Below are 105,798 nucleotides of genomic sequence, written 5' to 3'. Positions count from 1 at the left end.
AGCATCTTCCTTACAGATTTGCTGTGAAAATACTCAGGAGTGATGTACCTAAAATGCTTATCAGGTACATTGGAAAGTAATGCTCTCTTCATTTTTCCACAAGGATGATTATAGCTTTTTTTTAATGCTTGAAGATTGAAGTTTTCTTTTTTTTTTAGTTTTTTTTAACGTTTATTTATTTTTGAGACAGGGAGAGACAGCATGAATGGGGGAGGGTCAGATAGAGAGGGAGACACAGACACTGAAACAGGCTCCAGGCTCTGAGCTGTCAGCACAGAGCCTGATGCGGGGCTTGAACTCACGGACCGTGAGATCATGACCTGAGCCGAAGTCGGATGCTTAACCGACTGAGCCTCCCAGGCACCCTGAAGATTGAAGTTTTCAAAATACATTCTATTGTTGCAAAGTGAATCATTTTTATAAATTCTTCTTACAGTTTGATGACCACTTTGAAATACAAATTTAGGCTTCTGGCCTTGTGTGCATGTGTGTGTGTCTGGCTATACGCCTATATCTTAAATAATACTTAAAGCCTTGTAATGAAAAGCTACCCTCCTCATTCTTTTCTGACTCCCAGAAACAACTTCTTTAGTTTTCTGGTTGTACCTCTGTATTTCTAAATGAGCTCCTTATACAGTGGTTTCATTTTTCAGCTTTTGACTTTTTCTAATTACTTATCTGAAAAAAATAGCATGTAGTTCTCTTACATATCTTAGGACACAATTCCCCTTGTCCGATACAATTATTTAATGAATTAATACAAACCAAAATTCAATGTCTGTTGTTTTATCACATAAATGTTTAGCACTTTATGACATGTGAATCCTATCCATTGATACGCCATGTAGGATAATATGAAGACATTTCTTGTTTTTTCTTTTGACCTTAAATTTTTTTTAAGTTCATTCATTTTTGACAGAGTGCAAGCGGGGAAGGGGCAGAGAGAGAGGGAGACACAGAATCTGAAGCAGGCTCCAGGCTCTACGCTGTCAGCACAGAGCCCAACGCAGGACTCTAGAACCCACCATCCGTGAGATTGTGAGATCATGACCTGAGCTGAAGACAGACCCTTAACCGCCTGAGCCACCAAAACATCCCAATCTTTTGACGTTTTAAATGGTAAAATTTTCATTTCCTCTTCTTTTTTTCCTATCAATTCATCACTGGTTTATCCCTCTCCACCAGAAATTTAAGTCTCTTTTCAGTAGATCCAGATGCATGAGACGGTTTATCCATTTCTGTTGTTGCTTGGGGACATCCCTATTAGGCTTGAGCATATTACCTACGTGTTGGGGTTATTACTGAGGATGACCATTATACACAATGCTTGCTAGCTAAAATGTAACACGGGGATTTCTGGTCTACTGCAGGTAGGCTTGGGAGGGGCGTGGGTCTCTTGGAATGTCCCGGGCCTGCGTAACCCGCCAGGGCCAGCCTTCCCAGGTGTTTTTGCAGTCCTTGCAGAATTCCGGAATTCCGTTATCTATACATTGTATACAAAGTTTAACAAAACAGTAGGACACATAACCCTTGCTGCTTATCTCTGATTTGATTTGTCTCTTGGGATTGTTCACCTTCAAGTCGTGCATCTTTTTAGCATGCCTGAAATGTTACACGCCCTCTGTACACAACAAGCCAGCCGAGATTTGTGATTGGCCTGACTCTGCAATAAATGAGAATACAAGTGAGGCGAACAGGATCTTGGTCTTCGTCTGCGAACGTTGACCTCCATGCCTTCTCCTCTTTCTTAGCAAACTGTGGAGTAATCTTGCATCCATCGGCGCAGGGTTTGCTGGCCATTCCCAGCATATATGCATATACACACTATATCTATAAAAATGGAAGAGAAGAGGACGTCTATCTCTGGGCAAAGGACTGAGAGACCGTGCTGGGAGTGAGGGTATTTTACTGCCTTGTGAATGTATGACCTAGTACCCTCCCTGTCCCCTCAAAATTCTTAAAATGGCGCTAAGGCAAGTTGTAGAGAAACGAATATACGTATGGTCTCATTTTTAAATAAAGACAGCAAACATGTACAAAAAATTAAAAGCCCTAAATATGGGCACGTCGTTCTACAGCGTTATGTGAGGCTGTGTGAACCTGCAGAAAGGACTGCAGAAAAGTTGTTTCTTGGGCAGCCTGCTGCTAGTACGGTCTAGGGACCCACGGGAAGCCCCGCCTCCAGCCCCGCCCCTGGAACTGATTTCCTCCCACTGTCCCGCCCACCCGCCGAGCCTATTCCAGCCACACCCCTGACCCGGGAATTGGTTTCCCTCGGCTACAACCCCGCCCACAGCCACGCCCCGGAACCAGTCTCCGCCCACCTCCCCGCCCGCCGACACCCCGTTCCCGCCCACAGCCCCACCCACGGACCTGAACGTGGCCCGTCTGCCTGGCGCCGCCCACAGCCCGCCCCTAGGACTGGTCTCCGTCCCTGGTGCTGACGCAGCCCAGGGCCGTGGGCCCTCCCTCAGAGAGCTAGAAACCCTCGCCCCAGGCTGGGGTGCGCGGCGGTGACCCCCGCCCGCCCCAACCCGGAGCCCCTAAACGCCCCTCTCCGCCGCGGCTCGACAGAGACCGGAACTGGGGCGAGAGGCGGCCAGCCCGAGACCGGAAGCGGAAGCGTGGGGCGCTGCCGTGGAAGGAGCCTGCGGGGCTGGCTGCGTGGGGTGTCCTGTCTTCTTCGCGCGGGACCGGCTTCACGTGGTATGTTTGGCCTCAGCGCAACGGGCCGGACTCGGTGCGCGGCGGGCAGTCCGGGGGGTCCGGTAGGCGCCCAGGGAGGGGCGAAGGCCGCGGGCATTCCCGGTCACGGGCTCTGGCGTCCTCGCGTCCCCCCCGTCTGTAACCGGAGCCCCGTTTCCTCCCTGGGCTGTTGCCTCCGGTCAGTCCCAGGCTGCGGTTCCTCCCGACTCCGGGCGCCGCTGCCTCCTCCTTTGAGGGGTGATTTCCACCTCCCCCCTCTCCCCGAGAGGACTTTCAGCAATGTCTGGAGGCATTGTTTGGGTTGTACAAATGGGGGTGTGGGGAGGCCAGGGATGCTGCTGAGCATCCCACAGTGCACGGAACAGCCCCCCACAACGAAGCGTTATCAATAGTGCCGGGGTCGGGAGATCTGCTCTAGGGCCTTAAAAGCTCTGAAGTCCTGATCAAAGTCAGCTGAGTCGCTTATCAGCGCCCTTAAGTAACAAGCCCGTGTTTAAAGTGTCTGGAGTCACCGTAAAATCTTGATCCAGCCAGATGAGTTGAGCAAGTCACATGCACACCCAGCATGACACTGCTTTCTCCCACTTGGGGTGCAGATGGCTACGTGGAAATCAGGTAAATCCAGTCACGGCCAACGTTGACACTTTAAGTAAATGAAAACGAAACAAAGATGAATGGGTGGTCTTTCTATCCAAGAACGATTACTTCCTATCAAAAGGCCTCAAAAGCGGTCTTCGTGCCTCCCCGCCCCCCCCCCAAGTCTGTGTTAAAAGCAGCTTCGAGATCCCACCAGCCTTGAAGTGTGCCATCCTCCCTGATCCGTGGGTTTCTGTGTGACCAGGTGAGCACCGCAAGGACCTTGTCACAACAGGTGCCAGCAACCTCCGCTATGCAGAGGAGAGCTCTTAGTGGGTTTTCATGCTGCTCAGGTTGTAAACGCAAAGAGCCACTAAGAGGGAGGGTATCCTAAGAAAAATTATTTGTCTGTTTGATAGATTACGTTCAAAGGAAGGATACTGAGGCGTGGGTGGAAATAAGGCAGTAAATGCACTTGTATGCAAATAAGTACACATTAAACAAATATGTAAATGAGTGTAACCGTAGAGAAATGCAGACTTTCTTGCATTCCATAATACTAGAAATGTCAGGATTTTATATAGAAAAATATATACATTTTTTACATGTACATGTAAGATTACAAGACATCCCACTGAAGATAAGCAAGACTACTCAGCCACAGTCCTTAGACCCATTCGGTTTGGCGTCTAAAGCCCTACAGATCCTCCACAGAGGTTGAAATTACAGGCACATGGTGGGGGGGAGTGCTTAGGACTTCTTTCTGTTAGTAATTAATTTAAAACTGAATTGACCAGTAACAAGATGTATTTTGAAGAAGTGATTTTCATTTCTTCATTTACTTAATGAGATTTACAATTATTTGGGGGAATATACAGCAACTTGTAGGTCGCAGGTTAGGGCACTAGTTTCCACAAAGATTGCCCTCTCTACCTTGCCTTTTGGTGGACAAGGAATTAACTTTATTTCTTCAAACTTCTCTGAAATAACAGTCTGGCGATTCACATCGCAGAGGATTCTGTTCAGTAATCTATTTAATTGTTAGGTTTTACTAATTACGTGTATGTGTGTGTGTCCCTTTTTTGTTCTCGCTTTCCTGTAATGTTCTGGAGGGGGGATGTTTATTTGTCACGCAGTAGGTATCCTTTGAGTGCACAGTTTATGGCGACCAACCATCCTTGTGTATTTGAGAGTAAGAGGATTGCCAGGACATAGGACGTTTAGTGTTCAAACCGGGACAGTTCTGGGCAAACCAGGATGGCTCAGCATCCCCGGGAGCCAGGGCCTGGGCCAGATGCATAGAGACCTGGGAGAACCAAGAAGACCTTTTTCCATGTCCATGGAACTTACATTCTAATAGGGAATCGTGATTTTAAATAATTAATGACCGGAGTGATGTGGGAGCTTGGCCCAGAGGGCTCAGTGGCGGAAACAGGGAAGCCTTCTGGAGAAGGACGATTTACCTGGAGAGCTGAGGTTGGGGTCAGGTTGAACTAGCTGTAGGGTTAGCTGGAGCGAGCCTGTGGGAGTGATTTCAAGAGAGCGTTTCAGGCCAAGGGAACCGCATGAAGATAACCCCTGAGGCAGGAGAGAGCCTTCTGTGCTCCACAAGCTGGGAGGACAGAAATGGCTGGGCCGAGACAACGAAGTTGGGGGGCAGGGGGTAAGCCAGCCCAGAGCAGGGTAGGCTGGACCAGATCAGGTATTAGATTAGACTCTGTTCTAGGACCAGTGGAGAGACACTAGAGATGTGAGCACTGGGAGGATGTGAGTCACAGCTGGTCTGTGCATGTGGGTTAAAATGGACTTCCGGATTAAGAAGGAAGACTTGATGGGGCACCTGGGTGGCTCAGTCTTCAGGTTAAGCATTTGACTTTGGCTCAGGTCATGATCTTGCGGTTTGTGGGTTCGAGCCCTGCATCAGGCTCTGTGCTGACAGCTCAGAGCCCGGAGCCTGCTTCAGATTCTGTGTCTCCCTCTCCTCTCTCTCTCTCTGTGCCTCCCCTGCTAGTACTCTCTCTCTCAAAAATAAATAAACATTAAAAAAAATTTTTTTTCAAAGAAGGAAGACTTAAGAGGCAAGACAGGGAGTGGTAAGAAGAAGTTTAGGTGGGGCGCCTGGGTGGCACAGTCGGTTAAGCGTCCGACTTCAGCCAGGTCACGATCTCGCGGTCCGTGAGTTCGAGCCCCGCGTCGGGCTCTGGGCTGATGGCTCAGAGCCTGGAGCCTGTTTCCGATTCTGTGTCTCCCTCTCTCTCTGCCCCTCCCCTGTTCACGCTCTGTCTCTCTCTGTCCCAAAAATAAATAAATGTTGAAAAAAAAAATTAAAAAAAAAAAAGAAGTTTAGGGATAAGATGATTGTTCCCCAGGCCTGGATGATGGTTGTGGAGAAAGAAAGAAATGGGAAGAAGAGACCCAGGAGCGTAGAACTGAGAAAACGTACGATGCTTTCATTCATGCTTGTATTTTGTGTGATGGGACAGGGCACGTACTATGCCCCTCGTTCCTGTCCATGCAAACCTGCAGGCATCCCCTCACCGGAGTCCATGCTTTCCCCCCACTTTGCCACCCACAGGCCCCCTCCTGCACATCCTGAAAGCAGTCGGGCCTGAGTGTGTCCACAGCTGCCCTGTCCATGGCGGTAGCCACGAGTCACCTGGAGCTATTTTAATTAAAACAACGGGAAGAGTTCCTTTTCTCGGTCCTACTGGCCACGTTTCAAGTGCCCAGTAGCCACATGTGGCTTGTGGCTGCCAACTGGACGGAGCAGAATTAGAGGACATTTATGTCATCACTGAAAGTCCCGTTGGGCAGCACTGATAAGTGACCCATCATCCAGCACTGACATACATCCAGGAGCAGGAGTCACTGAATCTGTAAACTGAGCAGAGACCCCCTCCTGCCTTCTTGTGAGGTTTCACCTGCCAGGAGACCTTGATGGGGGGACTCGGAGCCTAAAAGTGCCCCAGGCGCCTTCTCAGTCTGCTTTTCCGCTTGGGGCTCTGGGGGTGGCTGGATCCCAGCCCTCTGACTCCTCAGCTCAGTGACTGGAACTCATCCTAACTGCAGATTGGGTCTCCGGTGGGGAGAAAGGAGACGTCCTCCACCTGCAGAAGGTAAGGAGGGTCCACGGCAGTTGTCCGGGTCTGTTGGACTCACACCAAGCCTTAGGGAAGGTTTGGTGTGAGAGGCTGTATTCGTTTACTGTGGCTGCTGTCACCACTTACCGGTACTTAGTGGCTTAAAGCAGCACAGATTTCACCTGCCATTCTGGAAGTCAGAAGTCCGAAGTGGATCAGCAGGGCTGCATTCCTTCTGGAGGTTCTAGGGGAGAATCGGTGTCCATGTGTTTTCCATCTTGTAGAGGCCTCCTGCGTTCGTGGCTTGTGGCTCCTTCCTTCACTTAAAGCCAGTGGGTAGCATCCTCAGATCTCTCTCTCTCTCTCTCTCTCTCTCTCTCTCTCTCTGACTCCTGCTTGCATCACCAACACCTTCTTCTCTGACCTGACCTTCTTACCTCCCTCTGGTAAGGACTCTTGTGATGACATTGGGCTCACCTGGATAATCTCCCCATCGCAGGATCCTTACCTTAATCACATCTGCACAATCCCTTTTGCTATGGAAACTCACATATTCACAGATTCTGAGGGGTAGAACATGGACACCTTTGGGGCACGGGCATTAATCTGTCTGCACACAGGCCTGGGAGGCAAAAATGCCCCGCAGCACTTTCTTTCCACCTGGCCCAACCAGACTCTTAGTGGCCAAGGTTCCCCTCCCTGCTCATACAGACCCTTTATCGCTTGTATCTTTTGGGTACAGCGAAGGCACACAGAGAGACCTCAGGAAGCTGGTTTTATGGAGTGACATTTGATTCCCTAACTCCAGAGAAAAGAGGTATTCATTCCCTTTTTATAAAAAGGAAACATTCCATATATACTGCTGTGAACATTGATTTTTTTTTCCACTTACATTTATTGGAGGGGCACCTGGGTAACACAGTCAGTTGAGTGCCGACTCTTGATTTTGGCTCAGGTATTATGTCACGGTTCATGGGATCGAGCCCCGAGCTCCGTGTTGTCAGCACAGAGCCTGCTTGGGGTTCTCTATCTCCCTCTCTCCTCACCACTCCCTGCCGCCCCCCCCCACCAATAAATAAATAAATTTAAAAATTTTGTTTTAAATATTGGAGATAAGAATCTCTATCAATACCTAGAGATCATCTCTTTCTTTTTTGGCTGCATGTTTCTTCATTCTGTGGATATTCCGTAGTTTATTGCACTAATTCCCTATTGATGCTCAGTTGTATTGTTTCCAGTCCTTGGATATTACACGTAAGGCCATTGTGAATAATCACAGCCTGCCTTTTAGTATTTGTGTATCCTTGAGATCGGTTCCTAGGAGTGTGATTGGCAGGGAAAGGGTAAATGATTTTGCATTTTGCATCAAATTGACAATTTTCCTTCCGTAGGAATTGTGCCCCAGTCGCGTATGAAAGTGCCTTTCCAGACATCCTTGCCAATAAAAGATGTGCTCCACCAGGTCTTTGTCGATCTGACAGATTAAAAATGGTGTCATCGTAGCTACAGTCTCCCATCTCTGTGGTTATGAAGAAGATCAATGGTGATTCTATCAAGGGTGGCGTCCTTGAAATGGTCGTGGTGGAAGCCAGAGTGTCCTAGGTTGAGGAGCCAGTGGGACGTGAGAAATGAGACAGAGTGAAACACTTTCCCTGGGCTCAGGGAGAGAGACTGGTACCAGAATGAAGACTGCCCTTACGATAGATTTATTTCACTACTAAAAACACTGCATGGGGTTTGAATGGTGTGGGAGGGGGTCCGGTGGAGGGGGAGAGCGGGAGGGGAGGGCAGACAAGAGACTGCCCACAGTGTGCAGCCCCTAAGAAGGCAGGTGGAGGAGCACAGATCTGAGCTGCAGAGCCCGGCCTCACCCAGGAGGGAAGACAGCTCCCGGCTTGTAACAGGAGGGAGGGCGGAGGCCGGGGTCACGTGGCCATTCTGGTGGCTTCCGAGGAAGGGAGATTCCTTCTCACAGGGGTTACTGTGAGAAGTAGGAGGCAGGGCCATCTGCGCAAAGTGAGGGTGTGTGTATCTGTTGCCACCTAACAGGTTGTCCCAAACCTCAGTGACTTAAAACGATGATGATCATGTATCAGATCTCATGGTCTTTGTGGTTCAGGAGTTCAGGACCGCTTCACTAGAAGGTTCTGGCTCAGAGACTTTCCTGAGTTCCTAGCGGGCTCTCAGCTGGGCTGCAGCCATCTGGAGCCTGGACTGGTGCCGAGGGTTCAAGGCCAAGGCGGTTTGCTCCCAGGCAGGCACGTCAGTGGTGCTGCTGGAAGGAGGCCTCGGTTCCTCTCCAAGTCGGTCCCTCCGTGGGGCCACCCGAGTTCCTTGTAACAGGGCTTCCTCCGGAGCAAGCGGGGCGAGAGACCAAGCAACGCTGCAATGCCTTGGAGCACCCAGCCTGGGAAGTCACCCCCAAGGCGCTCTTGTGACCCGGGTCAGCCCGACGCAGGCGGGTGTGGACACCAGGAGGCTTGGGTCATGGGGGCCATTCAGGAAGCTGGTTGCCGCGGAGGGCGGAGAGGAGGGTGTGCGAGGGGTAAAGAGATTAGAGGCCTGATGGTGGGGAGCCGCACGGACTTACAGGATGTCCTGCAGGGTCAAGGCTGTTTGCATGTTGGTGACCGTGCTTCCCCAGAGGTGGCTGCATGACAGCCCCACCGCGGGTAGGTCCCCTGGACGCTGCCATGGAGCCGGCAGGTCACTGGAACCGGGCCAGGTGCAGCTCTGCTGGGCAGGGGCGCGGGCAGGGTGTGTGGATGAGGAATGTGTGAGTGAGGGGTGATGAAATCGAGGGGGGAAGCGTGAGATGAGAACAGGACGTGCCTGATGAAGTAGCGGGGGCGGGGGAGAGTCCTCCGTGTGGTGAAAGAACACGTGTAAGGGGCGCCGGGGTGGCTCAGTCAGTTGAGCGTCTAACTCCATTTCGGCTCAGGTCACAATCTCACAGTTCACGGGATCGAGCCCCGCATTGGGCTCTGCGCTGGGTGTGGATCCTGCTTGAGATTCTCTGTCTCCCTCTGCACCCCCGCCCCCAACTCACACTTGCCCTCTTTCTCTCTCTCTAAAAAAAAAACAAACAAAACACATGTAGGGAAAGAAAACATGAACAAGGACAACGTTTGGGAGGCTGGATTCAGAGAGACCTTTCTCAGCTATTGTTTTAGGTGGCAGAATAGTGTCAGGTGATGACAGGGTCTAGGGTGGCGCCCCAGGTGGAAGGGGACAAACTCGTAACACCGAGGGTCGTCCTCACGCACTCTGACGTCACCCGTCATCTGAGGGCGGTGGGGCTGGGGGAGGCAAAGACTAGTATCAGCCGTCGTCATCTCCAGTAACCAAAGGGTCGGACCTGGGAATGTGTTTGTGACAGCCACCTGCATGAGAAGAATGTGCCCTGAGACTCAGGGAAGCTGGGGATTTAGGTGGGGCAGCGGAGGCGTGTCCCGGTCAAACCGTTAGGACCCAAGAGGACGAGCTCTGGCTTCGCCAGGCCTGGTTCATCACCTGCTAAGTAAAGACCCAATACTGGGGACCCCACCTGCATGTTGAAGGAGGACACAACGGGCAGGCTAAGATGGGTTGGTCCCCAGAAGCCCACGGTGGGAGAGAGGCTGTGAAGGCTTCCTGTTGTCCCGTTTCCACCAGGGCCCGGCCTGAGCGCGCTGTGCCGACCAGAGGAGGAGCGTCCGGGTTCTTCCGCTGCCCATTGTCTGGGGAAATTCCTGTCTGAGTCACAGGATGGCGGCCGTGGTTCTGCCCCCCACTTGTGGTAAGTCGGGGGGCCCTCAGAGTCCAGGCGGTAAAGGCCCCTGCACCACGGAGCGGGAAAGGAGGGGCCGAGCAGTGAGGCTGGAGTGGAGCCAGATGCCCGGGGGTCACCGGTCCCCGATGTGGTTCTTGGGATTTGGGATTTTGGTGGTTTGAGTGTCTGTGGAGATGTCACCTGTGTGGTGAGTATGGGAGAGCCTCTGAACCGTATCTCTGATTCTTTCTATAAACTTGGAAAAATAACAGTGGTGTCCCTTGAACTTCAGTTTCTTCATCTGTGAAATGGGACTAATAATCTCTTCCTCCAGGTCAGTAAGACCCTTGGCCCTATTTCCTGGCCCTGGGTCCTGGGTGAGACCGGGCCACTCTGACACATGTCCTGTGAAAGCTGTGTGTGTGTGTGTGTATGTGTGTGTCCACCCACACTGTGTGGGGTGGTCATGGGTGTGGCCGTGCGTGTGCGTCTCGGGGTGTGGTCATGTGCAGGTAGGTGGGGAAGCCCCCAGACTGGTGAGTGCTGGCATACAGAGCCGTCCTGGGCTCTCCTGACTCATTTCTTCTTCTCCAGCTCAGCCTTCCCTGTACTCAGCCTCTCCTCGGAGCGGACGCACGGAGGAGGAAGGGTTGGCTAAGGGCTTCCTGACTGGCTGGTTACCGGTGAGTCACTACTCTTTTTTCCAAGTCATTATTCCTTTGACCAGAAGCTGAATTTGTTCTCCTCCAGTGACCCGGAGCCTCATGGCCAAACCAGGTGTTCAGAGGGCCCCGGGTCTCCGGGCATCTGATGGAGGGTCAGGGGCCCCCCAGGCAATGTCGAGTTTGTCAACGTTTTCTACGTTGCCAAGGTTCCTCCAGGGTCACCGTCTCCATCACGTTCTGCAGAGAGGTTTTTAGGGGAAACTAAGGAAGACCTGACTGTGTCCTAAACTCAAGTACTTGGTGACAGCTGTGGGGGAATCGCTCATTCATTTACCAGGTGTTTCTCTGATCTCTGCCATGTCCCTGGCCTCTACTCAGCCCTGCAGATGGAGGGAGATCAGCTTGCAGGATTTCACAGTCTCACTGGAGTAAGAGAATCACCTCTGTGTTAGGGGCACATTCACCATGGGAGCGGGCATAAGTAGACAGGGAGGAGCACCGCAGGCTGAGCCCAGAAGCGGTTGAGAGCAGAGCTCAGAACCCTGCCCGCACATCCTGCGCTTTGGGTTCCCGGCCCCTCGTCCCATCGTCCTCTGCCCTTTTCCTGCCCACTTGGCGGGGATGGTCCTTGCCTAAGCCGTGATGTTTGTGACGGTTCAGCACTCGGTGACCTTCGAGGATGTGGCCGTGGAGTTCACCCAGGAGGAGTGGGCCCTGCTGGACCCTTCTCAGAGAACACTGTACAGAGACGTGATGCAGGAGAACTGCAGGAACCTGGCCTCGCTCGGTAAGCCTGACCTCATCCCCGCGTTTACTTAGTCCTGTAACGAGACTTTGTTTGTCGTAGACTCTGGGTCTAGAGTTCTTTCTCGCCCAGCAAGAGAGCGGGACACAGGATTAAAAAATGCGAGAGAGATGGCTCATGTCCAGGAGAAGCCAAGAGCCCCGATTAAGGGTCCTTGCTCCATTTTTATTAGGATCAGAAGGCTTACAAACGTGGCAATGGACGTGCACAAGGAGACCATGAATCTGTGAACATTAACTCATGGGCGTGAGGGAAACGGGGTCTTGAAGATATGCGGGGTTAGGGGTTTGGGTTGATACAAAACAAAGTCCTGGCACCTGGCGGAAGGTTGTTTACAGTAGATGTGAGGCCCCACCTCTGTTTACCTAAACTTGCCGAGGGGGACCAGAAAGACAGAGCATGCTACCTCAGGGTCACCAAGGCACCTTTCTTCTGCTAATTATCTCGGCTCTGGGCCACTTGGCCCAGCACTGGTCTAAAGTCCTGTTTTCCTGTTTTTACTCTTCCTTCCAGTGAAAGCAGCTTTCTGCTACAGTTCTAACTTGGGGGGCGCTTCCGCCCTGAACATATAATCTCGTTTACCTCATACTCCTTTGGTCTGTCCTGGAGCCTTTGCCCCGCCCTCTCTATACCTATTTACCTAATCTTGTTTACCCAAACTTGGGTGTGAACATCCTATGGCTTTCTAATTCTTTCTGCCTTGTTAACCCATCGGTGCAAGCCCAGGGAATTCCTAAGCTTATTCCCCACAATATTCCCCACGTTATTGTCCTTTTTTTTTTTAATTGAGGTGACATTCACATAACATAAAAGTCACTGTTTTAATTATTAAAAATTTCCTTTAATGTTTGTTTATTTTTGAGAGAGAGAGGGAGAGACAGAGTGTGAGTGGGGGAGGGGCAGAGAGACACACACACAGAATCAGGCTCTGTGTCAGGCCCCAGGTTCTGAGCTGTCAGCACAGAGCCCAACGCGGGGCTGGAACTCACAGAACTGTGAGATCGTGACTTGAGCCAAGGACACGCAACCTTCTGAGCTACCCAGGTGCCCCTGTTTTAGCTATTTTTTTAAGTGTTTATTTTACAGAGATTGAGAGACAGAACACAAGCAGGGGAGGGGCAGAGAGAAAGGGAGACACAGAATCCGAAGCAGGCTCCAGGCTCCGAGCTGTTCAGCACAGAGCCCGACGTGGGGCTCGAACTCACAAACCGTGAGATCATGACCTGAGCCGAAGTCAGATGCTTAACCGACTGAGCAACCCAGGAGCCCCTGTTTTAGCTGTTTTTAAGTGCACAATTCAGTAACTTTTGACATAGTAGTATTGTTGTGCAACCATCAACGCCATCTAATGTCAGAACATTGTCATCACCCCTCACCCCCTCCCCGGGAAGTGGCCAGGACCCGTTACCTTCCCCACAGCCCCCTGCTGCCAACCACCCATTTGCCTTCCATTTCTCTGGGTTTGCCTGCTCAGAACATTTCCTGCCACCGGCATTGTGATCTCTTTGGTCTGGCTCCTTTCAGGCAGCGTAATTAATGTTCGAAGGTCTAGCAGTGTTGCACCATTTTGTGGATTGGCCACGTCTTTAAAATTCACTCATGGGTTGATACACATTTGGGTGGTTTCCATTTACTGGTTGTTACAAACCTTGCTGCTGAGAATATTGGTGCACGGTTTGTGCAAACAGGCGCTTTCGGCTTTCTTGGGTATGTGTCGGAGCGGAATGCTGGGTCATATATCAGTAGGTTTAGCTTTTTGAGGAACTGCTGAACTGTCTTCCCCAGGAGCTGCGCCAAGGTGGGAGGGTTCCAATTTCCCATCTGCCCCAACGTTTGTGTCTCTGATGGTAGCCGTCTTCACGGTTATGAGGCAGTATTTCTTTTCATTGTCGCCCTGATTTGTGTTTCCCTCATGACTGATGACATTGAGCACTTTTTCATGTGTCGGCTGTTCTGGATCTTCTGTGGAGAACGTCTGTTCAAGTCCTTGGCCCGGTTTGGAATTCGGTTGCTTGTCTTTGTTCTTGGATTATACACATTCATTATATGTCGTGAATACTGGTCCCTTGTCCAGAATATGATTCGGAAATAATTTCTCCCAGTTGGTGGTGTATTTTCATTTTCTTGATAGTGTCCTTTGACACACAACAGTTTTAATTTTTTTTAAGTTTGTGTTTGAGTTCCAGTTAGTTAACATACAGTGTAATATTAGTTTCAGGTGTACAATGTATTGATTCAACACTTCCATACCACACCCGGTACTCATCACGACAAGTGTGCCTCTTAATCGCCATCCAAACCGCCCTCCCCCCCACAACACACGCGCTCACCTCCCTTCTGGTAACCATGAGTTTGTTCTCTGTGGTTAAGAGTCTGTTTCTTGGTTTTCCCCTCTTTCTCTCCTTCTCTCTTTTTTCCCTTTTGCTCATTTGTTTTGTTTCTTAAATTCCACGTGTGAGTAAAATCATGTTTTTCCAAAGAAGACATCCAGATGGCCAACAGACCCACGAAAAGATGCTCAACGTCACTCACCATCAGGGAAATACAAGTCAGAACCATGATGAAACACCACCTCACACCTGTCAGAATGGCTGAAACCAACGACACAAGAAACGACAGGTGTTGGGGAGGATGTGGAGAAAGGGGACCCTCGTGCACTGATGGTGGGAAGGCAAAGTGGCACAGCCCCCCTGGAAAACAGTTCGGAGGTTCCTTAAAAATAGAACTACCCCATAATCCAGCAATTGCTCTACTAAGCATTTACCCAGAGGATACAAAAATACTGATTTCGAAGGAGCACACACACCCCAACGTTTATAGCAGCACTATCTACAATTCCGACTTATGGAAACAGCCCAAATGTCCATGGACAGATGAATGGATGAAAAAGACGTGGTGTGTGTGTGTGTGTGTATGTAGACACACACACAATGGAATATTACTCAGCCATAAAGAATGAAATCTTGCCACTTGTAACGAAGTGGATGGAGCTAGAGAGTATTATGCTAGGTGAAGTAAGTCAGAGAGAGTTTTAATTTTTATGAAGTCCAATTTATCTCTCCTTTTTTTTTTTCTTTTTTTGCTTGTCCTTTGTGATCATACCTCAAAAATTCTTGCCAAATCCACCAAGGCCATGAACATTTACCCCTGTGTTTTCTTCCAGGAATTTTCTAGTCCTCTTCAATTAGGTCTTTGGTCCTTTTGGAGATAATTTTTTATGTGGTTTCGTTCTTTTGTCTCTCTTTATTACCTAGTTGCCCATCATTGCTGTAGAAGACTGTTCTTTCCCCCAGTGAGTTGTTTTGCTGCCTTGTCCAAAGTTGTGTGACCACACACTTTACGAGTTTACACTCACTCAGTTCTCATCCATTGATCTCTGCATCTCTCCTTGTGCAAGTACTGTAGCGCGTTCTTTACTATTGCTTTGAAGTAAGCTTTGATGTCAGGAGGTGTGAGAATTCCTAATTCGTTCTTTCTCAAGACTGTTTTGTCTGTTCAGCATCCCTTGCAAATCCATGTGAGTTTAAGGATCAGTTTGTCCATTTCTGCAAATAAAAGCTGTTGGAATTTTGGTAACAATTGCACTGAATCTGTCTACCGCTTTGGTTGTATGGAAGCGATGAACCACGGGAATCTACCCCCAAAACCAAGAGCACACCTTACATACTGTATGTTAGCCAACTTGACAATAAATTATATTTAAAAAAATTTATAATTCTGTTGTAATTGATCTGTAATTGTTACATCTTCTAGATAATTTGACCTTTTAATCACTACATAAGATCATTCTTTGTGTCTTGTAGCAGTTTTTGTCTTAAAGTCTATTTTGCCTGAAATTAACATAGCTACACTCTCTTTTGGCGGCTGTTTGCATGGAATCTATTTTTCCATCTATTGACTTTCAACCCCTTAGTGTGTTTTTTTGTTTGTTTTTGCTTACCTCTTTTTTTTTTGTATATTAAGTATAATTTATTGTCAAATTGGTTTCCATACAACACCCAGTGCTCATGCCAACAGGTGCCCTCCTCAATGCCCATCACCCACTTTCCCCTCTCCCCCACCCCCCCCACCCACCAACCCTCAGTTTGTTCTCAGTATTTAAGAGTCTCTTATGGTTTTCCTCCCTCCCTCTCTTTTTTCCCCTTCCCCTCCCCCATGGTTTTCTGTTAACTTTCTGAGGATCCACATGAGTGAAAACATACGGTATCTGTCTTTATCTGCCTGACTTATTTCACTTAGCATTAATACCCTCCAGTTACATCCATGTTGCTGCAAATGGCCAGATTTCATTCTTTCTCGTTGCCAAGTAGTATTCCATTTATGTATAAACCACATCTTCTTTATCCATTCGTCAGTTGATGGACATTCAGGCTCTTTCCATAATTTGGCTGTTGTTGAAAGTGCTGCTATAAACATGTGGTACATGTGTCCCTATGCATCAGCACTCCTGTGCCCCTTGGGTCAACTCCTAGCAGTGCTATTGCTGGGTCATAGGGTAGTTCTATTTTTAATTTTTTGAGGAACCTTCACACTGTTTTCTAGAGCGGCTGCACCAGTTTGCATTCCCACCAGCAGTGCAAGAGGGTTCCCGTTTCTCCACATCCTGTCTAGCATCTATAGTCTCCTGGTTTATTCATTTTGGCCACTCTGACTGGCATGAGGTGATATCTGAGTATGGTTTTGATTTGTATTTCCCTGATGAGGAGTGACGTTGAGCATTTTTTCATGTGCCTATTGGCTATCTGGATAGTCTTCTTTAGAAATGTCTATTCATGTCTTCTGCCCATTTCTTCACTGGATTATTTGTTTTTTGGGTGTGGAGTTTGGTGAGTTCTTTATAGATTTTGGTTACTAGCCCTTTGTCCGATATGTCATTTGCAAATATCTCTTCCCATCCCGTTGGTTGCCTTTTAGTTTTGTTGGTTGTTTCTTTTGCAGTGCAGAAGCTTTTCATCTTCATGAGGTCCCAATAGTTAATGTTTGCTTTTAATTCCCTTGCCTTTGGACATGCGTCAAGTAAGAAATTGCTACGGCTGAGGTCAACGAGGTTTTTTCCTGCTTTCTCCTCTAGGGTTTTGATGGTTTCCTGTCTCACATTCAGGTCCTGCATCCATTTTGCATTTATTTTTATGAATGGTGTGAGAAAGTGGTCTAGTTTCATTCTTCTGCATATTGCTGTCCAGTTCTCCCAGCACCATTTGATAAAGAGACTGTCTTTTTTCCATTGGGTATTCTTTCCTGCTTTGTCAAAGATTAGTTGGCCATACTTTTGTGGGCCCAGTTCTGGGGTCTCTATTCTATTCCATTAGTCTATGTGTCTGTTTTTGTGCCAATACCATGCTGTCTTGATGATTACAGCTTTGTAGTAGAGGCTTAAGTCTGAGATTGTGATGCCTCCTGCTTTGGTTTTCTTCTTCAATATTACTTTGGCTACTCAGGGGCTTTTGTAGTTCCATACAGGTTTTAGGATTGCTTGTTCTAGCTTTGAGAAGAATGCTGGTGCAATTTTGATTGGGATTGCATTGAATGTGTAGATTGCTTTGGGTAGTATTGACATTTTAACAATACTTATTCTTCCAATCAATGAGCAGGGAGTGTTTTTCCATTTCTTGGTATCATCTTCAATTTTCTTCATAAGCTTTCTATAGTTTTCAGCATACAGATCTTTTACATCTTTGGTTAGGTTTATTCCTAGGTATTTTATGGTCCTTGGTACAATTGTGAATGGGATCAGTTTCTTTATTTGTCTTTCTGTTGTTTCATCATTGCTGTATAAAAATGCAACCGGGGGCGCCTGGGTGGCGCAGTCGGTTAAGCGTCCGACTTCAGCCAGGTCACGATCTCGCGGTCCGGGAGTTCGAGCCCCGCGTCGGGCTCTGGGCTGATGGCTCAGAGCCTGGAGCCTGTTTCTGATTCTGTGTCTCCCTCTCTCTCTGCCCCTCCCCCGTTCATGCTGTCTCTCTCTGTCCCAAAAATAAATAAACGTTGAAAAAAAAATTTTAAAAAAAATGGCAACCGATTTCTGTACACTAATTTTGTACCATGCGACTTTGCTGAATTCATGTATCAGTTCTAACAGACTTTTGGTGGAGTCTGTCAGGTTTTCCATGTATAATATGTCACCTGCAAAAAGTGAAAGCTTGACTTCATCTTTGCCAGTTTTGATGCCTTTGATTTCCATTTGTTGTCTGATTGCTGATGCTAGAACTTCCAACACTATGTTTAAACAACAGTGGTGAGAGTGGACATCCCTGTCGTGTTCCTGATCTCAGGAGGAAATCTCTGAGTTTTTCCCCATTGAGGATGATACTAGCTGTGGGCTTTTCATAAGTGGCTTTTATGATATTTAAGTATGTTCCTTCTATCCCGACTTTCTCGAGGGTTTTTATTAAGAAAGGATGCTTTTTCTGCATCGATTGAGAGGATCACATGGTTCTTTTCTTTTATTAATGTGATGTATCACATTGATTGATTTGCTAATCTTGAACCAGCCCTGCAGCCCAGGAATGAATCCCACTTGATTGTGGTGAATAATTATTTTTATATGCTGTTGAATTTGATTTGCTAGTATCTTGTTGAGAAGTTTTGCATCCATATTCATCAGGGATATTGGCCTCTAGTTCTTTTTTTTTTTTTTTTTTTGCTGGGTTTCTGGTTTGAAATCAAAGTAATGCTGGCTTCATAGAATGAGTCTGGAAGTTTTTCTTTCCTTTCTATTTTTTGGAACAGCTTGAGAAGGATAGGTATTATCTCTGCTTTAAATATCTGGTAGAATTCCCCAGGGAAGCCATCTGGCCCTGGACTCTCATTTGGTGGGAGATTTTTGATAACTGATTCAATTTCTTCACTGGGTATGGGTCTATTCAAGTTTTCTATTTCTTCCTGTTTGAGTTTTGGGAGTGTGTGGGTGCTTAGGAATTTGTCCATTTCTTCCAGGTTGTCCAGTTTGTTGGCATATAATTTTTCATAGTATTCCCTGATAATTGCTTGTATTTCTGAGGGATTGGTTGTAATCATTACATTTTCATTTGTGATTTTATCTATTTGAGTCCACTGTCTTTTCTTTTTGAGAAGCCTGGCTTGAGGTTTATCAATTTTGTTTATTTTTTTAAAAAACCAACTCTTGGTTTCATTGATCTGCTCTACTGCTTTTTTGGATTCTATATTGTTTATTTCTGCTCTGCTCTTTATTATTTCTCTTCTTCTGCTGGGTTTGGGGTGTCTTTGCTGGTCTGCTTCTGGTTCCTTTAGGTGTGCTGTTAGATTTTGTATTTGGGATTTTTCTTGTTTCTTGAGATAGGCCTGGATTGCAATGTATTTTCCTCTCAGGACTGCCTTTGCTGCATCCCAAAGCATTTGGATTGTTGTATTTTCATTTTCATTTGTTTCCATATATTTTTGAATTTCTTCTCTAATTGCCTGGTTGACCCATTCATTATTTAGTAGGATGTTCTTTAACCTCTATGCCTTTGGAGGTTTTTCAGACTTTTTCCTGTGGTTGATTTCAAGTTTCATAGCATTGTGATCTGCAAGTGTGCATGGTATGATCTCAATTTTATATACTTATTAAGGACTGTTCTGTGACCTAAGTATGTGATCTGTCTTGGAGAATGTTCCATGTGCACTCAAGAGGAGAGTGTATTCTGTTGCTTTGGGATGCAGAGTTCTAAATATATCTGTCAAGTCCATCTGATCCAATGTTTCATTCAGGGCTCTTGTTTCTTTATTGATCCTGTGTCTAGCTGATCTATCCATTGTTGTAAGTGGAGTATTAAAGTCCCCTGCAATTACCACATTCTTATCAATAAGGTTCCTTATGTTTGTGATTGTTTTATATATTTGGGGGCTCCCGTATTTGGCGTATAAACACATGTAATTGTTAGCTCTTTCTGATGGATAGACCCTGTAATTATTATATAATGCCCTTCTTCATCTCTTATTACCGCCTTTAATTTAAAGTCTAGTTTGTCTAAGTATGGCTACTCCAGCTTTCTTTTGACTTCCAGTAGCATGATAGATAGTTCTCCATCCCCTCACTCTCAATCTGAAGGTGTCCTCAGGTCTAAAATGAGTCTCTTGTAGACCGCAAATTGATGGGTCTTGTTTTTTATCCATTGTGATACCCTATGACTTTTGGTTGGAGCATTTAGTCCATTTACATTCAGTGTTATTATAGAAAGATTTGGGTTTAGAGTCATTGTGATGTCTGTAGGTTTCATGCTTGTAGTGGTGTCTCTGGTACTTTGTGGTCCTTGCAACATTTCACTCACAGAGTCCCCGTGAGGATCTCTTGTAGGGCTGGTTTAGTGGTGATGAGGTCTTTCAGTTTTTGCTTGTTTCGGAAAACCTGTATCTCTCCTATTCTGAATGACAGGCTTGCTGGGTAAAGGATTCTTGGCTGCTTATTTTTTCTGTTCATCACATTGAAGATGTCCTGCCATTCCTTTCTGGCCTGCCAAGTTTCAGTAGAGAGGTCTGCCACTACCCTTATGTGTCTGTCTACCTTTGTATGTTAGGACCCGTTTATCCCTAGCTGCTTTCAGAATTCTCTCTTTATCCTTGTATTTTGCCAGTCTCACTATGGTATGTCGTGCAGATGATCGATTCAAGTTACGTCTGAAGGGAGTTCCTTGTGTCTCTTGGATTTTAATGCCTTTTTCCTTCCGCAGGTCAGGGAAGTTCTCAGCTATGATTTGTTCAAGTACTCCTTCAGCCCCTTTCTCTCTCTTCTTCTTCTGGAATTCCTATGATACGGATATTGTTCCGTTTTATTGCATCACTTAATTCCCTAATTCTCCCCTCATACTCATGGATTTTTTTTATCTCTCTTTTTCTCAACTTCCTCTTTTTCCATAATTTTATCTTCTAATTCACCTGTTCTCCCCTCTGCCTCTTGAATCTGTGCTTTGGCTGCCTTCATATTATTTTGCACCTCACAACATTTTTTGTTCCTCATGACTATTTCTTTGTCCCTTGATCTCTCTAGCAATAGATTCTCTGCTGTCCTCTATGCTTTTTTCAAGCCTAGCAATTAGTTTTATGACTATTCTCAACTCTTGCTCAGTTATATTGGTTAAGTTGGTTTTGATAAATTTGTTAGCTCTCATTCCTTCCTGGAATTTCTTTTGTGGAGAATTCTTCCGTTTCATCATTTTGGCTAGTTTTCTGTCCCTTATGAGTTTTAAAAGCTTGCTGTGTGCTCTGTACCTGTGAGCACCGCTATATTAAAGGGAGGATGGTGGGGGTCATACACTGTCCAGGCCTGGCCCTTCAGGAGGTGTTTTTTGGAGAGTGTTGCTCTCTGTTGTGACTTTGGTTATTTTATTTCCCTACCCGTAGTGATGTTTTGGACCCTCCACCAGGTGTGCTTTGATTTGTTCCTTGGAGTAGCCCTGGAAAGGAAAACAGGAGACAAAAACATGCAAACACACAAATAAAACAAACCAAAAGAAAAAACCCAAAACACCGACTACAAGTAAAGAACAGGTTGGAGGCGGTGCTGACGGAAGAGCAGATACGAAGAGAAATGACAGGAGTGGAGGAGAAAGAAAAAATAAACATTGACCAGGCAGAGAGACTAAAAGGCTTAATCCATAGAGAAAGGAAAATAAAGAAGGAGGTGGGGAAAATGAAAAGAAGATAAAGTTACCCAGAGAAACTATACTGCTCGATTATTCCAGAGAGAAAGGAGTGTAAAGAAGGAGAAGAAGGAGGTGTAGAACATGTATCAAGACAATGGATTAAATATGTCTGTTTAGACAGACCAATAACCAGAGTAACCAGCCTAGGGGAGGAAAGAGATAAGGAGCAGAAATGGGAGGGAGAATATATCTCTCTCCAGAATTGACCTAGAGTTAATCCAGGCAATGCTGCATCGCTTGTGGGGAGTTGCTGTCCACAGGGTCTGTGCCCCTCGGTGGATAGCAGTTACCCAGTGCAAAGGGGCGTGGCTTGGCATAATCTGGACCCACCTCCACTGTGGGCCCGGGGAGTGATCCCTGAGGCCCGCCTTGGTGCTGGGGGGCGGCAATGGTGATCCCCCAGTCTCTTCTCCACAGACCCTGACCGGTGGACTCAGTTTGAGTCTTCCTCACTGTGTCATGGGTGCAGACTGGGTGGTCCTTCTCGCTCCACCAACTCCCCTGACCCTGCGCTTGGCTAAGATTCACAGTCCCGTTCCCATGCGCTCTGGCATTGGGGAAGTGCCTCTCAGTGCAGCCCAATAGGTGGTCCCGGCTGGCTTTGTCTGTGCCACCGCACTTCAAGGAGGACCTCCGTCTCTTACTGCAGACTGCGTCGCTGACCTTGCCACTGAGCCCCAGGGGTGGCGGACACAGGCAGGCTTTGTTCTGTCCCACCGCACTCTGGGGAAGTGGCCGCTTTCTCCCACTGCAGACTGCGCCCCTGACCTACCACCGAACCCAGGGCTGGCTCCCCTCCTCCCCAGGTGCGTGAACAGGGAGCCGGCCCGAGTCCGAAGAAAGTCCTGCCGTTAGAGATGGGATCCCTCTGAGTCCCAGTACGAGGTCATTTTCCTGTGCAGATACAGTCCTACACTTCCCTAGACGTTCTCTTCCCTTTGTCTCTCCGCAGAAGGGGATCCCTCCCCTCTGTGCCTACCCACCCTGTTCTATCTCCCCCAGTTCACAATCACCCACCTATCCTTTCTCAAGTTGTCTCATTTTCTTCCTGGTAGGTTCAGTCTCTTTTCCTCCCAGACTCTTGGGGTTCAGAGTCCTTTGGCTCCAGCACTTCTTTGAGGGAGGCGGGAAGTAAGGATCCCCCTACTTCTCTGCCATGTTGACCCCTCCCTACCTCCCTCTTAGTGTGTTTAGATGTAAGTTGAGTCTCTTAGGGAGAGCATATAATTGGATATTCTTTATCTGTTCTGCCCAAATCTGCCTTTTAGTTGGACAGATTAATCCATTAACATTTAAGGTTATTATTGATAAAGAAAGACCTACTTATGCCATTTTGTTATTTTCTACATGTTTTCTATCATTTTTGTTCCTCAATTCTTTCAGTGTGTGTGTGTGTGTGTGTGTGTGTGTGTGTGTGTGTGTTAAATGTTTCCTCATGGACCATTTTGATTCCCTGTCATTTCTTTTTATTTATTTGTTTTAATGATTGTCCTGGGGATTACAGTTAACATTTTATTTTTTTTAATTTTCATTTAATTTAATTTTTTAACTTAGACCCAAGTTAGCATATAGTGCAACAATGATTTCAGGAATAGATTCCTTAATGCCCCTTACCCATTTAGCCCATTCCCCTCCCACAACCCCTCCAGTAACCCTCAGTTTGTTCTCGATATCTAAGAGTCTCTTATGGTTTGTCCCTCTTCCTGTTTTTATATTATTTTTGCTTCCCTTCCCTTATGTTCATCTGTTCTGTCTTAAAGTCCTCATATGTGTGAAGTCATATGATATTTGTCTTTCTCTAATTTTGCTTAGCATACTACCCTCTAATTCCATCCACATAGTTTCAAATGGCAAGATTTCATTCTTTTTGATTGCCGAGTAATACTCCATTGTGTGTGTGTGTGTGTGTGTGTGTGTGTGTGTGTGTGTGGTATATATATAATGTGATATATACATATACACTACATCTTTATCCATTTGGGCTCTTTCCATGCTTTGGCTATTGTTGATAGTGCTGCTATAAACATGGGGGTGCATGTGTCCCTTCGAAATAGCACACCTGTATCCCTTGGATAGATACCTAGTAGTGCAATTGCTGGGTCATAGGGTAGTTCTGTTTTTAATTTTGGGGGGAACCTCCAGACTGTTTTCCAGAGTGGCTGCACCAATTTGCATTCCCACCAGCAGTGCAGAAGAGATCCTCTTTCTCCACATCCTTGCCAACATCTATTGTTGCCTGAGTTGTTAATGTTAGCCATTCTGACAGGTGTGAGTTGGTATCTCATTGTGGTTTTGATTTGTATTTCCCTGATGATGAGTGATGTAGAGCATTTTTTCATGTGTCAGCCATCTGGATGTCTTCTTTGGAGAAGTGTCTATTCATGTCTTTTGCCCATTTCTTCACTGGATTATTTGTGTTTTGGGTGTTGAGTTTGATAAGTTCTTTATAGATTTTGGATACTAAACCTTTATCCGATATGTCATTTGCAAATATCTTCTCCCATTCTGTCGGTTGCCTTTTAGTTTTGCTGATTGTTTCCTTCACTGTGCAGAAGCTTTTTATTTTGATGAGGTCCCAGTAGTTCATTCTTGCTTTTGTTTCCCTTGCCTCTGGAGACGTGTTGAGTAAGAAGTTGCTGTGGCCAAGATCAAAGAGGTTTTTGCCTGCTTTCTCCTCAGATTTTGATGCCTTCCTGTCTTCCATTTAGGTCTTTCATCCATTTTGAGTTTATTTTTGTGTATGGTGTAAGAAAGTGGTCCAGTTTCATTTTTCTGCCTGTCGCTGTCTAGTTTTCCCAGCACCACTTGCTGAAGAGACTGTCTTTATTCCATTGGATATTCTTTCCTGCTTTGTCAAGGATTAGTTGGCCATACGTTTGTGGGTCCATTTCTGGGTTCTCTATTCTGTTCCATTGATCTGAGTGTTCTTATGCCAGTGCCATACTTTCTTGATGATGACAGCTTGTAATACAGCTTAAAGTCCGGCAATTAACATTTTAATTCATAGCAGCCTATTTTGATTTAATACCAACTTTGTTTTGCTAGTATATAAAATTTTTGCTCTTATGTACCTGCGCGCGCACACACACCTGCTTTCTTTTCTTTTGCCACAAATTACATCTTTATACCTTGTGTGCCCATTAACATAGATTTACAATTACTGGTGTAGGCATTTATCTTTTAAATCATATAAGAGAAAGAGTTTCAAACCAAAAAGATAAGCATTATAAACCAAAAATAGCCAATTACTATTGGCCTGTGTATTTTCAATTATCAGGTTATTTCTTTATGTGGATTTGCATTAATATCCATTATCCTTTCATTTCAGCCTGAAAGTCTCCCATTAGCATTTCTTGTAGGGCAGATGTGCTCGTGATCTCTGTCCCTCTCAGTGTAACCTTATACTTGGGGTTTCTTAAGCTTCTTGGCTGTGTACATTTGTGTCTTTGTCAAATTTTGGGAAATTTTTGCCCTTATTTCTTCAAATATTCTTTCTACCTCATTCTCTTCTCCACTTAATGAATTCCCATGATGTGTACATTGGTATGTTTGATGGGATCCCACAGGTCTCTTGGGCTCTGTTCTTATTTTTTTTTTCCTTCTTTTTTCTTTCTGTTCTTCCAGGGAGGTAATGTAAATCATCCTGTCTTCATGGTTATTGATTCTTTTCTTCTGCCTGCTCACACCTGCTGTTGAACTCTTCTTGTGAACTTTTCATTTCAGTTGTACTTTTCAACTCCAAAATTTCTGTGTAGTTTCTCTTTGTAATTTCTGTCTCTTTAACATGGGTTCTAGTTCATCAGAATTGCCACGGTTTTCTTTAGGTCTTTGAGCATACTTAAAAGAGTTGACTTAAATCCTTTGAGGGGTGCTTGGGTGGCCCAGTTGGTTGAGCGTCTGACTTCAGTTCAGGTCATGATCTCTTGGTTCGTGAGTTTGAGCCCCACATTGGGCTCATTGTAGTCAGCCTGTCAGTGCAGAGCCCAGTTCGGATCTTTCTGCTTACACTCTCGCTCTCAAAAACTAAATAAAAAAACATTTAAATTCTTTGACTAGTGAGTCTGATGTTTGGGCTTCCTTTGGAGCAGTTTCTACTCATTTTTTTTTCTCCTGAAATGGGCCATACATTTGTTTCTTTGCCTGCCTCATACTTTTAGTGTTAAAACTGTACATTTGGAACATTATTACACAGCAATTCTGGAATCCGATTTCTCTCCACCACCAGAATTTGTTATTGTTGCTGTTGAATGTATGTTTAGTGATACCTCTATACTAATTTTGTAATCTGTATTTGTCACGTGTGGTCCCTGAAGACTGTTATGTTAGTTTCATGGTTAGCTAGTGGTTGGTCAGAGATTTTCTTGGGGGCCTGGAACAAAAAGTAAAACACCTGTAGTCTCTGCAGATGTGTTCTGTGTGGGTGTCCAGGGCCTACATTCAAAATCAGCAGGCAATTGGCAACTCTCCATAATCTTTACTTTCTGCTTGTGCAGAACCTGAAGGTCAGCCAGAATTGAGGACTTAATGCAATTTCAGGTCTTTTCTGACCATGTGCCTGACCCTGGCTTTCTAGATTCAAAGAAATATGAGGGAAATTTTTTAAAAATTCCCCCAAACATCTTATTCCATAGTTTTCCTCCCAGGCTTCTTGGTTAGTTTTTTGTTTTCCTCTACTATTTCACTTGCCTCTGGTGGTGATGGCTGAGATATTTGCCTTTAAATGTGTTCAGCACATGCCTGAGGGTAGACAGCTCAGCCCTTGGAGAGTGGGATTAGATAAATAAAGGCAATATGGAAACCAATTTGACAATAAATCTCATATATTGAAAAAAAAAGTGTAAGAAAAAGTTTATAAAGTAAAAAAAAAAAATTAAAAATTAAAAAAAAGATAAAGGCAAGCCAGAAAAGTCAAATCAGACAACCACGGATCTTTGACAATAAATAGGTCCCCCCTGCTCCCTGCAGTACTAGGAATGTGGGCTGTCATCTGCAAGGTCACAGCCAAAGCAGTGAATAGATTAGACAGGGGTCAGTTAAAATGTCAGCTGGTTGTTGTCCTTGATTAAACATTTTCCAGTTGCTGTAAACTTTTGATAAGTTTCCAAAGTTCTGATAAAGTTGGTTCTGATGGTGTTCCCCAGTTTAGTCACTGTTTTTGTGGAGTTAAGGGCTGTTAAACCAAAAGTCCATAATTTTCACTGTTGTCACTTCTCACAAGTCTTTCTGAGGCACTTCGATGTTCCTGGGTCTGTGCTGGGTTTAGGAATGTAGTGATGAATGAGACAGACGTGGTCCCCACCCTCCTGGAGCTTTCTGTCTGATGCCTTCCCTGTGAACTGACTAGCTGTTCCTTACCCTGACTTTATATTCTCTGTGGTTAAAAGCTTTAGAGCTTTTGAAGTATGTTATGTAAACTTGGGCATGGACTTTGGGACTGTTTATATCCTGTCACCTGGACATTGAGGATGCTTGAATTTTTGTTTCTGGAGAGTTACTATACCCATTAGAATTTATGCATGGTTACTCCACTGTTGCAGAAGTCATACTGGCTCATCTTCAGAATTGTTGGCTCCAGTTTCATGGAGTTGCTTGTCACCTGCACAGTCCCCCTACATCATGTGTCTTTTCTCCACAAATAGGGTGTCATGTTGATAAACCCAGTCTGACCTCCCAGCTGGAGCAAGAAGACAAAGTGATGACACAGGAGCGAGGAATTCTTCCAGGCACCTGTCCAGGTGAGCACCAGGTGGACAGGCGGATAGGAGTCTTCTTGAGGAATAGGTCTGGCCAGTGATTTGGGGCATGGGAATAGTACATTCAGGAAATGTCAATCAGGAAAGTTTGTAACATGTCCTTTTTTCTGGCAGAGATGGTCAAGAACATTTGGTATGAGCTTCTTCGTGTATGTTCCTTCTTTTTACCTTTCTGTTCAACATCTCATGTGTTACCTTGAACTCAGGGGGGAAAAAAGACGTATCTCTTTTCCTTTGAAGTGTACTTAACATATAGTGTTACATCAGTTTCAGGTGCACAACGTAGTGATTTGATAAGTTTATAAGTTATACTGTGCTCACCACAAGTGTAGCTGCTGTCTGTCATCGGACAATGCTAATACATTTAAGTTTAAATCTCATAGGAGCACTTTATCCAATTCCTTCCTACTTTGCATTCCTGATAATCCCTTCTTTTGTAAATCTCTGATCAGTCTTAATCCTTCTAGAATCCTTTAATACCTATAGTTTTCATACTCACATCCCTTTCATGGCAAACTTCCTCAAAACCTTGATCCCTCAGAGTCTGCCTTTACTCATGTATGTACTTTACTATTCCTTTCCTCCATCAACTTAAATTTGTTTTCAATTTGTTTCAGGTTTGGAGACTGTACTTAAAGCCAAATGGTTAACTCCTAAGAAGCACGTTTTTAGAAAAGAACATTCCAATGGTATTAAAGCGGTAAGACCAACCTGGCTGATGTCTGTTTTTTTACAGTAGGAAAGTAAGTTAGAAAAGTCACAAAGTAAACAGTCATAGTATCATTTACACATGAGGAAATTTTGTCTCTGGAGAGAGACTGTGAAAAGTTGTGAATTTGGAGAAAACCGTAAGTTAGCTCCAAACTTGTTTCTTCACTGGGAGTTTCCACTTGTAAATATTTCCTTAAATGTGACTACGATATTGATCATTGAAATATAAAGTGGTCTTAAGTTTATCAGAAGATGCTCTGTGAATATGATAAGGATTTGTGGCAAAGCATCCTTCTTTTTTAACTTCTAACAGCTCAAACTTGGCAGAAGCCACATACAAGCACTGAAAATAGCCAAAATGTCAATTGTAATAATGTAACAGAATTCCTGAAAAAGAGAATTCCTATGACATAAAATTCATTAAATATTAAAAATACTATAAATGATAGTTATCATTCATCTCTTAACAGGAAAGAAATCATCTCGGAGTGAAAGTCAATGAATGTAATCAGTGCTTTAAAGTCTTCAGCACAAAATCTAACCTCACTCAGCACAAGAGAATTCATACTGGAGAAAAACCCTATGACTGTAATCAATGTGGCAAGTCCTTCAGCAGTAGATCCTACCTGACCATTCACAAGAGGATACACAATGGGGAGAAGCCCTATGAATGCACAGACTGTGGCAAAGCCTTCAATGATCCCTCATCCCTTAGGCTGCACGTGAGAATTCACACTGGAGAAAAACCCTATGAATGTAATCAGTGTTTCCACGTCTTCCGCACCAGTTGTAACCTCAAAAGCCACAAGAGAATTCATACGAGAGAGAATCACCATGAATGTAATCAATGTGGCAAGGCCTTCAGCACGAGGTCCTCCCTCACCGGGCATAATAGTATTCATACGGGGGAGAAACCTTATGAGTGCCACGACTGTGGGAAAGCCTTTAGGAAGAGCTCCTATCTGACCCAGCACATGAGAACTCATACTGGAGAAAAACCCTATGAGTGTGATCAGTGTGGAAAATCCTTCAGCAGTAGCTTTTCTCTTACTGTGCACAAGAGAATTCACACTGGGGAGAAACCCTATGAATGCAGTAACTGTGGGAAAGCATTCAATAATCTCTCTGCTGTTAAGAAACACGTGAGGACTCACACTGGAGAGAAACCCTACGAATGTAATCATTGTGGAAAATCTTTCACCACTAACTCTTACCTTTCTGTGCACAAGAGAATTCATAATAGGTGGATATGAGTACAGTAATTAGGAAAGCGTTCATTGATCTCTTAACCCTCAGACAACTGATGGTAACTCACTAGATGGGTGAGTTATCTGCTGCTGCCTAACAAATTTCCCTCCAAAACATAGTGGCTTCAAACCTCATACATTTATTATAATTTCTGTAGGTCGGGAATCTGGAAGCAACTTAGCTGTGTAGTCCTGGCGCAGAATCTGTCATGAGGTGAAATCAAGATGTCTGCTGGAGCCACAATCATCGGAGTCTTTACTGATACAGAATCTGCTTCCAGAATGGCTCACTCACATGTCTAGCAAGTTAATGCCAGTTGTTGGCAGAGAATCTTCATTACTTCACTCTCCAGAGGGCCAAGTATCTTCATGATGTAGCATCAGGTTCCTCCCAAAGCATTTGATCTACAGGAGAGCTAATGCAGAAGCCACATTGTCTTTTTTGACCCATCCTCAGGAGGACATACTATCATTTCTTCCGTACTGTATTGCTTACAGAGTGGAAAGAAACAACACAGGGTGTGTGTGTGTGTATACATATATATACACACACACACACAGATCATAAGGAACATAAGGAGACAGATCATAAGGAACCATCTGAGGAGTTTCCATGAAATCAGTGAAGAAAAGCTTTTAGCAGACTCTCATTCTGTCACTCTATTGTATATGAAGTAGCCCTCGGTAACTTAAGTCAATTCCCTCTGGAGAGAAACCTCATGAGTGCAATCTTTGTGGTAAGCTTTCAGCTCAAACTCACCCTAATGTGCACAAAAGATCATGTGTGGAGAGAAACCTGAGGAGCGCAGTAGCTATAGGAAAGCCTTCAGTGATATCTCTAGGGAGTCACATAACAGTTCACACTAAGGGAAAAATCTTAAGACTATCCTCAGAATGCAAAAGCCTTCAGCGACACTCATCCCATAGAGCACATGTGAGAAATCACTACAGAGGAATCCTAAAAGGAATGTGGGAAACCCTTCAGCACAAGCGTTTGCATTACTGAGCGAAAGATGGGGAGAGATTCCGAATACAATTACTGTGGGAAAGCCTCGAATGTTCTCTCAGTTTTTAAGAGACACGAGGGTTTATTCTGGAGAGAAATTCCCTTCGAATGTCATCAGTACTGGAAAGTCATTTTTCCACATTCCTTAGGAAACAGAATTCACTGCAAAGACACTTGTGAATATAAAGACTGAGGGAATGCCTTTGATGATACCTCTTACATTAGGAAAAATAGGAAGTTTTCTTTGGAGGCAAAAGTTGTATCAATTTGGAAAAAATCTTTCAGTGATTCTTTGTTGGTTTGTGAGAACTCACATTGTAGGGAAACCCTAGAAAAGTGATGCCTCAGCTCTTTACTGAGGGGCCACAAAATAAGTTAAACTGGGAATGGAAATTATCGATTTTGAGTGTGGGTTTACCTTTATCTCATCCTAAGATCGGGCCACTAGTTCATTAATTTTCAGTCTTTTTGTTTTAGTATAAACACGTCTATAGCCATACCTAAAATAAACCTTAAATTATGTTCCATAGTTTTGTATGTAACATGTTAACTCTAATTTACTCTTTAAAAACATCAGTACATAGCATATCCAAAAAGACATTTCTGAATATCTCCTGAGTGAATTAGTTTATCATTAGTGGAAATTAGACCGTATTTACTATATACTTTTTCTAGTTTAATGGCATTTTTGTCAGGTAAGCGGACTTTACGATGCTAATTGTTTTTTATCTTTCTCCTCTAGTATGGCATTTTGTTTAGCTTCTTTCCCAATGCCCATCGTCCCCCACTCATTTACGTAAAAAATGTTTTTGTTGTCATTCAAGTTGTCAATGAGCAGGATTAAAAATGCGCAACTTATAAGGCTTCTCTGAGGCCCAGAGAGGTATTGCCTGGCTCTGCTGACCATGAGGAGTAGGTAGAAGTCACTGGGAAGAACACCATCTGGCTCGTTCCCCACCTGTATCCTGTTCGTCTTACCCGTGCTTTCTCTTGAAAGTCGACTCAAGGCCAAGAGTCGGAAGCACTCTATTTTGATCGTGATGCCAGACACCATAGTGCAGCATAAAATGACAGTGACATGGGCTCCCCCCGGACCTCTGATTGGCGGTCTCAGCTCTGGACTGCTTATGCCCAAACTACTCCTTACATGATTAAAAGTAACCTCTAACTGGTTGAAGCCAAAGTCTTTTTCTCGGGGGGTTTGTTTTTGAGGTAGTGTTCTGTTCATGTCCAGCCGAATGCAATATCTAACTAGGAAACCTATTAGTTGATCCCATTTGATAAGTGTTCCATGTTTCTTTGAAAATAATGTATATTCTCTAAGTTTTCGATGTAGACTATGTGCCCATTAACTCAAGTTAATTGTGTTTTCAGATATAGTATGTACATTCAGGTTTTTGTCCTCAAACTTATTTAGTGGTAGATGTCTATTAAAGTCTTCTTCTAAGGATATGGATTAACGGGGTTTTGTTTTGTTTTTGTTTTTGTTTTTTGTCATTTCTGTCATTTTTTTCTTTATATATTTGGATGTATAACTAAATACACTCAGGATTAGTTTTTTTTCCTTGTGAATTGTTCCTTTTTATATAGGGGTCATTTTTTTATAATGAAGTATTTCAGTACGTTAATAAATGACTAAACATTTATGTAGCCCTTCCTATAGCTGAGGCACTTTTCTGAATGCCTTATGAAAATACGAACTTATTGAGTACTCAGTATAAGCTTAAGAAGTATGTACTATTATTATTCCCATTTTACAGATGAGAAAACTAACATGATATACTGGTAACTTGCCTGAACTCACTGGCTAGTAAATAGTAGAGCCCAGGTTTGAACCCCATCTGTGCTCTTAACCACTAGTCTATCTACTGAGTATATTCTATATGCCAGGCACTGTTTGCGACACTGGTGTTTATAGCAATGCATGAAATGTACGTTTTGCTATTGAAGCACTTACATTCTAATGGGGGAAGACAGATTATAGAAAAAGCAATAAGACTTGCTGTTTTAAGTGTTGATCAGAAAAGCAAAGCATGATAAAATAGTTAAGGGGGGATTGGGATCTTACCGTTGTATATAAAATAGGAAGGGAAGGCCTCTTAGCCAAGGGACACTTGAGCAGAGACCTTAACGAGTTGGCACAGTGAGTCAATGTGTGTGGCAAGAGCAGGCTTGGCATGCAAAGTCCCGCCGCAGAGCAGCCAACGAGATGAGCGTAGAACGAGCTGGGGGTGTAGTGAGGGTGTGATGGAGGATGATGTGGTCAGAGACGTGGTGGATCTTGATCTTGTTGGATTTTATTGTCCCATTAGGACTTTTTCTTATACTTTGAATGAGCTGGCATGCCAGTCAGAGTCCCAGCAGGAAGCAACTGACACAGACTAGGACACTTCAAGTAGAGTTTTCATAAAGAGGCTACTCACAGAGTTGTGGACAGGATGGAGGAAAACCACAAGAAGTCGTTGGTACCCAGTAGCGGGTAAGGCCAGGGCTCTATTAACATCCCTACCCCTGAAAGGATAAGAGAAGGGAACAATTACTGAAATCCACAGACAAGAGAGGAAAGAACTGCATTCCAGGAGCTGGGGGGAGGGGGTCGGGGGTAGCATCCAGCTCCACGTTCTGCAAGAAATAGCCAGAGCTAGACGTCCCCTTCTTTCATCCTTCTGATTTCATGCCTAGGGTCCCCATTGACCAAACCCAACCAAAGGCCACAAGGCAAGGAATCCCACTGATGTAGTTCATATTGATTAATGTTACTAGACTCAAAGGTAGAGAAAGTGGGTCCACTGGGGCAAATGGAAGCTATTCAGAACTTTTCACCCCGTTTGCTTCTCAGAATCTACTTTTGTCAGTCACCTGCGTAGAAAGTTCACATACCTGAATTGTAGCAGCCGCTGTGCCATCTGGGTATCGTCAAAGCACTGATGCTCCCACCCGTAGTCTAGAACAGTTGCCTTCACACGTGTTCTTCATATAAGGTAGGTCAGGGGACTCTTGGGAGGAAATCACAAAAATAACCTAAAAGCCCGAGTTACCAGAGGGCTTTTTACCAGCAAAGTAAGGGTCCCATGGAGCTTTATGATTGCATAGGTAACCCTATGCCAGCTGATGTGGGGCTTCTGTTACACAGTAAGGGCAGAGGACATTTGGCACTCAGGCAATCCTTTGGCATGTCTCTTACCCCAGGTTTTTGTTTGTTTTTGATAAATAAACGTAGCAGCTATATCCTGAGAAGGGCCTATTGGCCAGATGTTCAGACTCCTCAGGGGTGAGGATCCAGACCAGACCTCACCCTCGTAGTTATGGGTGAAGGGAATCGAGGATGGGATGGTAGAAGTGTGGCGGCTAAGTATCAGTCGCAGCACCGCGAAAAGCTGCTGTCGAGAGCGATCTGTAATTTGTTCACCGATCTTCCTCTTGTAAGTTTCTCCAAGCAAGAGGACTAACCAGAATCTCGTGTGCGTTCACTTCCAAGAAGCAAGTGCATCTGAGTGGCCTAAGTGTTGCGCCATAATGGAGACGGTGGTACATTTCTCAGATCCTTCTTTCAGGACTCTTTAAGGCACTCATGCCCCCGCTGCTGGAAGGGTTCTAATGGCTTGTGCCGCCATGCTGTCAGGAATTCTCTTAGGCCAAAGGGAAGTACCACACCTAAGGCTAAGTCCGCCCCCACCCCGGGGTAGCCCACTTCCAATGACTGGTTCCTACGGGGAGTGCAAATGCCCAGATTCCTTTGCCTCGATTTGTGATACCCTGAAAGGCCACCTCAGCCCTGGACCTCCCCGTGAGAGCAACTGGCATCTCCGTTTTGACCTTATCAGAGTTCAGTCTCTTGTTCTGCCCAATCTTGGTTCTCTCCTTTAGAGATGGTTACCTCAAGCAAGTGACAAACTTCTTGTCCCAAAGTTTCATTTCTTCATCTGTCAAATAGAAATGATAGAAGGCCTACTTTGTAGACTTGTATTAAGTATTCAATTAGTTAACATATGTAAAGCATTTATGGGGCTTCTGGTATATATATATATAGGAAACATTATTTTATCTTTTATTATAACCTAATTGAAACATCATAGGAATGTGCTGAGCAAAATAAGCCACACACAAAAAAAAGAGTAAATATTATATGAGACTCTAAATTCCAAGAATAGCAAAAAAAAAAAAAAAAATCTGTGATAGGAAAAAAAAATCAAAATGGTGGTTGTATCTAAACACACTGAGATGTGACGGGAAGGAACTTCATGGAGTGAGGAGAATGTTCTATATCTCAATGGGAGTGTAGGTTACATAAGTATATGCAATTGTCAAAATGTATTGAATGATACACTCAAGATACATACATTGAACTGTATGCAACTCCTGCCTCAACTTGATTTATTTTGCTAAGTGAAAGAAGCCAGACATGAAAAGCCATTTCTTGTATGATTACATTGTATGACATTTAGTAAAAGGCAAAACTGTAGGGAAGGACAACAAATCAGTGGTTTTCAGGGACAAGGAGTAAGAGAGAGGGGGGAATGACTACAAAGGGGCAACTGAAAGGAATTTGGGAGGGATGGAATTGTTCTCTCGTGGCTGTGTTGATGGACACAACTCTAGACGCTTGCCAAAACCCATAGAACTAGACAGCATAAAGACTATTACTGTCGGTTAAAAAAATCCACCAGGTAGCAGAGGGAATGCAAAATAGAATAAACTATAATACAGGAGCCTAACTATACAAATGAATAACATAATCGCAAGGAAGAAATCCAAATTTACTCTGGAAAACTGTATATTTTGACAAGAGATGTAAGGCTGACTATGAAAAGAATTGTCTGGAAACCCTCTGGTTGAAAATGGGTTTCTTACAATGGTGTGGATTAGCGATTGTGAAACTAGATTGTGTGTACTAGAGTTGAACAAGTAAATATGTGGTAGATTATGAAAGCCAGTTTCTTACTCTCAAAGAGATAAGTTGCAAACAAGGAAAGAGAGAAGGCTAGAATAAACACTGTGGCGTTGGAGTGGATTGGAATTGGAGGTATCTGTATGAATCCATGCTTTTTGATAGGTGGATGGATAGATGTTTGTGTGCACACACACGCATGTGCATAGGATAGTACACTATCAGCTCAGGAGGCCTAGTAGCAATGAGAATATCTATCACCCACTGAGATCTTGGTTTCTAAGGTAATATTCTTTTTTTTAAAAACAAAAACAAAAAACAAAAACAGCACTCTTTGGAGAAATAGAGGGCTGTCACAGGGAATATAGAACCTGCTCCTAAAATGTCTGAATTTCTTTTCATGTAACATAAAGGTTGACAAAGAAGAAGCCCCAAAAATCTGCCTAAAAATTCCCCTCAGGTCCTTAAATAACACCTAAGCTGTGCATGTACAGAGAAAGACTACAGGAGGCTTAGAAGAGAGTAGCTAGAGAAAGCTGAAGATTGTGCAGAAAATTCAGAGATCATACATGCCAGTAGTTGGAGGTTGGTTTTTGGACCCATCTGGAGTGGAATGATGAGAGAAGAAAAGAGAGAAAGAGACGGGAGAAGGAAAGGAAGATGAGGGGAGAGGAAGGGAAGGAAAAGGAAAATAAAAAAGAGAAAAGAGGGAGGAAGAAAGGAAAAGAAATGGAGGGAGGGAAGGAAAGAAAAAAGAGAAAGAAAAAGAGGGAAAAAAAGAAAGGTTTTTAATTATGCCCCTACAAATGTCACCCCCTGACAGTAAGTACCATGCACTACAAGTAAGGACTGCATCTTAGAAGTCAGTGCAAAACTGAAATAGATCTGTGCTTTTAGAGGCTAAAATCTAGACTTCAGAGGCTCAAGGTGGCCCATTAGTACTATAACTCCTGCCATAACGAAACCTAATCTTTAGAGGAAGGTACCATAATTAAGAACATCTACCAAGTATATTGTTCACAAGATCCAGCAAACAAGAGCAATAGACACGCAAAGTCTGCAGGAAGATATTGTCAATTAAGAATATAGAAATCTAGGGGCACCTGGGTGGCTCAGTCGGTTAAACGTCTGCCTTCAGCTCAGGTCATGATCTCACAGTTTGTGAGTTTGAGCCCCGCATCGGGCTCTGTGCTGACAGCTCTGAGCCTGGACTCTGTGTCTCCCTCTCTCTTTCTGCCCCTCCCCCACTCTCGCTCTGTCTCTGTCTCTCTCAAAAATAAACATTAAAAAAAGAAGAAGAATATAGAAATCCATAGGAGCAGGCCCAGAGACCAGATATTGGAGTTAGCAGACAAGGACTTCAAAACAACTATGAATAATATGTTTTTTTAAAAACGGAGAAAACGTGGGAAAATTGTAGAAAAAGAAAGACAAGCTGCAAATCCTCAAACCAACTGAAGAAAGGACATGTTGCCTTCAAAGGAGCAACAGTAAGACTGAAGATTTTTCAAAAGAAACTATGGAAGCAAAAAAATAGCATCCAACACCCAAAGGGTTGAGTGGGGGGGGGGGGGGTAGGGTATTAACCACGAATGTAAAACTCAATGACCTAAGAGAAATATTCTTTGAAAATGCAGAAAATGGAAGACGTGTTCCAACGGGGGGGGGGGGGGGGGGGGTAAAAAAGCAAAAGCTGAAATAACGGCAGAACTGCACCTCAAGAAAAACTAAAGAGAGTTTTCAGGTGAAGGGAAGTCAGTTCATGTGAAGACAAATAGCTCCAAGAATCAAGATCAGCAGGAGACAAAATGTAAGTAAATATAAATGTATGTTGACTGTGTAAAACAACCCTGTATAGTTTCACAACTTTTATGTAAGCCTAAACTTTTTCAAAATAAAATACCTTTAAAACACATTGAACTGATTGCCCAAAGCTAGAGATGATGTAAGCCGCTGCAAGAGAGCTCCCAGTCCGCCCCCACAAGACCAGACATTACGGGAACCCCAGCAAGTGCTGCTCACGGTCGACATCCCAGGTAAGACGACAGACGCCCTAGCCGAGGACCACCAGTTCCATCCCAGGACTAGAGACAACGGGACCTCAGATATCAACTGTCATTACCCAAACACAAATGACGGGGTCTGAGCAAGCAACCCCCCCAGTCCCCCCAAAAGTAGGAACGAGAGGAACTCCAAGTACCCCCTTCAGTAGCTTTAATTCTAGAAGCGATGGCAGCCCCAGCAGTGACTCCTTCAGCTGCTCAACACTAGGCAGTGGGGAGTCTTAGTCCACTGACCACCCCCCAGTCTCTACCAACAGTACAAGCAAGGGGAGACCCAGAAAGTGACTCTTCTTGTTCTACCCCCAAACTGGATAAGAGTGACCTATATAAAAAGACTCCCCTAGTCCCCATCACTAGAGATACATGGAAACCCATGCAAATATCCCCTTGATCCTCTCCTCACATTAGAGACCATGGAACCTCTTCATGGCCCCTTCCTGTCGCACCAACACTTGAAAAATGGGATCCCCAGGCAGGCAGTGACCTCACAGTCCCCTGGCACCAGAGACAACAGGAGCCCCAGCCGCATACTTCCCAGTTACCTCCAGCATCATGAGGGTTTCATCTGATGATACAAGTCTCAACAAGTGATTCCCCCATATCCCTCCAAGATTCGTGATGATGGAAATCCCAAAAAGCAACTTGTAATCCCCACACACTAAAGGAGACAGAAGCCCCAGCAAATGCCCCACCATTCTCACTCAGCACGAGTCACAGCTTGCCTCCCTTGACTCCCCCAGACCAGGTAGACGAATATCCCCAGTAAAGAGCAACCCGTCTCCCCCAAGGGAAGCAATACCAGTTTCAACAGGCAAGACTCCAGGTTCTCCAACATAGGTGTCAAGCAGTCCCAGAAAACTGCATCTATTCCCATGGTCACAAAATAAAGTTGATGGAAGGGTCAGCAAGCAGCACCCTCAACCGAATGAGGAGGGAAGCCCACAATGTAAATCCCTCAAGTCCTCCCAACATGAGATGACTGCCCCTGTAGGGACCCTCCTTTATCCCAAGCACAGAATCATCTGAGCCCCAGAAGGTAACTTCTCAGCCTCTTCGTGCAATACAGAGATCTCTGTCCCCAAGTTATAGTGGATAGGTAGAGCCCCATCAAACCAAATGTCCCTCGTCTTAGGGAATGTTGAGGACCCGTCTCAGGACAAAAAAGACAATCAGGGCACCTGGGTGGCTCAGTTGGTTAAGTGTCCGACTCTTGATTTCAGCTCAGGTCATGACATCACAGTCATGCGATTGAACCCTGCATAAAGCTTCACACTCAGTGTGGAGCCTGCTAGGATATTCATTCATATTCATTCTCTCTCTCTCTCTCTCTCTCTCTCTCTCTCTCTCTCTCCCTCCCTCCCTCCCTCCCTCCTCCCCATCCCCTCCTTTCTCTCTCTCCCTCCCTCCTCCTTTCCCTCCCTCTCCCTCTGCCCCTCTCCCCTTCTTTCTCCCTCCCTCTTTCCCTCCCACTCCCTCTCTACCCTTCTCTCTCTCTCTCTCTCTCTCTCTCTCTCTCTCTCTCTCTCATAATCAATAAACATTAAAAAGAAGAAGAAGGAAGGCAATCATAGTCCTGATAAGCCAGCAGAGACCCCAAGCTCTCATTATCCAAGAGACAGGAGCTCAGGAAGCAAAACTTCCTCCAACATTTCCTGCCCTAGCAGACCCATTCCCAGCTGACCCTCAGATCATCTCCGCAAAGAGGCACTAGTGAATGAGAAAGGCTGGAGCTGGGGTCAAGGCTGAGAGGGATAGAGAGGGGAGAGGAGTAAAAGAAATAAAGGAAGAAAGGAGACCTTCTAAGTTGTTCCAATGCCACGTATGAATTCATGAGGCTCCAAACAGCTACAATGACCAGAAACCAGGCTCTCAGGAGAAAAATGAGCAGAACAAAGAAATTCTGGGCTGATGAAGAGAAGTGGCCTAGAGGAGAGGTGGGTGCATCTGCTAGCCTCCAAGATGGCCACCAAGGGTCCTTGCACTTGGTACCCATGCCCTGTGCGGTCTCCTCCCACACTGAATCAGACATGACCCAAGTGAGCAACACAACGTTGCAGAAGTGACAGTATGTCATATCTGGGGCTATGTCCTAAAACACAGTGGAGCTCCCTTCTTAGTCTCCTAGGTTGCTTCCTCTATGGGGGAAGCCATCAGCCATCCCATGAAGGTACCCAAGCAACCCCAGGGAGATGTCCACGTGAGAAGAACCAACTCAGTGGCAAAGAGCTAGCCATTCACCAAGCTGCATCAAAAGATCTCCCAGCCCTGATTTTTTAACTCTGTGTGCTAAAATGTTTGGGGATGAAGTCTACTGCTGTCTGCAACCTACTTCAACATGTTTTTTTTTTTTAATTTTTGTTAATGTTTATTCATTTTTGAGAGAGAGAGAGAGACAGAGTGTGATCTGGGGAGGGGCAGAGAGAGAAGGAGACACAGAATCCAAAGCAGGCTCCAGGCTCCGAGCTGTCAGCACACAGCCCGACGTGGGGCTCGAACCCACGAACCGTGAGATCATGACCCGAGCCGAAGTCGGACGTTTAACCGACTGAGCCACCCAGGCGCCCACCCCTGCCTTTTTTTTTTTTTAATGGTGGATTGATGGATGATAGAGGAATGAAAGTAGCAAAGCAAGTATAGAAAAATGCTGTAGAGGGGCGCCTGGGTGGCGCAGTCGGTTAAGGGTCCGACTTCAGCTCAGGTCACAATCTCGCGGTCCGTGAGTTCGAGCCCCGCGTCAGGCTCTGGACTGATGGCTCAGAGCCTGGAGCCTGTTTCCGATTCTGTGTCTCCCTCTCTCTCTCTGCCCCTCCCCCGTTCATGCTCTGTCTCTCTCTGTCCCAAAAATAAATAAATGTTGAAAAAAAAATTTTTTTAAAGAAAAATGCTGTAGAATCTAGGGGTGGATATGAGTTCATTAGGACCGCCTAAACAAAACACCACGGACTGGGGGACTTAAGCAACAGAAATTTACTTTCCCACAGTTCTGGAAGTCCAAGCTCAAGATGCCAGCAAAGTTGGCTTCTTCTGAGGCTTCTCTCCTTGGCTTGCAGATGACCACCCTCTTGCTGCCTCTCTGTGTGGTGGTCATCCCTCTGAGTATGTGTGCTCCCACCATCTCTTGGTCCATATGTTTTCATTTCCTCTCCTCATAAGGACACCCTAATGGCCTCATTTAACCTTAATTCTTGAAAGGCTCAACCTCGGAATATTGTCATGTGAGGAGGTGCCAGTGATTTGGGCTTCAACATGTGAACGTGAGGGGACAGAATTCGGCCCACAACACGAGTGTTCACTGTAAAACTCTTTCAAATTATCCCCATACTTGAAATTTTTTCATAATAAATTGGGCGCAGGTGATGTGCTAAGTCACTAAAGGAAAAATGGATTGTTCTAAAAAATCATGTCAGGGGGACCTGGGGAAGATGGCGGCATAGGAGGACGCTGGGCTCACCACGTCCTGCTGATCACTTAGATTCCACCTACACCTGCCTAAATAACCCAGAAAACCGCCAGAAGACTAGCAGAACAGAGTCTCTGGAGCCAAGTGCAGACCAGAGGCCCACGGAAGAGGGGCCCCTACCGAAGCAGATCACCAAAGGAGAAGCGAGCTGAGCCTGCCCCTCCCGCCCCCGTGCACCTTGCCAATCCACCCCAGCTAATACACCAGATCCCCAGCACCACAAGCCTGGCAGCGTGCAAGTAGCCCAGACGGGCCACACCACCCCACAGTGAATCCCGCCCCTAGGGGAGGGGAAGAGAAGGTACACACCAGTCTGACTGTGGCCCCAGTGGTGGGCTGGGGGCAGACATCAGGCCTGACTGCGGCCCCGCCCACCAACACGAGTTATTCAAGACAGCACAGGGGAAGTGCCCTGCAGTTCCGCACCACTCCAGGGACTATCCAAAATGACCAAACAGAAGAATTCCCCTCAAAAGAATCTCCAGGAAATAACAACAGCTAACAAACTGATCAAAAAGGATTTAAACAATATAACAGAAAGTGAATTTAGAATAATAGTCATAAAATTAATCACTGGGCTTGAAAACAGTATAGAGGACAGCAGAGAATCTATTGCTACAGAGATCAAGGGACTAAGGAATAGTCAGGAGGAGCTTAAAAATGCTATAAATGAGCTGCAAAATAAAATGGAAACGACCACGGCTCGGATTGAAGAGGCAGAGGAAAGAATAGGTGAACGAGAAGATAAAATTATGGAAAAAGAGGAAGCTGAGAAAAAGAGATAAAAAAAATCCAGGAGTATGAGGGGAAAATTAGAGAACTAAGTGATGCACTAAAGAGAAATAATCTATGCATAATTGGTATTCCAGAAGAGGAAGAGAGAGGGAAAGGTGCTGAAGGTGTACTTGAAGAAATAATACCTGAGAACTTCCCTGATCTGGGGAAGGAAAACGGGATTGAAATACAAGAGGCACAGAGAACTCCCTTCAGACATAACTTGAATCGATCTTCTGCATGACATATCATAGTGAAACTAGCAAAATACAAGGATAAAGAGAAATTTCTGAAAGCAGCGAGGGATAAACATGCTCTAACATATAAAGAGAGACCTATAAGATTCATGACCGATCTCTCTTCTGAAACTTGGCAGGCCAGAAAGGAATGGCAGGAGATCTTCAATGTGATGAACAGAAAAAATATGCAGCCGAGAATCCTTTATCCAGCAAGTCTGTCATTTAGAATACAAGGAGAGATAAAGGTCTTCCCAAACAAAAACTGAAGGAATTCGTAACCACTAAACCAGCCCTACAAGAGATCCTAAGGGGCATCCTGTGAGACAAAGTACCAGAGACATCGCTACAAACATAAAACATACAGACATCACAATGACTCTAAACCCATATCTTTCTATAATAACACTGAATGTAAATGGACTAAATGCACCAACCAAAGAAATAGGGTATCAAAATGGATAACAAAACAAGACCCATCTATTTGCTGTCTACAAGAGACTCATTTTAGACCTGAGAACACCTTCAGATTGAGAGTGAGGGGATGGAGAACTATTTATCATGCTACTGGAAGTCAAAACAAAGCTGGAGTAGCCATACTTATATCAGACAAACTAGACTTTAAATTAAAGGCTGTAACAAGAGATGAAGAAGGGCATTATATAATAATTACAGGGTCTATCCATCAGGAAGAGCTAACAATTATAAATGTCTATGCGCCGAATACCGGAGCCCCCAAATATATAAAACAATTACTCACAAACATAAGCAACCTTATTGATAAGAATGTGGTAATTGCAGGGGACTTTAACACTCCACTTACAGAAATGGATAGATCATCTAGGCATACAGTCAATAAAGAAACAAGGGCCCTGAATGATACATTGGATCAGATGGACTTGACAGATATATTTAGAACTCTTAACACTCCACTTACAGAAATGGATAGATCATCTAGGCATACAGTCAATAAAGAAACAAGGGCCCTGAATGATACATTGGATCAGATGGACTTGACAGATATATTTAGAACTCTGCATCCCAAAGCAACACAATATACTTTCTTCTCAAGTGCACATGGAACATTCTCCAAGACAGATCACATACTGGGTCACAAAACAGCTCTTCATAAGTATACAAGAATTGAAATCATACCATGCATACTTTCAGACCACAATGCTATGAAACTTGAAATCAACCACAGGAAAAAGTCTGGAAACCCTCCAAAAGCATGGGGGTTAAAGAACACCCTACTAAAGAATGAGTGGGTCAACCAGGTAATTAGAGAAGAAATTTAAAAATATATGGAAACAAATGAAAATGAAAATACAACAATCCAAACGCTTTGGGATGCAGCAAAGGCAGTCCTGAGAGGAAAATACATTGCAATCCAGGCCTATCTCAAGAAACAAGAAAAATTCCAAATACAAAATCTAACAGCACACCTAAAGGAAATAGAAGCAGAACAGCAAAGACAGCCTAAACCCAGCAGAATAAGAGAAATAATAAAGATCAGAGCAGAAATAAACAATATAGAATCTAAAAAAACTGTAGAGCAGATCAACGAAACCAAGAGTTGGTTTTTCGAAAAAATAAACAAAATTGACAAACCTCTAGCCAGGCTTCTCAAAAAGAAAAGAGAGAGGACCCAAACAGATAAAATCATGAATGAAAATGTAATGATTACAACCAATCCCTCAGAGATACAAGCAATTACCAGGGAATACTATGAAAAACTATATGCCAACAAACTGGACATCCTGGAAGAAATGGACAAATTCCTAAACACCCACACACTTCCAAAACTCAATCAGGAGGAAATAGAAAGCTTGAACAGACCCATAACCAGCGAAAAAATTGAATCAGTTATCAAAAATATCCCAACAAATGAGAGTCCAGGACCAGATGGCTTCCCAGGGGAGTGCTACCAGACGTTTAAAGCAGAAATAATACCTATCCTTCTCAAGCTGCTCCAAAAAATAGAAAGGGAAGAAAAACTTCCAGACTCATTCTATGAAGCCAGCATTACTTTGATTCCCAAACCAGACAGAGACCCAGCAAAAAAAGAGAACTACAGGCCAATATCCCTGATGAATATGGATGCAAAACTTCTCAACAAGATACTAGCAGATCGAATTCAACAGCATATAAAAAGAATTATTCACCACGATTAAGTGGGATTCATTCCTGGGCTGCAGGGCTGGTTCAACATTAGCAAATCAATGTGATACATCACATTAATAAAAGAAAAGATAAGAACCATGTGATCCTGTCAATTGATGCAGAAAAGGCGTTTGACAAAATTCAGCAACATTTCTTAATAAAAACCCTTTAGAAAGTTGGGATAGAAGGAACATACTTAAAGATCATAAAAGCCATTTATGAAAAGCCCACAGCTAATATCATCCTCAATGGGGAAAAACTGAGAGCTTTTTCCCTGAGATCAGGAACACAACAGGGATGTCCACTTTCACCGTTGTTGTTTAACATAGTGTTGGAAGTTCTAGCATCAGCAATCAGACAACAAAAGGAAATCAAAGGCATCAAAATTGGCAAAGATGAAGTCAAGCTTTCACGTTTTAAAGATGACATGATATTATACATGGAAAATCCGATAGACTCCACCATAAGTCTGCTAGAACTGATACATGAATTCAGCAAAGTCGCATGGTACAAAATTAATGTACAGAAATCAGTTGCTTTTTTATACAGCAATGATGAAGCGACAGAAAGACAAATAAAGAAACTGATCCCATTCACAATTGCACCAAGAAGCATAAAATACCTAGGAATAAATCTAACCAAAGATGTGAAAGATCTGTATGCTGAAAACTATAGAAAGCTTATGAAGGGAACTGAAGAAGATATAAAGAAATGGAAAAATATCCCGTGCTCATGGATTGGAAGAATAAATATTGTCAAAATGTCAATACTATCCAAAGCAATCTACACATTCAATGCAATCCCAATCAAAATTGCACCAGCATTCTTCTCAAAACTAGAACAAGCAATCCTAAAATTCATATGGAACCACAAAAGGCCCCGAATAGCCAAAGTAATTTTGAAGAAGACCAAAGCAGGAGGCATCACAATCTCAGACTTTAGCCTCTACTACAAAGCTGTAATCATCAAGACAGCATGGTATTGGCACAAAAACACATAGACCAATGGAATAGAATAGAAACCCCAGAACTAGACCCACAAACGTATGGCCAACTAATCTTTGACAAAGCAGGAAAGAACATCCAATGGAAGAAAGACAGCCTCTTTAACAAATGTTGCTGGGAGAACTGGACAGCAACATGCAGAAGATTGAAACTAGACCACTTTCTTACACCATTCACAAAAATAAATGCAAAATGTATGCAGGACCTGAATGTGAGGCAGGAAACCATCAAAACCCTAGAGGGGAAAGCAGGAAAAGACCTCTCTGACCCCAGCCGTAGCAATTTCTTACTTGACACATCCCCAAAGGCAAGGGAATTAAAGGGAAAAATGAACTACTGGGACCTTATGAAGATAAAAAGCTTCTGCACAGCAAAGGAAACAACCAACAAAACTAAAAGGCAACCAACGGAATGGGAAACGATATGTGCAAATGACATATCAGACAAAGGGCTAGTATCCAAAATCTATAAAGAGCTCACCAAACTCCACACCCAAAAAACAAATAACCCAGTGAAGAAATGGGCAGAAAATATGAATAGACACTTCTCTAAAGAAGACATCCGGATGGCCAACAGGCACATGAAAAGATGCTCAACGTCGCTCCTCATCAGGGAAATACAAATCAAAACCACACTCAGATATCACCTCACGCCAGTCAGAGTGGCCAAAATGAACAAATCAGGAGACTATAGATGCTGGAGAGGATGTGGAGAAACGGGAACCCTCTTGCACTGTTGGTGGGAATGCAAACTGGTGCAGCCACTCTGCAAAACAGTGTGGAGGTTCCTCAAAAAATTAAAAATAGACCTACCCTATGACCCAGCAACAGCACTGCTAGGAATCTACCCAAGGGATACAGGAGTACTGATGCATAGGGGCACTTGTACCCCAATGTGTATAGCAGCACTCTTAACAATAGCCAAATTATGGAAAGAGCCTAAATGTCCATCAACTGATGAAAGGATAAAGAAATTGTGGCTTATATACACAATGGAGTACTACGTGGCAATGAGAAAGAATGAAATATGGTCATTTGTAGCAATGTGGATGGAACTGGAGAGTGTGATGCTAAGTGAAATAAGCCATACAGAGAAAGACAGATACCATATGGTTTCACTCTTAGGTGGATCCTGAGAAACTTAACAGAAACCCATGGGGGAGGGGAAGGAAAAAAAAAAAAAAAAGAGGTTAGAGTGGGAGAGAGCCAAAGCATAAGAGACTCTTAAAAACTGAGAACAAACTGAGGGTTGATGGGGGGTGGGAGGGAGGGGAGGGTGGGTGATGGGTATTGAGGAGGGCACCTTTTGGGATGAGCACTGGGTGTTGTATGGAAACCAATTTGACAATAAATTTCATATATTGAAAAAATAAATAAAAAATCATGTCAGAACCACTAGTTGGTCTGTGAAATGAGCATTTTATTTGATTTGATGTGAAAATGGGAAGCGATTAAAGTCCTAGAAGAAACCAAGGCATATTTTATATATAATCTCAAAGGAGAGATGGTCTTTTTAAACTATACATAAAAGAAGAAGAAACAAAAATTAATACATTTGATTTCATTTTTAAAAATCTGCATGGCAACAACTTGAGGCCAAAAAAAAAAAAAAAAAAAAAGGAAAATGTTGGCAACTCATCACCAAGAGCTAATTTATTAATATTAGAGATCTTACCAAACCAAAGAAAAAGACCAAGAATCCATTGGAGAAATAGGTAAATGCTGGAACAGAGCTCACAGAAAACACAGAACAGTCTCAACAGACGAGATGATTCCCAACAACCCTTCAAAAGAAAACTACGAAGTAAAATACAGAGATTCCTCTTTTCATTTTTCAAGTTCGTTATGTTACTAGCCAGGATGTGGGAAGTGGCGCTCCCACACCTCTATGACTGGGCCTTGAATCTGAACAACGTCTGCCTACAGACACAAGAACCCGACCCGACAGTGACAGTCCGCCAGAGCCCAGGGTGGCAGGGAGAGGCGGAAAGAGCCGAACCGTGGCCACGAAACCGGAATGCAGAGGCGAGGCGGGGAGAGCCCGACGGAAGGAGCGGAACGGAGGAGCGGGAGAGGCGGCGAGGCGGCGTTATACGAAAGGAGTCGAAGGCGGGCGGAAGGAGCCGAGGTCCGGCGAAGGGGGAGGCGGGTACCCGGCAGAGCAGAAGTGGCGGAGGGGGCCGAGCCGGGAAGAACAGACAGGTCGCGGGGGGCAGAAAGGGGAGAGGCTGGCGGCACAGGAGCGCGAGGCCGAGGCGAGGGTGGCGGAGAACGGGGCGGCTGTGCCGGGCGGGAGGAGCCCTGGAGGCCGGTCCCCGGGCCTTCCTGGGGCACCGCGCGCAGGGGTCCCGGATGCCGTCCTCCCGCTGCCCTTCTCTCTGCTGCTGCCCTTCGATCCGAGGCCGCAGCGTGTTCTCCGCCCGCGACGAGGATGCGCGGACCCCGCCCGGCCTGACCCCTCCGGACTCGATCACCCCGTGGGGTCTGACGCTGATGTCCGTCGACAACGGAGACTGTCGCCCTGGGGTGCAGCGTCTGGCCCGCGCTGCGCCCGCGACCCGGCCCCTGGGAAAAGCCGGCCGGGGTACCAGGGGCCCCACGCCAGCCGGCCGGGGGGTCTGGGAGGAGACCCCCGGGTCCGAGACAGATTGTGGTCCCACTCCTGACCGTCTGTCCACTTCTAACACCAACGCCGTCTTCGGCGAGGTGGCCGTTACCTGTCCCAGCTTCTGTCTCTTAGGGCCCTTGCTGCGGGCTTCGTCAGCGTTTGCATTGAGCAGAGCTGGTGTTTTAACCCTTGGCCTTGGCTTGGTATTCTCAGTCCCGGCACTACGGACATTTGGGGCTGGGTGACTGCTTTGTAGGATGTTTGAGAATACTGGCCTCCACCGGCTAGAGGCCAGGACCAATCCTCTTACGCCTAACTTGGAGACAAAGACAAATTGGGCCCTCTTCCTTCAACTCTTTGACAAGGACAAATGTCTTCGGTCATTGACAAATGTCCACTGGGGTACAAATTTGTTCTCTCGTGGCCACCAATGACCTAGACTAGCTATTTTCTGAGCTATATACCAAGGTTTGACGCTTAGAATAGTTTTGTTCTTTAACATTTATTTATTTTTGAGAGAGCACGAGCAGGTGAGGGACAGAGAGAGAGGGAGAGACAGAATCTTAAAGCAGGCTCCAGATTCTGAGCTGTCAGCACAGAGCCCAAGGTGGGGCTCAAACCTACAAACTCTGAGATCATGACCTGAGCCAAAGTTCAAGGCCATCCAGGTGCCCCTGCTTAGAATCATTTTAAAGTCCTATCTTGAGGGGCTCCTGGGTGGCTCAGTCGCTCAGTCGGTTGGGCGGCAGACCTGCTCAGGTCATGGTCTCACAGCTCCTGAGTTCGAGCCCCACATCAGGCTCTGTGCTGACAGCTCAGAGCCAGGAGCCTACTTCGGATTCTGTATCTGCCCCTTCCCTGTTCATGCTCACTCGCTCTCTCAAATAAACTTTTTTTTTTTTTTTTTTTTTTTAATAAAGTCCCATCTTGGGCAACTGCAGTCCTTCATTGCTCACCCCTCTCTCTTCTAGCACAGCTCTTGCTCCTGGATCTTGGCCCAGTGGTGCCCCCATGTGCACACCCTCATCAGATGCCACAGCTTTGCCCTGGGAGATGGGAGTTAAGTAGAGATCCAGGCCTTATCCTCTTTTCAAATTTCAAGAGACAACACTTTCATCAACTGCTGTTTTTCACAACAGCCTCCACCAAAGTCCACAGCTAGAGGCAAGAATTTAATTTCCCCGGAAAGCGCGCAGTGGGCGAGGGGAGAGTAGGTGGGTCCCTAAACAGCTTCCTTTCTGCTTCCTCAGCCATGATTCCAGCTCCGGCCCACTAGCAGGCTGCAGCGAATTCCCGCCTCACAAAAACTATCTCCGTAGCCTGTCATCCTGCAGCCGGTGCTCTGGTCTTTTTCATTACTTCTCACGATAATTTCCTTCTACAGGCATTCCTGGCTTTATCTTTGGAGAGGCATCCAGATGCCGGTTAATTTTGCCACTTGTGGCTCCGAATTGTAGGCAACTCCCTATCCTACCTGCTTTTTAAAAAATACGTTCAAACAGTTGAAATGTTAACTCAAATTTATGCTAAAATTTATGTCTCTACTATGGAAGGTTGAAGGCATAAAGAACAGTATAAGAGCTCCGTGTAATAAATGACAGGATAGGGGCGCCTGGGTGGCGCAGTCGGTTAAGCGTCCGACTTCAGCCAGGTCACGATCTCGCGGTCCGTGAGTTCGAGCCCCGCGTCAGGCTCTGGGCTGATGGCTCAGAGCCTGGAGCCTGTTTCCGATTCTGTGTCTCCCTCTCTCTCTGCCCCTCCCCCGTTCATGCTCTGTCTCTCTCTGTCCCCCAAAAAATAAATAAACGTTGAAAAAAAATTTTTAAAAAATAAATGACAGGATAATATAACTTGAATATCACTATTTGCAACTACTAATGATACTGGATCCATGGAAGATAAGAGTGCTTGTTAACTTCAAAAATAGATTCTTCCAAGATAACAGTTGCCTGCTGATGGATGCTCACAAAACCACCTTAGAATGCATCTTTCTGTAAAACAGAACATGAACCTGATCAAGACTTCATTTCCAACTATTATTCCCCTTGGAACAACAGATGCCAGACTGAAATGTTAAGTGAAACCGTGGAATTGCAATAAACAAAATGCAAACTGTATAAAACTCTGCAAGACATACAATCCCATTCCTTCTAGAAATAATTAACATACCCATCATCATCATCATCATCATCATCATCATCATCACCATCATCCCTCTCCACCCAGTGTTAGGAAACCAATTCCTAGCAGTGCTATTGCTGGGTCATAGGGTAGGTCTATTTTTAATTTTTTGAGGAACCTCCACACTGTTTTCCAGAGTGGCTGCACCAATTTGCATTCCCACCAGCAGTGCAAGAGGGTTCCCGTTTCTCCACATCCTCTCCAGCATCTATAGTCTCCTGATTTGTTCATTTTGGCCACTCTGACTGGCGTGGGGTGATATCTGAATGTGGTTTTGATTTGTATTTCCCTGATGAGGAGCGACGTTGAGCATCTTTTCATGTGCCTGTTGGCCATCCGGATGTCTTCTTTAGAGAAGTGTCTATTCATGTTTTCTGCCCATTTCTTCACTGGGTTATTTGTTTTTCGGGTGTGGAGTTTGGTGTGCTCTTTATAGATTTTGGATACTAGCCCTTTGTCTGATATGTCATTTGCAAATATCTTTTCCCATTCCGTTGGTTGCCTTTTAGTTTTGTTGGTTGTTTCCTTTGCTGAAACCACATCTTCTTTATCCATTCATCAGTTGATGGACATTTAGGCTCTTTCCATAATTTGACTATTGTTGAAAGTGCCGCTATAAACATGTGGTACATGTGTCCCTATGCATCAGCACTCCTGTATCCCTTGGGTAAATTCCTAGCAGTGCTATTGCTGGGTCATAGGGTAGTTCTATTTTTAATTTTTTGAGGAACTTTCACACTGTTTTGCAGAGTGGCTGCACCAGTTTGCATTCCCACCAACAGTGCAAGAGGGTTCCCGTTTCTCCACATCCTCTCCAGCATCCATAGTCTCCTGATTTATTCATTTTAGCCACTCTGACCAGCATGAGATGATATCTCAGTGTGGTTTTGATTTGTATTTCCCTGATGAGGAGTGACGTTGAGCATCTTTTCATGTGCCTGTTGGCCATCTGGATCTCTTCTTTAGGAAAGTGCCTATTCATGTCTTCTGCCCATTTCTTCACTGGATTATTTGGGGTTTTTTTTGGGGGGGGGGTGGAGTTTGGTGAGTTCTTTATAGATTTTGGTTACTAGCCCTTGTCTGATATGTCTGTCATTTGCAAATATCTTTTCCCATTCCATCGATTGCCTTTTAGTTTTGTTGATTGTTTCCTTTGCTGTGCAGAAGCTTTTCACCTTCATGAGGTCCCAATAGTTCATGTTTGCTTTTAATTCCCTTGCCTTTGGAGATGTGTCAAGTAATAAATTGCTGCAGCTGAGGTCAGAGTGGTTTTTCCTGCTTTCCCTTCTAGGGTTTTGATGGTTTCCTGTCTCACATTCAGGTCCTGCATCCATTTTGCATTTATTTTTGTGAATGGTGTAAGAAAGTGGTCTAGTTTCATTCTGCTGCATGTTGCTGTCTAGTTCTCCCAGGACCATTTGACAAACAGACTGTCTTTTTTCCATTGGGTATTCTTTCCTGCTTTGTCAAAGATTAGTTGGCCATACAATTGTGGGTCCAGTTCTGGAGTCTCTATTCTATTCCATTGGTCTATGTGTCTGTTTTTGTGCCAATACCATGCTGTCTTGATGATTACAGTTTTGTAGTAGGAACTAAAGTCTGGGATTGTGATGCCTCCCGCTTTGGTTTCTTCTTCAATATTACTTTGGCTATTTGGGGTCTTTTGTGGTTCTATACAAATTTTAGGATTGCTTGTACTAGCTTCAAGAAGAATGCTGGTGCAATTTTGATTGGAACTGCATTGAATGTGTAGATTGCTTTGGATAGTATTGACATTTTAACAATATTCTTCCAATCCATGAGCACGGAATGTTTTTCCATTTCTTTGTATCTTCTTCAATTTTCCTCATAAGCTTTCTATAATTTTCTGCATACAGATCTTTTACATCTTTGGTTAGGTTTATTCCTAGGTATTTTATGGTCCTTGGTGCAATTGTGAATGGGATCAGTTTCTTTATTTGTCTTGCTGTTGCTTCATTATTAGTATATAAGAATGCAACTGATTTCTGTACATTAATTTCCTATCTTGTGACTTTGCTGAATTCATGTATCAGTTCTAGCAGACTTATGGTGGAGTCTATCGGGTTTTCCATGTATAATATCATGTCACCTGCAAAAAGTGAAAACTTGACTTCATCATTGCCAATTTTGATGCCTTTGATTTCATTTTTTTGTCTGATTGCTGATGCTAGAACTTCCAACAGTATGTTGGTGAGAGTGGACATCCCTGTCATGTTCCTGATCTCAGGGAAAAAGCTCTCAGTTTTTCCCCATTGAGGATGATATTAGCTGTGGGCTTTTCATAAATGGCTTTTATGAAATTTAAGTATGTTCCTTCTATCCCAACTTTCTCGAGGGTTTTTATTAAGAAATGATGCTGAATTTTGTCAAATGCTTTTTCTGCATCGATTGACAGGATCACATGGTTCTTATCTTTTCTTTTATTAATGTGATGTATCACATTGATTGATTTGCTAATCTTGAACCAGCCCTGCAGCCCAGGAATGAATCCCACTTGATTGTGGTGAATAATTCTTTTTATATGCTGTTGAATTCGATTTGCTAGTGTCATGTTGAGAAGTTTTGCATCCATATTCATCAGGGATATTGGCCTGTAGTTTTCTTTTTTTGCTGGGTCTCTGTCTGGTTTGGGAATCAAAGTAATGCTGGCTTCATAGAATGAGTCTGAAAGTTTTCCTTCCCTTTCGATTTTTTGGAACAGCTTGAGAAGGATAGGTATTATCTCTGCTTTAAATGTTTGGTAGCACTCCCCTGGGAAGCCATCTGGTCCTGGACTCTCATTTGTTGGGATATTGTTGATAACTGATTCAATTTCTTCGCTGGTTATGGGTCTATTCAAGTTTTCTATTTCTTCCTGTTTGAGTTTTGGGAGTGTGTGGGTGCTTAGGAATTTGTCCATTTCTTCCAGGTTGTCCAGTTTGTTGGCATATAATTTTTCATAGTATTCCCTGATAATTGCTTGTATTTCTGAGGGATTGGTTGTAATCATTCCATTTTCATTTGTGATTTTATCTATTTGAGTCCTCTCTCTTTTCTTTTTGAGAAGCCTGGATTGAGGTTTATCAATTTTGTTTAAATTTTTTTTTTAAAAGACCAACTCTTGGTTTCATTGATCTGCTCTACTGCTTTTTTTGGATTCCATATTGTTTATTTCTGCTCTGCTCTTTATTATTTCTCTTCCTCTGCTGGGTTTGGGGTGTCTTTGCTGGTCTGCTTCTGGTTCCTTTAGGTGTGCTGTTAGATTTTGTATTTGGGATTTTTCTTGTTTCTTGAGATAGGCCTGGATTGCAATGTATTTCCCTCTCAGGACTGCCTTTGCTGCATCCCAAAGCATTTGGATTGTTGTATTTTCATTTTCATTTGTTTCCATATATTTTTAAATTTCTTCTCTAATTGCCTGGTTAACCCACTCATTCTTTAGTAGGATGTTCTTTAACCTCCATGCTTTTGGAGGGTTTCCAGACTTTTTCCTGTGGTTGATTTCAAGTTTCATAGCATTGTGATCTGCAAGTGTGCATGGTATGATCTCAATTCTTTTATACTTATGAAGGGCTGTTTTGTGACCCAGTGTGTGATCTTTCTTGGAGAATGTTCCATGCACACTTGAGAAGAAAGTATATTCTGTTGCTTTGGGATACAGAGTTCTAAATATATCTGTCAAGTCCATCTGATCCAATGTATCATTCAGGGCCCTTGTTTCTTTATTGATCCTGTGTCTGGCTGATCTATCCATTGTTGTAAGTGGGGTATTAAAGTCCCCTGCAATTACCACATTCTTATCAATAAGATTCCTTATGTTTGTGATTGTTTTATGTATTTGGGGGCTCCCGTATTTGGCATGTAGACATGTATAATTGTTAGCTCTTCCTGATGGATAGACCCTGTAATTATTATATAATGCCCTTCTTCATCTCTTGTTACCGCCTTTAATTTAAAGTCTTGTTTGTCTAAGTATGGCTACTCCAGCTTTCTTTTGACTTCCAGTAGCATGATAGATAGTTCTGCATCCCCTCACTTTCAAATGAAGGTGTGCTCAGGTCTAAAATGAGTCTCTTGTAGACAGCCAATAGACGGGTCTTGTTTTTTATCCATTCTGATACCCTATGTCTTTTGGTTGGAGCATTTAGTCCATTTACATTATGTTGTTATTGAAAGATACGGGTTTAGAGTCATTGTGATGTCTGTAGGTTTCATGCTTGTAATGGTGTCTCTGGTACTTTGTGGTCCTTGCAACATTTCACTCACGGAGTCCCCATGAGGATCTCTTGTAGGGCTGGTTTAGTGGTGATGAAGTCTTTCAGTTTTTGTTTGTTTGGGAAAACCTGTATCTCTCCTATTCTGAATGACAGGCTTGCTGGGTAAAGGATTCTTGGCTGCTTATTTTTTCTGTTCATCACATTGAAGATGTCCTGCCATTCCTTTCTGGCCTGCCAAGTTTCAGTAGATAGGTCTGCTACTACCTTTACATGTCTGTCTACCTTTGTATGTTAGGGCCCGTTTATCCCTAGCTGCTTTCAGAATTCTCTCTTTATCCTTGTGTTTTTCCAGTTTCACTATGATATGTCATGCAGAAGACCAATTCAAGTTATGTCTGAAGGGAGTTCTCTGTGCCTCTTGGATTTCAATGCCTGTTTCCTTCCCCAGATCAGGGAAGTTCTCGGCTATGATTTGTTCAAGTACACCTTCAGCCGCTTTCTCTCTCTCTTCTTCTTCTGGAATTCCTATGATATGGATCCGTTTGATTGCATCACTTAGTTCTCTAATTCTCCCCTCATACTCCTGGATTTTTTTTTATCTTCTTCTCAGTTTCCTCTTTTTCCATAATTTTATCATCTAATTCACCTATTTGCTCCTCTGCCTCTTCAATCCGTGCTATGGCCACCTCCATTTTATTTTGCCCCTCATTTATAGCATTTTTTAGTTCCTCATGACTATTTCTTAGTCCCTTGATCTCTGTAGCAATAGATTCTCTGCTGTCCTGTATGCTTTTTTCAAGTGCAGCGATTAATTTTATGACTATTATTCTAAATTCTTGTTCCATTATATTGCTTAAATCATTTTTGATCAATTCATTAGCTGTCACTACTTCCTGGAGTTTCTTTTGAGAATTCTTCTGTTTCATCATTTTGGGTAGTCCCTGCAGTGGCTCCAAACTGCAGGGCACTTCCCCTGTGCTGTCCGGAGTAACATATGTTGGTGGGCGGGGCCACAGTCAGACCCGATGTCTGCCCCCGGCCCACCACTGGGGCCACAGTCAAACTGGTGTGTACCTTATCTTCCCCTCTCCCAGGGGCAGGACTCACTGTGGAGTGGTCTGGCCCCTGTCTGGGCTACTTGCACACTGCCAGGCTTGTGGTGCTGCTTCAGTGGGATCTGGTATATTAGCTGGGGTGGATCTGCAAGGTGCACAGGGGTGGGAGGGGCAGGCTTAGCTCACTTTGCTGTCGGTGGTCCCCTGCCAGAGGGGCCCTGCAGCACCAGGAGGGAGGCAGACCCGTCGGAGGGATGGATCCACAGAAGCACAGCTTTGGGCATTTGTGAAGTGTAAGTAAGTTTGGTGATGGGAACTGGTTCCCTTTGGAATTTTGGCTGGGGGATGGGAGAGGGAGATGGCACTGGCCAGTGACTTTGTTCCTCACCGAGCTGAGCTCTGTCGAGCTGGGCTCAGCAACTCTCCCTCCCAGTGTACTCTCACCCTCCCTGCTCTCTGAGAGCAGAGCTGTTGACTTTTAACATTCCAGATGTTAAGTCCTGCTGGCTGTCATAACTCATGCAGTCTGGCCCCTCCACTTTTGCAAGCCAGACTCAGGGGCTCTGCCTTGCCCAGCGGGCTGCCCCTCCATGGCCCCGGCTCCCTCCCACCAGTCCGTGTAGCGCGCACTGCCTCTCCGCCCTTCCTACCCTCTTTCCATGGGCCTCTTGTCTATGTTTGGCTCTGAAGAGTCCGTTCTGCTAGTCTTCTGGAGGTTTTCTGGGTTATTTAGGCAGATGTGGGTGGAATCTAAGTGATCAGCAGGACGAGGTGAGCCCAGAGTCCTCCTACACGGCCATCTTCCTCCATATAAATTTTAACATTATTTGTTCTAGTTCAGTGGAAAGTGCTATTGGTATTTTGATAGGGATTATGTTATCTTTGTAGATGGCTTTGGGTAGTAGGGACATCTTAACAATATTAATTCTTTGAAACTATGAGCAAAATTTACCTTTCCATTTGTGTCATTTTTAGTTTCTTTCATCAGTATCTTATAGTTTTCATAATATATGTCTTTCAACTCCTTGGTTAAACTACTCCTAGATGTTATTCCTTTTGGTGCAATTATAAATGCGATGGTTTTCTTAATTTCCTTTTCCAATACTTTGTTGTTAGTGTATACAATATAAAAGATTTCTGTATAACAATTTTGTATTCTGCAACTTTCCTGAATTCATTTATCAGTTCTAATTCTGGTAGAAACATTAGGGTTTTCTATATATAGTATCATGTCATCTCAATACTGACAGTTTTCTTCATTGCCAATTTCGATGTCTTTTATTTTTCTTATCCGCTTCAGCTAGGATTTTCAATACTGTGTTGAATAAAAATGGTGAGAGTGAACTTTTCTTGTCTTGTTCCTGTTCTTAGGGGAAAAGATTTCAGTTTTTCACCATTGAGTATGATTTTAGCTGTGGGTTTTTCATATGTGGCTTTTACTATGTTATGGTATATTCTTTCTAAACCCTCTTTGTTGAGAGCTTCTATCAGGAATGGATATTGTATTTTCTGAAATGCTTTTTCTGCATCTATAGTTTTTACATCATACAGTTTTTATCTTTTCTCTTGTTAATGTGATGTATCGCATTGATTTGTGAATATTGAACCACACTTGCATCTCTGAAATAGATCCCACTTGATTGTAGTGAATGATTTTTTTAATGTGTTGTTGAGTTTGGTTTGCTAATGCTTTGTTGAGGATTTTTACATCTATTTTCATCAGAGATCCTGGCCTGCAGTTTTCCCTTTTTGTAGTGTCTTCATCTGGTTTTAGTATCAGGGTATTGCTGATCACATAGAATGGGTTGGAAATTTTTCTTCCTCTTCTATTTTTGGAATAGTTTGAGAAGAATAGGTATCGACGCCTTTAAATGTTTGGTAGAATTCACCTGTGAAGCCGTCTGACCCTGGACTTTTGTTTGTTGGAAGTTTTTTTTTATTACAAATTCAATTTTATTACTCTTAATGTTTCAAATTTTCTATTTATTCCTGATTTAACTTTGGAAGATTGAATGTTTCTAGGAATTTATCTATTTCTAGGTTGTCCAATTGTTAACATACAAATTTTTATAGTATTTTCTTATACTCCTTACTTATGTGATGATTGTTATTTCTCTTCCTTCATTTCTGATTGAGTCCTCTTTTTTCTCATTTAATTTGGCTAGAGGTTTTGTTTATCTTTTCAAAGAACCAGCTCTTGGTTTCATTGATCTTTTCGACTAAGTCGCTATTTCATTTATTTCTGCTGTTATTACTTCCTTCCTTTTACTAGTTTTGTTCTTAGTTCTTTTTCAGCTCCTTTAGGCATCAGGTTAGGTTGAGATTTTTACTTCTTGAGGCAGATTGGTGTCATTGTAAACTTCCCTCTTAGAACTGCTTTTGCTATGCCCCCAAAATTTTGGATCACTGCTTTTTCCTTTGTCTCCAGATACTTTAAAATTTTCCTCCTTGGTATCTTTGAACCATTCATTCGTTGTTCACTATCATGTTGGTTAGCCTCATGTGTTTGTGTTCTTCCCGGATTTTTTCTTATAATTGATTTCTAGTTTTATACCATTGTGGTTGGAAAATATGCATGATATGATTTCAGTATTCCTAAATTTATTCAGACTTGTTTTGTGGCTTAACATGTGATCTATACCAGAGAATGTTCCATGTGCACTTGGACAGGTATTACTGTCCATTTCTTTTTTAAATGTTTGTTAATAGTTGCATAACATACTTAAGTGCTTTCATATTGGGTGCATAAATATTTACAATTGCTTTATCCTCGTGTTAGATGGTTGCCTTTATCATTATGTAGTGCCTCTTGCTAGAGTCTTTCTTTTAAAGTCTATTTCGTCCAATAGGAGTATTACTTCCCCATCTTTCTTTTCACTCCCATTTGCATGGTTTATATTTTTTTCCATTCCCATAACTTTCAATTTGCATGTATCCATCTCTTGTAGGTAGCATATAGATGGGTCTTGCTTTTATATTCATTGAGTTACCCTATGTCTTGATTGGAGCATTTAGTGCACTTACATTCAAAGTAGTTATTGGTAGGTATGTACTTATTGTCATTTTGTTATTTGTTTTATAGATTATGTAGTTCTTCTCTATTCTTTCTTTGCTCTCTTCCCTTGTGGTTTGATGGCTTTCTTTAGTGTTATGCTTGGATTACTTTCTCTTTATTTTTGTGTATTTATTGTGGGTTTTTTTTTCTTTCAAAAAAAAATTTTTTTTAACATTTTTATTTATTTTTGAGACAGAGAGAGACAGAGCATGAACGGGGAGGGGCAGAGAGAGGGGGAGACACAGAATCAGAAGCAGGCTCTAAGCTCTGAGCTGTCAGCACAGAGCCCGACGCGGGGCTCGAACTCACGGACCATGAGATCATGACCTGAGCTGAAGTCGGACGCTCAACTGACTGAGCCACCCAGGTGCCCCTATTGTGGTTTTTTTTAATTATAGGTTCTGATTTACGGTTACCCTTAGGTTTGTATGCAACATCTTATGCATGTAACAGTCTGTGTTGAGTTGATGGTTAAGTCTGAACCCTTTCTAAAAGCACTTAATTTTTTACTCAGCCTCTGTTTATATATATGGTGTCATATTTTGCATCCTTTTGTGTGGGGGATAAGTTTAGGAATCCCCCAGGTTTACACCAATGGGTTAACAAGGCATAAAGAAATACAAAGTCACAAAATGCTCACACCCGAGTTTGGGTAAATCAGATTGGCACCCTAAGAATAGGGGGGTGCAAAGGGACCCTGAGAATAGGGAGGTGCAAAGTTACCATAATGGGGAGGTGAAAGGTACCCTAGAATAGAGAGGGGGTGAAGAGCCCCCAGAATAGAGAGGGAGGGGCAAAGGCCTAAAATAGGAATGAATGCAAAGGTGCCCAATATATAGGAATATGAGATGAACAAGATTAGATATTCAGGGTGGAAGCACCCCCACTTCAGTACTATAGCAGAAAGCTGCTTTCACAGGAAGAAAGGACCAAGTTAGGTAAGCAGGTAAGTTGGTCTATAGACCCGCTGTGCTGCAGGTGAAGCAGCCCAGAGCAGAGATGGTTAACAAAAGAAAAGGTTCCTTGTCAACCCTGAGGTTACTCACCCTACCTGTCTCATCCCCTAGGCTAGCTAAGGTAAACATAGGTGCTGCCTCATGTCCGCTGTAAACAACCTTCCTCCTGACTGCCAGGCACCCAGATTTTGTTTTGTGTTAACCCAAACCCCTAACCCCAAATTCCTCAAGACCCCCTTTCCCTCACATTAATGTTCACGGTTAATGTTCACAGATTCATCATCTCTTCGTGCATGTCCATTGCCATGTTTGTAAGCCTTCTGATCCTAATAAAAATGGGGCAAGGACCCTTATTCGGGGCTCTTGTCTTTTCCCGGACATTCGCCATCTCTCCCCGGTCATCCTGCATCCTCTTCTCTTGCTAGACAAGAGAGAACTTTAGACCCAGAGTCTATGACAGATGGTGACCCCGACATGACAGAGGAGAAGGGGACTACAGGCCAACGTGGACCAAGAGCCGACGTGGCCAGGCGGTGTGACACAAGGACTGCATGATGCCACGGAATGATCAAGGAGCGCCAAGAAAAAAAAATGCACTGTGTACAGTCTCTACCTGACGAGGTAAGCGATAAAGCAAAACTGTGTTAGTATCCACTGCCATGGAACTTTTTTGAGAGATCTATCATGGGAAACTCTCTAGCCCCAGAACAAAAGCACTATATTCGAATTCGTCAGTCCCCAGGAGAGACAGCAGGGATGACTCTAAATTATAAGGTTCTCCTTAGATTATTGCTGGCTGTCCAACAAAATTGCCCTTAGTTCCCAGAACAAGGAACTTACGGTCTTGACATGTGGGAACGAGTAGGGAAAACATTGAAGGCCAGGCATTCTGAAGGGGCTAGTGTCCCCCCTCAGGTAATCCTCACCTGGTCCATCCACACTGCCCTTCTCCCCTGGAGCTTGGTGCATGTGAAGACATAGGAGTTATCTAAAAAGGAGGAGAAACCTCGGTCTCCCTATAATCTGGCTGTGTCTCTAGCACCTTTACAGCCAAAAGATACTCCCCCTCCCCCAAGAGGATGGGACAACATGGAGCCTCAAAAAACCTCATCAACCAGCTCTGATAAGGTCCTTACCCCAATGCAAAAATGCCTTAAAGAAGCCCATAAGGCCGGTGAGCTCCAGCTGTTTCCCATTGTCAGGCAAAATGGACATTATGTCCATGAAAGCCTGGCCTTCCAAATAGTAAAGGAATTGCAGAAAGCAGTTCGGCCATACAGCCTCCACAGCCCTTTTACGATCAGTATCTTGGAAACCATTTGCGGCACTTATTCCATGTGTGCCTGGGACTGGGGCTCTCGCATGAAAATCACCGCGACCCCGGACCAATATGCTGTCTTTGCTCGGGAATTTCATGATGTTTGCATCACTCATGCTGTGCAGAACATGACGCTGCTATTCCAGTGACTTCTGAACAGTTATCTAGCCCAGGACAATATGTCCAACCAAGGCAGTAAACTCCACTCCCGATCATTGTCAGCGAGCAACGCACTGATATCGTGTGACGTGGTTTTCATAAAATCTCCATTTCAGGAAAATCATCAGGGTCCTTTACTAATATCCGACAAGGGGCCCGCTGAAAACTATAAGGATTTTATCAATCGCCTCCAACAGGCTATTCAAAGACAGCTTGATAATATGGAAGCAACCGAAACAATACTTCTCTCCCTGGCTGTTGAGAATGCTAGTGACGATTGCAAAAGAGCTCTTAAGTTCAACCCAAAGCAGCCCCACAGCCACTATCAGTGAATATGTGAAAGCCTGTCAAAACGTGAGAACTGAATCCCACAAACAAAGCTACTTGCCCTGGCTCTTAGACAATCTGATCCTACCTGTTTTGGGCTTGGAAAAGTGGGACACTTCAAAAAGGACTGTCCCTTTGTAAAAGCTCCCCAAGCCTCCCGCTTGCTGAGATTGTGCCCTCGATGCAAAAAAGGAAATCAATGGGCAATGCCTGTAGATCCGAATTTGATAAAGACGGCTGTCCCCTCAGTTCAGGAAACTCCCAACTGGGTGCCCCCCTCCACACCCAGGACAACAAAGAGAGGGGATGGCTCCTTTCTGCTCACAAGAAAAGTCACCCTCCCCCACCAAGGCATGGGCTACCCAGGATCCGTGGGACCCCTACCTGCCACCACCAGAGGAAGCACAGGGTTCGATTTAGAATCCCAGGGGACCATCAGGCTTAATCAGCTTGAGCATGTATACCTCATCCCTACTGGCATATTTGGCCCACTTCCTAAAGGCTACGTTGGTGTCCTTCTTGGAGGATATAGCACTAGTAAAGCCAGACTCCTAGTTCTTCCGGGGGTGATTGATAGCGGCTTTAACGGGGAAATTAAAATTATGGCACAGGCCTCTAGGTTAATCACCATTAACAAAGGGTAGCAACTGGCTCAGCTTCTTATCCTTCTCGGGTCCCCAGAACGGTGGACAAACCTCAAAAAGAAGGCAGGTTTGGGAGTACCAACTCACCTTTAGAGCAATACAACCTCACCAACATTTCTCAAGACAAACCTCTCTTGCAAATAAAAGTCAGAGATAAACTTGTCTCAGGGTCGATTGACACAGGGGCTGATGTAACCGTTATATCCTCCTCCCAATGACCTTCTCACTGGGCCACCGCCCCTACAGCCACCCTGGTAGGAGGTGGGGGCACCCAGCCTTCCCAACAAAGCCTCAGCTTATGCAGATGTTTAGGGCCTGATGACCAAATAGCCTACATACAGCCCTACATGACGAATATCCCTATCAATTTGTGGGGAAGAGACTTACTGAGTCAATGGAATATTCAGCTTAAAACAAGTTTTTCCTAGCCACTGCTCAAACTGAGCCCCTCCCATTGAAATGGAAAACTAACAAACCTGTATGGGTTGAGCAGTGGCCAATTAAAGGGGACCGATTGGTTCATCTCCAACAATTAGTGGATGAACAATTAAAAAGCGGGCATACTTGGAATACTCCTTGGTGCCCTTGGAATACTATGTTTTGTGTTCCTAAAAAAAAAAAAAAAAAAAAAAAAACCCAAAAAACAATAAATGCAAAAACAAAAACAAAAAAAACTGGCAAGTGGCGATTTCTTCATAATCTCAGAGCTATTAATGCAGTATTTGAGCCTTTTGGCCCCTTGCAGCCAGGAACTCCCTCTCCCTCAATGTTGCCTCAAAATTGGCCGATTCTTATCATTGATTTGAAAGATTGCTTTTTCACAATCCCCTTAGCTGAACAAGATAGAGAAAAATTTGCCTTTACTGTTCCTGTTCTCAATCACTGCGGGCCAACACCCTGTTACCATTGGAAGGTCCTCCCCCAAGGGAGGCTTAATAGCCCAACTATGTGCCAATTTTATGTTAATGAAGCATTAGAGCCAATTAGGGCGCAGTTTCCTGCTTTGTTTATCACTGTATGGATGATATCCTTTTTTGTGCCCAGCATCAGCGACCTCTAGATGAACTCTTTGTCATCCACCCCCCCCCCCCACCTACTAAACCAACAGGTTTATTTTTTTTTAATTTTTTTTTCAACATTTATTTATTTTTGGGACAGAGAGAGACAGAGCATGAACGGGGGAGGGGCAGAGAGAGAGGGAGACACAGAATCGGAGACAGGCTCCAGGCTCTGAGCCATCAGCCCAGAGCCCGACGCGGGGCTCGAACTCACGGACCGCGAGATCGTGACCTGGCTGAAGTCGGACGCTTAACCGACTGCGCCACCCAGGCGCCCCTAAACCAACAGGTTTAAAAATAGCCCCCCCCAAAAATACAAAGGTCGACCCCTTTTTCTTACCTGGGGCTACAAATGTTTAATACTCAAATCCCCCCTCCCCCCATCCTTTAGACCATTCCTAATAATGTTCATACTCTTAAGGATGTACAAAAACTGTTGGGCACCATTAACTGGGTTCTTCCTCTCCTAGGCATTACTAATGCCCACCTAACCAACCTCCTAGCGCTGCTTTTTGGTGATCTTGTTAATTTAACATCACCATGCCAGCTCACCCCGGCAGCAAAGAAGGAGCTGGACGATATTCAGTCCACTCTCACCTCTCGTAGCTACGATAGGCAAGATCCCAACCTTCCACTGCAGCTACGTATTCTTAACACTAAGGATTTTTCTACCACATTAATTGGACAAGCCACTGCTAAAAAAAAGTTTTAAAAATAGAATGGTTCTTTATCCTCATTAGTCTTAAACACACTCTCACCCCCTTCATATTCAACATAGCACAATTAATCCCAAAGGGATGTCTAAGATGCTGGGAATTGTTAGGTCAGGATCCTGCAAACATCCACTTGCCAACTGGCAGCACTTTCTTCGACAAGGCCATCTCTCATTCGCTAGAGCTGCAGCTGGCTCTCGCAGACTACATGGGCAATACTATTTATGGGTTCCCCTCTCACTCTTGGTTTAAGACTCACCAGGAGATTCACATCATTCCTGAGGGAATCATGCTAAAACTGTTAGGGAACCAGGCTGGAACGCTGGCAGAAAAACCAAGCAGCACTCGGAGATCTTGATGGATTGGAGATTTATTTTATACCGGCGGGCTCAGAGGAGACTGTTTCTCCAAAGGTCCTGAGCCTGGAATGCCAGTGGGGAGGGTGATTTATAACCGACAGCCTCCATATCTGTGGGGGTTTTCGGGCGCACAGCAAACAAAAGAAGAAGAAACCAGAGGAAGGGTCTCTAAGCTAGAGACCAGAGTTGGTTTTAGTCCAATCAGCCATCTTTGGTGTACTTTATCCACTTCTCCAACAAAACAACCTATTAAGAATGCCCTCACGGTTTTACAGATGCCTCCGGAAAAACTCACAAGGCTTCTTGCCTTTGGAGAGTTGAGGAAAACTGGGAACATATTTCTTATACCAGAAATATGGCTCCATCCAGCATGTAGAATTACAAGCCATATTATTAGCGGTAGAAACTTTCCCCTACCCTTTAAACATTGCTTCTGATTCTCAATATGCAGTGCGTTTAATGGAAAATTTCCCTTTTCATATTCTTTGCCTCCCTCCAGACCCTGCCTTTGCTATACTTCTCCAAAGTATTCAGTTAGCTCTAATCTGTCGCACCTCCCTCTCTTTTTCATTCACATTGGCTCCCATAGTCCCTTCCTGGGCCCATTGTTGAAGGTAATGCCTTAGTTGACAACATTGTTTCCCAAGAATGTTATCCCCTCTTTGAAGCCAGAGCCTCCCATAATCTTTATCATCAAAACTGGCTCTAAGCAAACAATTTAACCTTACTGTAAATGAGGCCAAACAAATCATTCACTCCTGATCAGACTGTCAATTACTATCCACTGTTTCCTTCTCAGCTGGAAGGAACCCCAGGGCCTCAAGCCTAATGAGATTTGGCAAACTGATGTTACAGTTTACCCTACATTTGGTAAACATAAATATATCCATGCGTCTATAGATACTTACTCAAGTGTTATATTTGCCTCAGCTCATACAAAAGAAAACACCAAAGTGGTATTCAACATCTACGTGCTATTGCAGCCTGGGGTTTCCCCCACACAATTAAGATGAATAATGGCCCAGCCTAGGTCTCCTCTTCATTTCGTGACTTCTGTGCCTTATGGAATATCCAACATATTACAGGTATTCCTTACAACCCACAAGGCCAAGCTATTATAGAACGGGCCCTTAGGACATTAAAAAACATGTTAAAAACAAAAACAAAAAAGGGGGGGGGAACATAACCATGGCTGTCTACATTACAACCTCAACTTCTCCTCGACCATACTATGATTACTCTTAATTTCTTAAATCTTGACTCTCAAGGACTGACTGCAGCTGAATGGAATTCTTCAAAACCAGATAAGCCCTCTCACCCTCTGGTGCTGTACAAAACCCCCAAAGGGGGGCCCACATGGTGTGGGCCCACTAGACTTCTCACCTGGGGTAGAGGATATACTTGTGTTCTTTCAGATTCCGGACCTCTGTGGATCCCCTCTCGGTTGGTGAAGCCGTACCAGAGCATGGTGGAGGCCCCCAAGACATCTTCCAATGAACCAAGACTTCCAGAGAATGACTCTGAGTGAGCAGCCATGCCCCTCTTCTTCAAGATGGAAGAAGCCTCTTCGTGGACTCCCCACCCTGAAGCCACTCTACAAACGCAAGTCCTTCCTCCTGATATAACATGGGGAAGCCTTAAGCACCTGTCTAACCAGGCTGGCACCCTCTTACAGCACAGTGGTATTGCATACACCCCTGACTCGCACCTGATGGCCATGATCTCCATCACTAACAGAAATTTGATGCGGGTAACCCTGGTTATATTCCTTGCCCTCATTTGTCCAGGTAAAGCTGAATATTCATATTGGGCTCATCTCCTTAACCCACCTATATTTGACAGCCTAACACTCCTGGACCGGGATATTCCTATTAGCAATAATGACACTGAGTTCATGGGAGGAGCCAATCTTAACCCGCCCTTCCAAATGGAACAAAACCATTGGCTTTCTATGCCAAGGCCTCAATGGTGGCTTCCTCCAGCACCTCCTATGTGTTACTAAACTCAACAACTTACCTGCTTGCCTGAAACTAAAACTCAACTGGCTTTTCCATGTACAGCCCAAAACCTCTACAACAGCAGACAACCTTACCTTTTTCAAAGCTGCAAGCTTTGATATACCTCAAAAACCAAACATATCTCACACTTCTAACGTTGTGGCTTGCTCTAATCTCAAATATTCAGACCATCCCTGGAACATTACCCCTGGACAACCTGTTATGGAGAAACTGAGCATAACCTTCACTGGGAGCAATTGGACTATTATTGACAGGGGTCCTAGAGGACATCTTGAAACAAAATATTCTAATAAGACCATACCCTTTGGCCAGGCTAGTAGGGAGGATATTCTTTGGGAAAATGGAGGCTTGTCTGGTCCTATAATTTCTGCACATAAAGGGAAATTAAAAGAACCTTGGCTTGCTAATCTTTGGAAGCTAGGTCTTCCCTTCTTCACTCCTACTATTGGCCACAATGAGATTTATGTAAAACAACGTGCTAACCTAACTTGGACTTCCCTGTACAATGACCAGTTCACATGGACCACTATTTGCGTTCCTTCTCCCTATGTTCTCTTTGCTACCTCCACCTCACAGATCCGACAACTAGGAAATAATTGTAATGTCTCTACCTCCCAAGGTTGGTTTATGTCCTGTGTAAGTAATGATAACATCACCCAATTAAACATCTCCTCCTTATTAGTACTTAGCACATCTCAGCCTGGTTCCTGTTAATAGCTCTGAACCCTATATGCATCTGTCAGGACTAGGCACGCTTTCCAAGCTTATTCGACACTGGCACTCTGCTGCAAGGCAGAAAAGATTTGTTGGCCTGTTAATCATGGGCATCCTAGAAGGAGCAGGCATTATCACCTCTGCCATTGTAGCTGGAATCAGCCTGCATCATATTATCCAGAGAGCCCATGTCCTTAATAAATTTATGGTGAACACCACCAAAGAACTCATGAGCCAGACTTCCACTGATAAACAAGTCTTGTCCTGCCTCAAAGCTCTTGATGCTGCAGTAGAATTTATTGGAAAGAGAGAGGAGGCCTTGTTCCTCCACTCTAAACTGCTCTGTGACCCTAACTACCAGCATATCTGCATGACTGGCATTCCTTATAATCACTCCCAAGCTTGGGATGCTGTCCAGACACACCTTTGCACTGTCTTTTCTTCCAACCTGACAACATAAAAAATTTAGATATGACATTGCACCAACAGCTACAGTATGCAGAGGATCGGCTTAAAAAAGAATGGGCTGATTCCTGGGAAATGTGGCACAACCTAAATCCTTTCTCACTTATGGCTAGCACCCATCTCAAATTCTGGATAACTCTGGGGAGCAGAATCTTTCTACTATGTCTCCTTTTATGTCTTTGCAGAATCACTCTTCAGGCCACCCAAAAGCAAAAGAAGGACCAGGAGCTCATCATGATGGTCCTCAAACACAAGACTAAAAGAACCAAGAAAAACAAAAAGGGGGAACTGTGGTGGATAAGCTTAGGAATCCCCCGTGCTTACACCAATGGGTTAACAAGGCATAAAGAAATGCCAATTCATAAAATACTCACACCCGAGTTTGGGTAAACCAGATTGGTACCCTAAGAATAGGGGGTGCAAAGGCACCCCGAGAATAGGGAGGCACAAAGGTGCCAGGAATAGGGAGGTGCAAAGGCACCCCAAAATAGAGAGGGGGTGAAGAGCCCCCAGAATAGAGAGGGAGGGGCAAAGGCCTAAAATAGGAGCCAATGCAAAGGTGCCCAATACATAGGTATATGAAATGAACAAGATTAGATATTCAGGGTGGAAGCACCCCCAATTTAGTACTATAGCAGAAAGCTGCTTTCACAGGAAGGACCAAGTTAGGTAAACAGGTAAATTGGCCTATAGACCTGCTGCGCTGCAGGTGAAGCAGCCCAGAGCAGAGATGGTTAACAAAAGAAAAGGTGCCTTGTCAACCCTGAGGTCATTTCCCCTGTCTCATCCCCTAGGTAGCTAAGGTAAACAGAGGGGCTGCCTCGTGTCCGCTGTAAACAACCTTCCTCCTGACTGCCAGGCACCCGGATTTTGTTTTGTATTAACCCAAGCCCCTAACCATAAATATCCTCAAGACCCCCTTTCCCTCACATCCACAAGTTAACATTCATAGATTCATCGTCTGTGCACTTCCATTGCCATGTTCCTAAGCCTTCTGATCCTAATAAAAACGGGGCAAGGACCCTTATTCGGGGCTCTTGTCTTTTCCCGGACATTTGCCATCTCTCATCTGTCATCCTGCATCCCGCTGTCTTGCTAGACAAGAGAGAACTTTAGACCCAGAGTCAACGACACTTTTGTGAATTATTTGACTGATATTTATAGATATAATTGAATTTACTGTTTTTGTACTTAAACCTCTGTACTGCTTTTATAATTGATTAATCTACTACTTTTATTATGTTTGCATTTAGCAGTGATTTTTTTTTCCTTTCCTAATTTTCTAACTCCTGATTGTGGCCTGTCTTTCCAAAGAATTCCCTTTATAATTTCTTTTTTTTCTTAAGCTTATTTATTTATATATTTGAGGGAGAGAGAGAAAGAGAGCATGCACATGTGTGCAGGGGAGGGGCGGAGAGAGAGAATCCCAAGAAGCTCCATGCTGTCAGCATGGGCCCTAGCATGGGGCTTGATCTCATGAACCATGAGATCATGACCTGAGCCAAAATCAAGAGTCAGACATTTAACCAACTAAGCCACCCAGGTACCCCTCCTTTAACATTTCTTGTAAGGCTGCTTTAGTGGTCATGAACTCCTTTACCTTTTGTTTGTCTAGGAAATTCTTTATCTCTCCTTCTATTCTGAAAGATAACCTTGCTCGGTATTCTTTGTTTTATTTTCCTTCTAGCACTTTGAATATATCATGCCACTCCCTTCTAACCTGCAAAGTTTCTGCTGAAAAATCAGCTGATAGCCTTATGGGCTTTTCCTTTGTATGTAACTGTTTCTTTTCTCTTGATGCTTTTAAAATTCTCTTTTTATTCTTTTTGCCACTTTAGTTACTATGTGTCTTGGTGTGGACCTCCTTGGGTTGACTTTGTTGGGTGCTCTCTGTGCCTCCTTGGATGTGGATGTCCGATTCCTTCCCCAGATTAGGGAAGTTTTCCACTATTATTACTTCAAATGCATTTTCTGCCCATTTTCTCTCTCCTCTCCTTCTAGGATCCTATAATGTGAATGCTGTTACATCTGGTGATGTTGCTGAGTTTCCTTCACCTATTCTCATTTTTTATTATTCATTTTTATTTTTGCTGTTCAGCTTGGTTACTTCCCATTACACTGATCCAGGTCACTGATCCATTTTTCTGTCTCCTCTAATCTACTATTAATTCCTTCCAATTATTGAACTCTTAATCTGTGGCTGCTTCCTTTTTTCTGTCTCCTCTAATCTACTATTAATTCCTTCCAATTATTGAACTCTTAATCTGTGGCTGCTTCCTTTTTTCTTTTTTATTTCTTTTTGAAGACTTCACTGAGATCCTCCACTCTTTTCTCAAGTCCGGGAAGTACCTTTATGACCATTATTCTGAATTCTTATCAGGCATATTGCTTATCTCTGTTTTATTTAGTTCTTTTGTGCTTTTTCTTTCATTTGAGACATATTCCTCTGTCTCATTTTGTCTATCTCTTTATGTTTATTTCTATGCATTAGATAAGTCAGCTATGTATCCTGATCATGAGAGTAGTGGCCTTTTGAAGAAGAGATCCTGGGGTCACCATATCCAGGGGTCACCCTCCTGGGGAGGGTATGGGCAAAATTAAAGGAATACACAAAACACAAGGATGTGGCCCCAGTGGCACGGCCTGATGCCAGATTCCCTGCAGAGTAGTGCCAAACTGGGTTCTCTCGTTCACACCACCCAAGATCTGCTTGTATTTACCTTTGAAGACAAAGTTGAGAGCCTGGGTGGGGAAGTATCTAATGACATTGGCCAGAAGGACAGGGATCCCTGCTCGTTGGAGATATGAACCATGCAGTTTGGCGGTTTATAATGCCCTTGTATTGCTTATCTGAGGATTTGCTTGCCGGCATGCTGCACCTGCAGGGGCAGCCTGACCTGCTCAGTAGGCACCGCCACAGTCTTGGAGATGGCCTCAGCCACTCAACCTGCCAGGAAGTTGTTGGCAAAGGACACAGAGACATCTGTCATGTTGAAAGGAAAGAGGACGTGGGTGACTGCAGGAGTGCAGTAGGAATCAGCTGGGACTCTAGGCTCATTCTTTTTATGGCTGAGTCATATTCTGGTGTGTGTGTGTGTGTTTGTGTGTGTGTGTGTGTGTAATATATATACAATGGAATTTTCCATTCTTCTTTATCCATTCATTTACTGATGGACACTTGGATTCCCTCCCTAATTTGGCTATTATAAATAGGGGTGCATATATCTTTTCAAATTAGTGTCTTTGTATTCTTTGGGCAAATACCCAGTAGTGAAATTATTGGGTCATATGGAAATTCTATTTTTACGTATTTTATTTTTTAATGGGGGTTTTCCCCAGTTTTGTTGAGAAATAATTGATATACATCACTGTAGAAGTTTAAAGTATACAGTGTGAAAGTTTGATTTACATATATTGTGAAATGATTATCACATTCAGTTCAGCTAACATCCATCATATCATATAGATACAATAAATTTTTTTCCTTGTGAATAGAACTCTTAGGATTTACTCTCTTAACAAATATCTTGGGGCGCCTGGATGGCTCAGTCAGTTAAGCGTCTGTCTGACTTCGGCTCAGATCATGATCTCATGATCTTTTGTGAGTTCAAGCCCCATGTCGGGCTCTGTGCTGACAGCTCAGAGCCTGGAGCCTGCTTAGGATTCTGTGTTTCCCTCTCTCTGCCCTTCCCCCATTTGTGCTCTGTCTCTCTCTTTCAAAAATAAACATCATGGGGCGCCTGGGTGGCGCGGTCGGTTAAGCGTCCGACTTCAGCCAGGTCACGATCTCGCGGTCCGGGAGTTCGAGCCCCGTGTCGGGCTCTGGGCTGATGGCTCAGAGCCTGGAACCTGCTTCCGATTCTGTGTCTCCCTCTCTCTCTGCCCCTCCCCCGTTAGTGCTCTGCCTCTCTCTGTCCCAAAAATAAATAAACGTTGAAAAGAAATTTAAAAAATAAAAAAAAATAAAAAAAAATAAATAAACATCATGAGGCACCTGGGTGGCTCGGTTGGTTAAGCGTCCAACTTTGGCTCAGGTCATGATCTCACAGTGAGTTCAAGCCCTGTGTCAGGCTCTGTGCGGACAGCTTGGAGCCTGCTTCAGATTCTGTGTCTCCCTCTCTCCCTGCCCCTCTTATGGTTCATACTCGGTCTCTATCAAAAGTAAGCATTAAATTTTTTTTTAAATAAACATCTTTAAAAAATTTTTTTAAAAACCAAATATATATAATATAGTAGTGTAAGCTAGAATCCTTGTGTTGTACTTTGCACCTCTAGTACTGACTTATAACTGGAAGTTTGTACCTTCTGACTCCCTTCCTCCAATTCTCCCTCCCTGCACATCCTCTGGCAACCACATGTCTGATTTCTTTTTCTGTGAGTTGTTTTGTTTCTTTTAAAGATTCCACATGTGAGATTATACAGGATTCTTTTTTAAATTTTTTAAATTTTTTTATCATGACACGTGCACTCTCTAATCCCCATCACCTATTTTCCCCACCCACCCCCCCACATCCTCTTTTTGGTAACTATCAGTTTGTTATCTATACTTAGGAATCTGTTTCTTGGTTTGTCTTTTTTTCTTTTGCTCATTTGTTTTGTGTCTTAAATTACACATATAAGTGAGATCATATGGCATTTGTCTTTCTCTTAGTTCACTTAGCATTATGCATTCTAGCTCTATCCGTGGTGTTGCAAATGGAAATACTGCATTCTTTCTTATGGCTGAATAATATTCCACTGTAAATATATACCACATTTTAATCCATTTATCTATCGAACACTTGGGCTGCTTCCATAGTTTGGCTATTGTAAATAATGCTGCAATAAATGAAGGGTACACATATCCCTTTAAATTAGTGCTTTTGTATGTTTGGGTAAATATCCAGCAGTGTGATTACTAGATAATAGGGTAGCTCTATTTTTAAGTTTTTGAAGAACTTCCATACTGTTTTCCACAGTGGCTGCACCAGTCTGCATTCCTATCAACAATGCACAAAGTTTCCTTTTTCTCCACATCCTCACCAATACTTGTTTTTTTTTAAGCTTATTTATTTATTTATTTTGAGAGAGCATGAGCAGGGGAGTGGGGCAGAGACAGAGGGAGAGAGAGAATCCCAAGCAGGCTCCACACTGTCAACATGGAGCCCAACGCAGCGCTCGAGCTCACAAACCATGAGATAATGACATGAGCCGAAATCAAGAGTTGGATGCTCAACCAACGAGCTACCCAGGTCTTCCTCTTTTGTTTTTATTTTAGTCCTTTCCATCTGGTGTGAGGTGATGTGTCATTGTGGTTTTGATTTGTAGTTCTCTGATGAGTGATGTTGAGCATCTTTTTGTGTGTCTGTTGGACAGCTGTTTGTCTTCTGCCCATTTTTTATTGAATTATCTGGTTTTGGGGTATTGAGTTGTGTTCGTAATATATTTTGGATACTAACCCTTTATCGGATATGTCATTTGCAAATATCTCCTCCCATTCAGTAGTGCCTTTTAGTTTTGTTGATTGTTTCCTTTGCTGTGCAGAAAAGTTTTATTTTGATGTAGTCCCAGTAGTTTATTTTTATTTCCCTTGACTCAGGGGAGACCTATCTAAAAAAAAAAAAAAATATATATATATATATATATATCACTATGGCTGATGTCAAAGAAATTATTGCCTGTGCATTCTTCAAGGATTTTTATAGTTCCAGGTTTCACATTTAGGTCTTTAATCCATTTTGAGTTTATTTTTGTGTATGGTGAAAGTGGTCCAGTTTCATTCTTTTGCATGTAGGTGTCCAGTTTTCCCAACACCATCTGCTGAAGAGACTCTTTCTCATTTTATATTCATTCCTCCTTTGTCAAATATTAATTGATGATATAATAATGAGTTTATTTCTGGGTTTTCTATTGTATTCCATTAATCCAGTATCTTACTGCTTTGATTACTACTGCTTTGTACTATAACTTGAAATCTGGAATTGTGAATTAGTGATGAATCACTAAAGTCTATTCCTGAAATCATTATTACATTATATGTTCACTAACTTAGATTTAAATTAGAAAAAAGAACCCACTTCTGTTTCCACCAAAAGTATTTCACAGAGGGCTTGGGCCATGGCATACATGGCATCATAGATAAAATAACTGGAGTCAGACATGGTAATTATGTCAATATCTGGCATAAGCTCTAACAAAGAATTTGGTGGGCAGTCTCCAACTTTTCCACATAGTGATCTAGCAAGTGAACAGTAAAAAATTTCAAGCGAGAGGCACCTTGCTGGCTCAGTTGGTTAAGCATCTGATTCTTGATTTTGGCTCAGGTCACAATCCCAGGGTTGTGGTATCAAGCCCCGTGTCCATGCTGAGCATGGAGCCTGCTTAAGATCCTCCCTCCCTCTCCCCCGCTCATGCTCTCTCTCTTAAATTTTTTTTTCAAGTCAAAATTTACTGAAGTAAAAGTCTTCTAAGTACTGGGAAGGATTAAATGTCTTGAGAAAGTACGTAAAAGGAGGGATGTCCCTCTTCTGGTGTGAAATGTGAGAGTTCCACGGAAAGAATATAATATGTGTCTCACACAAGACATATCCCACTCTGCTACCATCACCCACACCTTCTCCAAGGTTAAATAGGATTCTGCCATCATGCCAAGTGTCATGGAGCTTGCTACATTGCCATAAATTACATTCATCTCTACTTTATGAGATCATTTGCATAAAATACCCCATTTCATATAGTGGTTAAAGATAGAGGGGAAAAAAGTGAGAAGGAAACATGAAATGAGATAGCTAGAAGGGAGGTCCTCACACAAATGAGAGAAAGTAAGATTGAAATTCTAACCCCAAAGATCAGCATCCTGGCTGTCCCTTCCCTCCAGTGCAAGGGCATCTACTGAAATGACAAGTGTGAAGTAATCTCTCCCCAAAACTATTATGGATAGAGGTACCCCATCGTGAAGAGAAAAGAGACAGATAGGAGCTGTGCACCTCATCGAAAAGCTCTGGGGAAACTCTTGGCCTGAGGCTGTGCACCTGACTCCCTCCATCCAGGTGAAAAACAATTAGGAAAAACACGTTGTTCCTCACACCTCTATGATATAATCATGTTATGTGACCAGTATAACTTCCAAGGTGGTGGTGGGAGACAAATCCATCCTGAGACAGAGAGCTCCATAATCCTGTGCCCATAATTCCTATGCCTAAAAGGAGTTCAGGGTAGTTGTCAGACTACTGCTCTGAAGGATTTGGTAAAGTTTGAACAAGCTTGTGTCTGAATCAACAAAGAACCTTGCAGCATCATTTCATCTGATGCTTTAGCAACAAGATAAAAGATAAGCAACACTCACTGATAACGACCTGTACCACCCACAGAGGGCACTTTATTTCAAACAAATATTCAGTAACTCAATTTTATTTATCTCTTGTCAACAACCTGAATTTACATCCTAAAAATTTGGGAAAAGAAAGGCAAACTAAATCCAAAGCTATCATATGGAAGGAAATAATGTAGATTAGAATGAAGATAAATAAAATAGTCAAGAGAAAGCAAAACAGAAAGTCAACAAAAGTTGATTCTTGGAAAAATCAACCAAATTGACAAGATGTTAGTTATTCTAAGAAAAAAAAGGATTGAAGACTCAAATTACTAAAATAAAAAATGAATGTGGGGATGTTACCACTGATTTTGCAGAAGCAAAAAAAAAAAAAAAGTATGAGTAATATAAGCAATTGTATGCCCAGATTGTCCATTTCGTCTAGGTCGTCCAAACTCCTAGACACACAGCCTACCAAAACTGAATCACAATGAACCAGAAAAATCCAGATAGACCTTTAACTAGCAAGAGGATTGAATTGGTAATCAAAAACTTTTCAACAAAAGAAAACCTTGGACCACACGACTTCACTGTTGAATTCTCCCAACCATTTACAGAAATGGTTAATATCAACCCTTGTCAAATGCCTCCAAAAAATTAAAGAGGAGGGAACACTTTCTTCCTCATTCTTCGAAGGCCAGTACCACCCTGATCACAGAGTCAAACAAAGACAATACAAGAAAAGAAAGCTGCAGACCAATATCTCTCATGAATATTAGTGTAAATATCCTCAACAAAACACTAGCAAACCAAATTCAGCAGCATATTAAAAAGATCACACACCACAGCCAAGGGGGATTTATTGCTGGAATCCAAGGATGACCCAATTTATGAAAATCAATCGATGTAATATACAACATTGACAAAATGATGGGGAAAAAACCCACAGGATCATTTCTATTGATACAGAAAGTACATTTTTAAAAAACTCAAAACTCAACAGCCTTTCATGATAAAAACACTCAACATAATAAAGGCCATATATGAAAAGCCCAAGGCTATCATCAGACTCAATGGTAAAAGTCTGAAAGTGTTTTCCTTAACATCAGGAACAAGACAAGGATACCTGCTTTTTGCCACTTCTAGTTAACATGATATTGTAAATCCTAACCAAGCAATTATGTGGCAAGAAAAAGAAATACAAAAGCATATAAACTGTAAAGGAAGAAGTAAAATTATTCCTGTTCACAAATGACATGATCCCACATGTAGAAACCCCTGAAGATCACACACACACACACACACACACACACACACACACTGTGCACTAGTAAATTAATTCAGCAAAGTTGCAAGATACAAAAATTATTTGCAACGTACAAAAATTATTTGTTTCTATGCACACAATAAATTTTTTTTTAATTTTAAAAATTCTATCCACAGTAGCATCAAAAAGAATAAAGTTCTTAGGAATAAACTTAGCCAAAGAAGCAAGAGTCTTGAACACTGAAAGCTATAAAACATTGCTGGAAAAAAAAAAAAAATGAAGTAGACATAAATAAATGGGAAAACGTTCCATGTCATGGACTGGAAGACTCTGTATTGTTAAAACCACCCTAGTACCCAAAGTGATCTACGAATTCAATGCAATCCGTATCAAAACTCCAATGGTGTTTTTTACAGAAACAGAAAAATCCATCCTAAAATTCGTATCAAATCTCAAGGGATTCTGCATAGCCACAGCAATCTTGAAAAAGAAGACCGAGGGGCGCCTGGGTGGCGCAGTCGGTTAAGCGTCCGACTTCAGCCAGGTCACGATCTCGCGGTCCGGGAGTTCGAGCCCCGCGTCGGGCTCTGGGCTGATGGCTCGGAGCCTGGAGCCTGTTTCCGATTCTGTGTCTCCCTCTCTCTGCCCCTCCCCCGTTCATGCTCTGTCTCTCTCTGTCCCAAAAATAAATAAAAAACGTTGAAAAAAAAAATTTTTAAAAAAAAAGAAAGAAAAAGAAGACCAAAACTGGAGACATCACACTTCCTAATCTCAAAACTTACAACAAAGCTACAGTTATTAAAACAGTGGGGTCCTGGCACATAGATAGACCAGTGGAATCGAATCTAGGGCCCAGAAATAAACCCTGAAATACATGGTCAAGTAATTTCCAACAAGGGTACCAAGACCATTCAATGAGGAAAAGGACAGTTTTCCAACAAATTATACTGGGGAGAGTGGCAAACAGGAGGGGAGGTGAAGTGGGAGTGTTTCCCTGCATTGAGAGGCCGAAGCGGAGTCCGTGAGAAGGCGCCACTCCCTGGGTCCCTGGGGTGAACGGCCCACGTTAAGGCTGCCTGTGAATTTACAGGCAAAGAAAGAATTTTTCTTCAGTACTGGCTGAGGTGACTGATCCTGATTCCCAAAGGGAAAATGGTTTGCTGCTCTGCAGTGCAGATAAGGAAGCCTAAGTCTAAAGGAAATTTCTTAAGGCTTTCTTAGTAGCACCATGCCCTGTGATTTAAGTCTCTGGAAAACTACAAGAAACCAGTCCGGGTGGGACTAATGGCCCAGACCCTTCAGGAATGAGGACTAGGCTCCCTCATCAGGCAGCAAACCACAACCAGCTGAGAACAAAGCAAATATAAAATAGGTAACAAAAGAAGGCATCAATCCCACCAAGGTAATCAGTTGCTAAAATGTGCATTTGTTATATTTCTCCCTTATCCTGGTATGAATAAGTTTGAGTGTGTATTGTGTACATGTATTTAATTTACATGAATGTACGATACAGATAATACCCCCTCCCTGCAACCATGGGTCTCTTTCGGGTGCCGGCCAGTGCACTATTAGCCAATGGATTTCCAAGGGTGCAACAGACTGTCCCTCCCAGCCATATGGTAGACACAAGACTTATAAACTATTCTTACATGCTGGGTGTGCTCTCAGAAGCCTCACGGTCCTGGAGGAAAAACCCTTCTGACACCTGTGCCCTCCTCCCAGCCCTAGATTAGCCCTGGGACCTGGCCCTTCTCTTTCTCTTTGGAGGGAAAATACAGACTTACCAACTGTCCTTAAGCAAATCACTTTCCTGGATGGCTGTGCCGTGTCAGGAAGGGTCCAGGATGCCAGGAGCCCGGGTTCATCTTTCCTGCTGGCTGTACCCAAAGGCCTCCTGGCAGAGTCCAGCTTGCTGTGTCTCTGGGTAAAGCTTGCAGCCATCACAGAAGCGGCAGATAACCCAGTGGTCTGTCAATTCATCTGGGCCTTGCTCTTGCGGGGTGTTTCCAAGTGGTGATATTTAAATTGCCAGGTGGTAACCCTTTAGCTCCTGGTTATGGGCTCAGGTGAGGCTGGGCACAGAGCAGTATAGTTTCCAGCCCAGATTGGAAGCATCTCAGGATTCTAATTGGTAAGGCTGTGTCCACACTTGTCCACAGATCATCGGTTTGGTGACATTCCCCTGCTGGGCCCCCACCCTACCCCCTCACGTCTCACCTTTCAAAGCTCCCAACAGGAAGGCTTCACCCGCCCATGCCATAACCATAGCACAAGCCCATGGAAGGCAACACAGCCATCCCAGAGGCTACACGCTACAGAGGCTGGGGCCCAGCTGCCCCTTTAGGACAAATTGGTAACAACACGACTGAGTGTATAAACTGGGGACACCTGGGTGGCTCAGTCGGTTAAGCGGCAGACTTTGGCTCAGGGGATGATCTCGCGGTTCATGGGTTCGAGCTCTCTCTCTACTGTCCGAGCAGAGCCCACTTCAGATCCTCTGTCTCCCCCTCTCTCTGCTCCTCCCCTGCTCACTTCTTCTTTCTCTCTCCCTCTCAAAATAAATAAATAAATTTAAAATAAATAAACTGTGATTGCTGAAACCGGTGACCTCAGAACCACACGGGGCCAGAAGTCACCCTTGGCAGCAAAGGGGAGTATGGGGGTCATTCACTGACAAGGATTAGGATACCCTTATCCTTGCAAACTGGAGTTCACCCATGATCCATCAGGCCCCAGCCAGAGAGGCGGGACCATGATGTACCTGACAGGTAGGGCCTTCTAGGGAATTTCTGCCCTAAAAGGAATTAAGAAAGTGTAGGAATGCCAGCAGCCCTAATTCACAGGGGGCCATGATGTTTAAGGACCGAGGCCCAGCTTTGGCCTTAAAAGCTGCATCACAAATCATTCCCTCTGGTAGGAAACAAACGGGAAAAGGAATTCAGAGGTCATGGACAGGGATCCCAGGAGACTCAAATCTAGGTAAAGGGTCAACCAAGAAGCCCCTTGAGGGGGCCCAAGGCTGGAAAGTCCTGAGGGCCCTTGGCTCATTTGCAAATGATCTTCCTCTGGCCGCATCCTTTCCACCAGCACATTCCGACTTTTCTATATCGTTTCCCCCACTGATTGCTGATGTGCTTCTAGAGGCTGAACTAGAAAAGTAGACGTTCCTGACGTCTGGTCAAAAGCAACGTCAACAAGAGAAGCAGAAAAAGTTCCTCTGCCTCCAGAGCTATTGCAAGGCAGTCCCTGTCCTGGTGCAGGGCATGGCCCTGGCAAGTGCTACTTTTGAAAACAACCGCGTTTCAGGGCGCCTGGGCGGTCGGGTCAGTTAAGCGTCAGACTTCGGCTCGGGTCATGACCTCTGGGTTCATGAGTTCGAGCCCCGGGGCCCCACTTTGGGCTCCCGGCTGTCAGCACAGAGCCTGCTTCGGATCTTCTGTTCCCCCTCTCTGTCCCTCCCCCACTCGCTCATGCTCACTCACACTCTCTCTCTCTCTCTCAAAAATAAACAAACATTTTTTTAAAAAAGACACCCCCGTCTCAGTGGTCGCTGCTCTCCCCGCGGAATTGCCTCCGACCTCGAAATCCTGGGAGTTCTGAGGGGCTGTCTCTGCTCCTGAACCAGGTGAAGGGCACTGAAAGGAACCTGCCCCCTGGCTCCCGCTCGGCCTCCCCTCTCATCCTCGCTAAGGGGCTCCAGGGCCTGGAACCAGGCCCCCAATCGCTTCTCAGGCCCCCAGGCGGTAGTGATTTGCAGTCTCCCGGAACAGCTGGGCCTCCCCAACTATTCCAGGGACAGAGGTCAGGATGCAGACCCAAGGTAGGGGGCCAGAGAGGACCCTTCCCAGGAGGGTCTCTGCTTTCCCCCCGCCACCGTCCCTGCAGTGAGGCCACAGCTGCTGACCTCACTCCTCTCCTCTGAACGCAGCAGCCAAATCCCACCGGAAACAGAACCCGGGCGCGTCACTCCCCCGCATCCCCACCGCCTCTCCTGTTGCGCTACCGCCAGGGCCCACCAGGGGGCAGGCACGCGCAGAGACAGGCCGGGCTCCAGAGAAGCGGAGCAAGACAGGGGCGGGGACATTGCAGCCCAGCCCTCTCCGCCGGGGAGACCGAGGCCTCAGGCTGGAAGGCATCGCTCCCCAGGGGTGTGCTTCCCGACTCGGAGGGGCCTGGCTCCACTCCCCCTGCGGCAGGGCCTGAGGGAGAGGCTGTCTGGCCCAGCCACGGCATCCTGCAGCTCCGAGTCCGGCAGCCCTGAGCCCCGGCTTCCCGGCTTCCGTGCACTCTCCCCTTACCCCCAACATGGGCAGGATGCCCCAACTCCCAGGACGGGCCATGAGGAGTTGTGCCAGCCCTCAGAACTCAGGAGGGGATGACACCCTGTGCCATCGCGGGGGAGGGGGGGTGACGAGCCCTGTTCTCAGGTGCCCCCCCCCCCCGTGGGCCCTTTCCCGAAACCCTCAGCCACCTTCCCCGCCCCCCCCCCCCAGGCTCCCAGTGGAGAAGCTAGGAGTCTTAGCAGCCTCCCCGCAAAGCCCCTCCCCTGCCCTCCAGGAACACTTCTCCCTCCAGGCGGCTTTTGGCCAATCCCAGGGTACACGGGTCCTGGCCCTCCCCACCCCAATTCCATCCTGCACCCAGCTCTCCAGGCCCTCCCCCCACCCCCACCCCGCCCCGGTCACTCCCAGTGCAGGCATTCTAGGCTCTTCGCTCCAGGAGAGGCTGAAGAAGGAAGGCCCCTGGACTGGTGGAGGCCTCCAGCTGGGAGCGACGACCCCCCCACCCCCACCCCGCCCCAGACCGGGCCCATCCCCGCAGACACTCTCGCCTCCTGCTGCTCTTCCCCTGGGCTCCCTAGGGTCTGGGGTGGCCAACAGGAGGTCACCTGCAGGTTGGAGGATGGGACCAGTCAGTCCAGTCTCCCCCCAACATGTCTCCCCCCAGAACCCAGACTGGGGGCTCCGGACATTTGCCGGGAGTGGAGCAGCAGAGGTACCAGGTTAACTCTAGCAGGCTGATTCTGGAACTCTCCCAGCTCCAGCACTCACTAGTGTGTGAGCTTGCACCCGTGGCCTGGCCTCCCTGAGACTCTCCTCATCTGGAAAGTGTAACGAACCCCTGCCTCGCTGGGTCTCCCGAGGATTCAGTGTCATCTGACTGTCATCGCTGCTCCCACACATTCCTTACCACCCCTGAACTTCATCACCCCCTGTGAGGCCTGCCCCACGGAATCATCTCACTTTGTGGCCCCCATGAGGAGGTAGACATCCAAAGGGGCAGTTAGGTGCTGAGGGGCCCCAGAGGAGAGGTCACCCCCTCTCACAGCTACAGGCCCTGTCCCGTTGCCTTCGCCTACCCCCGTCCCCACCACTGACGAGGGTTCCCATCCTCTGGTCTCTTGGTGGGTGTTCAGGCCCCCAGCCTGGCCTAGCCATGGAGGGAGAGGGACTAGGTGTCGACTACTTGGTTGAGTGACTCCTGCTTGCCCCAGCACCCCCACGGGTCTCTAACCCCAGCCAAGGCCCAGGGTCATGCCAAAGGCCTCCCCGCCCTAGGATCTCCTCAGCACATTCCCCTACACAGAACCTTCCTTCATCTATGCAGGAACGGGACCCCCCAGGCACTGACACAGACTGACAGAGTAGGGGGTGTCCAGAGCAGGGTGGTGACCCTTCACTTCCTCTATTACGTGGCAAGTTCTGACTTCCCATCAGGAAGGGCCCGTTAAGAATCCATCTGTTCCACAGATACTTCTCGTGTGCATTTGGGGCAATATATCTTGGTGGGGCGGGGGGCACGATTCAGCCTATAACAAGAGCTTTACCCCAAGTCAAAAGAGTGTTTGAGTGTTGGAAGCTGAGGTGGGATAGGGGGCAGGGAGGTAGAGCGTACTGGTTGGTGGGCAGCACTCTCTCACGAAGCCTCCAGCCCTGGAAAGGGAGAACTAAGAGGAAAAAAAAAAGAAACAGAAAACAGAAAACTCTCTTACCTCCTTTGAAGGAAACAAGGTCAGCGGGAAGAGAGGAAATATGGACGGTCTGGGATGTGGGGGTGCAGGGGGAAGGACAGGAAGGTGATGTGTAGAGCCTCGGTCCATCCATCTTCAAACCACCTAGGTACCTTCCATCATAATAATCAAGCAGAAAATAAATAAAAGGCACTTACTGCTGGAAATGACATCCTTGCTAGGCCCATTGTTCCCACTATATGGGAGAAATGTGTAAAGGGGAGAAAAACCCACCAAAGGCCACAGCTCCATCCTTGTATCCACTGGCTACCATCCTCAAAACGCAGCTGGGATCAGCCAAACTGCACGCAAAGAGAGGAAACTGCAGGAGTAAGAAAATGAAAATCAAAGGGGGCATCTCAGAAGCGGCTGCAAAGCCCTGTCTCATGAGGTGTGGGCCAGGCGGAGAGGTGCGTGTATGATCCGTAACATTAGATGTATGAAAACAGGGGCACCTGGGTGGCTCAGTCAGTTAAGTCTCCGATTCTTGGTTCCAGCTCGGGTCACAATCTCGCATTTTGGGAGTTCAAGCCCGGCACCCGGCTCTGCGTTGACAGTGTGGATCCTGCTTGGGGTTCTCTCTCTCTCTCTCTCTCTCTCTCTCTCTCTCTCTCTCTCTCTCTCCTTTCTCTCTGCCTTTCGCCTGCTCAAGTGCTCTCGCTGTCTCTCTCTCTCTCAAAATAAATAAACTTAAAAAATATGCAAGCCAAATATATATTAATGGAAATACATTACATAAATTAAATACACAGAATACTAGGACCCAAACTGAACACAGTGATTGGAGAAATGGCAAGCTGGAAAATAGTAAGACATGTACCATGAACACAGAAGAGTGAAGAAAGAGAAGAAAATAAGATACGGAGTGGTTGGCACCACTCAAGGAAGTTCCAGAAGGAAACAAGAGAATGAGTGAAAGAATATCCAAATTCAAAAAAAAAAAAAAAAAAATTACAGGAGTGACATTTCCAAAACTGGAGCCGTCATTTGTTTGTTTCAGTTTTAAGACGCCCAGGGAGTGCTAAGTAGAATAAAAATCAATCCACCCACAGGTATATGGTGGTAAATTTGCAGAGTGGTTTTTTCTTCCCCGTAGCAACCACAGAGATAAGACAGATTACCTACAAAATGTCAAAGAGTAAGAAAGTTAAAAAAGAAGAAAAAGTTGCATTGAATCCAGGATGTAGGAAGTTGCCAGAAACACTTGACTGCCTTATTCAGCCTTGGAGAAATGCATTCCCCAACCGTTTACAAATATTAAAAATAGTGGACAATGACAGGCATGTGAAGTGTTACCCTTTCATGCCAGAAGTTACACAGGCTGGTGACCTGTCACCCATCTGGCATTCATTCTGTCCCCTCTGCTTGACCCTGAAAAAGAGGGACATTGAGACTTACTGAGTGATGAGTACATGGAACTCTCTACTCTTTCCATAACTGCTGGAGTCTATAATTATTTCAACAACAACAAAAATTTAATCTCCATGTATCCCAAAGAAATTAAGATGTACGTTCACACAAAAATATGTACACAAGTGTTTATTGAAAATCTTTATTCTTAATAGCCAAGAAACAAAACAATATACTTCAGGGGGTGAATGGTTAACTAGAGTAATATGGTGCATACCACTGAACACCACTCAACCATAGAAAGAAACTGTTGATGCATGCAATGACCTAGATCAATCTCCAGAATATTATGTTTAGTGGCGGGTGAAAAAAAGCCAATTCCAAAAGGTTACATACTGTGTGGTTCTATTTGTATAACACTATTTAAATGGCAAAATTATGGAGAAGGAAAGCGAGTTAGTGGTTTCCAGGGGTAAAGGACAAAAATGGCCAGAGAGGGGAGGTGGGCACATCTACAAAAGGGAAAAAGAAGGGATCTCTGTGGTGATTAAACTCTTCTGTATCAAGGGGGGCCTGGGTGGCTCAGTTGGTTGGACGTCTGACTTCGGCTCAGGTCGTGATCTCACAGCTTGTGAGTTTGAGCCCCATGTCAGGCTCTGTGCTGACAGCTCAGAGCCCGGAGCCTGCTTTGGATTCTGTGTCTCCCTCTCTCTCTGCTCCTCCTCTGCTCATGGTCTGTCTCTCTCTGTCTCAAAAATAAATAAAAACATTTTTTTTTAATTTTTTTTTCAACGTTTATTTTTTGGGACAGAGAGAGACAGAGCATGAACGGGGGAGGGGCAGAGAGAGAGGGAGACACAGAATCGGAAACAGGCTCCAGGCTCCGAGCCATCAGCCCAGAGCCCGATGCGGGGCTCGAACTCGCGGACCGCGAGATCGTGACCTGGCTGAAGTCGGACGCTCAACCGAGTGCGCCACCCAGGCGCCCCTAAATAAAAACATTTTTAAAAATTTTTTTTAAAAACCTCTTCTGTATCTTGACAATGCCCATGCCAATTTTCTAGCTGTGGTATTTGTACTACAGTTTTGCAAGATGTTGCCATTGGGGGAACCCAGGTAAAGGCTCTGCGAGATCTCTCTGTATGATTTCTTACAACTGCAAATGAATCTATAGTTCTCAAAATTTGGAAGTTTAATTTTAAAGATCTTGTTGTAACATTATGATACAGAGGTCCGAAGGTCTGATTCTAGGCTCGCTCTGATACCTGTTTTTGTGCCTTTCAAGGGTGTAAAAGGTGCTTCACAAGGGGCTGGAGACCCACACCTGATAGAATGGCTATCATCAAAAAGATAAGGGATAACAAGTGTTGGCAAGGATGTGGAGGGAAGTGAACCCTTGTGCACTGTTGGTGGGAATGCACACTGGTGCAGCCACGAAGAAAAACTGTGTGGACTTTCCTCCCCAAATTAAAAATTGAACCACCATAATGTCTAGCAATCTCATTTCTAGGTATATGTCCAAAGAAAATAAAATCAAGATCTCTAAGAGATATCAATATACCTGTGTTTGTTTTAACATTATGTTTACAACAGCCAAGGTATGGAAACAACCAAAACTTCTGTCAATGGACAAATAGATAAAGAAAGTGTGATATATTTAAATGGAATATTATTCAACCTTAAAAAAGAAGGAAATCCTGCCATTTGAGACAATGTGGATGAATCTGAAGGACATTATCTAAGTGAAATAAACCAGATGCAGAAAGACAAATGCTGCACAATCTCACACATGGAATCTGAAAAGTATTCAAATTCACAGCAGCAGCATATGATGGTGGTTTTCAGGAGGTGGGAGGAAGGGCAAAGGGGGAGATGTTGATCAAGGGGTACAAGTTTCAGTTATGCAAGATGAACATATCTGGAGACCTAAAGTTCAGCGCTGTGACTATAGTTAATGATGCTGAATTGCATATTGGAATTTGCTAAGAAGGTAGATCTTTAGTGTTCTTAACACACACACACACACACACACACACACACACACACACAAGAAGATGGGAAGCAGGTGAGGTGATGAATATGTAAATTAGCTTGACTGTGGTGATTAATCACAATGTATATGTATATCAAATCATCAAGTTAAATACATACAATTTTTAATTGTCAGTTATACTGTAACAAAGCTGGGGGAAAGAAGCGTCTAACATTTTACTTTTTTTAAAAAAAATTTTAATGCTTATTTATTTTTGAAAGAGAGAGAGACAGAGCATGAGCAGGGGAGGGGCAGAGAGAGGGAGACACAGAATCGGAAGCAGGCTCCAGGCTCTGAGCTGTCAGCACAGAGCCCGACACGGGGCTCGAACTCAAGAGCTGTGAGATCATGACCTGAGCTGAAGTCAGATGCTCAACCGACTGAGTCACCCAGGCGCCCCTACTTTTGCACATTTTATGAAACATTTGACCATGTGAGCACAGCGACGAACTATTTCAGATTTCATTGTATACTTTTTATATCAAATAATTTAAGGTATATCATTAATATTTGCATGAAGTCATTAAACCACATTGTAATACCTCTTTCAGAAGTGTGTCCTAGTCTGTCCCCATTGAAATTTAACCTCTCCCTTTTTGGAATGGTAAGAGCACTGCACTTTGCCCTTCGGAGTAGTGGGCTGATTTCCCCTTGCACTATAATTTTGCCCAAAATTGTTTTCACATAAACGCTGCCCTTCTGGAGAGCAGACTGCTTCCTCTCCCTTCAGGAGAATTTAACAAAATGTCTTACAGAAGTAGATCTTCTCAAACTTCTAAACGGAATTAATATTTATGTTTAAGCTTAATGATTTACAAAATAAGCAAGCTAGTATTTGATCACTCACCTTGCTTACCTAGAAAGATTGCTATTATAAACAAATACTACACATTTGTATTGTTTTGCAAAAAATATGAAGCAATACACCAATTCAGCATGAGAAAGAAAAAGGAAGGGCGCCTGGGTGGCTCAGTTAGTTGAGTGTCCGAATTCGGCTCAGGTCACGATCTCACGGCTTGTGGTTTGGGTTCCTGCCCCGCGTTGGGCTCTGTGCTGACAGCTCGGAGCCTGGAGCCTCCTTCGGACTCTGTGTCTCCCTCTCTCTCTGCCTCTCCCCTGCTCACGCTCTGTCTCTCTCTCATCTCTCTCAAAAATAAATAAACATTAAAAAATGTTTTTAAAAGAAAGAAGGAAGAAAAAGGAACACACAGTAACCTTAATTAGTTGAAACCGTTCATCTCTGAAGACTCATTTCTTCATCTGATGAGTTAATGACTCCAGGTGGCCCCTAGTTACCCTCCAGGTCTGGAGATTTGCTATCCTATTTTTATCAGCAGTTCCCTAAATTTCTAACTTAATCCTGTGATTGTGGATATCCACTACAAAATATATTGAAAATATGAATTTTCATTGAAAAATGAATACTTGAAAATATGTGTGCATTTAGAAATATAATAAACGCACACTGCAAAAATGGTCTCAAATGACTTAACTTTGAATGGTTGGATTAGCATGGGTTTTTCTCAATTTCTTCATACTTTCTTGAGTACTTTTTCTTTGCTATTTTGTTGTCACTGAACCACTTTGTTTCTCATTTAATTCAGGGCACAAGTTACCTGTAATCTGACACATATTTTGTGATATTTGCTTATGATTCCAATTACCCTCTGGGTTCATCTTCTTTTGTGTAGATCATTTCCCTAGCATAATTTATATAATGGCACTTTCCTGTCAGAATACTAACCTGTTGAAATTACATCTCTACTCCAGATAAATTACAAACTCAAATCTAAGAAATGTATCCACAATACAGTGATCCACAATAAAGTAATTCTTTATTATTATTATTATTTTAATGTTTATTTTGAGAGAGAGCGTGAGCAGGGAAGGGGCAGACACAGAACCCGAAACAGGCTCCAGGCTCTGAGCTGTCAGCACAGAGCCCGATGCGGGGCTCGAACTCACGATAAAATCCTGACCTGAGCCAAAGTTGGACGCCCAACCAACTGAGCCACCCAGGTATTCCAAAAGTGATTCTTTAGATAGTCGTGGGTTTTATAAGATCTAAATTTGACATGAAATCCATAAGCCATTGAGGCAAATATAGGCAAAATTTGATTCCATAAGATCTAATGACTTCCTTTGCCAGAAAATCCCATGACAAAATTAATAGGCAAATGACATCTTGGCTAAAAATCTTCTGGTAAACATGAAATGCAAGGATTAATAACTTTGATGTGTTTTTTTGGACACTTACAAATTAATAAGGATGAGTTAAAGTCTCCCAAAGAATGGACAGACAGGAAATATAACTCACCTGTGAATATATTAAAATACATTTATCCTTGAAGAAATACCTTCAACCATTTGCAAATATTAAAAATAGTGATAATACCCCTTGGTGAAGAAAGTATGGGGACGGGTTCACTAATTTTCATTCCTGATGGGAATCTAGATTTAAACAGTAATTTTGGAAGACAATTTTAGAAATATATTTATCAGAAGTCTTAAACTAAGCATACCCTCTATCAAGGAATTCCTCTCCTAGGGGTTTGTCCAAAGAAAATAATCCAACAAATGAGCAGAAATGGAAGCACACTGATGTTCATTACAACCTATGTATAATACTGAAAAATTTCCAAAACCCCAACTATTGATAGGATGCTGGTTAAAGTAACCATGATAAACTCAAAGGATTCCAGACATTAGAAATTACATATTTATGGGTGCCTGGGTGGCTGAGTCAGTTAAGCATCCGATTCCTGGTTTCAGTTCGGGTCATGATCTCATAGTTCTGTGGATTCCAGCCCCTGATCAAGCTCTGTCCGAGCTGACAGTATGGATCCTGCTTGGGATCCTCCCTCCCTCCCCCCCCCCCTCTCTATCTCAAACAAACTTTGAAAAATTACATATTTATGAATATGGGGACAAGTTCAGAGTCTATCTGTGAGCAAAAACTAAGTTTAGTTGTTATGCAATATCAATGTGAGATAATGTCTGCTTATATACATAACAGGAAAATTGGCTAGAAGATGCACCATAATGTCAATAGTGAATATCTCTCAGAGATGAAGTAACTTATAGTTGACTTCGTTTTCTTTTTTTTTTCTTTCCTTGTTTATCTGCTTTTCTAGTAGAATGATCACATAATCTTTGTGATGAGGAAAATTGTGTATCGCTTTCTATAACTAGATCATAAACCTTGACATTCCTGATAAAACATGAGGGAGAGATAAAGAAAGGACCACGCGTGTCCTGACTTCTGTCAAATAACAGCTTTAAAACTATGGGTACAAGTAGAGTCTTGTTTTTCCGGAGTCTAGCTTATTCTCTCCTCTAACAGAAAAAGAGTCTAGGGGCGCCTGGGTGGCTCAGTTGGTTGAGCATCCGACTTCGGCTCAGGTCATGATCTCATGGTTCATGGGTTTGAGCCCCGCATGTCCAGCTCTGTGCTGACAGCTCAGAGCCTGGAGTCTGCTTCGGATTCTGGGTCTCCCTCTCTCTCTGCCCCTCCCCTGCTCATGCTCTGTCTCTCTTTCTGTCAAAAATAAATAAAACATTTAAAAAAATTAAAAAAAAAAAAAGAAAAAGAGTCTAATATGTAGTTCAAACCTACAGATAAAATACTGATCCTAAAAGACAGTTGTGGGGCGCCTGGGTGGCGCAGTCGGTTAAGCATCCGACTTCAGGCAGGTCACGATCTAGCAGTCCGTGAGTTCGAGCCCCGCATCGGGCTCTGGGCTGATGGCTCAGAGCCTGGAGCCTGTTTCCGATTCTGTGTCTCCCTCTCTCTCTGCCCCTCCCCCGTTCATGCTCTGTCTCTCTCTGTCCCAAAAATAAATAAACGTTGAAAAAAAAAATTAAAAAAAAAAAAAAGACAGTTGTTAGGAAGCCTGTCGTCTTCTTTTATTCTCCTAAACTGCAGGACATGTGTTGTCCATCTGAGTAATCCATGCACCCCTGTTGTAGGCATTGGTGTTGATGATGCTTTTGCTGAAGGTATATTTGTGGTGGTAGTGCTGGTGTGTGTGTGTGTGTGTGTGTGTGTGTGTGTGTGTGTGTGTGTTGGGGTTGGACGTGAAGGCTAGAAGAGAGAAGTGTTCTGCAGTGTCTGGGCCACGCTCCTCCCTGTCTACTACAGCACCAAGGGCAAGGTCATGGTCTCCATCTTGGTTTCAAGTGGTAGATTAGTAGGTGGCATCTTTGCCCAAAGTGCTACATCGTTCTCCTAAGATCCACCAAGCACTCTTCAAAAGGTTTAAGGAATAAAATAGGTCCTAGGAGAAACAGGCTTTCTTAGGTTTTATCTCCTAAGTCTCCACAACATATTTTTAGGTCTTTAAACAATAAACCACTCTGGTTTTTCATTCAGAAGTTACAAAACTATTATCTTTATCTCTTTAATCTATTTATCAAGGAGTTATCTCCTCTGTTTTTAAGAGTCCCTATGTATACCTCCCTCAGCCATCAAAGCTCACAAACGGGAGTCCTACTTTGGATTAACGGCTATCCTCAAAGTTTTTGCCGTTGAATCTAGCTATTTCTTCCACTATTACATATACAGTAAGCACATTCTCTGTCTTCTGCCACCTCTTTAGCCTGGAAAACTCATTTCATAATTTAGAAATATTCAGGTCATCTTCCATTGTACCTTCTCTGTTTTTTTTTTTCACCAAGTGACAGTTACTATAAAGATTCATATTTAGGTAAAATACCTAGGTTATACACAAGTTCCTCCATGTTTTCTTCTGACTTTTAGAGTTTTTAATTTTACCTTTCGAATATAGTTGGAACTTTTTCCTGAATACTTCAGTTAATTTTTGCTTTTTATTTAAAAACAATTTTTTATGTTTACTCATTTTTGAAAGACAGAGAGAGACAGACCACAAGCGGGGGTGGGGCAGAGAGAGAGCAGAACACAGAATCTGAAGCAGCCTCTGGGCTCTGAGCTGTCAGCGCAGAGCCCCACGTGGGGCTCAAACCCACTAACCGGGAGATCATGACCTGAGCCTAAGTCGGAGGCTCAAACGACGGAGCCACCCAGGCGCCCCCAGTTAATTTTTAAATGTGTACTATATTCCCCTCAAATCATTATTAAGTCATCATTTTCCAGCTCATTTGAAATGCTAACTTGACCACATACTAAGATACGAGGATTGTCTCTGCACCCACTGTATTCCTCCCTCAATTGGTTATTTTCATTGGATTTTTTTTCTCCAATAACAAAAGTTAGAGAATGCTTCGGTAAATCACTTTTTCCATAGTCCTCTCACGGACTTTGATTTGTCAAAAAAGTCATCTTTCTTTGTCAACTAAGCAAACTAAAGCACCTCTGCCTGAGGCCCGGCTCCCTCCCGCCCCCGCCGCAGCCCACCCCTTCACCCCTTCCCCGAACCCGCCCACCCCTTAACCACGCCTCCTACCCATCCCTGCCGAAGCCCTCCCCTTCAACCCGCCCGAACCCCGCCCTCTCCCCCCTTAACCACACCTCCTACCCCGTCCCCGCCAGTCCTCCCCTTCAACCGGACCCAACCCCGCCCCCCTTAGCCACGTCCCCGCCCAAGTCCTCCCCTGCAACCCGTCCCATCCCCGCCACCGCCCACCCCTTAACCCCGCCCCCAAACCCCTCCCTGCCACAGCCTACCCCGCCCCCCAACCCCTACCCCCTTAACCACACCTCCTATTCCGTCCCCGCCGAAGTCCTCGCCTTCAACCCGCCCCAACCCCGCCTCCGCCGCAGGCCACCCTTTAACCACGCCCCAACCCCTCCCCCAACCCCTCCCTACCACAGCCCACCCCTTACCCCGCCCCCACCTCTTAACCACACCTCCTACCCCGTCCCCGCCTCAGACCACCCCTTCACCCCGCCCCCAACCCCTCCCTGACACAGCCCACCCTAACCACGCCCCTAACCACGCCCCCACCGCAGCGCATCCCTTCGCCCTGCCCCCTTGCCACACCCCACCGCAGCTCACCCCTTAACCACTCCCCCTTACCCCGCCCCCGCCGCAGCCCTCCCCTTTACCTCGCTCCTCGCTCCCCGCCTCCGCCCATCCCGGCCCTGTTCCCTCCTCGCCGCCACAGCCCACCGCCCGGAGACCCCGAACGCCCGGGTCTCCCGCCGCTATCCCGAGGCCGGAAGCGGAAGTGCGGCCGGGGAGCAGCCGCGGGTCTGGCACCAGGGCTGCGAGTCCGGTCTTCCCGGCCGGTGCGCGCCGGAACCCGCTTGAGGAGCGGGACTCGATGCGCCGCGGAGATCTTGGGTCCGATCCAGGAGGGAGGGGCTGGACCTCGGGCAGCCCCGGGTCACGCCGACATCCCCCTGTCCCTCACGCGAGCCCCAGTCCTTCCCTGGGGCCTCAGGCTGTTCCTCAGGTCAGCCTCTAGCTCCGGACACCGCCGTCCCCTACTCCGAAAGCACGGTCCTGTCACCTCCCCTGCGGGCCACTCTACCACTCTACCCCGGACTTCCGGCCATGTCTGGGGACTGTGTGATTGTCACGTACGGCATCTAGAGGGTACGGGCCGGGGTTGCTGCTCACCGCCCTCCAATGCACGGGACCGCCCCCCACTACGGAAACTTAACCGGCCCCAGCCCTGCTCCATCTAGGACCTTAAAATCCCTGAAGTCCCGAATCCACTGTGGAAATAGTTTCAGAGCCAGCTGAGTCACTCATCCGAGGGATCCCTAAGTGACGAGCCCCAGAAGCTTAATCCTGCGGAATGAGTTGAGCAAGGCTGCTTCCTCCCATTCGGGAGCAGATGCTGGATGGGAATCGGGCACATTCAGTCCCCGCCAACAGGCTGGGACCCTTGGGACCCTCGTTACATCTTAAATCAGTTAAAAAAGAAAAAAAAAATGAATTGTGAATGGGCGGCCTTTCTATCCAACAACTATTACTTCCTATAAAAATGCCTCAAAAGCAATCTTTGTGCCTTTTTTTTTTTTTCCAGGCAAGAAAAGCATCTCTCCATTTCAAGTTTGTATGGACACCAGCCTCAAGGTTCACCTGCCCTCAGGGATCCGTGGATTTCTGTGTGATCAGGTGAGTACCCTGTGGAACTGGTAATAATAGGCCTCGGCAGCCTCCACTGGGCAGGACCCTTCCTGTGCTCAAGCTGTAAACACCAGGAGTCTCTTAAGAGTGAAGCTTAAAAATTAAATTACTTGATTTTCTTTCTTTTTTTTAATTAAAAAAAATTTTTAACGTTTATTTATTATTGAGAGACAGAGTATGAGTAGGGGAGGGGCAGAGAGACGGGTAGACACAATGTGGAGCAGGCTCCAGGCTCTGAGCTGTCAGCACAGAGCCTGACCCAGGGCTTGAACTCCCAAACTGTGAGATCATGACCTGAAACCAAGTCGGAAGCTCAACCGACCGAGCCACCCAGGCGCCCCTAAATTACTCGATTTTCTTATAAAATACTCAAATGTTTAAAATTCTCATTAAAATTTTTCTTTGCATTTTCTTTGCATCTTTGCAAAACCAAGACGACATGAAAAAGTATATATTATAAAATCTTGTCCTTACGTGTTCTAAAATCCTATTCTTCCCTGAACGACTTACAGGTAATTACTTTTTTTTAGTTTGGTTGTTTTTTTTGGTTTTTTTTGTTTTTGTTTGTTTTTTTTTTTTTTTTAGAGTAAGAGAGAGAGGGAGAGAGGGAGGGAGGGAGAAAAATCCCAAGCAGGTTCAACACTCAGAGCAGAGCCTGATGTGGGGCTCGGTTCCAAAACCTTGGGATCATGACCTGAGCTAAAATCAAGAGTGGGCTGCTCAACCAACTGAGCTCCCCAGGCGCCCTGGTAATTACTTTTCATGGTTTATCATGCATTCTTATCCTTCCAGGTTTTAATTAAGTAAATACAAGCAAATATATTCTTGTTTCCACTTTGCCTCCACAAAACATTGTAGTACTATATGCATTTTTCTTTATCTTGCTTTTTTTTCCCCTTAACATAAACTGGAGATTTTCCATTATTACTGCATACTTTGCTCCTTATCATGGTGAATCATATTAAAAACCAAGATCTAGGGGCACCTAAGCGGCTCAGTCAGTTTAAACGTCTGACTTCAGCTCAGGTCATGATCTCACGGTTCGTGAGTTTGAGGCCCGCGTCGGGCTCTGTGCTGACAGCTCAGAGCCTGGAGCCTGTTTCCGATTCTGTGTGTGTCTCTCTCTGCCCTTCCCCCACTCATGCTCTGTCTCTCTGTCAAAAATAAATAAACTTTGGGGCGCCTGGGTGGCTCAGTCGGTTAGGCGGCCGACTTCGGCTCAGGTCATGATCTCGCGGTCTGTGAGTTGGAGCCCCGCATCGGGCTTTGTGCTGACAGCTCAGAGCCTGGAGCCTGCTTCAGATTCTGTCTCCCTCTCTCTGACCCTCCCCCGTTCATGCTCTGTCTGTCTCTGTCTCAAAAATAAATAAACGTTAAAAATAAATAAATAAATAAATAAATAAATAAATAAATAAACTTTAAAAAATTAAAAATAAATAAAAACCAAGATCTAGACCCTGGATGTGCTAAGTGCTGCTGGAGTAGCATTACTTCTAGGACCTTTCTCTGGATATAACTAGGAAATATATGTGTATTGGGGTTGGTTGGTTTGTTTGTTTGTTTTTAAGATTTTATTTTTAAGTAATCTCTACGCCAAACATGGAGCTTGAACTTACAACCTGGAGATCAAGAGTGGCACACTCCACCAACTGGGCCAGCCAGTGCCCAAGACATACATGTTTTTTAAATCATGAGTTTAACATGACATTTCTAATTTAATTTAATTTTGCAGTGGTTTTTTTTCCCCTTAACTTCTTTGATTTTATATTGATCTTTTATATGTTATACAAAAAATATTGACTCCTAACAACATTGATTTATCTACTTAATGGTATTCTCCTTCACAGTATGTAAAAACTGACACTCGGAAGCATTGCTGTCCATGTCTCTGGAAAAACACTCTGAATGTAAACCTCCCAACATGCAAAACAATATGTACACGTGCGGTTACTCATGGGAGCATTATTTCCAACAGCAAAAGATGTGAAGCAACTCAAATGTCCACCAGTAGTAGGAAACGGGCAGAATTGACGATATACTTCGTTTTAAAGTCATGTAAAGGCTTGACTCATGGTTTTCCAGACTCTGTATGGTCGTGCTTCCAACTTGATATGCAGTTAGGTTTGTTTCATTATTTGTTTTCAGTTTTGAGGATTGCAATTGTGTGGGGTGTTTAAAAATTTTTTTTTTTTAACATTTATTGATTTTTGAGAGAGAGCACACATGAGCAGGAGAGGGGCAGAGAGAGGGAGACACAGAATCTGAAACAGGCTTCAGGCTCTGAGCTGTCAACATAGAGCCCGATGTGGGGGTGGATATGTATCTTTCCTGGCCTTTCCCTTTTTATAAAAAGGAACTTTCTAGGGGTGACTAGGTGGCTCAGTCAGTTAAGCACCTGAGTCTTGGTTTCAGCTCAGGTCATGATCTCGTGGTTTGTGGGTTCCAGGCCCGCAGTGGGCTGGGTGTGGATCCTGCTTGAGATTCTCTGTCTCCCTCTGCACTCCTGCCCCCAACTCACACTTGCCCTCTTTCTCTCTCTCTCTAAAAAAAACAAAACAAAAACAACAACAAAAAAAACACATGTAGGGAAAGAAAACATGAACAAGGACAACATTTGGGAGGCTGGATTCAGAGAGACCTTTCTCAGCTATTGTTTTAGGTGGCAGAATAGTGTCAGGTGATGACAGGGTCTAGGGTGGCGCCCCAGGTGGAAGGGGACAAACTCGTAACACCGAGGGTCGTCCTCACGCACTCTGACGTCACCCGTCATCTGAGGGCGGTGGGGCTGGGGGAGGCAAAGACTAGTATCAGCCGTCATCATCTCCAGTAACCAAAGGGTCGGACCTGGGAATGTGTTTGTGACAGCCACCTGCATGGGAAGAATGTGCCCTGAGACTCAGGGAAGCTGGGGATTTAGGTGGGGTGGCGGAGGCGTGTCCCGGTCAAACCGTTAGGACCCAAGAGGACGAGCTCTGGCTTCGCCAGGCCTGGTTCATCACCTGCTAAGTAAAGACCCAATACTGGGGACCCCACCTGCATGTTGAAGGAGGACACAACGGGCAGGCTAAGATGGGTTGGTCCGCGGAAGCCCGCGGTGGGAGGGAGGCTGTGAAGGCTTCTGTTGTCCCGTTTCCACCAGGGCTCGGCCTGAGCGCGCTGTGCCGACCAGAGGAGGAGCGTCCGGGTTCTTCTGCTCCCATTGTCTGGGGAAATTCCTGTCTGAGTCACAGGATGGCGGCCGTGGTTCTGCCCCCCACTTGTGGTAAGTCGGGGGGCCCTCAGAGTCCAGGCGGTAAAGGCCCCTGCACCACGGAGCGGGAAAGGAGGGGCCGAGCGGTGAGGCCGGAGTGGAGCCAGATGCCCGGGAGTCACCGGTCCCCGATGTGGTTCTTGGGATTTGGGATTTTGGTGGTTTGAGTGTCTGTGGAGATGTCACCTGTGTGGTGAGTATGGGAGAGCCTCTGAACCATATCTCTGATTCTTTCTATAAACTTGGAAAAATAACAGTGGTGTCCCTTGAACTTCAGTTTCTTCATCTGTGAAATGGGACTAATAATCTCTTCCTCCAGGTCAGTAAGACCCTTGGCCCTATTTCCTGGCCCTGGGTCCTGGGTGAGACCGGGCCACTCTGACACGTGTCCTCTGAAAGCTGTGTGTGTGTGTGTGTGTGTGTGTGTGTGTCCACCCACACTGTGTGGGGTGGTCATGGGTGTGGCCATGCGTGTGCGTGTCCGGGTGTGGTCATGTGCAGGTAGGTGGGGAAGCCCCCAGACTGGTGAGTGCTGGCATACAGAGCCGTCCTGGGCTCTCCTGACTCATTTCTTCTTCTCCAGCTCAGCCTTCCCTGTACTCAGCCTCTCCTCGGAACAGACGCACGGAGGAGGAAGGGTTGGCTAAGGGCTTCCTGACCGGCTGGTTACCGGTGAGTCACTACTCTTTTTTCCAAGTCATTATTCCTTTTTTTTTTTTTTTTTTTTCAACGTTTATTTATTTTTGGGACAGAGAGAGACAGAGCATGAACGGGGGAGGGGCAGAGAGAGAGGGAGACACAGAATCGGAAACAGGCTCCAGGCTCCGAGCCATCAGCCCAGAGCCTGACGCGGGGCTCGAACTCACGGACCGCGAGATCGTGACCTGGCTGAAGTCGGACCTTAACCAACTGCGCCACCCAGGCGCCCCATCCAAGTCATTATTCCTTTGACCAGAAGCTGAATTTGTTCTCCTCCAGTGACCCGGAGCCTCATGGCCAAACCAGGTGTTCAGAGGGCCCCGGGTCTCCGGGCATCTGATGGAGGGTCAGGGGCCCCCCAGGCAATGTCGAGTTTGTCAACGTTTTCTACGTTGCCAAGGTTCCTCCAGGGTCACCGTCTCCATCACGTTCTGCAGAGAGGTTTTTAGGGGAAACTAAGGAAGACCTGACTGTGTCCTAAACTCAAGTACTTGGTGACAGCTGTGGGGGAATCGCTCATTCATTTACCAGGTGTTTCTCTGATCTCTGCCATGTCCCCGGCCTCTACTCAGCCCTGCAGATGGAGGGAGATCAGCTTGCAGGATTTCACAGTCTCACTGGAATAAGAGAATCACCTCTGTGTTAGGGGCACGTTCACCGTGGGAGCGGGCATAAGTAGACAGGGAGGAGCACCGCAGGCTGAGCCCAGAAGCGGTTGAGAGCAGAGCTCAGAACCCTGCCCGCACATCCTGTGCTTTGGGTTCCCGGCCCCTGGTCCCATCGTCCTCTGCCCTTTTCCTGCCCACTTGGTGGGGATGGTCCTTGCCTAAGCCGTGATGTTTGTGACGGTTCAGCACTCGGTGACCTTCGAGGATGTGGCCGTGGAGTTCACCCAGGAGGAGTGGGCCCTGCTGGACCCTTCTCAGAGAACACTGTACAGAGACGTGATGCAGGAGAACTGCAGGAACCTGGCCTCGCTCGGTAAGCCTGACCTCATCCCTGCGTATACTTAGTCCCATAACAGGTCTTTTTTTGGATCCATGTAACACTCACAGAACAGAAAACGTTTTTAGTGTACAATTCAGTGATTTTTGGTAATGCCACAGTGTTGTGCAACCATCTCTAACTCCAGAACATTTATTGCACCAAAATAAACCCTGTAACCATTAAGTGGCCACTCCCTTTCCCACCTACTCCAGCCGCTGGCTACCACTGATCCGCTTTCTGTCTCTATGGTTTTACCTCTTCTGGATATTGCATGTAAATGGAATCCTACAATCCATAGCCTTTTGGATCTGGCTTCTTTTGCTTAGCAGAATGTTTTCAGGGTTCAGCCATGTTGTAGCTTGTATCAGAACGTTATTCCTTTTTCTGGCTGAACATCATTCCGTTGTGTGTGTGGACACTTTTTGTGTCCCCACTCATCAGTCGATGGACATTTGTGTTGCGGCCACCTTTTGGCTATTGGGAAGAGTGCTGTGCTATGAACATTCATGTACATTTTTGCTTGAACACTTGTTTTCAGTTCTCTTGTGTGTATACCTAGAAATGGAATTTCTGGGTCATATGGTCATTCTATGATTAGCTTTTTGAGGAGCTTCCAACATTTTCTCCATGGTACAGGTGCACAAGTAATGTGGGAATGCTTGGTTTTCATTTGCATTTCCCTAAAGAATAATGACACAGGTCATCTTTTTATGTGCTTGTTAGCCATTTGTATATCTTTTTTGGAAAAAATTTGTATACATGTCCTTTGCCCATCCTGGAGAGTGGAGGGTGGGGTCGTTTGCCTTTTTATTGTGGACTTCTAAGAGTTCCTGATATATTCTGGATGCTAGACCCTTATCAAATACCTGGTTTGCAAATATCTTCACCCCTTCTGTGTATTGTCTTTTCATATTCTTGAAGGATAGTTTTGCTGTGTATAGAATTAATGATGACAGGTTTTTTCTTTCAGCACTTGGAATATGTCATCCTATTGCTTTACGGCCTCTACAATTTCTGACAAGAAATCAGCTGTTGATCTTATCAAAGATGATCCCATGTATGTGAAAACCCAAAAATCCTCTTGGTACTTTCAGGCTACTCTCTTAGTCTTGAGTTTTCAACAGTTTGATTATAATGTGTCTCAGTTTGGTCCCTTTGAATTGATCCTCTTTGGTGTTAAGTTTCTTCAGTGTGTAGATTCATGACTTTCTGCAGTTCAGGGAATATTTTGGCCATTTGCTTTATAAAATAATGTTTCTGCCTCTCTCTGTGTCCTCTCCTTCAAGAACTCCATTATGCATATGTTGGAAAGTTGGATGTTGTCCCACAGTTTTCTTATGCTCTGCTCTATTTTTGTTTTCTTTTTTCCTCTGTGGGCTTCAAATTGGGCGATCTCAATTGATCTGTCTTCAAGTTCACTGATTCTTTTTCCCACCAGATCAAGTCTGCCAATAAATTTCAGTAGTGAATATTTCATTTCAATTTATTGTACTTTTCAACTCCATAATTTCTGTTTGGTTCCTTTTTACAATTTCTTTCACTATTTCTTGAGAACCCGTTCTCACGGTTTCCTTTAGCTCTTTGTGCATGCTTAAAATAGTTGAAATCTTTGTACAGTGAGTCTCTTCCTCAGGGACAGTTTCTATTAATTTCCTTTCCCTATAATGGACCATGCTTTTTTGTTTCTTTGCATGCCTCATAAATTGTGGAAAACTCTATACTTGGAATGTCCTGGCAATTCTGTAAATCAGAGATTCCTGCATCCCCATGGTTTGTTGTTGTCACTTGTTGTAGTTGGTGTTGTTTGGTGACATTTTCTGAACTAATTTTGTTATGTCTGTATTTGCCATGTGTGGCCACTGCAATCTCCATTTTGTTAGGCTAATGGTCAGTTGGTGTTTTATCAGAGATTTCCTTAAATTCCTGGAACCCCAAACTCCCAGTTTGCACACGGTCTCAGTGTATGTAGGAGCATGCCTTTAAAAACAAATCAGGTTACAACCTGGCCTTAGCCTTCACTTCCTGCTTGTACAAAGCCTGAAGGCCAGTCAAAGGTGAAGGTTTACTACCTTTTCAGATGTTTTCTGAGCATACACTCAACCCTGGGTATGCACATGGCCTTCCACATTCCTAGGACTACATGGGAGCATGTCAAAGCCCCTTTCCCCCAAAGTATCTTGTTCCCTACTTTTCCTCTGAGACTTTCTGGTTAGTCTTATTCGGCAATTTTCCTTTGCCCCAGGCAGCAGTAGCTAATACATTTAAATGTATTCAGCACATGCCCCAGCCCTCCACCCCCATAGCACTTTAACTCTGGGAGAGTTTGGAGTTAGACGAAATAAAGGCAAGCCCTCTGAGCCAGTCCTTCTGGGAGCCACCAGGAAGGTCAAAATAGACAACCAAAGTTCTCTCAAAATAACATTTGTCCTGGTCCTCCTTCCATTAGTACTAGGAGCACAGCTTATTGTCTTTAAGGTGGCTGCTGAGGGGGGAAGCAGATGGGGCGAGGGTCAGCTCAAAGGCCACAGGGCTCTCTTACAGATTCAGCTGTGTTGTCTTAAGTAAGCATTCTCCTCATTGCTGGAAGCTTTTGATAACTTCCCAGAGTTCCATCAAAGTTAATTCTAACAGTTTTTACCCCTTTATTTGCTACTTTTTGTGGAGTTCCCTACCCCACCATTTTTGCTGGCATCACCTCACAGAAGTCTTCCTTAAGCACCTTCATGTTCCTAGGTCTATGCTAAGAGTTAGGCATACAGTGGTGAACCAGATAGAGTGGTCCCTACCGTTGCGGAGCTCACAGTCTAATGCCTTCCCTATGAACTAAAGATATATTCCTGGCCCTAACTTTATATTCTCTGTGCATGAAAGCTTCGGGGCTCTTAATTCTGTGTTTCAGCTTGGGCATTAGCCTCTGGGACTCATTATTCCCCCAGACACCCTGGATATTGACTGAGGACGCTTAATTTGTCTTTTCACTATGAAAGAGGAGTTACTCTATTTATTAGAATTTAGGGATCATTATCCCAGTGTTCCTAAAGCCGCACCTGCTTATCCTCAGAAGTATGGGCTTCAGTTCCATGGTGGGACTCATTTTCCCCTGGAGAGTCCCCCTTCATACTGTGTCTTTCCTTTATGTGTAGGAAATCAAGTTGGTAAGCCTGGTGTGGTCTCCAAATTGGAGCAAAAAGATAAAGTGGTGACAAAGGAGACTGGAATTCTCCCAGGCAGCTTTCCAGGTGAGCACCAGCTGGATTATGAGTCCTCGTGAGGATCATCTCTGGCCTGTGGCTTGGGAATTTGGAGTATTACGTTGGGAAGTGCCAATCAGGGAGCTTTGGAAAATCGCCCCCCCCCCCCTTTTTTTTTTCTGACAAGATCGAAAGCCTTTGGGATAAGCCTCCTTGTGCACCTTCTTTGCTTCCTCTTTAATTCTCTTTTCATCACCTCACACCTTAGCCTCAAAGGAAGAACAAAAGCATGTCTATTTTCCTTATTACGTGTAAGTGTCACGTGAGATCCTTGTTCAGTCCCTTCCCACTTTACATTCCTGACAATTCCTTCCTCTGTCAGCATCAGTCTCAACCTTCCTAGAGTCTTTTTTTTTTAATACCTACAATGTTTATACCTGTGACCCTTTCATTGCAAACCTTCTGAAAAACCTTAATCCCTTAGGGTCTGCCTTCACTAATATGTGCATTTTATCTTTTATTTTCTCCACAGACTGAAATTTCTTTTCAATTTGTTTCAGATTTGGAGACTCTACTTAGAGCCAAAGGGTTAACTTCTAAGCAGCATGTTTTCAGACAAGAACAACACAAAGGTGTAAAAATGGTGAGACTGCTGGGGTGCCTGGGTGGCTCAGTCGGTTAAGCATCCGACGCTTGATTTAGGCTCAGGTCATGATCTTGCGGTTCGTGAGTTTGAGCCCCACAATGGGCTCTGCTCTGTCAGTGTGGAGCCTGTTTGGGGTTTTCTCTCTCTCCTTCTCTCTATGGTCCTCCCCTGCTTGTACTCTCTCTCTCAAAATACATAAATAACTTTTTTTAAAATGGTAAGATTGCTGATTTTCCACAGTAGGAAAATGCCATAAATTAGAAAAACTACAAAGTTCCCAAGAGAGTCATTCTCTAAAGAGAAAGTGGTGCCTCTGGAGAAATACCATAAAACTATTGTGAATTTGGAGAAAAATATAAGTTATATCCACAATTATTTCTTCCCTGAGCGTCTCTCTGTTTCCATAAATGTGACTCAGATATTGAGGTTTCAAACATAAGCTGGTATTAAGCCTATCAGAAAAATGCTCTCTGAATATGATAAGGCCTATGACACCATAGCCATGTTTTTTAGCTTCTAATCATTCAAACTAGCAGGAACCCTATACAAATACTCAAAGTAGCAAAAACACCAATTATAATAATGTTATATATAACTGAATTGCTGGGAGAGAGAATTCCTACAATAGTCTTGAATATTTAAAATATTACAGGGGTGCCTGGGTGGCTCAGTCGGTTAAGCGTCTGACTTCAGCTCAGGTCATGATCTTGCAGTTTGTGAGTTCGAGCCCCACATCAGGCTCTGTGCTGACAGCTCAGAGCCTGGAGCCTGCTTAGGTTTCTGTGACTCCCTCTCTCTCTGCCCCTCCCCTGCTCACACACTGTCTCCCTCTCTCTGCCTCTCAAAAAATAAATAAACATTAAAAAAACATTACAAATTATGGGTGCCTGGGTGGCTCAGTTGGTTGAGCATCCAGCTTCAGCTCAGGTCCTGATCTCGTGGTTTGTGAGATCAAGCCCCGCATCGAGCTCACTGATGACAGCACAGAGCCCTCTTCAGATCCTCTGTCTCCCTCTCTCTCTCTCTCTCTGCCGCTCTCTCACTCACACTCTGTCTCTCAAAAATAAATAAACATTAAAAGTAATAAAAAAATAAAATAAAATAAAATAAAATAAAATAAAATAAAATAAAATATTACAAATTAGGGGCACCTGGGTGGCTCAGGCAGTTAAGCATCAGACTCTGGATTTTGGCTCAGGTCATGATCTCACAGTTTATGAGTTTAAGTCCTGCATCGGGCTCTGCTGACAGCACAGAGCCTGCTTGGGATCCTCTCTCTCCCTCTCTGCCCCTCACCCATTTGTTCTCTGTCTCAAAATAAATAAACAAAACTTTAAAAAATAAAATAATACAAATTATAGTTATCATTCGTCTCTCAACAGGAAAGAAATCATCTCGGAGTGAAAGTCAATGAATGTAATCAGTGCTTTAAAGTCTTCAGCACAAAATCTAACCTCACTCAGCACAAGAGAATTCATACTGGAGAAAAACCCTATGACTGTAATCAATGTGGCAAGTCCTTCAGCAGTAGATCCTACCTGACCATTCACAAGAGGATACACAATGGGGAGAAGCCCTATGAATGCACAGACTGTGGCAAAGCCTTCAATGATCCCTCATCCCTTAGGCTGCACGTGAGAATTCACACTGGAGAGAAACCCTACGAATGTAATCAGTGTTTCCATGTCTTCCGCACTAGGTGTATCCTCAAAAGGCACAAGGGAGTTCATACCGGGGAGAATCATTATGAATGTAAGCAGTGTGGGAAGGCCTTCAGCACAAGGTCCTCCCTTACTGTGCATCACAGAATTCATACGGGGGAGAAACCCTATGAGTGCCATGACTGTGGGAAAGCCTTTAGGAAGAGCTCACATCTGACACAGCACGTGAGAACTCATACTGGAGAAAAACCCTATGAGTGTGATCAGTGTGGAAAATCCTTCAGCAGTAGCTTTTCTCTTACTGTGCACAAGAGAATACATAATGGAGAGAAACCTTATGAATGTAGTGACTGTGGGAAAGCATTTAACAATCTCTCGTCTGTTAAGAAACATGTGAGAACTCACACTGGAGAGAAACCCTACAAATGTAGTCATTGCGGAAAATCTTTCACCACTAACTCTTACCTTTCTGTGCACAAGAGAATTCATAATAGGTAGATAGGAATGCAGTGACTATGGGAAAGAATCCATTGATTTCTCAACCTCAGACATCTTGGCAATTCATACTGGATGCAGAAATTATCTTTGCATAACAAATTAACCCCAAAACGTAGTCCTTTAAAGCAACAAACCTTTATTATCTCACAATTTATGTAGGTCAGGAGTTCAGAAATGGATTAGCTACGTGATTCTAATTCTAGCTCCCTCATGAGGTTGCCATCAATATGTCAACTAGAACTACCATCATCTGAAGTCTTTAGGAATGAAGGGTCCACTCTGAAGGTTGATTATTCACATGCCTGACAAACTAGTGCCAGTTGTTGGCATGGGACCTGCAGTCCCTCGCCATGTAGGCCTCTCCACAGTGATGAGTGTCTTTACAATATGGCAGCAGGTTCTCTCCAAATAAAGTGATCCAAAAGAGCCAATGCAGAAGCCATAATGTCTTTTATGACCTAGTCTCAGAAGGATATATTGTCTCTTCATCTATATTGTGTTGGTCACCTGGACCAATCCTGACTCGATGTGGGAGGGAACTACACAAGGTATGCATAAAAGGAGACAGAAACTACTGGGGACCATCTTGGAGCCTGGCCATGACTCAGTGAGGGAAAGCCTTCAGCAGGCCCTCCTTCTAATCTAATCAACATGGAATAATATTCAATAGCCCACATGTTAACTAACTTGCCCCACCCTATCAAGTGCAGCCTATGTGGTAAAACTCTCACAGAAAAAAATTACCTACTGGGGAGCAACAGGAGGAATGCATTGGCTAAAGGGAAGCCTGTCATGATATCTCCAGTGAATCACAATTATCACAATAGTATGACAATTCACACTAAGGGAAAAGCCCTAGGAATATCATCAAAATGGAAACCTCTTCAGAAGACACACACCCTTTGAGGTGTGCATAAGGAATCACACTGTAGAGGAACACTGTGTATAAGAAATACGGAATGGAAACCATTGGTACCCTACTCTTCCCTCTCTGTGCCTAGGGAGGTTAATGGGCTATATCCTTGGGCTCATTTGCCTTTGAGCTTCTGTTTGGGTTGGTCAGTGGAGAGCCCAGGTAGGAGATCAGAGGGATGGAGGAGAATGAGTACATACCACACCATTTCCCCACAAGAGAACTGGGATCTGGGTGCTATCCTGGGCCTCTTCTCAGCCCCTGTAGTGCTGCCTTCTCCCCTCTTCCCACTATGCTCCAAAACTTCAATAATCACTCCCTCCTCTTTCCTCTCCTTCCTTGTTCTTCTTCCAGTCACTGAATATGCACTATTACCTTTTGGTTTCCCTGCATCCTGCCTGCAATTGTTCTGGTATAGTGATACACCAAGGTACTAAGAGTATAATGAATGGTCTTTACCATTTCCTACAAGGCCCCAAACAATCAGGATCCACTGTAGATCTGACCCCCCGCCCTTCCACCAGTCCTGTTTACTTCCTATACTCTAGTCACACTTGTCTTGCTGTAGCCCCGTCACCCCAGCACAGTTCAATATCAGGGTCTCTGTACTGCCTAGACTCATATTCCCAACGTAGCTACATAGCTCACTCTTTCAGTTCACTCAGGTTTCTGCCAAAATGTCTCCTGACTGAAAGGCTTTCATTCCCACTCCATATATAATGAGCAAGTCACCAATTCCCACATTTCTATCTTTATTAGGAGTTCTTCATCTCAGTAGCACTTATTATCATCTGACTGACTTTCTATATATACTTCTTTATTTGACTAATACTTATTCCCCATCCCAACCCTCACTAAATTATAAACACCATGAAAGCAAGGACTGTGCATTTGATTCATCACCGTAGATCCTGTGCCACAAGCCATGCCTGGTCCAAAGGCAGTGTTCTGTTCTATTGCATAGAGATTAAGAGTATGGACTCTGGAGACAGACCATTTGAGGTCAAGTCTAGACCTTACCACTTAATTGCCTGGTTACCTCAGACAAGTAACAAACATTTTGGCCCAAGTTTTTTCATTTGTAAGATGGAGACAATGAGAGTGTTTTGTAAACTTGTACTGAGGATCCAATTAGTTAAAATATGTAAGCACTTGAGAGACTACCTGGTATATAGGAAACACTATATACGCATCTCGTTTTTTATTGTGAATTAAACTTAACTGAGAATTATACCAAGCAAAACAAGCCGGACACAGAAGAGTAAATACTGTATGATTCTATTTATACAGATTTCTAGAACAGGCAGAATCTAATCTGTGAGGGGGGTTGGGGGGAAGAAGAGTGGTTGCATCTAAGTTTCAGGCGGGGAGGTGAGGCAGTAGCTGGGATTGACTGGGAAAGGACAACCAGGAACTTTACAGGATGAGAAAAATATTCTATGTCTTGGCAGGAGTATAAGTTACACAGATATATGCATTTGTCAAAATGCACTGAACTGTACACTTAAGATTTGTACATTGCATTGCATGTAAATTATACCTCAATTTTAATCAAACTCAATTTGCTAAGTGAAAAAGACAAAAAGCCACATGTATGATTCCATTGAATGACATTCTGGAAAACACATGACTGTAGGGAAGGACAACAAATCAGGAGTTACTAGGGGTATGAGGTGGAAATAGGATTACTACAAAGGCACAGCACAAGGGAATTTGGAAATTTTGGAACTACCCAATAGCATGACTGTGTTGATGGATACAAATATCTCTGTATTTTTCAAAACATTACATTACATGTGGAACATTACAGCACAAAAAGTGAATATTATTATAGGTTAGAACAAAATATAGTCACTAGGTAGCAGAGGGAACACAAAATGGAATGCAGACTATGATGAATGCAGCTCACTGTATTACAAATGAATGACCAAACAACACTGAAGGGTGTGGAGAGGAAATCTAACTTAGGAAAAATATATTTTGACCTGATACTATAAGACTAAAAGCAAAAATAACTGTACACAAATTCTGTACTAGAGTTAATAAATTTGTTTCTCTCAAGGGTACAGGTTAGCAATTCTGAGACCGCTTTATATATATACTGAAGTTGGACAACTAAGTATTTATATTATAGGTCATTAAATATCATTAAAGCCAGTTTCTCATGGTCACTGCCAAAGATAGTACAAGCAAGGAAAGAGAAAGGCTAGAATGGACCTTGTGGTAATGAATTCAAATTGGAGGTACAGCACCTAGATCTTGGGTTTTCTTTCTTTTAACTTAAATTTGAATTCGTTAATATACAGTGGAATATTGGTTTTAGAAGTAGAATTCAGTGATTCATCACTTACATATAATACTCAGTGCTCATCACAAGTGCCCTCCTCAATACCCATCACCCATCCAGCCCATCTCCTACCCGCCTCCCTCCATCAACCCTCAGTTTGTTCTCTATCATTAAGAGCCTTATGGTTTGTTTCCCTTTCTTCTCTTTTCCCTCCCTTCACATGTGTTCATCTATTTTGATTCTTAAATTCCACGAGTGAAATCATTTATTCATCATTCTCTGA

At 44.4% G+C, this 105,798-nt stretch overlaps 1 protein-coding gene and 1 long non-coding RNA gene across 15 annotated transcripts; one reads left to right on the top strand and one right to left on the bottom strand.

The window, feature by feature from the left end:
• Positions 1-2,358: 2,358 nt before the first annotated feature.
• Positions 2,359-102,746, top strand: LOC102900943 (zinc finger protein 558). Of its 12 annotated transcripts, XM_045053118.1 has the most exons (11): positions 8,149-10,140; positions 10,386-10,447; positions 10,708-10,796; positions 11,157-11,206; positions 11,439-11,565; positions 94,523-94,645; positions 95,217-95,305; positions 96,187-96,313; positions 99,463-99,558; positions 100,071-100,153; positions 101,539-102,746. In XM_045053118.1, exons 4-11 carry the CDS (start codon positions 11,165-11,167, stop codon positions 102,313-102,315), a joined length of 1,464 nt encoding a protein of 487 aa, XP_044909053.1. In that variant the 5' UTR covers positions 8,149-10,140; positions 10,386-10,447; positions 10,708-10,796; positions 11,157-11,164; the 3' UTR covers positions 102,316-102,746. The 12 variants fall into 12 exon arrangements, 11 of the variants coding, with proteins under 11 accessions (XP_044909049.1, XP_044909055.1, XP_023100594.2 ...); XM_045053114.1 differs by lacking the exons at positions 10,386-10,447; positions 11,157-11,206 and adding an exon at positions 2,359-2,706 and having other exon boundaries at positions 10,017-10,140; XM_045053116.1 differs by lacking the exons at positions 10,386-10,447; positions 11,157-11,206 and adding an exon at positions 2,713-3,321 and having other exon boundaries at positions 10,017-10,140.
• On the bottom strand, positions 30,607-90,437 carry LOC111557983. 3 transcript variants are annotated; one of them, XR_006594738.1, is made up of 6 exons: positions 90,351-90,437; positions 81,178-81,265; positions 80,926-81,056; positions 33,819-33,864; positions 32,822-32,937; positions 30,607-32,452 (listed from the first exon to the last, which is right to left on the bottom strand). It is a non-coding gene; the product is annotated as an uncharacterized LOC111557983 (long non-coding RNA). The 3 variants fall into 3 exon arrangements; XR_006594737.1 differs by having other exon boundaries at positions 32,822-33,864; XR_002738383.2 differs by lacking the exon at positions 33,819-33,864.
• Positions 102,747-105,798: the final 3,052 nt, after the last annotated feature.

The sequence above is a fragment of the Felis catus genome, chromosome A2 (genome assembly GCF_018350175.1).
Source record: "Felis catus isolate Fca126 chromosome A2, F.catus_Fca126_mat1.0, whole genome shotgun sequence".
NCBI lineage: Eukaryota > Metazoa > Chordata > Mammalia > Carnivora > Felidae > Felis > Felis catus.
The sequence above is the reverse complement of the archived record's forward strand: the minus strand, read 5'-3'. Positions and strand labels throughout refer to the sequence as shown.

Excerpts from the sequence above, each read along its gene's own strand:
- LOC102900943 (XM_045053114.1), top strand. The coding sequence starts at position 10,110 with ATGGCGGCCGTGGTTCTGCCCCCCACTTGTG. Across the intron at positions 10,797-11,438 it reads TCCTGACTGGCTGGTTACCG|CACTCGGTGACCTTCGAGGA; the intron begins GTGAGTCACTAC and ends GTGACGGTTCAG. Across the intron at positions 94,646-95,216 it reads GGTTCTGCCCCCCACTTGTG|CTCAGCCTTCCCTGTACTCA; the intron begins GTAAGTCGGGGG and ends CTTCTTCTCCAG.